Raw genomic sequence first — 144179 nt, 5'->3', positions numbered from 1 at the left:
TAAGCCAAAAAATTCAAATTGCAAATTTTTTTTTCTTAGGCCTACAACAGTTAAATTATTACAAATGTGATATTGTACTTTATAGAAAAAAAATTGACCCACAGAAGATTACACATTGGTATCGAAACATGTCTGGGTAAATATAAAAACAAACAAATTGTGTTTCCATAAGTCTGATTTCTGAAACAACCCAGTAATTATTGTGTACGCGTACGTGGAGACAGTGTTCGAGCAGCAATCACCGACATAGCGTAACTGAGGCGCAATAAGGGAATCCGGCCTGCATTCGCCGAGGCAGATGGAAAACCGCGTTAAAAACCATCCACAGACTGACCGTCACACCAGACCTCGACAAGAATCCGCCGGGCGGATTTCTTGCCGGGGACCGGCACGCCTTCCCGCTCTGGAGGCAGCGCGTTGACCACGCGGCTAGCCGGGCGGGCAGAAGTTGAGTTACTCCAAGACATTCAACATGGTAAATGCGTTCGTTTTAAGTGCAGTCGACAAAAAAGTATTTAAGGATGGTATTGTTGAATAATAATCAGCATTGGCGGCCGAAGACTTCCGGCATAAGAAGTCACCCTCCTTCTGCCAGCTGCCTTGTCAAAGAGGATGGAGGAGAGGATAGAGATTCAGGGCACTCTCCTGTCCTAGGGGTGGGAAACTGCCCCTAAAGCAATTCTCAATGGTATGACGATGCAGAAGGCAATGGAAACCACTGCATTAATGACTCGTCACGTGTATCCCCAGGATATGTGGCCTTTTTTGAAGAAGTGTCATGATGTTCTCTCCATTGGCAAAAGGTTCCGGAATAGTCCCCCACTCGGATCTCTGCGAGGGGATTGCCAAGAGAGGAGGTGGCCATGAGAAAAATATTGAATAATCAACGAATGGATAACGTTCTACGAATCGGGGCATGGAATGTCAGGAGCTTGAACATGGCAGGGAAACTAGAAAATATGAAAATGGAAATGAAAAGACTCAATCTAGTTATAGTAGGGGTCAGTGAAGTGGAATGGAATGAAGACGAGGATTTCTGGTCAGGTGAGTATAGGGTAACACAACAGCAGCAGAATTCGTTATGAATAGGAAGGTAGGGCAGAGAGTGTGTTACTGTGAACAGTTCAGTGATACTGAAAGGGTAATACAATACGTAAAGGGAGACTAAAATCTAATAGTCATGGGGGACTGGAGTGCTGTTGTAGGGGAAGGAGTAGAAGAAAAGGTTACAGGAGAATATGGGCTTGGGACAAGGAATGAGAGAGAAGAAAGACTAATTGAGTTCTGTAACAAGTTTCAGCTGGTAATAGCGACTACCTTGTTCAAGAATCACAAGAGGAAGAGGTATTATTGGAAAAGGCCGGGTGATTCGGGAAGATTTCAGTTATATTACGTCATGGTCAGACAGAAATTCCGAAATCAGATACTGAAATGTTAGGCGTACCTAGGAGCAGACGTAGAATGATATCAGATAAGAGTAGTGATGAAGAGTATGCTGAGGCTTAAGACATTAGACAGGAAGAAGCAATACGCAAAGAAGTGGGATACAGAAATACAAAGGAATAACGAGATACGCTTGTAGTTCTCTAAGGCTGCAGATACAGCAATAAGGAATAGCTCAGTAGGCAGAACAGTTGAACACGAATGGACATCTCTAAAAACGACCATCACAAAAGTTGGAAAGAAGAACATAGGTACAAAGAAGGTACTGCGAAGAAACCATGGGTAACAGAAGAAATACTTCAGTTGATCGATGAAAGAAGGAAGCACAAAAATGTTCCCGGAAACTCAGGATTACAGAAATAAAAGTCGCTTAGGAATGAAATAAATAGGAACTGCAGGGAAGATAAGACGAAATGGATGTAGGAAAAATGTGAAGAAATCGAAAAGGAAATGACCATCGGAAGGACCGACTCAGCGTACAGGGAAGTCAAAACAGCCTTCGGTGGCATTAAAAGAAAGGGTCGTAACATCAAGAGTGGATTGGGAATTCCACTGTTAAATGCAACGGAGAGAGTGGATAGGTGGAAAGTATACATCGAAAGCCTTTATGGCGGGGAAGATTTGTATGATGTGACAGAAGAGGAAACAGGAGTCGACTTAGAAGAGATAGGGGTTACAGTATTACAATCCGAATTTAAAAGAGCTTTGGAGGGGTTAAGGTCAAATAAGGCAGAAGGGATAGATAACATTCCCTCAGAATTTCTAAAATCTTTGGGAGAAGTGGCAACAAAAAAACTATTCATGTTGGTGTGTAGAATATATGAGTCTGCGACATATCTTCTGACTTTCGGAAAAATATCATCCACACAATTCCGAAGAATGCAAAACCTGAGAAGTGGGAGAATTATGGCACAATCAGCTTAACAGCTCCTGTATCCACGTTGCTGGCAAGAATAATATACAGAAGAATGGAATAGCAAGTTGAGGATGCGCTCGATGACGATCAGTCTGGCTTTAGAAAAGGTAAAGGCACGAGAGAGGCAATTCTGACGTTGCGGTCTTTCGCCCCTAATGTTCAATCTATGCATCGAAGAAGCAGTGATGGAAATAAAAGAAAGGTTCAGGAGTGAAATTTAAATTCAAAGTGAAAGGATATCAATGATGGGATTCGCTGTTGACGTTGCTATCCTGAGTGAAAGTGAAGTAGAATTACATGATCTGCTGGACGGAATGAACAATCTAATGAGTGCAGAATATGGATTGAGAGTAAATCGAAGAAAGACGAAGGTAATGAGAAGAAGTAGAAATGAGAACAGCGAGAAACTTAACATCAGGATTGATGGTCACGAAGTCAATGAAGTTAAGGAATTCTGCTACCTAGGCTGTAAAATAACCAATGACGGACGGAGCAAGGAGGACATCAAAAGCAGACTCGCTATGGCAAAAAAGGCATTTCTGGCCAAGAGAAGTCTGCTAATATCAAATACCGGCCTTAATTTGAGGAAGAAATTTCTGATGATGTACGTCTGGAGTACAGCATTGTATGGTAGTGAAACATGGACTGTGGGAAAACAGGAACAGAAGAGAATCGAAGCATTTAAGATGTGGTGCTACAGAAGAATGTTGAAAATTAGTTGGAATGATAAGGTAATGAACGAGGAGCTTCTGCGCAGAATCGGAGAGGAAAGGAATATGCGGAAAACACTGATAAGAAGAAGGGACAGAATGATAGGACATCTGTTAAGACATGGGGGAATGACTTCCATGGTACTAGAGGGAGCTGTAGAGGGCAAAAAGTGTAGAGGAAGACAGAGATTGGAATACATCCAGCAAATAAATGAGGACGTAGGTTGCAAGTGCTTCTCTGAGATGAAGAGGTTAGCACAGGAAAGGAATTCGTGGCGGGCCGCATCAAACCAGTGAGAAGACTGATGACCCAAAAAGACAAAAAACAAAAATAGTTTCTGGAAGAGGAACATAAGAGATCACTCGGCTGCTTGCCAAGCAGACGATGTAGTATCCGTCTGCAGCTGTAACGGCACCCGAAAACTAACGACTTGGCGTCCCAATAGAGACTGCCGAAAAAAGAGACTCAGGATAAACTGGTTCACTGCGAAGTTCTTTATTCCTAGGGTACATGGCGTAGACACTAACATTGGGAGACTGTACAGTAGTCTAGCAGAATCAGTGGCAAAACAGTAACAGGAATGGTGATAGTTCTTCTTTAAGAATATTTCTAAACCTTAGTGGAGTTGTAAACGAGGTGTTGAATTGAAGGATAGTACTAAAAGATTTAAACGAACTTTCACAGTAATAACTTCTTAAGGAGAGTAAACACCTTCCAGTTGCTGTTTATGGCTAAAAGGAAACCTGTTTAGAATGTTTGGAGAACTAATGCAGACAACAGATTGCAGAAAGATTCTACTAGTTCCAAAGCACATCTTCTGCAATGAACGCCAGTACAAAATTTGAGAAATTAAGGCTGACATAGAGGGATAGACTATCATTTTTACCTTGCATCTACACGTTAGTCAAAACAGGAGAGAGAACGACAAGGATTTACACAATACTCTCTGCACAGAGAGTTCCGGTATCTGTACGGAGATAGTGACCGTAGTACTAGCGTAAGATGAAAATCTCTCCGTCTAGCACTGAGATACTCTTGATCTCCATGAAATTCAGTATTATATTCATACACGTTGTGAACAGAAGTAGGTGTCAAACTGGACTGAAGAATAGTTTTATTTGTAAAATGCGTGCGTTTTCTTCAAATGGATGGACTAGCCTACCGTATCATCATAAAATTCAGTGTTTGGATGGTTTATCGTCAATGAGAAGTATCCCAGAGTGGACGAATATTAACAGGAAGTCTGCTCATTTATTTTTTGTAGTTAAGAAAGGAGTAGTTAAGTTCAAATATTTCCACTCTTGTCTGGAAAATAATGAACATTAATGGTAGCCCAAAAGTACTACCTTCCACGCTACGTTTCGCCTATGTAAAAATTGAACTGTTGGCGTTTAGAGGCTTTGTGAAATAGTAGATGATCTAATCACATCGTGAATATGGTACATTTTAAACGAAGCATGAACTGTGACAAAGCGTTGGGCGAGATGTACAGAAACGAAGTTCCTATCATGGTTTGGACGGTTTAAGAAGAACCCAGCAGATATTATGTGCTGAATGATTACTGTGAATGAGTTTCGGGTACATCACGCCACATCAGAAACGAAACAGCAGTCATTTCGGTGGGCTGAAACCGGTGAGCGTACTTCTAAAGAAGCTAAATCATTTTATCTGTCGGAAATAGATGGCCAACGTTGTCTGGAATTGAAACGGAAAAAAAGAAATATCAATATTTCTTGAAAATGATGCACCTGCCTACATAACTAGTCTGGCAGTGGAAAAGCTAAGGAATTTGAAGTACGAATTATTGGACCAGTCTTCAGTTCAGTAGGCGTGGGAATCTTTATCTTTCATCGCTTCCCACATCTGAAGACATTTTTGGCAGAGAACAATTTGAGTTCAATGATAAGGCCATGCCAGTTGTGGTTCGAAATACGGAACTTTGTTATATAACATGGAAAACTGTAAAATGAACGACCTGCTTTTTAAAATAAATAGTATGTCTTTCAATATGCAATAAATGTAATGGAAAAAAATGAATGCCAACCGTAGTTGTGTATAATGCGGACCCAACAGGTACAATCTACGGAGGTGGGGCGTAATCATTGGAAAAAGTTGTATTATTGTAAAAATGAACTAGTCGAAAACCAATTGCTAATTAAGAGAAAAATAATCTTCCACTACCTCTTAAGGAATTTATTCTTATTAATATATATTAAGCTAATTGCTTAATCTACTCATTGCAAAGTACGGAGGACGTTTCATCGAACTTTGCAAGCTTACTTTCCTTGCTGTCTCTTTCACCTGTCCTCTCACTCTGGCAGTTGAACGGGAGCATGTAACAGTGTAACGTCCATCCGTACATTCTACGTTTTTCGCTGTAAATTTTAGAACACTCTGACTCTATTTTAACGGGACAAGTGACTTGCATTTCGCTAGCGTGTTGCTTTTGTGTCGGCATCCGCAAAGTGCTTTAATATTTATATGAGCGATGGCAGGCCGGATAATTAAACTAAAAGCACGACGGCGTGAGCCGCGGGCAGGCGTCGGATTTGTGTGACGTAGAGAGTCCTCCAGAAAATTGCCCGGTTTTATTTCCAGCAAAAATCCACGTCCTGCCGGGAGAGGCCAGACGTTTAGAGCCGCGGCGCTGTGATGAAAATTCTGTCTTTGGCAAAGAGGGAACGGTGCTGGCACAGAGCCAGTAGAATTCTTTAGTTCTGCAGTTGCCTCGCGTTGATTTTCCCTCTGGGCCACACACTTTCGGGAAATACCCGTCCTTCCCTCGAGGTACCACAGCGAAGCAGAAACTTCGCTTCGAGATTTCGTTTTTACTGAGAGTCTGCCTTTGCACAAATGGGTCTCAGATAGAGTCGGGGTCAACGTGACCTCAAATCTGTGTTATAATATAATCAAACCAATTATAAGCTGTTACATTAGTTTAACACATACACTGGATGTTAAACACGCAGGAAACGTTTTGGCTTACAGTGAGTTAGTTGAACAAAGCTGTATACATCTGTTTCGAAATGTGTGATTACTAATGTCGTGATGGACATTTACAAGTATATATGTTTTATATATTTGTTAAAAATTTCAATAGTCTTGATCGCCAGAAGAAACTACACTGAAGAGCCAAAGGAACTGGTACACATGATAATATCGTGTAGGGGCCCCCGCGAGCACGCAGAAGTGCCACAACACGACGTGGCATGGACTCGACTAATGTCTGAAGTAGTGCTGGAGGGAACTGACATCATGAATCCTACAGGGTTGTCTTAAATCCATTAGAGTACGAGGGGGTGGACATCTCTTCTGAATAGCAAGTCGCAAGGCATCCGAAATATGCTAAATAATGTTCATATCTGGGGGGTCTGGTTGCCAGTGGAAGTGTTTCAACTCAGAAAAGCGTTTCTGGAGTCATTCTGTAGCAATTGTAGACGTGTGGGGTGTCGCATTGTCCTGCTGGAATTACCCAAGTCCGTTGGGATGCACAGTGGACATGAATGGATCCACGCGATCAGACATGATGCTTACGTACGTGTCACCTGTCAGAGTCGTATCTAGACGTACCAGGGATCCCATATATTCCAACTGACACGTCTTACGCCATTACAAAGCCTCCACCAGCTTGAGCAGTCCCCTGATGACATGCAGGGTCCATGGATTCGTGAGGTTGTCTCCAGACCCGTTCAAATCCATGCGCTCGATACAATTTGAAACGAGACTCGTCCGACCGGGCAACATGTTTCCAGTTATCAACAGTCCTGTGTCGGAGTTGACGGGCCCAGGGGAGGCGTAAAGCTTTGAGGCGTGCAGTCATCGAGGGTATACGAGTGGGCCTTCGGTTCCAAAAGCTCACATCGATTTTGTTCCATTGAATGGTGCGCATGCTGACTCTTGTTGATGACCCAGCATTGAAATCTGCAGCAGTTTGCGGAAGGGTTACACTTCTGTCACACTGAAAGATTCTCTTCTGTCGTTGTGGGCCCCATTTTTGGAGGATCTTTTTCCGGCCGCAGCAATGTCGGAGATTTGATGTTTTACCGGATTCCTGACATTCACGGTGCACTCCTGAAATGATCGTACGGGAAACTCGCTGCTTCATCGCTACCTCGGAGATGCTGTGAATACCACGTTCAGTCTCACTTAAATCTCGACAACGTGCCATTGTAGCAGCAGTAACCGATCTAACAACTCCGCCAGACACTTGTTATCTTACAGTATACAGGCGTTGCCGACCGCAGCGCCGTATTCTGACTAGTTTACATATCTCTGTATTTGAATACGTATGTATATACCAGTTACTTTGGCGCTTCAGTGTAAAATTACAACTTCTGTGGCAGTTGATTAAGAATCATCTTGAGATCTATGAAAAGGAAAAGAAAACTGCTTTCCACTTAATGCGAAATTAAGAAACTTAAAAAAATAAATTATTTAAGGGATATTCAAATGTAAAAGTAACAACAAACGTACCACTGATACTTTAGTATCAGTACCTATTACAATGTTGCGCACATAATCATTGTTATTATAAAAATGAACTGGAAACTGCCTTGTAGTTGATATGAAAACTTAACAATTTTTAAAAACATACGTTATTAGTATAAGTATTAAAACCAAAAACAGTAAAAGCATGCTTTGCTAAATAAGGAATACGTAATGAACCGTGGCTGGCTCATGTTATGCGTTGGATTAAACCTTGGTTGCTATTCTGTGTTTAGTCTCACGCAGTTATCGCGATTATGCTGTTATCCTCTCTTTCCGTGGGTGGCAGCAGCGGTGTGTATCGATATTCGCACTTTGGACTAACTGTGGCTTGGTGGTTATAGTTTCTGGCTGGGCTGTGTGCGGGGGTTGGTCGGTTGGCGTGGAGCAGCGAGGAATTCTCCGTTGCGCGTAGTTTGGCCGGGCCCGCTGGTTGCCTCCATGCAGTGTCGGAGTGTGTGGCATCGCACTGCTATAAGGTTCGTGGCTCACCGATCCAGGATATGAAAGTTGAATTCTGACTTAATCTACCAGCAAGTCACGACTGTTCACATTGTGTCGTTTGTAGTTCGTTGTCGGCTGTTAGGATATTCCCGCGAGCAACAACGTGTGTTTGCAAGTTGGCAAATTTTACCCACCCTCCTGTGGAGTTTAACTGTACTTGGTTATTTGAATTGAAGTGCATCATCGGAATCTTCTGCCTTGTGGCTGTTAACGTTCCGGTTACCTGCCCTGGCCGTTGACGTAAATTCAGGCAGTGTGTTTTCCTCATCGTGTTTTAGCTGTTCAGCAGCTGTGTAGTTTGACAGCTTAGTGTATAATTGGTTGTGGGCGTCCATACCTTCTACGTTGTTCCCTTGAACTCCATGTTGTGTGCTGGTTGTTTGAAATGGCTCTGAGTACTATGGGACTCAACTTCTGAGGTCATCAGTCCCCTAGAACTTAGAACTACGTAAACCTAACTAACCTAAGGACATCACACACATCCATACCCCAGGCAGGATTCGAACCTGCGCTCGGCGACACCGGCCGCCCAGAGTGATTATCACCAGGCTAAATTTATTTCTGCGGCAAAACAGGACACAGCGTGTAAGTTTGCCAAACGTCCCTCAAGATGAACGTAGATTACGCTTTTGGCGTTTTTAAAATTAACGTTATTGCGTCTTCAGTGTTGAGCCTTCAGCCGAATTTGAATTTACGTTGTTTGCCCTTAAAGTGTCAGATTCTTTCGGCCTTCAGCCTAATTAAGGAACTGTTTTAAGATAAGGCTTTGCCTTTTAAATTTCTGATTTTGGTTGAGCTTCAAGTGTTTGGCTTTCAGCCGTTTATAAACTGAAGTAGTCTTGCCCTTAAGGCATGAGATGGTACGGCGCATTCAGCTGCTAATTAAGTTCCAAAACTAAGGCTCTGTTTTTTTTTTTTAATTTTTCTTGGCTCTTATAATATTTGATCAAATAAAAGGTTGTATGTTAGAGTGTGACTGACAGCCCCTTGTTTTGGCCTCTTTCCACAACTTAAACTACCTGTCCTGTGCTGCGGGTTTAGCGAGGCGTCTCACGTAAATAAGTAGAATGTTGATCGCATCATGGTTACTAAGTACACTGTCCAACCACATGAATGTAAGCACCCGTGAAAAGTCTGAATAACAACGTTTTACAGCGTGGACCGCTGTTATACCTGCAGGAAGAGAGTCAATGAGGTTCTGGAAGGTACCAACAGTGTTCTGAAGCCATGGTGGCTCCAGTCTCCTGGCCAACTGCTCTAGGTTTCGCGGTTGAGGATTCATGGTGCGAACAGTCCGATAGACGTGGTCCCACAGATTCTTGATTGGGTTTGTATACGGTGAGTTTTGTGCCCAGCGGAGTACGGTAAACTGATCCGGGTGCTCTTCGGACCACACGCACACTGCGAGTTGTGTGTGTCCTGCTGGCAGATGCCAATGTGCCGACGAAAAACCAACTGCATGTAGGGGTGGACATGGTCCCCAAGGACAGACGCATAATGGTGTTGATGCAATGTGCCTTGAAGAATGACGAGATCACCCAGGGAGTGTCAGGAAAACATTTCCCAGACCATAGAGCTCCCTCCTCTGGCCTGTCCCCTTCCGACGATGATTGCTTTCGTACATTTCAAGCGGTATACGCCAAAGGCCATCTGTCCGATGGAGCGTAAAACGTGGTTCATCTGAAAAGGTCACCTGACGCCAGTCAGTAGACGTCCAGTGGAGGTATAGGCGTGCAAACTCCTGTCTTCGTCGCAGATGAACAGCAGTCAGCTTGCGTGCGTGAACCAGGTTCTTACTGTGAAGGTCCGTAAGCAGCAATGTTTTCTGAACGGCCATTGAGCAGACACTACTGGCAGCCCCTTGGTTCATCTGGGTGGTCAGTTGTTCAACAGTCGTACGTTCATTCACCCGTGCACATCTTCGCATCCGTCAGTCACTCCTGTCATCTATGACGCGTGACGTACCACAGATGAATTGGCGCCCGTTTTGGATAGCGCCGTTTTCCCATACACAGTACACTTTAATCACGACAGTATGTGAACAGTTTGCAAACCTAGCCGTTTCGGAAATGTTTCCACCCTTGGCCTGAAAGCCAATGATTATTCAGTTTTAGAGGTCAGATAAAGAGATCCGTTTCCGCATGACGACAACGACAGTACTGATTTCCGCGTCCCCCCGACACGCCTTACATATCCTCCACTGCTAGTGCTGCCACGTGCCGTCTGCGAGTAGTTATTCCACGTTGACATAAAAAAAAGGTCAAATCAAAACAGTTAAACTTGAAAACCATCACATATTATGTGCGCGCTCACCGTGGTTTGCCGGTTATGACTCACAGGTGGCGTGTAACTAACCACTCCTAAAATTTTAGAGGACAAACAGAGATAAACATTACCGCCATTATAACATTTGTAAAAAATTTGAGACAACTCCGAAAACAGACATGAAAATTGTAATTGCAGTACGCCTATAAATACAAAATTCACCTTAGCTATGAAGGTATGCGTGTGGCTCGAAGGCTTTTTAAGTAACAGACCCAGTTTGTTGTCCTCGATAGCGAGTGTTCGTCAGAGGTAAGGATATCGTCAGGTGTGCCCCCAGAGAAGTGTGATAGGACCGCTGTTATCTTCTACAGAGATAAATGATCTGACGGACAGGATAAGCGACGGTCTGCGGCTGTTTGCTGATGGCGCTTTGGTGTATGGGAAGGTGTCGTCGTTCAGTGTGTATAGGGGATACAGGAAGACAAAATTTCTACTTGGTATGATGAATGGCAGCTAGCCCTAAATGTAGAAAAATGTAAGATAATGCAGATGAGTTGGAAAACAAACCCATAATGTTCGAATACAGCAGAAGTATTGTGTTGTTTGAGAATGTCACGTTCATTAAATACTAGACGTAACGGTTCAAAGCAATGTGTAAAGGAATGAGCACATAAAGACTGCAGTAGGGAAGGCGATTGGTCGACTTTGGTTTATTGAGAGATTTTTAGGAAAGTGTAGTTCAAATGGTTCAAATGGCTCTGAGCACTATGGGACTTAACATCTGTGGTCATCAGTCCCCTAGAACTTAGAACTACGTAAACCTCACTAACCTAAGGACATCACACACATCCATGTCCGGCGCAGGATTCGAACCTGCGACCATAGCGGTCGCGCGGTTCCAGACTTAAGCGTCTAGAACCTCTCGGCCACACCGTCCAGCAAAGTGTAGGCCGCATGTAGGACGCTTGTATGATCCATTGTTGAGTACTGTTTAAGTGTTTGGCATCCGCACCAGGTCGGATTAAAGGAAGACATCGAAGAAATTCAGAGGCGGGCTGCTAGATTCGTTACCGGCAGGTTCAGACAACACGCAAATGTTACCGAAATGCTTCGGAATCTCAAATGGGAATTCCTGATGGAAAGGCGATGTTCTTACCAAAGAGAAACGGCATTTGGGGCTGAATGCAGAATGACTCTACTCCCACCAACGTACATTTCGCGTAAAGACCACGAAGATAAGATCACGGAGATTATGGCTCGTATGAAGGCGTACAGACAGTCGTTTTTTCCTCGATCTGTTTGCGAGTGGAACAGAAAAGGCTACACTCCTCCAAGCACCATATGGTGACTTACGAGTATGCATGTAGATTTATATGCAGACTAGAAGTATACATATGAAAAAATATTGCAGCACGTTGTTGTACTAGCAGTGTGACATAGTGGTTAGCGTCATTGGTTCAAACCCCACCACCAGCATATATTTGTTGCTTAGTATCTATTATTGTCAGAGCCCGCATCTCGTGGTCGTGCGGTAGCGTTCTCGCTTCCCACGCCCGGGTTCCCGGGTTCGATTCCCGGCGGGGTCAGGGATTTTCTCTGCCTCGTGATGGCTGGGTGTTGTGTGCTGTCCGTAGGTTATTTAGGTTTAAGTAGTTCTAAGTTCTAGGGGACTGATGACCGTAGCAGTTAAGTCCCATAGTGCTCAGAGCCATTTGAACCATTTATTATTGTCAGAAAGATTGTGAAATAATTTGCACTTCTATATTGTGCAACATTCGATGGTTCTATAAATATTAGCATCGTGAAATATTCGATGTTTGAATAAATAACTGCACTTTCCGTGACGGATTTCAGTTACGTTCGAACTGTACGCCAATGTTGGTAAGAAACATGTTTTCCATGGTAAGTGATATCTTTCACTGACGACACTGTTTTTGCATCTGGACTTGACTGTGGTTACGGCGTGGCTGTGTTTTGTGGAGAGCCGCTTACTTCAAAGCATCAAAAAAACTATAATTCCAGATAGGCTCCAGACAGTATTCCCAATGACAAGCAAACCACCACGACCTCGACTCCCGAAAGTATTTCCAGGGACAGTTGTGGAAAACCACAACCACCACGACCTCGCCTCTCTCGTACACCATGCAATGAGAGAAGAGATACAGAATTTAATGGCAAACAGAATTATGGGCAGAGCAAGCAAAAGATAGCAGCAATGAATGTCGACCTGATGCGTTTGGATTAATAAAAAATGTTGAAGAGGTGTATCTTTCTTCAGCGCCAGTCACAGCTATCAGCTCAACTCGCTCCGAAGAATGGACGTCTACTCACGCCGCAGTCATCAAACGACAACCAGATCCCAACCTATGCAGGTACCAACAACTCCTACGCCACGTTAATGCCCCACAGAAGAACTGACGTGTTGGGGACAGAGGACAATACGCTGCTGTTTTTCCAGTGTGTGTGCCCTGCACACATCGTACGCTACTCTCAGTGAAAGAAGGCGAGTTTTCGACGACTTCTACGTCGTCTGACGTCAACCATCACAACACTCGTATTCAAACCAGGCAACCACAGACGATTATAGTCGAACTGCGGGATGAATCCCATCACAGTACCCTGGACAAGATCGCTCTCCAGCACTCCGTAGCCCCATCGGCATACACGTGTACCAGCCGTTCGCCGAGCTGCAGACTTCAGAAAAACTGGACCATCTGTGGAGATAAGGCCGCCACAGATGCAAATCCTCCATGGACGACAGTCACCGAGGTGTAAGAAAATCTCACTGACGTATCATCGATGGCCAACTTCTCTAGGCGCAAATCGAAACAGTCTTCCTTTTATTTAATGTCAGATGCTTATCGTTCGCTAGAGATTACTGTATTCTTTGGTATGAAAGCGATTGTGAAGAAACTACTAAATGGGAATTACGTTCAGTCGACAGGAACATGTTTTGCAAGAATAACTATCAATGACAGAACACAGCTCTTCGAGTTGTCCTTTTAACATTATGTAGTCATAATGTCACTCTTGAGTGGGACTTGTTGCAGGCATCACAAGCAAAAGTTGTGGAAGATCAGACCTCCAGACTGAAGAAGCTATTACAACAAGCACACGTAACAATTGCCCCGGCCGCTCGTTTACCATTGAAGACGTTGTTATCCCATTATCATCAAGAAGACCAATTGCGGTCGTCAGTCGAGATGCTCAGTTTAACTTTGAAGCTATTGTTGGTTCCAAAAAGCTAATCAGACTTACAAAAGAAATCTGCATGCAAGCGACAATCATTAGCATATTAAAGTCACGAAGAGCCACCACTCATCTCTGAAGGTATGAGCTTAAAGCCAAACGATCCCGTCCACGAATAGCAGCTTAGTGTCATAAACGAACAATCGTGCTCCGCTACTACTACAGACAACACGGGGGAAGTTTCTACCATCGAACTGTCAACAGGAACTGGCCTGAACGAGGAACAACGTCGGCGATTGGTAGACGTTCTGCGTCAGCTTTCGGATGCTTTCAAATCCGCATTGGAGAAAAGACAGACCGAGGGGCCCATGGCGAGATACCGTATTAACACTTGTAGACCTTTCACCAATTATCCAGCGTTCGTGTAGAGTGTCTCTGGCTGAACGACGGATAATTCAGGAGGAAGTGGAGAAGATGCGGTAAGTTGACATGACTGAACCTTCAAATAGTCCTTGGTCCTCACCTGTTGTGCTTGGGAAGAAGACTGACGACACATGGTTTTTCTGAGTCTACTACTGATGACTAACAAAATCAGTAAGAAAGATGATTATCCATTACAGTGGATTAATGACGCCTTAGATGCTTAAAAGCAACAAAGTATTTCTCAGCTATGGACATGCAGACAGGCTACTGGCGCACGGAGGTTTACGAGACTGACTGATAAAAGACAGCCTTCATAACTCCTGATGACCTAAATGAGGTTAAAGTTATGCCGTTTGGAATGTAGAAGGCTCTAACCACCTTCGGTCATATGATGGTCAACCTGGTTCGTCACTTTATATGCGCAATGTGTCTTTGCGGGCCGGCCGCAAGGGGCCGTGCGGTTCTAGGCGCTTCAGTCTGGAACCGAGCGACCGCTACGGTCGCAGGTTCGAATCCTGCCTCGGGCATGGATGTGTGTGATGTCCTTAGGTTAGTTAGGTTTCAGTAGTTCTAAGTTCTAGGGGACTGATGACCTCAGAAGTTAAGTCCCATAGTGCTCAGAGCCATTTGAACCATTTTTTTTGTCTTTGCGGTCTGAAAACACTGTCGTTTGATCGAAGACAAGTTTTCTGAGACTGCAGGATTCCGCCTGAATCCGCAAAAGTCCCTTTTTTGGTCGCCTCTGAAATAAAAACCTCTGGGCATCTTCTGAATGGCGATAGAGTCAGTCCAGTTCCAGAAAAAGTAAGAGCAGGCATAGATTTTCCAACTAATGCGTGATGCGAGTTGTTTTCTTTGAATGTGTTCAATCTACCAGCAATTCATAAAGGAATTCTGTACCAAGACAAGTCAGTTGCAAGAATTACTGCAGGGAGACTCCAAATTTTTCTGGAACGAGGTGCAAGATAGATCAATTCTTGTTCTTAAGGTGCTAACATATGGTCAGTCCTAGCAGTTTGTAAAGTAAACGGTCAGACAAAACATGAGATTTGGATGGAGTTCGCCTTTAGCAAAATACAATTTTGTTTTTATATCCCAAACATGTTTCTCTGCAGTTGCAGCCTTATCAGTGGCCTTTTATTTTATGGCTGTTAGGCATGTAGAATGTTCTTTACTGTTTGTACACATGTAATTACATGGTAATTACACCTTTTTGAAGAACACCTAAAATTATGTATTCATACCTTCTTACCACGTGGCGTGATTTTGCTGAAGTATTATGTTTTTACAGCTCCTGTTTTCTTTCACAATTTGTCTTCAGCACCCATGTGCAACGTAATGTAGACAAATTGTTTAGTTCTGTATACTAAGCCGTCACTGTCACTGTTTCACTATTCACCAGCTGTAAAAACAAGATGGCGGACACCAGAATAGTTGAAGATGTTCCTGGCGCTTCTTTTGAATCTTTTAGAGGCGTGTGTGCCATTTTTGTGTGTGTGTGTGTGTGTGTGTGTGTGTGTGTGTGTGAATGGTAGGTGGGCGTTCTATTGGTTGGTGTTACCTAATAATTCTTTCAGGGCAGAGAACAGAGTTCCATTGCAGAGAACTGTGTATTCATTTATTAGTTGTTTTCCTTCAGCTATGGCTTTTTGTATTTGATTGCTTTCTTCAATTATTAGTTTGTGTGTGTGTGTGTGTGTGTGTGTGTGTGTGTGTGTGTGTGTGTGTGTTGGGGGGGGGGGCTGTTGCTGCATTTGACAATTTCAAGTCAATATTGATGTCTGCTGGGCTACGTTTCGTGTCCATAAGATGTTCAGCATATGTGGAACGACAGCTGATAGTTTTTAATGCGCTTCTGTGTTCTTTGTATCTGGTATTAAAGTTTCTGCTTGTGTTTTCTGTATAAACTGATTTGCAGTCATGACATGTTAGTTGGCATATACTATGTGTGTTGTGTTTGTCTGTGCTTGTGTTGGTTGTCCTTAGTTTTCTCTGTTTGAGCTGTCTGTCCTGTAGGGTATTTGTAGCCCTTGTTTTTGAGTATGTTGCCTATTCTGTGGGCTGCTTTGTTGTTGTAAGTGAGAGTGAACCACTTGTTTGTTGTTGTGGGTGTTTGTTGTTCATGTGTGCTCACACGTGTGCCCTGGGTGTTTGTATGTTGGTGAAGAGGTTTTTGTTTTTGTGTATTGGGTGACCTTTTTAATTTTGTTTTAATTTTGTGGTTCAGTTTATCTATAGTGTTTGTATTGTATCCATTCTGTACAGCTATTTGTCTGTTTGCATGTAATTCATTGGTATACTTGTTTTCAGTGAGTGGGGTCTTGTTCAATCTGTGCAGCATATACTGGAAACTGTCTATTTTGTGTGCAATCACATGATGAGAATTTTTGTAACTGGCTATGCTGGTGGTGGTCACTTTCCTGAATGTGGAGAATTGGTGTTGGTTGTTGTGTCTGTATATTGTGAGGTGAAGGAAATTTAACATTTTGTCGTTTTCTGTTTCTATGGTGAATTTTGTTTATATCAGTGTGCAGTAGTTGGATGCGACTGGATGTTTCATCTAGAAGGGATATCATGTTATCTACGTCATGATACCAATATATTATCTGGTATTCTTTTGTCTTACTATTGTCTCAAATATTTTGTTTTCAATGTGATTGAGGAAGACAACGAACACAAGCACAGACAAACACAACATATTTGGTGTTCACCAACTAACGTGTTAGGACCGCAGACCGGTTTATACAGGGTGAGTCACCTAAAGTTACCGCTGGATATATTTCGTAAACCACATCAAATACTGACGAACCGATTCCACAGACCGAACGTGAGGAGAGGGGCTAGTGTAACTGTTTAATACAAACCATACAAAAATGCACGGAAGTATGTTTTTTAACACAAACCTATGTTTTTTTAAATGGAACCAAGTTAGTTTTGTTAGCACATCTTAACATATAAACAAATATGTAATCATTGCCGTTTGTTGCATTGTAAAATATTAATTACATCTGGAGATACTGTAACCTAAAGTTGACGCTTGAAACCTCCGACGTTCAGTTGCGTGTTGTAACAAACACGGGCCACGGTCGGCGAGCAGCATCTGCAGGGACATGTTTACGATGAAGACCGTGTTTACGAGTGTGGCTGTAGTGCACTGTTGTGGTTTGGTCTAGCTGTCGCAGTGTCCGCATTTAGCGCTTGCTGCTATTGTTATTCTGCATTCGTCTCCGCACGCAGACCAACTGTAGTACACCGTGTTACCAGACGTCTGTGATAGTGTAGTGTTGTACGAACTGTGACCATGTTGTATTCGAACTCTGAAAAGGCGGAGATGATACTCATCTATGGCGAGTGTCGACGAAATGCCTGCAGGGTGTATGCAGAACGGTACCCGGACAGAGAGCATCCAACGTGCCGCACATTGCAAAACATCTACCGCCAACTGTATGCAACAGGTATGGTCGTAGCACGCAAACGGGTCCGTAACAGGCCCGTCACAGGAGAAGTGAGTGCAGTTGGTGTGTTAGCTGCTGTTGCCATGAACCCACACATGAGTACACGGGACATTGCAAGAGCCGGTGGACTGAGTCAAAGTAGTGTCATGCGCATACTGCATCGTCACCGCTTTCACCTGTTTCATGTGTCGCTACATCAGCAATTACATGGTGATGACTTTAATCATCGAGTGCAATTCTGTCAATGGGCATTAACAGAGAATGCGTTGCAGTTCTACCTGTTTACCGATGAAGCGGGTTTCACAAACCACGGGGCAGTGAATCTACGGAACATGCATTACTGGTCCGTGGACAATCCCCGCTGGCTCAGACAGGTAGAGCGACAGCGACCGTGAACTGTAAATGTATGGTGCGGAATCACTGGCGACCACCTCATTGGTCGTCACTTCATTGGATGGGCCCAAACAGCTGCAACATACATCGAGTTTCTACAGAATTATCTGCCAACGTTGCTCGAAAATGTCCCACTGGAAACGCGTCGACGTATGTGGTATCAGCATGATGATGCACCTGCACATTCCGCAATTAACACTAGGCTGACCCTCGACAGGATGTTCGACGGGCGTTTCATAGAACGTGGAGGACGCATAAATTGGCCAGCCCGTTCTCCTGATCTTACACCTCTGGACTTCTTTCTGTGGGGTACGTTAAAGGAGAATATGTACCGTGATGTGCCTACAACCCCAGAGGATATGAAACAACGTATTGTGGCAGCCTGCGGCGACATTACACATTGAACATCTATTGGCCTGACATGTCGGGACACACTCTATTCCACTCCGTAATTGAAAACGGAATCCACGTGTGTATGTGTACCTCACCCCTCATGGTAATGTACATGTGCGTCAGTGAAAAAGACCAATAAAAAGGTGTTAGCATGTGGACGTAATGTGCTGTTCCAGTCTCTTCTGTACCTAAGGTCCATCACCGTTCTCTTTGGATCCCTACGTAATTTGGTGCTCTCCGATACACACGATCGAACAGCGGAGGAGTGGTTCTCAAACGTCAGCTTTAGGCTACAATATCTCCGGATGTAATTAACATTTTACAATGCAACAAACGGCACTGATTACGTATTTGTTTATATGTTCAGATGTGCTAACAAAACTAACGGGGTTCCATTTAAAAAACGTAGGTTTGTGTTAAAAAAACATACTTCCGTGCATTTTTTTATGGTTTGTATTAACCAATTACACTAGCCCCTCTCCTCACGTTCGGTCTGTGGAATCGATTCGTCAGTATTTGATGTGGTTTACGGAATATTTCCAGCAGTAATGTTAGGTGACTCACCCTGTATAGGACTGACAAGCAGAAACGTTAATAGCAGATACGCCAGACACAGAAGAACATTAAAAAGTAACAGCTGCCATTCCAGTATTGCTGAACACCTTATGAACAAGAAACATAGCCCAACAGACATCAATACTGACTTGAAAATTCTCAAATGCAGTAACAGCTCCTCCCCCCACCCCACCCCACCCCCACGAAAACTAATCATTGAAGAAACCCATAAAATACAAAAAGTCATAGCTGAAAGAAAACGAGTAAAAACTGAATCCACAGTTCTCTGTGAAGGACTTCTGTTCTGTCTTAAAAGAATTCTCTCTCTCTCTCTCTCTCTCTCTCTCTCTCTCTCTCTCACACACACACACACACACACACACACAGACACGCACAACGTTACACATAAGAATTAATTACTTTGAGGCCTAGCCATAACAGTTTCCAAATCGTAATTTTTGCTTAAATAATTTGTCTACATTGACTTGCATGTGGTTGCTGATGACAAACAGTGAAAGAAAACAGGCGCTACAAAAACATAGTACCTCAGGAAAGACACACCATGTGGTAAAAAGGTATGAATACATAATTTTAGGTGTTCTTCAAAAATTTGAAATTATGATGTAAAATTTAATATTTACTTGTGTACAAACACTAAAGAACATGCTTTATCTTTAACAGCCATAAAATAAAAGCCCACTGATGATGCTGCAACTGCAGTGAAACATGTTTGGGATATAAAAACAAAATTGTGTTTTACTAAATGGGGACCCCACCCAAAAACATATATATTGTTAAAGCAAACATGGAAAAAAGAGCTTCAACCTCATGATGATTATCTCGACGTCCTGCCAGTTATTTCTGAGCAAGCTCTACAACAGATTCCGGAACACCACAGCAAACTTACACGAAACTATTTTAAATATAAAATTCAACAGAATTTCTCTTTCACATAATGTAATACCTAACTATATACACGTAAATGCAAACAGTATGTCACCTGCAACCTGACGTGCCAAACAAAAATCGAAATTGAGTGGCGGCAGCAAAAAATTAGATACCTACATACAAAAAAGCAGGAATTCTATGCTGAACCATTCAAATTCACCTGGAACTAGGAAATAACATAAAAATCTCTGAAATATTTAGTGATACCCAGAATACAATCAAACAAAACACAGAAACACAAATAAAAACAAATTCAATAAACAACAGCAAGAACTACACACACTTTTAAAACAAAATGAAATTTTTATGTATCAAAATAGAGAGCAAACAACCCACACTTTCTACAAAGTCTGGTCAGCCTTACTGACATACAGCTAAATAACCAAGAACTAAATTTGCTAGAAAAATGACCAAAATACAATGTCAACACATACAATACACACAAGACAGAGGAGAATCTTCTCACATGAAGTGAATACATCATAAAACAACAAGAAAGGAACAATAGCCCAAACTTCGTTTCAGGTCTGACAGGAGAATTAGTTGCAGAAGAAATAAGATGCATAATAAACGAAAACAAAAAAAAAAACATACTGACAGGAATAAAAAATGAAGAAGAAAACACCTTCAGAAAAATAAAGACCAAACTTAAAAACAATGGGCACTTGTTATGAGTTCAGACAAGGGAAGCACCATGATAATAATATAACAGGATTAATACAAGGGTAAAACCTTAAAGTTTCTTGAAGACAACAATGTGACAAAGCTACCCAAAGACCCAAGACAAAGATATCAGAAAAACACACAAACACATCTAAAAATTATCTCATACATATTCACAAAACAGGAAGCGAAATGGCTGAAACAAAAGAATCCCCAAGCACCCACACTGAACAGCCTACTAAAACTACTCCACAAGCATGTCATTCTGATACACCCTGTTGTCAATTTCAGAAGTGTACCCACATATGACTTAGCCAGAGAAATGCACACATATTTACAGAAGCATTACATATGCAGAAATAACAGCACCATACACAACACCGAAGAGCTGATACAAAAAATCAAAGACATCAACATACCCATAATAGCCATACTCACATCTTTTGACATCACATCCATGTACACCAGTATCCCCACCACAGAAACCATTAACATCATTCAACAACAATTAAAACAGGTGGAAATTCCCACACCCCACATAAAAGAAAGAGCTACCATTCTAAAATTAATCACAAAGCAAAACTATTTCACCTTTGAGAATCAGTTCTACTCACAAGAAGATGGGCTTCCAATGGGGTCCACAGTCAGTGAACTTCTAGCCAACATTTTCCTCAATCACATTGAAAATAAAACATTTGAAACAAGAGTAAAACCCAAACAATACTGAATAATATATTTGTATCGTTATGTAATGACATCATATGCCTTCAGGTGAAACACCCAGTCACGTCCAAGTACTCCACAGTGATATAAACAAAATCCGCGCAAAAATAAAATTCACCACAGAACCAGAAAAGGTAAAATGTTAAATTTCCTTCACCTCATAATGTACAGACACAACAACCAACACCAGTACTCCATATTCAGGAAAGTGACCACCACCAGCACAGCCAATCACAAAGTTTCTAATCATCCAGTTGCTCACAAACTAGTCGGTTTCCAATATGCGCTTCGTAGGTTGAACAAGACCCCACTCACTGAAAACAATTATATCAATGAATTTCTGCCAAACAGACAAATATCTGTAGAGAATGGATACGATACAAGCATTATAGATAGACTGAACCACAAAATTAAAATAAAATTAAAAAGGACACCCAACACACAAAAACGAAAGCCTTCTCACCAACATACAAACACACAGAACACACATGTGAGCACACATGAACAACAAACACCCACAACAACAAACAAGTGGTTCACTCTCACTTACAACAACAAAGCAGCCCACAGAATAGGCAACATACTGAAAAACAAGGGCTACAAATACCCTACAAGACAGACAACTCAACACAGAGACAACTAACCAACACGAGCACAGGCAGACACAACACACCTGGTATCGGCTAACTAACATGACAGGACTACAAATTAGTTTATATAGGACACACAAGCAGCAACTGTAATACCAGATACACAGACCACAGAAGGTCATTAAAAACTATCAGCTGTCATTCCACATATGCTGAACACTTATGGACAAGAAACATAGTCCAACAGACACCAATACTGACTTGAAAATTCTCAAATGCAGCAACAGCCCCCACAAAAACTAATAATTCCAGAAAACTGTCAAATACAAAAAGGTTCTCTCCAATGGAACTCTGTTCGCTACCCTCAAAGAATTGTTAGATAACACCAACGCACGCTTCCCCTACCCCCATTACCCTTCTCTCTCTCTCTCTCTCTCTCTCTCTATCTCTCTCTCTCTCTCTCTCTCTCTCCCTCCCTCTCTCTCTCTCTCACACACACACACACATACATACACACAAACACCCTTCCACATAGAATTAATTACATTCAGGTCCGGAATGACCGTAACTTGTCTACATTAAGTTGTATAGGTCTTCTTCAAAAATCTGAAATTACGATGTAAAACCTAATATTTACGTGTGTACAAATAGTAAAGAACGTTTTTTATGTTTAACAGCCATGAAATAAAAACCCACTGATGATGTTGCAACTGGAGTGAAACATGTATGGGATACGAAAACAAAATCGTGTTTTGCCATCGAGGGACCGCATCCAAAACACGGAAAAAGAGCTTCAACCTCAAGATGATTAGCTGAGACAGAACTTCACACCATTGCTAGTTACTGTGTGGTGTAGAAGCAGTGCAAATGCTGGAAGGTGTTCAAAAGATGATGGCTTATGCTTCTAAAGTACTCTCCAAATGTGAGATCAATTACTCTACAACTTAGAAAGAACGCCTTAGTTATTTGGACCCACATTCTACAAAGCTGTACCAAGTGCCGAGGCCCCAGAATTTGGAAAGTTTGTTATAGAATACATCATTTTGAAGCACGGAGCATCCTGTGTGAAACGTTACTCTATAGAGAGTAGTATCAGAGGTAATTTCACGTTGCAACATCAGCCACGGAATGGCAACTGACCACCAAAGACAGACGAATGGCCTCAGAACGCTTTAATAAGCCGTTGGCAGATGTGTTCTCGATGTACGTTGACAGTTTGGGATACAATACTGTCCATTGTGGCATTCGGATACAACACAGATGAACAACACACTTCACGCTGTTCTTTCTACTCCATGGTCGTGAGGCTGAAACGACAGTGGGTACACCGTTCTTGCAACAGGACTACACTTGGGATGACTACTTGAAACATGACATTACTAGGACGAAGACCCTGGGTGGTCAGGAGAAAAGCAAAGTTCTGTGTAGAAGACATCCTGCAACAGCATGTATAGGACATCCCGACCTACTTTCCATAGAATGATTTATAATGCAAGACAATACAGGACTGGTGTGGTGGACGAATAGCCGCATCATATGGAGATGCTGTGTCGGAAATCTTATTCACCATTCCCAGAAGGCTAAAGGCTGAAGCGAGTATACTACTGTATACTATATTGAAAGTGGAAAAATCGCTAAGTCACAGTTCATTCTGATAAGAATTTGTTTATCTGTACATATCATAACATTACTTACTGATTTGTTACTTAACCTTGCATTTAGGTCACCAGACAAAACAACTTGATGCTTTTGATTATAATGGTATATAATTTTTTTAAGAGTGTCGTAAAAAAGAACTGATTCCTCACTCTTGCCTTCCTCCGGTGCATAAACTGCGATCAGAGTTACGTTTTCGTTTTCTTTTTCTTTTTTGTCGTTGTTGTTATAACTCTTTCGTTTATGTATTCCTAATTCTTGATATAGTTTCCCATTTTCCGTTCATTTATTTCGCTTTTCTTTTACTTGTTATTTCTTTGTGTTTAAAAATGGTTCAAATGGCTCTGAGCACTATGGGACTTAACTGCTGTGGTCATCAGTCCCCTAGAACTTAGAACTACTTAAACCTAACTAACCTAAGGACAGCACACACATCCATGCCCGAGGCAGGATTCGAACCTGTGACCGTAGCGGTCGCGCGGTTCCAGACTGTAGCGCCTAGAACCGCTCGGCCACTTCGGCCAGCCTTTGTGTTTACTTTACTATAGAACATTACATATTTTCCAACATATATACGACTTTTCTGCTTCTTCTTAGTTTCTGAGTTAGCTCCAAAATGTATCTGGTGTTTTGAGAACGTGTTTGATATTCTTCTTCTTTGTAAGTATTTTATCTTCCATTCCATGTAGCTAATTTTACTTTTTCAGATCCATTTGCTATTGTCCTTGGAGTGGTCACAGATAATCAGCCCCGGATTTCGGAGGCAAATTTGGTATCTGGCAGCCTTTTGAAATGTTACTGACCTGGTTGCCAACCCGGAGCAAGTGATAACGGTGATGTCGCCGCCATATTCGAGCTTACCAATTAAGCTCTCTCTCTCTCTCTCTCTCTCTCTGTCTGTCTCTCCATATCCTTAAATTAATATTGGAGCAACATTGTCTCTGCTCTCGATCTTAAAGTTTTACCACTGATATTCAGTCGTCAGAACTACATATGTGTTCTCTGGATTTCCAGCCGAAGGTGTACTACAGGCTACGCACAACATCAGAATTCCAGGGCAGGTCCATGACCACACAGTGGTAGCACTGCGCGTGATGAGACTGGGGCTGCAGATAAAATATTCAAGCTGTTCCACGTCCCACGGCTGTTACTGTCACTCTGAGGAAAGGGGGCAGTTTCGCTGCAAACACCACCATGTTGCGTCAGGCGTCTCGTACTATGTTCATGTACTAACCTGTTTCCTTTGCACTGTACTCTTCTCTGCTGGAATGAAAGATATCGGGCAGGACTATAGACGCATATTATACCAATTAAAATAAGTATGAAGTGAATTTAGAGAAATGCGACTTGCAAAATTCGTTGCACAGCAAATATGTTTAAAAATCCGAATATTACAGGGTGAAAATATGAAAAAATAATAATGCAGTGGAGAGAACTGGTCTTCCCGCAGCGATTCCACTGCTGAAGAACATTTCTTTCTAGCACTATTCATGTTAAAAATGTTTTGATTTTCAGTTGTATCCACGGAAACTTAAGGTTAGGATATCCTTACGTTTCGTGAACGTTACAGACATGCTGTTTTCCCTTTAGTCGTTAGTGCTTTTGGCCAACGAGTGACGTTGAAGCCCTGCGTTGGGCTTCCTCTGCCCCAAAGCAAGTACGCACATTAGTGGTCACTCCTTTGCCCGTGTTTTTGATCACTGATTGCCCTTTTCATAGCTGCACAGTACGTCTCTGCATTGTTCCAAAAATAATACATTAAGTATGTATTCAACCGCACTTATAATAAATCCTCCGAACGAGAAATTAGTCATCCCCAGGAGATGTCACGCTAAAACCGTCTGACACTGCCCAAGCCTATCTAAGTACAAGGCGAGCAACAAACTCGTTTCAGATATAGAATATACGGGCAAGGACGTCCGCTGACGATTAGCTGCCATAGGGGTCACCACACTTGTTGTGTAAAAGCTATTAAACAATACTTACGTTTCCTGTATGATAATGAAACTAAACGGGGACAGTTTATAACATTGTAATTTATGTCTTAGTTTCGGTGTTTAGCAATAAACACAGGCTTAGACATTAACAGTGTTGTAACATTGGCATGACTGCACTTGTACGTACGTCATATCGAAGAAGCCAATGTTTTCCTAATCTATGTTTTGTAGGGTCTCTTGTTTGCTTCATTGTCCTCAAATCGCCGCCTTCCGTTCTCACCTGTAATAGTCAAACACCACATATACACAAAACTTGATCGCGAATCAGTCTATGTGCTAGTGAAAACCGTGTAAAGATCTTTGCAGTAGTTTCTGAGACTAACCTTCACATACAGAAAGGAAAACGCTGTGGTTGGTTTTAATCTATAGTATGTGTAGATGTCAACCCATTTCATTTTTCTAGAAGTGATTTTCTTGGTTTAGCGTTTTATATTTTTTGACTTCGGCCATCATCAGTTACGCTGCCTAAATAGCAAAACTCGTCTACTACTTTTAGTGTCTCGTTTCCTAATATAATTACCTCCCCGGATTTAATTTGTCTACTTTCCATTAATCTTGTTTACTTTGGTTCACGTTCGTCTTACAACCTCTATTCAAGACACTATTCATTCCGATCAGGTGCTCTAACAAGTACTTCGCTGTCTCTGGCAGAATTACAATGCTGTCGGCAAGGCTTAAAGCTTTTATTTGTTCTCTTTGAACTTCAATTGCCGTCCACAAATTACTGCCTTTTTTTTTTTTTTTTTTTTTTTTTTTTTTTTGCTGAATGTACAATTTTAATAACATCGAGGATGAGTTACAACGCTGTCTCACTCCGTTTTCAATCTTTGACTCTTACAACTGCAGTCTGATTTCTGTACAAGTTGTACATAATCTTTCGGTCCCTGAATATTGTCCTTGCTACCTTCAGAATATCAAGGAATGTGTCTCAGTCGGATACAAATATGAAAATCCATGAAGACTTTTGTATAAAATGTATAAAAAACTTCTGACAAAATAGACGTCAGTCAGTTGGATGCAACTGTTCGAACATCTCTCTCGTCTTGTGCATCCACAGCTAGTCATAGACGCTGAGTCATAATGGCGAGAAAACACCTGCTCTGCAAAGTATTGTCCGTAACCATCATTACCCGCCATTCTTACTCAAGGTGAATAGATACTGGTGGGCGAAGAGCCGACAGTACACTTAGAAACTGCCAACCTGAAGACCGAAATCCCAATACGACTGTACAGGTAAATTTCCCATTTAATGCGTCATGAAAACGAAATAGCATTAAGAGCAAATGCGTTTGCTTAGCATACGTTTATAATGTCTGAACTCTGAGAACCAATTCTCAAATTCAAGAACTTGGTAGAAGTCGAGAAGTCTGCTCCAAGGTGACTACTTCGTACTGAATCATTACTATACAGGTAGTCCCACTTATCTCGATCCCCCCTCTCCCCCCCAAGAAATACACTCCTGGAAGTTGAAATAAGAACACCGTGAATTCATTGTCCCAGGAAGGGGAAACTTTATTGACACATTCCTGGGGTCAGATATATCACATGATCACACTGACAGAGCCACAGGCACATAGACACAGGCAACAGAGCATGCACAATGTCGGCACTAGTACAGTGTATATCCACCTTTCGCAGCAATGCAGGCTGCTATTCTCCCATGGAGACGATCGTAGAGATGCTGGATGTAGTCCTGTGGAACGGCTTGCCATGCCATTTCCACCTGGCGCCTCAGATGGACCAGCGTTCGTGCTGGACGTGCAGACCGCGTAGGACGACGCTTCATCCAGTACCAAACATGCTCAATGGGGGACAGATCCGGAGATCTTGCTGGCCAGGGTAGTTGACTTACACCTTCTAGAGCACGTTGGGTGGCACGGGATACATGCGGACGTGCATTGTCCTGTTGGAACAGCAAGTTCCCTTGCCGGTCTAGGAATGGTAGAACGATGGGTTCGATGACGGTTTGGATGTACCGTGCACTATTCAGTGTCCCCTCGACGATCACCAGTGGTGTACGGCCAGTGAAGGAGATCGCTCCCCACACCATGATGCCGGGTGTTGGCCCTGTGTGCCTCGGTCGTATGCAGTCCTGATTGTGGCGCTCACCTGCACGGCGCCAAACACGCATACGACCATCATTGGCACCAAGGCAGAAGCGACTCTCATCGCTGAAGACGACACGTCTCCATTCGTCCCTCCATTCACGCCTGTCGCGACACCACTGGAGGCGGGCTGCACGATGTTGGGGCGTGAGCGGAAGACGGCCTAACGGTGTGCGGGACCGTAGCCCAGCTTCATGGAGAATGGTCCTCGCCGATACCCCAGGAGCAACAGTGTCCCTAATTTGCTGGGAAGTGGCGGTGCGGTCCCCTACGGCACTGCGTAGGATCCTACGGTCTTGGCGTGCATCCGTGCGTCGCTGCGGTCCGGTCCCAGGTCGACGGGCACGTGCACCTTCCGCCGACCACTGGCGACAACATCGATGTATTGTGGAGACCTCACGCCCCACGTGTTGAGCAATTCGGCGGTACGTCCACCCGGCCTCCCGCATGCCCACTATACGCCCTCGCTCAAAGTCCGTCAACTGCACATACGGTTCACGTCCACGCTGTCGCGGCATGCTACCAGTGTTAAAGACTGTGATGGAGCTCCGTATGCCACGGCAAACTGGCTGACACTGACGGCGGCGGTGCACAAATGCTGCGCAGCTAGCGCCATTCGACGGCCAACACCGCGGTTCCTGGTGTGTCCGCTGTGCCGTGCGTGTGATCATTGCTTGTACAGCCCTCTCGCAGTGTCCGGAGCAAGTATGGTGGGTCTGACACACCGGTGTCAATGTGTTCTTTTTTCCATTTCCAGGAGTGTATATTTTAGTCCAGTTAGCTTGACCGCAGTAGCATAATGTATTCTTTTCTGCAAATCAAGCACATGTTGTACAGTACGGAAGTATTTTAAACAGCCTGCTTCTTATTGGTGTACACTGTACCCACATAAACCTTCAACTGAGGATGGTTGACTTAATGACGGGAGTGCATTTACCTACTATCCTCTTACTGTCAACTTTAGAGGGTGAGTTGCGTTAGTCCGGATAACTGCACTTTGTGTCAGTACGGAAGTCATTTTTGTCTTACGTTTTTGATAACGTTATGTTTACGTGAATGGTACACTGTGATGCGTTTCTGAACAAGTCATGAGGAGAGGAAATGGATTACCAAATACAAAATACACGGTGCTATAAAAAAGACGTAATGCTGTTCCTAACAAACAGTTACTCGAAAGGCAACCATATTGGCTGATACCCCTGGGTAACTAAACAACGTTGATTTTTATTTTATATTTTGATTCTATGTTGTTGTTGTTGTGGTCTTCAGTCCTGAGACTGGTTTGATGCAGCTCTCCATGCTACTCTATCCTGTGCAAGCTTCTTCATCTCCCAGTACCTACTGCAACCTACATCCTTCTGAATCTGCTTAGTGTATTCATCTCTTGGTCTCCCCCTATGATTTTTGCCCTCCACGCTGCCCTCCAATACTAAATTGGTGATCCCTTGATGCCTCAGAACATGTCCTGCCAACCGAGCCCTTCTTCTGGTCAAGTTTTGCCACAAACTTCTCTTCTCCCCAATCCTATTCAATACTTCCTCATTAGTTATGTGATCTACCCATCTAATCTTCAGCATTCTTCTGTAGCACCACATTTCAAAAGCTTCTATTCTCTTCTTGTCCAAACTATTTACCGTCCATGTTTCACTTCCATACATGGCTACACTCCATACAAATACTTTCAGAAATAACTTCCTGACACTTAAATCTATACTCGATGTTAACAAATTTCTCTTCTTCACAAACGCTTTCCTTGCCATTGCCAGTCTACGTTTTATATCCTCTCTACTTCGTCCATCATCAGTTATTTTGCTCCCCAAATAGCAAAACTCCTTTACTACTTTCAGTGTCTCATTTCCTAATCTAATACCCTCTGAATCACCCGACGTAACTCGACTACATTCCATTATCCTCGTTTTGCTTTTGTTGATGTTCATCTTATATCCTCCCTTCAAGACACCGTCCATTCCGTTCAACTGCTCTTCCAAGTCCTGTGCTGTCTCTGACAGAATTACAATGTCATCGGCGAACCTCAAAGTTTTTATTTCTTCTCCATGGATTTTAATACCTACTCCGAATTTTTCTTTTGTTTCCTTTACTGCTTGCTCAATATAGAGATTGAATAACATCGGGGAGAGGCTACAACCCTGTCTTACTCCCTTCGAAACCACTGTTTCCCTTTCATGTCCCTCGACTCTTATAACTGCCATCTGGTTTCTGTACAAGTTGTAAATAGCCTTTCGCTCCCTGTATTTTACCCCTGCCACCTTTAGAATTTGAAAGAGAGTATTCCAGTCTACATTGTCAAAAGCTTTCTCTAAGTCTACAAATGCTAGAAACGTAGGTTTGCCTTTCCTTAATCTTTCTTCTAAGATAAGTCGTAAGGTCAGTATTGCCTCACGTGTTCCAGTATTTCTACGGAATCCAAACTGATCTTCCCCGAGGTCAGCTTCTACTAGTTTTTCCATTCGTCTGTAAAGAATTCGTGTTAGTACTTTGCAGCTCTGGCTTATTAAACTGATTGTTCGGTAATTTTCACATCTGCCAACGCCTGCTTTCTTTGGGATTGGAATTATTATATTCTTCTTGAAGTCTGAGGGTATTTCGCCTGTTTCATACATCTTGCTCACCAGATGGTAGAGTTTTGTCAGGACTGGCTCTCCCAAGGCCGTCAGTAGTTCCAATGGAATGTTGTCTACTCCGGGGGCCTTGTTTCGACTCAGGTCCTTCAGTGCTCTGTCAAACTCTTCACGCAGTATCGTATCTCCCATTTCATCTTCATCTACATCCTCTTCCATTTCCATAATATTGTCCTCAAGTGCATCGCCCTTGTATAGACCCTCTATATACTCCTTCCACCTTTCTGCTTTCCCTTCTTTGCTTAGAACTGGGTTTCCATCTGAGCTCTTGATGTTCATACATGTGGTTCTCTTATCTCCAAAGGTCTCTTTAATTTTCCTGTAGGCAGTATCTATCTTACCCCTAGTGAGATAAGCCTCTACATCCTTGCATTTGTCCTCTAGCCATCCCTGCTTAGCCATTTTGCACTTCCTGTCGATCTCATTTTTGAGACGTTTGTATTCCTTTTTGCCTGCTTCATTTACTGCATTTTTATATTTTCTCCTTTCATCAATTAAATTCAATATTTCTTCTGTTACCCAAGGATTTCTACTAACCCTCTTCTTTTTACCTACTTGATCGTCTGCTGCCTTCACTACTTCATCCCTCAGAGCTACCCATTCTTCTTCTACTGTATTTCTTTCCCCCATTCCTTTCAATTGTTCCCTTATTCTCTCCCTGAAACTCTGTACAACCTCTGGTTCTTTCAGTTTATCCAGGTCCCATCTCCTTAAATTCCCACCTTTTTGTAGTTTCTTCAGTTTTAATCTACAGGTCATAACCAATAGATTGTGGTCAGAGTCCACATCTGCCCCTGGAAATGTCTTACAATTTAAAACCTGGTTCCTAAATCTCTGTCTTACCATTATATAATCTATCTGATACCTTTTGGTATCTCCAGGGTTCTTCCATGTATACAACCTTCTATCATGATTCTTAAACCAAGTGTTAGCTATGATTAAGTTGTGCTCTGTGCAAAATTCCATCAGGCGGCTTCCTCTTTCATTTCTTAGCCCTAATCCATATTCACCTATTACGTTTCCTTCTCTCCCTTTTCCTACACTCGAATTCCAGTCACCCATGACTATTAAATTTTCGTCTCCCTTCACTATCTGAATAATTTCTTTTATTTCATCATACATTTCTTCAATTTCTTCGTCATCTGCAGAGCTAGTTGGCATATATGCTTGTACTACTGTAGTAGGTGTGGGCTTCGTATCTATCTTGGCCACAATAATGCGTTCACTATGCTGTTTGTAGTAGCTTACCCGAATTCCTATTTTCCTATTCATTATTAAACCTACTCCTGCATTACCCCTATTTGACTTTGTGTTTATAACCCTGTAGTCACCTGACCATAAGTCTTGTTCCTCCTGCCACCGAACTTCACTAATTCCCACAATATCTAACTTTAACCTATCCATTTCCCTTTTTAAATTTTCTATCCTATTGATTCTATACAAAACGTAATTTGGTGTGGTCAAGAGTAAAGAGATGCCCTGTATAATACCCTCTAACGAAGCGATAGGACGAAAGCTTGTATCATATCATACGACGCAAGGTTGAAAGAAAACAAAAATATTCACTTGTGCTGAATTTTAGTGAAAAAGTTATCTATTACAAAAGCATTTAACTTTATGGAAAGAGGTGAAACAGTTTAGCCTTTCCTCGCGTCAAAATGTGTTTGTGTTACTATAGCTACTACAAAGTAGATTATGGAGCTGTAACCGAAAATAGCATATTTTTGTAGCTATAATTTTTTGCCATTCATTACCGGAAAATTACGAGTGTACTGTAATTGAATATTTCGTCCACTAAACTATCTGTTGAAAATTTAACATATTCTGCCTTCAAGTAATCAGTGCAGTTTACTCTTTGACAATGGCATTTGAAATTTCATTTGTCTGTCTTTGGGAAATCATTTTCGTTAATTGATTATGGTACTGAATACAGAAAGTAACCCTTCGTAAACCAGTATAATAGGAGCCACTGTATTACTCATGAAACATCAACTCATATTCAGTGGCCACATTACTCTCCCACCCGTGGTTCGTCTCCCATAGCAAATTATGTGCTCTCAACTTCGTCAAGTACGGGGTGTACAAAAGCAAAGAGGCACAAAGCTATACAGAAACGGAACGTGCAAAAATACGTCATAAGAAGTGAGAGGCCACTGCATCAACCCAGTTAGAATGTCGACGGCTGCTGCGCCAAACACTGGAAAGTTCGAACATCAGCGTCATCGAAACGAATGTCTTGAAGTAATGAAGAGGAATCTGAAGAGAGAACCTCTTTCTCTTTCTGTACACGGTTTCAACACTGTAGAAGTCACACAGACGCATAGCTGGTCTGTACTACAACAGATTGGTAAATAAGTTCAGTTCGCGTAAAGTAAAGGGAAATTTGATAACACTGTGCAGTTGCTTGTAAGCGTGATTGGTGTTTATTGATAGTTCCTAAAAGAGACTATGTATAGAACACTGCTGAAAACTAACTGAAATGCGTGTGAAGCATGTGGCAGAGAAATGAAGACTAAGTTTAATGCTGGAATGAAACATTTTCTTTTGGTGGTTGAACAGCTGCACTGATCAAAATCGAAGTAGATAAAGTTCATGAGGACTCAGTACTATTATTTGAGACTAGTTAGCTTTGCGTTAATCAGTCTACACATGGCAGCAGAAGAACCAAAGTTCCAGAATGCTGTAACAGAATAGACCCTAATCTCTACACATGAAACTATTGCAGAAGTTGATGATATGTTAATGTAAAATCCGAAAATGAATGTACTGTTCATGATGCAAGAAACTCAAATGATAGAGTACAATATACCGTTCAGACAAAAATGCACCTAAGAATTTCAAACGTGCGCTTCGCGCTGCGATTACTGACTTCTGGCAAAAGATGGCTCCATAGAACTGTTATAAATCTATTAAATTCATTGTGTATGACGAGCTGTAACTGTGATTTAATTTACCGCTTTGTATAATTGTGAAATCCAACCAGTAACTTTTCGCATTTGACATGGTTTGTTGAACCATTAACTGATTTTTGAGCCATTACTGACTCGTTAGGTGGGGGCGTTACAGGAACATTTTATGGACTATGTGCAGCTATCCACTAGAGTCGTACTGCTGGGGAAAATAACGAAAATTTAAGCGTAAATTAAGGAAATGTGCGCGAAACGAAAAGACCTCGTCTCAGCATACTTACGGGGGCTCTTCACAAATTAACCTCTAATTTTCTATTAAAAAAAGAAAAAAAGTGATATTTTTTAATACACAATCTGTATTTACATGTTGATCACACTTCTCCACATAGTTGCCACTCAAATTCAGACATCTGTCGTTCAGTCACACCAGTTTCTGTACCCTGTCATTAAAGAATGACCCCGTCTGGTGCTACAGCCAGTTGTTGGCAGCATTCTTGAGTTTATCATCGGTCGTGAAGTGCTGAGTAGTCAGTCAGGCATTCTTCATGGGCGAGAGATGAGTCGCTTTGTGCCAGGTCCAGAGTATAGACAGGATGCTGAAACATCTCCCACGCAAAACGTTTGAGTTGTTACTTCGATTCACAGTGTGGGGTAGCAGACTATCGTAAAGGAGACTATTCCTTCAGTAATCACCCTGCACTATTCTTTTTATTGACCCTTGGAGTTTCGTAAGAGACTCACTACGAATCTGTGTCATATTATCCTCTAGCGTTACTCTCATAAAATATGCTGTGAACGTTTCTTTGCGATCTCGGTTTGGCAGTTCCGGCTTGAATTTTTATGATTGTTGGGAGAATAATACACTGTTTGGACTGTTCCTTAGTTTTAGAGTTCACGTGTTGCACTCGTGTTCCAAGTTAAGATTCTGTTCAGCAGTTCCTCTCCTTCTTCGTAGTAGCGACGAACGACAGTCAAGGCTGAACCCATTCTTTCAATTTTGTGAGCATCGGTTAGACGTTTTGGTACCCAACGTGAACAGTGCTTAGGTAACATAACCTCTCTGTGACAGTATTAAAGAGCATTGTCCTTGAAACCTCAGGCATATCTTAAGAAAGCTCAGAGGCGGTGAACCAAAGTTTCTCACGTACAATTTCGTCAACATGTTGCACAAGTTCATCTGTCACATCTAAACGCCTTTTTTGACCGCTTTCATCATGCACATCTTTCGCATCAGCCTTGAGTTCTCTGCACAACTCGCCCACAACACAATCAGTCATAACCCCCTCCGCATACACACGACGCAAACGACGACCAATCACGGCAGCACTGACTCCTCCTGCTTGCAGTAAGCGAATGACAGAACGTACCTCGCATCTGGCGAGATACGCAATAACACTGTCATTGCCGTCGCTTTCTGCTTGTATACTGATGAACGCGACAGAGTTACTGACGTAGCGTAAATTTCAATGTCTCCTTTTCCAACGATTCAAGTGCCATGATGCTAGAAATAATAACTGTAGAATTTTTCAACGTGATAGAGACATCTTGTGAAGACAATTTTTATGCATTATTATACCAGACTCTATCTTATGAAGCTTTATTCAAGATTTGTACAAGCAGGTCATAATATTATTTCAGCTACATAGCCATTTTCAAGCGATATGCAGTTATATGTTATAAACCTGATTGGACTTGTAGCCGCGTGTCGAATACTTACTTCCATATCTCGTCGTTGATGTAGTAGCTGTCAAATGTTTCTGCGTGTTGTATGTGTAGCGCAGATTGAGTTGCTTTTGTTTGTACGTATTTTTCTCAACAGTAGATGTAGTTGCTGAGTAATTTATAGGAAACCAAAATTTTTACAAAAATTACCCATCATCATCTCCTGTTGAGAAAAAATGTATACAAACAAAAATAATACGCAAAAATATTTCACAACTACAAAGTCAACTATGAGATATGGAAGAGTACTCGACACTGTTGCAGACCAATCAGTTTTAAAGCGTAAAAAATGTGCACACTAATAGCGCTGCATAATTGTAGATCATGGTCATTATTTTTAGCATGTTACCAAAACTCGCGGTATATTTAGCAGATGTCGTGATTTTTCAGTGTTTGTTTTCAACGTATGACAAACAGTTGTAGTACGTTGCTATTCAGCGACATATTTGTTGCAATATGCGGGGGCATCCAGATTGCAGTCTTGTTTTTTGTTCTCGTGGATCTGAGTCTTTATGGTCGTATCAGTTCCGTTACATCTCCATTTGCAGGGATTGTCCTGTCGTTAATTGCCAGTTTACGAAAGAGTAAATGAGAAATCACATGCGTGTTCACTAACAAATCTATGGATTAATTTATCAATATTTCTACATAGGGTGTGATTCCTATCGATGATTAAAAACCCTCGATGCGACGTAGATGACGCCTACATAAGTAATTTAATATAAGACACACAGGTTTGCAAATGTCAGGGAACACTCCAAAAGTAGATGTCAGATGCTGAACATGTGACGCCCCTCGCATCACGTGCACCGGTTGGACTTGCCGAGCCTAACTTCGCCGGTAGTGGCAATGCTATACATAGCTCTTCTAGGATACTCTGTTTTCGAACAACTTTTGTAAGTGTTATCTGTCCCATACGTATAAGTTAAAAAATTATTGTCCTCGTTGTCACCAAGCAAAAACTGTTCTTAAGTGTTCCCCCTTCATTTTTTGTTTTCCGACTTTATGCATGTCGGAAGGATATCCTTATTTACTTATGACGCAATACGGTAGGTTTTTGCTGCACTGTATTTTACAGTGAACCTGCGAAGACCGCGAGATCAGTGAAGAAAATAATGAACTTTACTTCAATGTGAGCACATAAGTGTATAATGCAAAAAAATTACTGGTTGTCCGACGCAAGACTCGAACCCTGAGCCCCACGAATAAAAATTGGTCACTTAGGTCCGTAACCACACCGAGGTGAATATTTGTCTTAGGATGATCAGGTGCGACAAACCACTGCACTTGCAACGAGGTACTTCACATGATAACGTCATATGTTCAACAGCTGTCATCCGCTTTTGGTATATTTCACGACGTTTACGGTCCCATGTGTCTCATACTAAATTATTTGTCTCAGGATCATAATTGGCACTTTCGGATTTCTTAAACGTTGCAGACGATCACCCTACATAATGCATTCGTCGATCTAAGGTGTATCTTGCGGAAATTTTCATTGTAGTGTGTTTGTCATTGACGATGACGTACCATTTAGATTTCACGAGGGACGTGGGGGTGAAAGTTGCATACATTTCTCCAGATGATATCCCGTTTCGATCACCCGGCCTGATAGCCGTGCGTGTTCAGCCGTCATTTACGGGACGGGGAAGTGCGCTGGCGCCAAATCGAAACCATCCCGGGAATTAACGACTAGCCTTGATATGGTTTTTAGGTGGTTCTCCACATCTAACTAGTTGAATACCAGGTTGGTACCTAGGCCCCACCTCAGTTACACATTTCGTAAACATTTCTAAAAACTTTCGTTCATTTTCACATGAAAAACACTACGTGAAGGCAGTTCGGTTACTTCTCTCCGGCGTATAATGGGGTGGCCACACGAACAGAATCGGGCCACTATTTAAATTAACCACGCCAAATCCGTAAGTAACAATTTCGAGCCTGCGCCGAAGCGGGACAAAGGGACAAGCAAAAGAAGAACTAGATAGACATTCCATTTCGATGGAAAGTATTTTTCTTCGATTCAGTTACAATGGGCTGTTGATGTTAGGATATGGTAAATGTCTCTCTGTGTAAGAAATTTCGATTTGTCGTCTCTGTTGTTTATACACACATCAAGAAAAGTTTTGAATCACCCCGGTTCCCAGAACTCCTGAAAATAGACGTTGACTGTCGATATTGTATCACAGACACTGTCCCTTTCACTGTTCAGAGATGTCACTAAACCCGCCCAAAGATGTAAACAACCATGCATGAATTACGCCTATTAGACGGAGGGGGTCCGATAGCCGATCCGTTCCAGTCATTCCACCAGGAAGGAGGTGCCGGCCGCGGTGGCCGAGCGGTTCTAGGCGCTTCAGCCCGGAACCGAGCGACTGCTACGGTAGCAGGTTCGAATCCTGCCTCGGGCATGGAAGTGTGTGATGTCCTTAGGTTAGTTAGGTTTAAGTACTTGTAAGTTCTAGGGGACTGATAACCTCAGAAGTTAAGTTCCATAGTGCTCAGAGCCATTTGCACTAGGAAGGAGGTACATGGGTGGTGCTGCCTGTAGTTCAACCTAGACGGTCAATACCGTGGTTCGATTGCGTCCGCATTGTTACTTTGTGCCAGGAAGGGCTCTCAACAAGGGAAGTGTCCAGGCGCCTCGGAGTGAACCAAAGCGATGTTGTTCGGACTTGAAGATACAGAGAGACAGGAAATGTAGATGACATGTCTCGCTCAGGCCTCCCAAGGGCTACTACTGCGGTGAGTCACCGCTACCTACGAATTATGGCTCGGAGGAACCCTGACAGCAAAGCCACCATGTTGAATAATGCTTTTCGTGCAGCCACAGAACGTCTTGCTACAATTCAAACTGTACGCAATAGGCAGCATGATGCGCGACTTCACTTCCGACGTCTATGGCGAGGTCCACCACGACACCATGCAGCGCGGTACACATGGGCCCAACAACATGCCGAATGGACTGCTCAGGATTGGCATCACGTTCTCGTCATCGATGAGTGTCGCGTATGCCTTCAACCAGACAGTCGTCGGAGACGCGTTTGGAGGCAACCCGGTCAGGCTGAACGCCTTTTATACTCTGTCCAGCGAGTGCAGCAAAGTGGAGGTTCAAATGGCTCTGAGCACTATGGGACTTGACTTCTGAGGTCATCTGTCCCCTAGAAAGTAGAACTACTTAAACCTAACTAACCTAAGGACATCACACACATCCATAACATCCATGCCCGAGGCAGGATTCGAACCTGCGACAGTAGCAGTCGCGCGGTTCCAGACTGTACCGCCTAGAACCGCTCGGCCACCACGGCCGGCAAAGTGGAGGTTCCCTGATGTTTTGGGGTGGCATTATGTGGAGCCGACGTACGCCGCTGGTGGTCATGGAAGGCGCCGTAACGGCTGTACGATACGTGAATGAATGCCATCCTCCGACCGATGGTGCAACCATATTGTTGAGGCATACGTCTTCGTGGACGCCAATTCGCGCCCCATCGCGCACGTCTTGCGAATGACTTTCTTCAGGATAACGACATCGCTTGACTACAGTGGCGAGCATGTTCTCTAGACATGAACCCTATCGAACATTCCTGGGATATATTGAAAAGGGTTGTTTATGGACGACGTGACCCACGAACTGCTCTGAGAGATTTACGCCGAATCGCCGATGAGTAGTGGGACAATCTGCCTTTATGAACTTGTGGATAGTATTCAGCGACGTATACGGGCATGCATCAATGCCAATGGGCGTTAGAGGTACCGGTGTGTCATCTGCAATCTGGACCACCACCTCTGAAGGTCTCGCTGTGTGGTGGCACAACATGCAATGTGTGGTTTTCGCGAGCAATAAAAAGGGCAGAAACGATGTTGAAGTTGATCTCTATTACAATTTTCTGTTAAGGTTCTGGAACTCCGAGGTGATGCAAAACTTTTTTTGGTACGTGTATAACAGAACTCATGGTAATATTGCTTGGTGTGTTGATATGAAACGTTAATTTCAGCTGGATTTATCAGCATCGTGGTACTTCCTGGCTTATGTTTGTGTAATAGATTTTGGATTAGACCTGGAACTTGATTTCTTTTTTCTTTCTCTGTGGGGTTAATTGAAAGTATGCGGCACTTAAGTCCCTCTCTCACAAGATTAAGGCGTACGTTTTCAAATGGTAGTCAGACTATCGAATTGGATTTTAAACATGTTGCCCTTCGATAAGACCCATCGGAAGGCTTCATGGATGTTGTTGGCCAGTGGATCTAGGATGGGCAATATCTGCGCCATGTACCATAGTTTTCTTGCTATTGACATACAGGGTGAGAATTATTGAAGTGTATGAAAAAACGTAAATCAGTTACAAACTATGTGGTGCACACACTTTATTCACCACGTAAACGTCACTACACATATTCGGACTTAGGCTATGGCATATTCGAGACGCCTGCCATAATTGGCAACGATGTGGCAAAGACGAACAGCGAAATTCTGCGTGACCAGCTCAAGTGTCGGATTATCGTTGTTGCCGAAGACCTCCTCAATGGCTGTCCTCAAAAGTGGTTTTGGGGTTATTGCTATACACCTTGTCTTTAATATAGCCCCTCAAAAAAGGAATCACATGTTTTCAGACCCACAGAATAAGGCGGCCAATCGGGGTTGATGCGAGGTTCAACTGGTTCTGAGCACTATGGGACTTAATATCTGAGGTCATCAGTCCCCTAGAACTTAGAACTACTTAAACGTAACTAACCTAAGGACATCACACACATCCATGTCCGAGGCAGGATTCGTACCTGCGACCGTAGCGGTCTCGCGGTTCCAGACTGTAGCGCCTAGAACCGCTCGGACACTCCAGCCGTCTGTTGTGAGTGCATTAAAGATGATTGTTTTGATGTTTTTTTTAGTCACAGTTGTTATTTTATCCAACTATTCAGTATTTTTTATTGACGTATGAGCATTGTTAAGCCCTGTTAAATGATTGCCAGCAGGATGAAGCCTTTTATTAGGGTCAGGCCCGTTCCTACAATCTTGGAGCCTCAGACCGTTCACAGTCGATCATTTATCGTTTATTCCAGCCTGAGGATGCTAGAAGTGGATTCCACTTGGCCGAAAACTTTCAGGATAACGTACATCAGTATGTATGGAGAAACGGACGAGAGGCTTCGTCCCGCCGTAGCCCTCAGTGGTTCACAACTCCACAACAGGCCACAGCAGTCCACCCACCCCACCGCCGCCCCACACCGAACCCAGGGTTATTGTGCGGTTCGGCCCTCAGTGGACTCCCCCGGGAACATCTCATACCAGACGAGTGTAACCCCAAATGTTTGCATGGTAGAGTAATTATGGTTTTATGGTGTACGCGTACGTGGAAATGGCGTTTGCGCAGCAATCGCCGACACAGAGGCGGAATATGGGGAACCAGACCGAGGTAGATGGTAAACCACCTTATAGACCGTCCACAGGCTGGCCGCCACACCGGACCTCGACACTAATCCGCCGGGCGGATTCGTGACGGGGACCAGGCGCTCCTTCCCGCTCGGGAAGCAGCACGTTAGACCGCGCGGCTAGCCACGTGGGCACATTCACCAGTGATAAGGCGCAAAGTACAGTTTCGTTTACAACATCCTTTTCGCCGTCAATTGAAAATGTCCAAGCAAAGCAATAAATTGCCGAAGATGCATGATAAACTGTAACATTTCGCGCCTTGAAACATTTCAGTTGCTGCACGAATGATAACGTAGCCAATTCTCTGCGGCTTTGCGTGGTGCATATTTCTGTGTCTTGCAATTAATTAATTATATTTACAGTTAATAGTAATTCTGAATTGTACTGGTGACTGTGAATAAAGTGTCAATGAATGTTAAACACTTAATAGAGGCACGGGTATAATTGTTGTTGAAAAACACTTAAATCGCAATAAATATGCTTATGGTAACGCGAATGTCAGTGAACATTTTTTATCTTTTTTCACACACTGTTGGCACATTATTTATGAGTAGTGTTACATTAATACGCTATCGTCTGAGACAGAAAAATACATTATTATTTCAAGTTGGGTGTAACTTTACCCAGCGCAGATTCTTGGAACAAGATTTTGCACGAGCTACCCTCAAGGGGTCTAAGAACACGTTACGGAAAAAGTGATGACTTCAGGCCACAGACTGGCTAATTGGGTCAGACTGAACGCCGTGTCATCCATTAGCTAATGCTCTCATGTGGATACATTATGGAGAGGCTCACTGTTGTCGGCTTAGCAGACATGATGTTGCAAGTTCTCATTCAAGTAGCTTTTCAGCTGGCATCACAAGGCTGAGTACATCCCGTTGCAGTCCAAATGCCGAAGATAAATCCCTGGTGGGATCGGGAATCGAACCCGTGCCCTCCGCACTGCAGACATTTATGCTGATCTCTCATCTATGGAAGCACTCTGATCCTTCATATACATACGCAATAACAGTTGAAGCTCTGTTGATTCTTTGATGCCTGAGTATGTTTCCTATCAACCTTCTAGTCACGCTGTGTCATAAATTTTTGTCCAGTTTCATTCAGTACTTCTTCATTCTTTATTCGATCTAAACGTCCAATATTCAGCATTATTTTGTAGCATCACATTTAAAAATCTTCTATTCTCATCTTATCTGAATTGTTTACCATCCACATTTCACTTTTACACTAGGCTACACTCCAGGCGAATACATTCAAAAAAGACTTCCTACATTTTAAATTTCTATTCCATATTAACAAATTACTCTTCTTTCGAAACTTTTCTCTCATTTCGGCCACCATAATTTATTTTTTTGCCCAAATAGCAAACCTCATCTTCTACTCTTAGCTCTCATTTTCTAATCTCTTTCCTTCACCATCGCCTGATTTCATTCGTCTACATTTCATTACCATTATTTCACTTTTGTTGTTGTTGTTGTTGTTCATCTCACACCTTCTTTTTAAGACACGATCCGTTGCATTCAACTGCTGTTTCAAGTCGTTCGGTGTACCTCACGGAATTACAGTGTTATCAGCAAACCTTAAAGATTTTATTTCTTCTCCATGAAGTTGGGTACCCTTTCCAAATTTCTCCCTGGTTTCCTTCAGAGCTAACTCAATGTACAGATTGAGTAACATTGGGGATTGGCTATACATAACTCTGTCGCACTTCCTTCTCTGCTACCTATTCCATTTCATATCTTTCGACTCTTACGGCTGCTGCAGTACTGGTTCTGTACAAGTTGTAGATAACCTTTCAGTGGCTTTTTTTACTAAACACCTTCAGAATTTCAAAGAGTGCAAATGGTGTTTCTCAGTGCGCAAACGTTATAAATGCGGGTTTGCTTTTATTTAACTTCGAAAGGTGGCGGCCCTTTGAACAAGCCATCTTTCACCCCTTATTAATTCCTTATTAATAGATTAATTAGTTAATTTCAGCCATCTCAGTTACGTAGAGAGTCATCAGGGAATGACAGCGCTCGTTTGCCGCTAGCAGTAATAGCTGTGGCACTAGTTTTTTTCTGTGTCAGTGAGGGCGGCAAGGAGACGTGGCCAGAGGGGCAGAAGTGGAAGAAACAGCCGTAGGCTCTTCTAGGAAAGCTTATGGGCTTCTACAAAACAGTGACCGCTTTGCTTGTGAGTGCAGGCGGGAGCATCTGGGCATAAAGTCAGCCCATGAAGGCGAATGGCAGGAGAATGGCTAGCGGCGTGTATTCTGCAGGTGTATTGTCCTCCTCGGATGTGGGATCGACAGAGCTTTGATTTGCTCTGGGAAGGAGAGCATTGTCAGCCACAGGTATGAAATGTACGAGCTTTTTTCTGGCCCCAATTTTAGCAGTCACCAACATCATCGGATTTGTAATAAACTAAGTCTGAAAAGAACAGTTTTTCACTTCATTACCCTACTCATCCTGACTGAATTATAATAAACTTTTTATAAGGTGAGGCTACTTGTTAAGATATTAAACCTTACAACCTGTCTTCTAAGATAATTTCGTGCCTTTTCTGGAACTGGAAATATTACACACTTGTTGATGTCTGAGGATATTATGCCTCTCTGAAAATTCTTACACGCTAAGAGAGTAGAGTGACTCTCCCAAGGATCTCAACGATTCTGAGGAAATGGATCTGCTTCAGGGACTTTGTTTCGACTTAGATCTTTCAGTGCATGAAACTTTTCTCACAGTATCACATTTCCTCTCTCATCTTCATTTACTTCCTCTCCCCTTCCTATAACATAGTCTTAAAGTTCATTTTACTTTTACGCAGGGTGTTCAGAAGGACTCTCCGCAGTGCCGTGTGACTGTTATCCGCGAATGCCGTATGACGCAGTGAATACACCGAAATGAAACTCAGTGAAATACAAGTTATCAATTTACTGAATATTCATTTTTACTTACAAATTTTCACATTTAATGTTGAAAGTGTCCCCCCTGTTGTTGAATACACAATTCAATTACTCTAATCATGTTTCAAAACACAAGCTGTAACATCTCTTCTGTAACAGAAGCAGTGAAAGCGGATATTGCAGTTTTCAATTCATCGATGGATTTTGGACGATTTTTATAGACAGTTGCTCTCGCTGCACCCCAGAAGAAAAAGACAGTTGGTGTTAGGTCAGGCGATCGTGGAGGCCAAAGTCCCTTTGAAATTATGCTATCACCAAAAATATCAGAAAGCAGTGACTCTGAAACGCGAGCTGTATGCGCAGTTGCACCATCTTTTTGAAAATAGCCATTCAGTATTTCACTTAACACAAGTTGTCCGCCGGCCGGTGTGGCCGTGCGGTTAAAGGCGCTTCAGTCTGGAACCGCGTGACCGCTACGGTCGCAGGTTCGAATCCTGCCTCGGGCATGGATGTGTGTGGTGTCCTTAGGTTAGTTAGGTTTAATTAGTTCTAAGTTCTAGGCGACTGATGACCTCAGAAGTTAAGTCGCATAGTGCTCAGAGCAAAGCCACAAGTGGTCCTATGAATGGGTACACATATCACTGCAGTGTCGTTGTGCTTTTATTGTTTCGTTGAAAAACCCAGGCGGGCGAACAATCGTACGGCACGCGCGCCTAACTATCATACCCCTGCGGAGAGACTTTTTGAACACCCGTATTTCTGCTGAATAATTATTCCACATTTCTTTGCCTAATACTGGCTTTCCAATTGAGCAATTGATATTCTTAATTCATCATTATTCTCCAGAAACAACGATAGATAAAATATTTGATCTAGCCAACGTATAAAAAAATATTTTTTTATTGATTTGACTTAATACTGTAACTCGCAGGAGTCCCTGAAAGGGAGTAAACCAACAGCAGCTAAGAAACAGTACGCACCATCAGAGGGCAGTGGGAGACTAAAAGGCTTCCTTAACCTCGAGAACGTGCCGCCACAGCGGTGAGCGGTCCTCGCCAACCGCTGTTTACCCCTGCAGTTTGTCCTGCGGGAACAATGGTAATCGTATCTGTCGACCCCTTTGTGTGGCGAGCAGGCAACCCGCGCAGCGCCGCCGACCTGCGACCGTCTGCGTCAGATTGCCGCTTTCAGTGTCTGCGGGCCGGGATCTTTTGTATGGACTGTAACAGAACCAGTCCCTTCCTTAACACGCCCCTCCTTATGGGCGACTTGCCGAATTGAATGGCCAAGAACGTCTCACAAATGCGCTTCGTTCCGCGAGTCTTATCTGGATACTGCCGATTTTTATGAGCCGCAAAGAAAAGGAAGAGACCTTGCAAAAATAAGATAGTTCACTTCGTGAAGATGGGGCTGACCAGCAGTTCAGTCTTTGTTTGTTCGATGCGGGTACGTCAGATGTCTCACCACACCACCCAGAATTACAGTCTTTCTTCTTAATCAATGCTTCTTTCTCTCTTTCTGTATTATTCTTTCTGTTTTTGCAATACATAATCTTTACACTGGCTGAATATTAACGATTATATTTTGAAGTACAGAGGCAAAAAAAAAAGCTACATAAGACGACAGCGCATTGGATAAGAGAACTGATAGACTTCACGTTTTCTAACTTCTTAGGGGGGACTATAGAGAAAATTATTCTTCTGCCTCAAAAGTCATAAAATGTTTATAATTCTGAAATAATAAGTATTTAAAAAAACACAGTAAATATGCGGCTGATGTTGCACAGTATTATTTTTGGGCATGATAAATTTCTAGATGCTAGGAATGTAAGCTTTGCGTATTAGGATAAATTCGTTGCAGCGATTAAATAAGAGAAGAATTTACAAGAGTTATGGGTTATGAAGTGATGTTTTTGTATATTGGTGGATGATATTTGAAGTATGACACATACATATCTTGAAGGAGTACGTTTCACCGGATATTAATTTTTTAGTCTTTCACAACTGGCCAGTTTCGATAGAAATACAATTATCACGTGCTAACTGCAATGGGATACAAAAAGTTGTACTTAACAATAATTAACAATAATTAACAATTTCGTGTGCCTCAACATTGTAGTGCAAGTCTTTCAATGGGACGCAGCCTAGTTGACATTCATGTTCCAAACATACCCCAGTAATGAGGGGGAAAGCTTACCTACAGTTGAAAGTTGAATCCGAACCATGTGTCGCACCTGGATAATCTTCACATCATTGAGGGGTGAAGACTAGGTTCAAGCCACACAGAAATACTATGTGGTCAGCCAGAGGAAACATGTACAGAATGGCCAAAATAAAACACGCCAGGAAAAAACTTACAATGAGCTGTTCAAAAAAATTCATGATTGTAGGTTGCTTTTTTTTTAATTTAAAATATTGTGGAGTTTTTGAACCTGCCCCTCTACGTGCGATGTATCTCGAAGTTGGTCCTGCACATATCGATTGTTTCACTGCGACTCACTCGCATGGCATCCACTTGTTACCTACAAAAATAGCAAAGAAGGAACATATCTTGAAACCCGGTATGTGTCCCCACTTTGCAAACTTTCAGAAAATAATCCCAGAAAGGCCCCCTTCCTAATCTCTACCAGTAAGTATTCAGAAAATATCAGCGTTTTAAATGTACCGATTTTTTGCGTGGCCGATGTTCTTCCTCGTAACTGATATCCACTGGTTCCACTTTGAGATTTAACGCACGCAGTTTTAATATTTGATGTTACACATTTCGGCATTTTTCATGCATATTTGCATGCACATTTTAAGATTTTTATTATGCAAATCATCCGGTCTCTAACTATAGGAACTTACGGATGCCAACACAATCATTATTGATCACGGGAACTACCCTTCTTGAATGTGTTTGTGACTTAGTTTCCATCTCCGTCAAGTCAAACACTTGTAAACGTTTTATTACCGGAATGAAGATTGTAACCCCAGATTGGTATTGGGAACGGCGCAACAGAGGATGTGAACCGACTGAATTTTTCAAAAAATGTGCTCTACATATTGCGATTTGATAATCCCTCTGTGCTGTAAAACTGATTTGAAAACTCTGACTTCTTCTCTGAATGACTGAAGGTTCCGCGCACACAAAACGTAATAAATACGAACGGCGGATTGGTGTCACATTGTATTGTTGCGCCTTCCCTGCTAGAAATACTGCAAAATAGAACTCGGAATACAATAAATATTCATATAAACATGTGATCTAGTGTATTAATGAGGAAAAAAACACGTAAAGAACTCGAAATAAGCTCGACTACTATGAAATAATTTACAGCTACAGCCCATAATGCATACATTGTGGTAGATGAAAGCAGAAAGACAAGTGCAAACACCTAGGGGTCCCCTAGCTGCTCTCTAAAAAATTTCAAGCCTGTCTCTTCCTTTATGACTCAAGCGTTTGCACACAAAACCGTTGAGGTTCATATCGGTACAAATATTGATGCACACACGCGGAAAATAATTTTTTTCTGAAGGGGTTTTACGTGTTCCATTCGTATGCACTGTCACACTGATATTTCAGTGTCATAGTCAAACGAATTTGAACAAAAACCTGATTATAATCATTACTATTTACAACAGGCGCCGACAGTATGTATATCTTTCTCCACGTGCATTCAGCGGCACACTGCCTTAGCGAGAGCCCGGATCGGCCCGTCCCGACTTCTCTTCGCGAATGCTAACCAACCAGAGGCTAGAGAAAGCAACACCTCCTGGCAAGGACGGGCTGTGGACAGCCAAGCAGAGACCACAAACGTGTTTTCAATAGCTCACCTTTTGCAACCAAACACCCAGGCTGTTGTCAAAACGAAATATGTATCGCACAGCTAGATTTCTCGCATGTTGAACAATATTACGGTTTCCGCAAATAGATTTTCTAGACCGACAGTCTTCCAATAACCCAAAATCGTATCTGAGATTTGATAGATCTCAATGTACTGCGAATCAGCCATAAGTATTAAATCGCTACACAGATTTGTGTAGTGGTCAGTGATGTTTCAGAGTGCAATTATTTCTCCTCTCCTTGCGCGATGGATGACATCTCTCAACTCGGAAACTCGCGAGTGACTGCACTATTTTCTTTGATCTATTTAAACGTACCGCAAGTGACAACAGACATGATGCCCACTTAGGAATAGTTTCTGAAGAGACGACTGTCTCCTGGGTTACAGGACACCTAGCGATGTCAGGTTCTCTTAGAACGGTTAAACTAATGCCCAGTAAACAAAAAATAGTTCATGAAGTATCAGACCTCCATTGCGGATTGGTCTAATATTTACTTGGTCGTGAGGAGACATTGAGAAACAATGTTGTAGGACTGCTACTATTCACGATACATACGTTTAAAAGTAAAAAAAAATTATGACTACTGCCCATCCTAAGTTTTAATGCCACCTGTTGACATTCCTGCCCCTGACGCTGTAAGGAAAGTAGTTAAGTGGAGCAGAGAGGAATGGGGAAACATTATAGCGACGATACTTGCCGCAAATGGGAAAACTAACTGACATAAGAGACTGACAAAGACCAGACAGTTACAGCCCGACAGCCTGGGATCGAGCATCTCGGAAAGGCCGTTCCTGGTCGAGTATTTGTTTGCTGCAGAACGGGCGAGAACACTGCGGTGTAAAAAACGAAAAAAGCGTGCCAAATTTAAAGGAACGCAAAATCTCCAAGTATGGCGATATTCTACAGAAACTCGAAGTTTAGCGCAGTCTTCAATGAGAGATGCTTATAATAATTTCCAGAACGAAAGTTTTTCTCGAAACCTGGCAGAAAATCTATAGAGATTTTGGTCAGATGTAAAGTATGCTAGCGACAAGACACAATTAATACCTTGTCTGCACGATTTCAACGGAAATACTATCGATGACAGTGCTGCTAAAGCAAACTTACTAAACACATGCTTGCGAAGTTCTTTCACCAAAGGAGGCAAAGTAAATATTCCGGAATTCGAATAATGAACAGTTGCCAACATGAGTAACTTAGGTAACTTAGAGATAGATATTCTCGGAGTAGTGAAGCATCTTGAACCACTTAATAAAAGCGTCTTCCGGTCAAAACTATGTACCAGTTTGGTTGCTTTTGGAGTGCGCTGACGGACTAGCTACAAACTTAATCATCATACACAATCGCTCACTCGACGAAAGAGCCGTACCTAAAGACTGGAAAGTCGCAAAGATCACACCAATATTCAAGAAAGACAGTGGGAGTAATCCACTAAATTACAGGTCCATATCCTTAACGTCGATATGCAACAGGATTTTGGAACATAATTGTGTTCCAACAGTACGAATTACCTCGAAGAGAACGATCTATTGACACACAGTCAACACGGATTCAGAAAACATCATTCTTGTGAACTAGATCTTTACCAAAACTAAATGTTGAGTGTTACAGGCAAGGGATTTGAAATTGATTCCGTATTTCTAGGTTTCCATAAGGCTTTTGACACTGTATTTTGCAAGCGGCCTCTAATCAAATTGCGTGCTTATGGAATATCGTCTCACTTATGTGACTGCATTCATGATTTTCTGTCAGAGAGGTCACAGTTAGCAGTAATTGACCGGAAATCATAGGTTAAAAAAGACGTGATTTCTGGCGTTCTCCGAGGTAATTTTATAGTCCCTCTTCTGTGCGTTATCTATGTAAATGATTTAGTAGACAATCTGAACGGCCGTCTTAGGTTGTTTGCAATGGGTCTGTCGTTTATCATATAGTAAAAGTCATCGGAAGATAAAAACAAATTGCAAAACAGATTTAGAAAAGATATACGTATAGTGCGAAAATAGGAAATTGATCCTGTTATCAAGAAATAGGGGAGAGGGTGGAGAGTGTCACGGTCATGATATAGGATTTTGGGTAGACGTAATCAAAACAAAGGCGTTTCCTGTTGCGGCGGGATCTTCTCGCAAAATTTCAATCGTCAGCTTTCTCCAGCGAATGCGAAAATAATTTGTTGACACCCAGCTACATAGGGAGAAACGATCATCGTAATGATATAAGAGAAATATGTAAGAGCTCGCACTGAATATAGGGTACGTCTTTTCCGCGCGCTCTTCGAAAATGGAATGACAGAGAATTATTGTGAAGGTGTTTCGATGAACCCTCAGCGAGGGACTTACGTGTGATTTGCAGAGATCCATGTAGATGTAGCTGTCCTGTTGTGAGCATATCTGGGCAGCGGCTCAAGGACGATAAAACCTTGAGAAGGCGGCAAGACACTGGACGTCTACTCCCAATCACAAAACTGGGAGGTCAGATTCCTGCCCACTCTGGAAAGCAGGATAGACGCCGATCTGTGGCAGATGTGATGGTGATACTGCTGCAGACGCGAGTGGTTTCAGAGCAGATTCTTCCGTGTCATTTTCGAGAGTGGGGCTCGTCCTGTGTGTGTTCCCATGTTGACTCAAAGACATCTTCAGTTACGATTCAAGTGAATGCGGGATTATAGAGAGTGTGCGAGCTAACATCCCAAAGATGTTCGGGCTCACATGCGGTTCCTCTTCGTCGAAATGTCTTGGCTCAAACTAGTCCAGGGATTGAACCGCACTGGTCGCATTACACGCCCTAAGTTAGACACTTGTTGCCCTTTGGTTAAATTGCCTGGCTGATGGCAAGTTTGCGAAATACAAAGTTAATATAACATATAATAACAGTAATAATAATATCGGGAGCTAAATTAAAGATCCATAAACGATGTAGGCCACACAGTTGCGATTGGTTAGAATAATGTTTATTCAGAAAGCAAACTAACAGCGGAAGTGGTCTTACTTAGAGTTACTGTTATACTAGAGCGCATATCCATTTGACACAGTTATATCATTCACAATCTCATCGTGAAATACAAGTTATCTTCGCGAAAAGTGAGATTTCGCACCAGGCGCGCGGCTGTTCGCCGCTCAGAGACTAAGCCCCACGATACTACACAAGGCGAAATTTTCTAAGTCGTTTCACCTCCTAGATGCCTAAAGACCGACTGTCCGCTTTCGCGTCTGCACCAGCACTCCCTCTGCCCGTCCACGGCCGCGTTTCTGCTTCGCTCAACTGACTGGGGCAGGTCCCTTTCCTGAAGGCCGGCCGGTGTGGCCAAGCGGTTCAAGGCGCTACAGTCTGGAACGGAGCTACCGCTACGGTCGCAGGTTCGAATCCTGCCTCGGGCATGGATGTGTGTGATGTCCTTAGGATATTTAGGTTTAAGTAGTTCTAAGTTCTAGGGGACTGATGACCTCAGATGTTAAGTCCCATAGTGCTCAGAGCCATTTGAACCTTTCCTGAAGCCGACCATCTGATTGGCTACAGCTTATTCTACATTATTTTATATTTTAACATATTTAAATAATCAAAGCTTCGCCGCTTTCACGTTCTAAATAAGCTAGGAATAATATCCATTGTCAAATTCTTTTACATATAACTAACACGGTTATCTTCTTAACATTAAATGTCACGGCCAGTAGCCTTGCACCAAAGTGATTTCTGATAAATAAATAAAGAACAAAAGTAGCTATTATACACTAAACTTTACAAAAAATAGAATATTACCCAATGATTCAATAAGGTGTCATGCTGTCATCGTTCAGTGTGATTTGTGTGGAGGAAATGATGGTCTGATGCTTAACTGAAAATACTGATAATTTAAGTTTAGTATATCCTTGAAACAAATGAAGTTACAGAGTTGATATTTACAACATTCGTCATTTTAATGATGCGCTTCTATATGAAATGTCGATCGTGAAGCTCGACCAAAGCGTTCAGATTGTAACATTTAGGTCTTTGTTACAAAACTTGTTAATTTCACTTAACAGTAAATCCTAAACTATTGTAGAAATGATCAATATTAAAAGTTTTATTGGGATCACCATCAAAATTTATGGAGGATGGCAGATTAACATTACTGTGCGTTTATTTCCTGCATTACTACAGAATCGAATAATTTTCAGAAATGTTTCCCTTTATGGCCGATCTTAGGTCCACCGTATTTAACAACCTGCTACGTCTCCCTGGCCACAAACGCCTTCTACTGGGTTTCCCTATGACTTAGGTTCTCGTCTGTCTCACTCGCACACGACAGCGCTTAGGCCTCATTAGACAATAGACGCCTGTGAGTTTCCCCATCTCGTGGTGACTCTGCGCCCTTTGCGGCACACGGTCCTGGACGACAGCGTCCGTTTCACGATTCCTGTAGGCTGACTCTTTCGGCCGTATATTTAAATGATAGGGCAATGCTCGTTAACTCACAAGTGGACCATGGGTCAATGGAAACCTGACGTTTTTTCGAATGGATCATATTTCCTGTTACAATAGGTCAATGGTTATGTCTCGGTACGCTGTCATCCAAACGACAAACTGCTGGAAACATGCATCCCACCACGAACCAGAGCTTTCGTGGGACCTGTGGTTGGCACCGTTCGAGCTGTGGACTATGTTGACATTATTGTCAACCGTCTGCATCCATTCATGCTTGATGTCTTCCCCTATGGCGATGGCATCTTCCACAAGGACAACTGGACCTGTCACAAGACCAGAATCGTGATACAATAGTTTCAGGAGTATGTTACTGGGCTCATATTGATGTCTTCAATGTGTCCACCAAAGGCATCCCAGGAAAAATACCCAGGTGTAAAATGAATGTGAAGTTCATTGTAACACACATAAACACTCTTCACAGATGGTGATTAGTTTGGATCACACTAAATGAAAATGTGTCACTTCTAGAATGTTGAAACAATAGTATTAATACCTGAAGGCTGAAGCCCTGAAAATGTCACAGTAAACGGAAAGTACCAAAATCCACTGCCCATAAATTAAGAGTGCCTCAATCAAAGTCAAGAAGGGACGTGCAAATGTTAAAGTCCCAAGTGGATGAGCCAAAGTTGAAGTCCCAAAGAGATATATAAACGTTTAAGTCTGGCTTATGGTCCATGAAAAACAAAGACAAATATTAAAAAGTCCAGTTACTGGTCACGGCGTCAGAGGCCATGTCTCTTCGTTGCAGGGGTCACAAAGGCTGTAATTCCGGAGCAGACAGCTCCTGGAGGGGAAGATCGATGTGGAGGACAGCGGCGTTGTAGCGGCGGCTCCAGCGAGAGATTCTGATAGCGGGAAAACTTCCGCAGTCGGGACCTAGCTCAGGGAATTCACTCGATGCGAAATTCTTGAGCGTAGCGAAGGTGTCTGCCTAAAAACCGCCTGGGCGCCAGGATACTGCAGGTACTACTTTCGATAATGCGGCCCATGGAGGAGAAAAGATGCACGGAGCCAGTGACCTATGGCCACTCTCGGTTTACCGCCGGGTGCCTGGGCAGAGTGCGACCATTTCTTCATCTCTACCATTCCGTGTCTGTCATCTGAAGAGCTGCCCCCTGCAAATTACGTGCCCGCACAGTCTGTCTGTGTTGTTGGTTGCTAGCTGAGTAGGTGAAAGACCTCGATACAGCAGTCATGAGTATTGGGCAGTATTGGGTGGCGGCTCTGTGCCATAAACCATCAGCTGGTAGTTTATAAATGCATCAATTACGCACACACCTCTTGAAACCTGCCAAGAACTTGTCAAACTTGTGCCAGTCACATTAGCTGCTGTATTGTGTTCTGAAGGTGGAAAGATGCGCTATAAAGCAGGTAGTCAGATATTTAGGCTTATCAGTGAATATAAAGCTAGTCTGCCAGTCGTGACAAAATCTTTCAATAAAACGAGTCATGGCGCACTTGCGAGATGGCAACAACACACAAATCCGCTTGTACTTAAATTAAAACTCATTTCTCCAAGATATGCTAATGGAATTCAGCTGGTCTGCTGGTAGTGTGTGACAAAGAAGTCTCATCTTTTATGGTACTTTTGGTAATGTATCAAAACTAGGTGTTACAAAGAAATTAGAATATAGTTCAGAAAATGTGACTGGGAGAATCTGTAAGTCACTTCGTTATTTCATTTTGAACACTTAGGTGAAAGGCGGAGAGCTGGGTCGAGTGGACATTGTGATCCGACGAAATCGTGTGATGTTGGATTTATAGCGTTCTAATTTTCTGTCTCCATATCAGTTTTCCGAACTTTCGGGCGAACCTTTCGAAGGTCATCTGGTTTAAATTTGGGCAGCAGTAGTTTCCACCGCACGTACAGCATCACGTACGGGCTCCTCTAGGGATAGAGCAGGTCGTTGAGGCGGTCAGCAACTATCGACGGCACTCCATGTTTGTTTAATTGAACACGCGCCGAGTGCTTCCCGTTATGGACCGACCAGCGCTTTTAATATTCACACACAGGCAGAGAACAGTTTCAACGTTGCTCGGTTTGCACTCTCCACCGCTACATCAGGCCCTACTGTACGAGCTGGATAAACGTTTGAAAAAAAACTTTATTCGCAAAAGATTTCAAATGGCCTCAACAAAAACATTAATGTCGATAATTGCTTAAATCCCCCGACTACAACGAGATAAAAATAGGTGCAGAACACAAGCTGGGTCTGTAAAAGGACTGTATCCTCAACACGAAAACAACCTTAGGAGGTCTAACACAGCGATCGTTACTTATTTCTGATCTGCATAAATTATCTCCCAGTAACTTTATAGATCCGTTCAAAAGCTATAATAGTTGCTGATTTCAGAAGCGATGGTCGAAATCAACCGCAGCAAATACAGTTCAGATGATAGGTGAACAGATCTAGAAGCGGCGTGCAGTTAAAAGTTTAAGTCTTAACAGCACAAAGCCTCTCAATATGCAATTACAGACAATAAATATTGACCATCTGACACCAGAAGTGTACATTAATGATGATACGTTGAATGAAGCACAATGTGTAACATTCCTTTGGACGCAGCTGGACTACAAGTTAAAATGGTGACAAAACATGGATAAGCTAATCAGGAATCTCAGTTCAGCATACTATGTCTTCAGAAGTGTCTTATCGATTTGCTCTAGAAAGAAGAGTGTTAGTTTATTTTCTGCATATTCAATTCCTCCTGTGTTATTGGATGATATTCTGGAGAAATGAACCTAAAGTAGATAAAGTGCTTGTTCAGCAGAAGAGAGCAGCAGATAACAATATATCTTGTAGAAGCCTTTTTAAGGATCTTCGAATTCTTACACTTACTTCCCACTACATTTATCCTTAAATAGTTTTTGTTGCTAATTATAAGAATGTCTCAAATGGCCATGTTACTCGCAGTCAAGAAACAAGACACAGTTGTAACTTTCATGTAGGCTTTGCTATCTTGTCCAGCGTACAGAATGGAGTTGTTTTCTCTTGTTGTAAGATGTTCATTGAGATTCCTTGTAACATACACTGGAATCACGTTCGGGACGAAAACGGTTCAAATCCCCGCCAAGTTTATATTTACGTTTTCTGTGATTTCCCTGAACGACTCCAGACAATTGCTAGGCTAGTTAATTTGATAAGATGAATATCACCTGCCTCGTGTTGTAAAGAATGCATATAACGGCGTGTATTTAGCTGCTTTAGTTCCTGCAATAAATTAATGCTAAGTATGCAACATGGGACGCATGACACAATCAACATCACCAGTGATCCTCGATTTACCCGGCGTAAAGAGTATTCCATGAAGTTTCGGGATAGCAGCCGGTTCAACCGTTCAGCCATCTTAAGATGAGCGTTTTGCGCCCATTACGCGTGGGCCAGCGCGCCGAAGACGGAGCAGTAATGGAAGAGGGCGCGAAACTCGACAGAGGTCGCTCATGTAGAGGCTGTGCATGCGTCTCGAAGCCAATTTCTGGTATAAAGTTAGCAATCTCTAAAGGAAAAAATTCACCTGAAGATGGCTGAATGATTGTCGGCCGTAATATCGCGGCTAGAAGTTAACGTCATCAGGCTGCAATCCCAAAACTTTATGAATAGTGATAAAGTTAACAGGCCATGGAAGAGGTCAAAATAAGGCTCAATAGTTTGTGCACCAAGTACTCCCTCTATAAACACACGTGAGAGTTTGACACTCTTTACCGCCGCCGCAGTTCTTGTCACTTTAAAAATGCAGCTGGATATATTTATCGTTTAATTATCGCCTGTACGTAGGGAAGGTGTAGGACATTAGGCATCTCAAAATGTGTCAGATGGAGAATACAAATCTTTTATTTGAGCTACTCAAATGAAAAATGAATAATACAGCCCACTCTGCTGACAGTTGTAGCAAACTGAAGTGAAATGACTGTAACTTCTGTAGGATACACGTTTCATTGGAAGACTGAGGGAAGCCACTTCTGACCAGCTCGCTAAAGGAAGATAAATGAGATACGAGACTATAGATAATTGAGCGTTAAAGATGCATTAGATGCATTCCCAAACTTCACTTGGAGGGGAGATTGATTACTGGTCCATTTCTGCCTAAAACAAGGGAAACCAGATTCATGGGGTTTGTGCTGGTTTCGAACAGTGTTTCTCAATTTATCAGCACCATCTGCACCACGTCTGTTGGAGGGGGAGTCGGTTTGGATGGGACAGTACGTAATTTTGGAGGGAAGCAATGAACTTTCCCACTCCATGGAATCATCGGTGGACATCTCAACTTTGCTATGTGGACAGGCAAAGTTCACCAGAAATCACTCTCAGAGGAAAGCTGTGGCGATCGGTGGTGCAATGCCTGTGGCAAGCGGATTAGAGCGAGGAACTGCCCACAATAAGCGTTTCGGGAAACAGCGAAAACCGTCTGGCACCCAGGAGATGATCGTTCCCTGCTTTCGCAACATCGTAAAAAGCTTTCTGCTGACCCTAAGGGACTGCTGAGCATTCCAGACCCATTCCCTTCTGGTGACGAATAGAATATATTCCAGTCACAGTAATATGTACCAAGCTCACACAGTTATCACGTAATCTTAACAGAGCTAAGCAAAATCGCTTTGTGACAGTCATGTTACAAAGGGCACAGCCAATTTCCATTCCCATCTATTCGTAATCCGCGCTTATGGTCCGCCTCTATTGATGGTGCTGTCAATAGGACATAAAACTCTAGGAAGGAATACTAGAGTTTCCTTCTTCTAACGTAAGTCAAGGAGTTGATGTCCCTGCAAATTCATAAGAAAAATAAAAATCTACCTTATTAGCTGCTCTTACTACAAATTATCTGAATATCCAGTTTCAGGGACTGAAAATTTCTGTTAACTACCTTGCAAGAAGCAGTATGTGTTATAAAGCTATTCGACAAGTACTAACGTATTATATACGAGACTCAGTATATACAAACGAAAAAAAAATGTTTTCGCTACAAAATGCCATGCCATGTAAATATTAAGCTATAAATTACAGATAAGCTGCAGCTACATAATAAAGCTGATTAGGCAGCAGTATTCTTTTTAAAGTAAGAGCTTTCTTACTGATTTGCTAGATTGAATTTATGTGGCCTTTCATTAAGCATTACATTTATGGTATTATTAATACGTCATATAGTTTCGGCTTCTATGACGTCTTTGTCTTACAGTTAGTTATAGAAAAAAGGGTACTCCGTTTTCTGTATGAAATAAAAGACATTATTATAAATATATGTTTACATGAAAATACGTGTTATTTCTACACTGAAGAGCCAAAGAAACTGGTACACTTGCCTAATGGTTCGTAGGGTCGCCGCGTGCACGCAGAGGTGCCGCAACACGACGTGGCATGGACTCGACTAACGTCTGAAGTAGTGCTGGAGGGAACTGACATCATTAATCCTGCAGGGCTGTCCATAAATCCTTAAGAGTACGAGGGGTTGGAGAACTCTTCTGAACAGCACGTTGCCGGGCATCTCAGATATGCTCAGTAATTTTCATGACTGGGGAGTCTGGTGGCTAGCGGAAGTGTTTAAACTCAGAAGAGTGTTCCTGGAGCCACTCTGTAGCAATTGTAGACGTGTGGGGTGTCGCATTGTCCTGCTGGAATCGCCCAAGTCCGTCACAACGCACAATGGGCATGAATGGATGCAAGTGATCAGACAGGATGCTTACGTACGTGTCACCTGTCAGAGTCATATCTAGACGTATCAAGGGTCCCATATGGCTCCAACTGCACACTTCTTACGCCATTACAAAGCCTCCACCAGCTTGAACAGTCCCCTGCTGATATGCAGGGTTCATGGGTTCTTGAGGTTGTCTGCATACCCGTACACATCGATCCGGTCGATAAAATTTGAAACGAGATTCGTCCGACCAGGCAACATGTTTCCAGTCATCAACAGTCCAATGTCGGTGTTGACCGGTTCAGGCGAGGCGTAAAGTCTTGTGTCGAGCAGTCATCAGGGTACACGAGTGGGCCTTCGGCTCCGAGAGCCCATATCGATGATGATCCCTTGAATGGTTCGCACGCTGACACTTGCTGATGGCCCAGCACTGAAATCTGTAGCAATTTGCGGAAGGCTTGCTCTTTTTTCACGCTGAACGATTCTCTTCAGTTGTCATTGGTCCCGTTCTTGCAGGACCTTTTTCCAGCCGCAGCGATGTCGGAGGCGTGATGTTTTACCGGATTCCTGATATTCACGGTACACTCGTGAAATGGTCGTACGGGAAAATCCCCACTTCATCGCTACCTCGGAGGTGCTGTCTCTCATCGCTCGTGCGCCGACTGTAACACCACGTTCAAACTCACTTAAATCTTGATAACCTGCCATTATACTAACAGTAACCGATCTGACAACTACGCCAGGCACTTGTTGTCTTATATAGGCATTGCCGACCGCAGCTCTGTATTTTGCCTGTTTACAGATCCCTGTATTTGAATACGCATGCATATACCAGTTTCTTTGGCGCATCAGTGTAATTGCACAGTTACCTAATAGTTAACCTAATCGTCGCCATTATCGGTTATAGCTTGGAACCTTAGCCCTCTCACCGGTAAATCATCCACGTTTCCAGCCTCTAGGTATCGTTTGACCCACTTAGCAAAGAAAGTCCTTGACTTTATAAATATTTTAACGGCAGCTCCATGTGAATGCTTTGGTCTCTTTGGATGGTTTACAAGGAACACTGCCTCGTTACGCTTCAGATGTTTTGCACTTATTTTAAACTGCGACTGACAAAACAAAACATTCAACTGTCACATTGTTTATATACTGTGCAAAAGCGCACTGATTACAGATTCGAGACCACTAACAGCGATGTCGCTGCGGACGTTACATTTAAAATTATGGCGTACACTTTCTTGTGGAATTGACTGTATGTTAATGTATACCTTGACTCGTTTCATTCCCTTGGAGGTTCCCCTTGAAGGGATCTATGGTCCACGATGAATGAATAAAATCAGCTATGTCACTTTCCAAAGAAACCATCTAGGCGTTTGGTTTTATTGATTTAGAGGAACTTTACAAGACGTAAATTTTTATGGCCGGAAAGTGATTTCGTTCTGTTCCACCTGACTGTGAGTCTTATGTCTGTGTAACACTGTCTGCCGGCCGCGGTGGTCTCGCGGTTCTAGGCGCGCAGTCCGGAACCGCGCGACTACTACGGTCGCAGGTTCGAATCCTGCCTAGGGCATGGATGTGTGTGATGTCCTTAGGTTAGTTAGGTTTAAGTAGTTCTAAGTTCTAGGGGACTGATGACCACAGCTGTTAAGTCCCATAGTGCTCAGAGCCAACACTGTCTGACGATGACGAAAATGTAACCATATGTTTTAGATGCAGCTAGTGGCATAAACTTTATCAATTCAATTTTTTATTACTTACAAGGGCATGGCGCTACGCATTCTGTCATCTGGTGCCTTACTTACTTACTTAAGATTATTTACTATAAAATAAAATAAAGCTATCTTCATTTAAACTATTGTAGCAGTCTGTTTACTACGTCTGTTATTCGTTTAACAGCAGGTGGATAAGTTCAACTGGTGCTACAAATTCAGCGTAACGACACTGCATTTATATTTTACTACAATATCTGGAAATGTCGTCAGAAAAAGTAAACCCTATCACAGCTCATGAGGAAGCAGCGTGTAGCATGTTAGATACTACGTAAACGTAAGAAAACAGTGGAAGTGATACAAAAGAAGTGGGTGGTGTGCTGCTACGTGGCTCTAAAACACAATAAACAATGCGAGCATACATCTGAAGCACTACCTCTTCATTTTAATTAATAATGTCATGTGACGGGCTGCAGCTAACAACATGTAGCTACATAGTGTCGCTTTAAGTGTTGTACGATTTCGCTTGGTTTGTGGAGTACAGTATTACTGGCAGAGGTTTACTTGGTTTTTAAAGACAGTTCTCGATGCAAACGTTTCCTTTCACAAATATTTTGTTCACATGAGGGTCCGATGTCTTCAAGAATTTTGTGAAAGAAAATATTGTCAGAAGCAGGCTTTATAGCTACCTTTTATTTGTTGTGCGAGTGGCCATTTTTACTCTAAATCCCTTTCTAGCACCTACAAAAATACATAGACATAGTCGAGAGGCCGGCCGGAGTGGCCGTGCGGTTCTAGGCGCTACAATCTGGAGCCGAGCTGCCGCTACGGTCGCAGGTTCGAATCCTGCCTCGGGCATGGGTGTGTGTGATGTCCTTAGGTTAGTTAGGTTTAATTAGTTCTAAGTTCTAGGGGACTAATGACCACAGATGTTAAGTCCCATAGTGCTCAGAGCCATTTTGACATAGTCGAGTATTATATTAAAATATAAACACTGTGGAATATCATTAAAGAAAACTATAACTGTGTTTGCATTCCATACAGGCAGTCTTACATATTACAAGCAGTACGCTTCGTGTTGTGTCATACAATCGAAAAACAGCATTCCATATGTTCGTCCATAAGTGGAATAATACATGTAAGTTGCAACCTGAGATCGAAAACATCTTACACGAAGCAAATAACTACTTCGTCTCACGTGTAAACTAAAATACTTCCACATTCGGACTATGGCAGACATCAGTTGTTCTAATTTGTACTAAAGAATACACTCAGAGATAAGATAGATGACTTTCGATAATGTACCTCTGTGTACGTTACATGCTTCGTTGGCGTACCACTAACTGCAATTCAATCTTATGTCTAAAAACAATAGTTTGTGAAACATGTGCTACAATGCCAGAGCAGATTAATGAACCACTCGTTACAACGTTAAGGGAATGAGCACAAAATGCACATTACGAAACAGTATTTAAACGTATTGAAGGTAGAAATTCAAGTATGCATTTTAAGTGACAAACATTTAAAGTTATGAAATTGACATGGGAAGGCGATAAAATACAATACATAATCTTAGTTTTGTGAAGGACAGTAGGAATCAGAGGATAATGGATATCGTCTTTTATCTATTTAAAATACAATACGTATAAGTGTGGTATAGAAATACATCAGCTCAATAAAATATAGTATACCATGACTGCCTTACAGTCATAGATATCCCTATTATTTGTCAATGTAGAATAACTGTCGGAGGAGCCTATAATTGAACTAAAGTAATGAACATTTCTTTCCTTACGAAGACAGTGAGAGATGTAACAGTGGAAGAATATTGAAGTACGAATGACATGTGAACGTATCGTACAAGCATTCATGAAGTATGGATATCAAAGTCATACAGTAATTTTACATTAAATAATATTTACAAAACAAGTTTTTCTACTCACCGATATACAGTTCTTACTGGTCTACACACCTTAAATATTGTTGTTCTACTTCGATGTATAGAACATAACAGTGCATCACGTAACGAAGACGTACATGTTAAAATTTGAGTGGTCTGTCATAAGAGATTAAACCTTTCAGACGATGTGGTTCTGTTTGAATCCGTCTACGATGTTCTCATTTTGTTGCATATGCACAGTAACTACATGTCTCCAGCAAATGATGCCCTGTAGCGGCTGCAGCTTGAACAACTTGATATGCTTCGAATCTTAGCAGTTAGACGAGCAAGCGTAGGAGCCATTTTTGTTTGAAGTGCTCGGTTGTCTTTGGTTTCAAACTTTGACTGAATTTGTCTCTGTAAGGTAAATTTTTCGAGAGGAACTGAAAAAAAAAAAAATCGGGACAAAATAAGGTACTCCTAACATTAAAATGAAGTACTATCTTCCCTCAGTACTAATACTAACAAGGGAACCTCCCCATCGCACCCCCCTCAGATTTAGTTATAAGTTGGCACAGTGGATAGGCCTTGATAAACTGAACACAGATCAATTGAGAAAACAGGAAGAAGTTGTGTGGAACTGTGAAAAAATAAGCAAAATATACAAACTGAGTAGTCCACACGTCGCATAGGCAACATCATGGACAGTATGTGCTCAGGAGCGTCGTGGTCCCGTGGTAGCGTGAGCAGCTGCTGAGCGAGAGGTCCTTGGTTCAAGTCTTCCCTAGAGTGAAAATTTTATTTTATTGATTTTTGCATAGTTATTATCTGTCCGTTCGTTCATTGACGTCTTTGTTCACTGTAATAAGTTTAGTGTCTGTGTTTTGCGACCGCATCGCAAAACCGTGCGATTAGTAGACGAAAGGACGTGCCTCTCCAATGGGAACCGAAAACATTTGATCGCAAGGTCATAGGTCAACCGATTCCTCCACAGGAAAACACATCTGAAATATTCTATACAACACTGGTGACGGCATGTACGTCACATGACAGGAATATGTTGTCGACCACCTAACTTCTACACTTGGCGAAGGGGTAAAAAGATTCTTCTACCTTGCACGATTTAGGTTTTCTTGTGGATGTGATAATCACTCCCAAAAAAGTGATGAAAACATAAGAGTTTGTCACATAAACTGAAAGTAAAAAATTAAAGTTTTTCACTCGTCGGTAGAATTGAACCTAGGACCTTTCGTTCTGCAGCTGTTCACGTTACCACGAGACCACGGCGCTCCTGACTTCTCATTGTCCTTGACGTTGCCTATCTTCCCATGAACTACTCAGTTTGTATATTTTGCTTATTTTTTCACAGTTCCACACAACTTCTTCCTGTTTTCTCGATTGATCTGTGTTCAGTTTTTCAAGGTCTATCCACTGTGCCAACTTATAACTAAATCTGAGGGGGGTGCGATGGGGAGGTTCCCTTGTAAGGCATATACCACAGTATCTCATCCTTTTTCCTTCAAATCCATACTACGTTTTCGTCTGTACACTCACTGTGCGGCATCCAGTTGTAGTCAGCTATCATGCTGACTCTCCATTGGACCTGGTATCCCAGGTCCGTTTGTTTAATGTTTTTACGTATCCTTTGTCCCTACTCCTCCCTCACAGCACCTATAGTTTCAAGAAAGTAACTGATTTGGGACTCCAGAAAGTTCAGCTTTAATACCACTGAGATATCCAATACTTTGGAGTTACCCAGCATTTCTTTCTCTAACCGTCAAGGTCTTTACAGTTGCCAAGAAACTTGTTGGCAACATGCTTAAATGATATCCATGGTCATCTTCAAATGTTTCGCCTTTCATCAGTTTTTTGACGAAAACATTCTTCTCTCAGGCCGGCCGAAGTGGCCGAGCGGTTCTAGGCGCTACAGTCTGGAACCGCGCGACCGCAACGGTCGTAGGTTCGAATCCTGCCTCGGGCATGGATGTGTGTGATGTCCTTAGGTTAGTTAGGTTTAATTAGTTCTAAGTTCTAGGGGACTGATGACCTTAGAAGTTAAGTCCCATAGTGCTCAGAGCCATTTGAACAATTTTTGAACTCTTCTCTCATTTAAGCCACGGTAACTTCCTAGTCACATACTTGAAAGTGTAACCATATTTTGGTAGTGACTTAATAAACTGTTTCATAGTGTCAAGGTTTGTATCAACTGGAGTAAACTGTTTGGATCCACCTTTGAATAAAAAGTACGCTTTCCCCTCCAGCTTTTGGTCTTCTGATTAGCAAGAGTATTTGAGACGAGTGCTTGTCTTTAGCAGGAATGTCCCATTTGCATGGGAAGCGGGGGTCCTTTCTCACAACATGGGCACACTCGACGTGAGACTCGTAACTTCTCCTGGCCCCCAACCTTTACGGCAAAGTGCGCAAAACAGTCTTCTTCGATAAAGGCTGAGTTTGTCCGTTAATGATTTTCACTACAAGTTTGCCACAGATGCATCAGAAGTGGTTAGGAGAATTAAATTCGAAATAATACGCAGCAATGGATCTCTCATCCGTTGCTGAAGTTTGTGTGATAAACGATGTATAAAAGAAACATAAAAGTGTCATCATTACATCATCACCGAAATACACAGGTGAGAGAAACTTAATGACGAAAGTGACTTTGGCGTGATGTGCCACTGCCAAGTAACACAGCACGATGAATCTTGGAACATCCATAGAAAGAACCGCTACAGTATGTACCAAAGGTAAGTGAAAGAAATACACAATGAGCCGAACAGAAATTACACTTATATTCAAAGACAATAGCTACAAAGAAATCACCGCGACTCGGGATGTTCCCCTGGACGTTACGAACTGCGGGATGGTTCTTACCTGTGCGTGTAACGACAACAGACGCCAGTGCATGCTCTGCAAAGCGCTTCCATGTTGGCCGCGAGACTGGTAAGGAGTGCTTGTGGTAGGGCGTTCCAGTTCTCCACCAGCGGAGCTGCCAACTGCTGGACGGTCGTTGGTCCACGTGGACGTGCTGCAGTAAGTCTCCCCTATGCATCCCACACGTGCTCGAAGCGATTTAAGTCGAAGGAGCGGGCAGGCCAGTCTATTCGCCGAACATCCACTCGTTCCAAGAGCTCCTCTATCTGCGCCGGTCCATGCGGTCGTGCACTGTCATCCGTAAGAATGAAGTTAGCGCCAAATGCAACTTTAAAAGATTCACACGAGCAAGCAGTACAGTGTCGTAATAACGTTGGCCGCTGTGTATGCCGTGGTCAAAGATTTGGAGGTCAGTACTCAGTACTCTCCTCACACCATTTCGTCTGGCTCGCCAATACGATCATGTTCGAAAATGTGTGTGAATCTCTAAGGGACCAAGTTGCTGAGGTCATTGGCCCCTACACTTACACACTACTTAAACTACCTTATGCTAAGAACAACACACTCTCACACACACACACACACACACACACACACACACACACACACACACACACACACACACACACACCCATGCCCAAGGGAGGACTCGAACCTTCGGCGAGAGGGGCCGCGCAATCCGTGACATGGCGCCTCTAACCGCGCGGTCATGTTCGACAATGTTCCTCGGTACATTTGTGCTCCTACCTCTCACAACATGAGAGTACGTACACTGTGTGATCAAAAGTTTCCGGACACAAAAAACATACGTTTTTCATATTACGTGCATTGTGCTGCAACTTATTACCAGTCACTCCATATCAGCGACCTCAGTAGTTATTAGACATCGCGAGAGGGCGGAATGCGGCTGTCCACTGAACCCACAGACTTCGAACGTGGTCAGGCGATTGGGTGTCACTTGTGTCGTGCGTCTGTACGCGAGATTTCCTCACTCCTAAACATCACTAGGTCCACTATTTCCGATGTGATAGTGAAGTGGAAACGTGAAGGGACACGTACAGCGCAAAAGCGTACAGGCCGACCTCTGTTGACAGACAGACACCGCCGACAGTTGAAGAGGGTCGTAATGTGTAATAAGCAGACATCTGTACAGACCGTCACACAGGAATTTCAAACTGCAAACTATGACAGTTAGGCTGCTCATAAGCCACACATTACCCCGGTGAATGCCAAACGACGCCTTACTTTGAGTAAGGAGAGTAAACACTGCACGATTGAACAGTGGAAAAATGTTGTGCGGAGTGACGAATCACGGTACACAATGTGGCGATCCGATGGCAGGGTGTGGGTATGGTGAATGCCCGCTGAACGTCATCTGCCAGCGTGTGTAGTGCCAACAGCAAAATTCGGAGGCGGTGGTGTTATGGTGTCGTCGTGTTTTTCATGGAAGGGGCTTGCACCCCTTGTTTTGCGTGCCACTATCACAGCACAGGGCTCCATTAATATTTTAAGCACCTTCTTGCTTCCCAATGTTGAAGAGCAATTCGGTGATGGCGATTGCATCTTTCAACACGGTCGAACACCTGTTCATAATGCACGACCTGTGGTGGAGTGCTTACACGACCATAACATTCCTGTAATGGATTGGGCTGCACAGAGTCGTGACCTGAATCCTATAGAACACCGACATCGATACCTCTCCTCAGTGCAGCGCTATGTGAAGAATGGGCTGCCATTCCCCAAGAAACCTTACAGCACCTGACTGAACGTATGCCTGCGAGAGTGGAAGCTGTCATCAAGGCTAAGGGTGGACCAAATTGAATTACTGATGGAGGGTGCAACGAACTTGTAAGTCATTTTCAGCCACGTGTCCGGTTACTTTTGATCACATAATGTATATCATGTTATGGAATGTGATCTTTTTGTTGGCCCAAGTGATACGGTGTAGGGAAACATACTGTTTTGCATGGGCGTTTTGACCTTCAAATCTTTGAAACGATACACTCGCCGGACAACGTTATTATGACACTGAGCTCTTTCCCTAAGTGCATCTTTTAAGGGTGCGTTCGGCCCTGCTTTCATTTTCATGGATCATAGTGCGTTACCATATTGAACAACGCAGGTGGAGTAGCTCTTCGAACGGAGGGATATTCGGTGAAATGACTCGCATGCCCGTTACCCCGATTTCAATCCCATCGAACACGCCTGGGATGCGTTGCGAAGACCTATTACACCACGTCCACGTGCACCATGACGGTTTGTCAGTTGTCATCCGCGCTGTGGTGGAATGTAACGCTCTACCGCAGGAAGTCATTACTAACCTTGTAGTTAATGCAGAGCACGCATTACCGTCGGTGGTGATTACACATCCTATTAACAACAATGTCCTACCTTTTGTAATTTCCAGGGGACCGTCATGAATCGCGGTGGCTGCGGTGTGATTATTGTCGTTGAATGAAAGTGTCACTCGTGTTCGTCTCATTGCGTATTCTGTAATATACTGTAGCAGTTCTTTTTGTGTATGGCTACGATACGTCACAGAAATTCTAAATCTGTGTCAAAATGGCATGTGGTGCAACAGTCTAAGTACTTTACCTGCAATCAGTATACCAAAAAGCAACATACATACGCTTTATTTTTAGGAGTGTAATATCATTGTCAACTTGTTGGACGTCCGCTACCGAAAGATGCAGTAACTGTAGTGGTGCTGTGAAAGAATCACAGGAAATGTTTTTTTGAGTCGTCAGCCTTCTGACTGGTTTGATGCGGTCCGCCACGAATTCCTCTCGTAAGCCAAGCTCTTCATATCAGAGTAGCACTTGCAACTTACGTCCTCAATTATTTGCTTGACGTATTCCAATCTCTGTCTTCCTCTACAGGTTTTGCTCTCTACAGCTCCCTCTAGCAGCATGGAAGTTATTCCCTGTTGTCTTAACAGATGTCCTATCATCCTGTCCCTTCTCCTTGTCAGTGTTTCTCACACATCCCTTCCCACTCCCATTCTGTGCAGGACCTCCTCATTCCTTGCCTTATCAGTCCACCTAGTTTTCAACATTCGTCTGAACACAATATTTCAAATGCTTCGATTCTCCTCTGTTCCGGTTTTCCCACAGTTCATTTTTCACTACCATACAATGCTGTGCTCCAAACTTACATTCTCAGAAATTTCTTCCTTAAATTAAGGCCCATGTTTGATACTAGTAGACTCCTCTTGGCCAGGAATACTCTTTTTGCCAGTGCTAGTCTGCTTTTGATGTTCTCCTCGCTCCGGCCGTTAGTGGTTATTTTGCTGCCTATGTAGTAGAACTCCTTAACATGATCTACCTCTTGACCATCAATCCTGATAAGTTTCCCGCCGTTCTCATTTGTTCTACTTCAATTAGTTTCGTCTGTCTCCTTTTTACTCTCAATCCATATTCTGTTTTCATTAGACTACTCATTCCATGCAGCAGACCACTCGTGATAGCTATGTCAGCAGCTAATCGTATCACTGAAATCCTTTCACCTTGAATTTTAATCCCACTCAGGAACCTTTCATTTATTTTCGTCATTGCTTCTTCTATGTACAGATTGCAGAGTATTGGCGAAAGATTACATCCCTGTCTTACACAGTTTTTAATCCGAGCACTTCGTTCTTCGTCGTCCACTCTTATTATTTCCTCTTGGTACTTGTACATATTGTATAATACTCGCCTCTCCCTATAGCTTACCGCTATTTTTCTCAGAATGTCGGACATCTTGCACGATTTTACATTGTCGAACGCTTTTTCCAGGTCGACAAATCCTTTGAATGTGTCTTGATTTTTCTTTATTCTTGTTATCATTATCAGTCGCAACGTCAGAATTGACCCTCTGATGCCTTTACCTTTCCTAAAGCCAAACTGATTGTCATCTAACACATCCTCAATTTTCGTTTCCATTCTTCTGCATATTATTCTTGTCAGTAGCTTGAATGCGTGAGCTTTTAAGTTTATTGAGGTATAATTCTCGCACTTGTCGGATCCTGCAGTCTTCGGAATTGTGTGGATGACACTTTTCCGAAAGGCAGATGGTATGTCGCCTGACTCATACATTCTACACACCAAGGTGAATAATCGTTTTGCTGCCACTTCTCCCAACGATTTTAGAAATTCTAATCCCTTCTGCCTTATTTGCTCTTAAATCCCACAAAGCTCCTTCAAATTCTGTTTTTAACACTGGAAATGTACTACGCTTCTGTAAACAGCCTACCAGTACGTTACACCCTCTGCTGCGAGAGTTGCCGCCAGAGACCCCTATCACCGCTGCCTCCAGTCTCGAGCAAGGGTCGGAGGTCATCTTGAGGGCACGGGCAACTCCGTCCGGGGGAGTTAGCCGCCAGGCGCGCACGACAGATAGGGGACGACGGGACGCCACGATACATCGCCGGCAATTTGTTTCGCAGCTAACCTCTCGCCAGCAGCCGCGTCTACTGGAGGAAGCTGTCGACGGCGCCACAGCCCCTTAGCTCCGCGCCGGATCCCAGACGGTGCTTAAGTGCTGAGGCTCTCCGTAAATGGGGCACATCATAAATCCAGTTACGGCCAAGGAGAGCGCCAGGTTGCCGACTCGCGGCAGAAACTGCGCCGAATCCACCTTATCTGAAGACGCACTTGCAAGCTGTTGCGCGGAGATACAACACACACAGTCGCTGCTGCTCCAAATTCTAAAATAAAGCAAATGTAAATAATTGTTAATAGATGTAAATAACTTTAAATATGAGGGTATTTTACGTAAAAGGTGCATAGATAAAAAGCGATAAGACATTTCCAGCGCTAGCGCCAGGAACTGGCACAAAAAACTCTTCGTCGTCGTTGTAGGCCATTGATTCTACCGTAAGATGCCGGAAATTTTTGTCGTTCATTCAAAACTCAGGCACATTTTCGAAGCCGAGACAGAGTCCGCCTCGGCTTTAATAAAACAGGCAGACTTTGCTAAAGTGTACCGTAACTCTGTCCGTAATGACTTATCATTAGTGAAGATACTACGAAATCGTTAAATGTACTTTGATATTTCTGTCCCTTGAGATGTATCATTCGAAGGTACGTCAGATGTTTTTCTAATATAGTTTATCTCTTACTTTTAGACAAATTATTTCACAAAACTTCTGACTTTTTTTTTTTTTAAATTATTTGATTAGGAAATTGCACGTAGTCCACCTCAGTAGTAAAGCGGTCAGTGCGTGGATGCTAACTGAAGGAGCGTGGGTTCGATTATCAGCCGGGTTCCGAGATTTTCTCTGCTCGGGGATAGGATGATGTGTTGTTATTACGTTCGTATCGTCATAATTAGCATTCCATTATTAAGATGGTTGAATGGGCACGTCCTGAAAGCCAATAATAGTAATAACAAAAATATGACAGACTGTGTAACTTCACTTAAGAACTCAACACAATGGTTGTACGTAATCCGAAAGGACCTCAACAACTTAAACATAAGACGAACCGACATTTTAGAAAGAGACACCTCCACACACAGAAAGTCGACAAATGGGAAGCTATTTCAGAGCAACCATAACAAAAACAATACAGACAAAAGCGGTGGGAAGAACGCGAACAAGCCTTTTCGGAACGAATGAAAACCTATTGGAACAAAAAGGAGAACTAAAAAAAAAAAACTGAGTTATTTGTTTGCCGTCGACCATTTATTGGGAGAATTCGCTAGTAATAATAATAATAAGCGGATGTACAATACTAGCAAATACAGAATACCCCAGAAGACATGACAATGTAGCAAAAATAATACATCAACAACTTGCCATACAACATAAACTAATAAAGCAACACGTTCACACATACAAGTATGCATCACAAAATGTACTGGAGAATGATGAATACAAATTATACTGGAACAGAACCATTATAACAGATAAAACAACACCACATAACAAACCTGACATCATACTCACCAATAACAAGAAGAAATTAACACAACTAATAGAAATTTCCATACCTAATACAACAAATATACAGAAGAAGACAGGAGAAAAAATTGAAAAATACATCCAACTGGCTGAGGAGGTCAAGGACATGTGGCATCAGGATGAAGTTGACATTATACCAATTATACTTTCAACTACAGGAGTCATACCATGCAATATCCACCAGTACATCAACGCAATACAGCTACATCCAAACTTGTACATACAACTACAGAAATCTGTAATTATTGATACATGTTCAATTACCCGAAAGTTCCTAAATGCAATGTAACATATGCCGTACAGTTAAAAGGCAGTCACGCTTGATCAAGGTCCGCGTCACTTTCCATTTTTAACCAGACATAACGTCTGAGAAAAGGATAATAATAATATTCAAGTTGTAAGTTTATGCACTGGTGTTGCACACACCAACCAGCGAAGGAACGAGGCCCACTAGAAAGACAGGCTGCGCGGCGCATACGTGACTAAGGTATGCGTGAACTCGCAATCTCGCCCAACTCAGCAAACATAATGGATTAATAAATCTGTTAACTCGCAACTGTATAAGTACTAACGAACATTTCACCTTCTGCTGGAATCTGCTATTATGAAGTCTCACTGATAACTAGTCGTACAACAAGATTTAATATCAGTTCTCGATATAAATGGTATAAAGGCTTGTTTATAGCATTTAGTCTCTTCTGCTTAAAGTTCCCATTTCATGCACGATGTGGTGCCTTATGCAACTGTTAGTCGTTTTGATATGATTTTAATTTTATTGCATCACAGTACAGCCGTAAAAAAATTATTTGTAGGCCTATGGACTTCCTATCATTCTAGGACCATTAACACTAAGACTCCATAATAATGGTTCAAATAGCTCTAAGCACTATGGGACTTAACATCTGAGGTCATCGGTCCGCTAGACTTAGAACTACTTAAACCTAACTTAACCTAAGGACACCACACACATACATGCCTGCGGCAGGATTCTAACCTGCGACCGTAGCGCCGGCCGAAGTGGCCGTGCGGTTAAAGGCGCTGCAGTCTGGAACCGCAAGACCGCTACGGTCGCAGGTTCGAATCCTGCCTCGGGCGTGGATGTTTGCGATGTCCTTAGGTTAGTTAGGTTTAACTAGTTCTAAGTTCTAGGGGACTAATGACCTCAGCAGTTGAGTCCCATAGTGCTCAGAGCCATTTTAGCGACCGTAGCAGCAGCATGGTTCCGAACTGAAGCACCTAGAACCGCTCTCGGCCAAAGCAGCCGGCCCCATAATAATGAGTCCCAGTAGAAGATGAACTTCTCGTTCGTACATAAGCACGCAGTCACGAGTTAAAAGGTTCTGAATTGAACGAGCGAGCGAACTCGGCCTACCTTCGCGACGTGCGCGCCGGGCCTCGGCGAAGGAAATAATGACGTGTTGCTACATTCTGCCTCTGTGGCTAGCAGCTCACCTGGCGCAGCAACATGGCGGGTTGCCTACGTGCCACGCAACTGCGCAGTACCAGAAAACAGTTTTGCTGCAGTTCCAACAGGAGGCCCTAGCAGCGCCACCAGGGGGGCGCGTACTGGGAAGGACCTACCTGCGTCCGCGAACCACGTGACCAAAAAAAAGTTCCTGCGATATCGTGCTGCCTGACAGTATTTAGACCCGCACACTGCCGTGCAGGGAGAGTTCACGTAGAGCTCCACAACAACGCCGCTCCCTGCTGCTGACCAGCTGCCTCCTCGACGGACACCCCTTGGCCTCTCCGTCAACGATCCAATCTCTATGGTTGGATGTGGTAACCTGGTTCATAAACGTTGGTAAAACATTGACTGTATACTGTTCTTCCAAGGACCTGTACCGCTGTGCACCTACGAAAAGTAAACTTCTGTCGAACTTGGTTTCCGTGTGCATCAGTAGTATATCGTAAATATTAGTTTGCGGAATACTCGAACCAGTACGAGACTGAGTTGTTGAACAAGGCCTTCAGCCTACCTGTCATTTTTGAACGTTAACTTCGTTTGGTTCATCGGAGCAGACGACCATACATATTTTTTTCCAATAAACCACAATTATGGAAAATTAGTGATTTTAGCTACGTCTATGGCGTATTCTTTAAATAACATATTTTTATTACTCGTGAGTCCGTTGGCCATCATTCAATGGAGGATGTAAGGATTCAACTTCTCGCTGTGAAATGATAAGAAATAACATTAAGAGAATTAAATGAGCTGTACGTTTCCTGTCATACATACAACTAAAACACGAGGGGTGGTGTGCAGAAGAGAAGCAAACATGCAAACCTAAAATTTACGCAGACTTTGATCACTCCAAACGAAAACATACTGGCATAAAACATACAGGCTATACTCATACAATATTGTCTGCAAACGAGTATTTTACTCTTGAAAGAAGTTAGTTACATCTGATGAAGGTGCAGATAGGGAAATAACGATCGGACACACTAGCCCATGTGCCCCCCTTGGGCAAAACACATTCACAGAATTTAAAGTGCTTATTCCACATAAAATTACATTCGGCACGAAATAAGACGTAGAAAGAAACTTGGGAGAAGCCCCTGAATTAAACCAACCAATTATCCATTATAGTAAAACTTAAGTGCAGCAACGCATTTCACAAACAAAACAAGGTTGCACCTAACTAAAGGAATACAACATAAGAGGCCATGAAGGTCTGCATCCTTCCACCTCAGCCTTCGCAGGAACAGTCTCCCTACTGAGAGTGTTTCTCCATTTAGCTTACCGGTGGCTGCTTCATGTTCGCTCAAAGATGTTACTGTCGCCGCCGACCCATGGTTCCACTCAAAGATGTCTGTACATCGCGGATTAGCCAACAACTATCGAGCGTATCTTTGGTGACACCATTCACTGGTATACGCTTGCAAGCAGTAATTTTATCAAAATGATGAACAGAGACTGACATCCACATTTCATAATAATCCATTTTTCATTTTATGCTTATTAGTGAGAAACAGAAAACTACCTAAGTACGTGGTTAACATTGTGGCTAATCTGAGCTTACCGTTTACTGCCTTACTATTCTTCGATCCTAGTTTCTGTATGTCGTTGTTGCTTAAATGTAAACGTGTTCAGCACTCTTACGTATATATGACAATGGCTATGAATTTTTCATTAATTTTGTGCGAGGTGGAGAGACAAAATCTGATAAGGAGGTCGGAATAGTGTAAAAGACGTGGATCGAGCAAAGGTTTCTAAACAACCCTAGTTCGTAAATGCGCGCTTCAGTCACGAACACTGTGAGCGTACTATTGACTTAAAAAAGAAAAAGTCGAAGAGAATGGTTTATGAACTATCCATGAAATTCTGAAAACGGATTAATACACTACTGTCGAGGGTTTTACGAGTTACTATGCAAGGTGATTAAAAAAGGAAGAACAGATTACAAATTACAGACAAAATACGAAAGATGAAAACACATGGCGCATGTAACTAGATTGAGGAAAGTTCAAAGTTTCACTGTGCCGTAGACTCAACATGAGCATCACGAACTGCTTCAGAAATATCGGAACGGTAGTTCACTTCATTCCATACACGAATCAACAGGTCGCTGGTTACTGAACCTATAACTACAATTAGATTGCACAGTTCTTGAAGTGTAGTTAACATAAGTGACACAAAGACTCTCTCTCTCTCTCTCTCTTTTTTAATTTTTTATTTTTTTCCTTCCACCTCTTCCCAGTCGAACGTTGTGGTAACGTGTCGCAGTTTCCTCGCAAACATTATGAATTACATTAAATTAGGTAAAGCCCCCTGGTGAGGATGGCCTACACCCAGAGTTCTTCGCTCACTGTGGAAACAGGCTCATGCCTGGCTAGCCAAATTCTGCAATGATATTCTTGACAGAGGCCAGACACCAAAGCTCTTCAAACAGACAAAGATTATAGCTATGTTGAAGAAAAATAAACCAAGTGAAAAGCCAGAAAGCTACCGCCCTATTGCCTTGTTCAGCATCGCTTATAAATTCCTGGAAAGACTTTTACTGACTAGAATTGGTCCTGATATACTCAAGATAATTCCAGTGGAACAGGCGGACTTAAGACCACACAGGAATACAACAGATCAAGTTATGTCTCTTACAACTTACATAGAAGCCGGCTATCAACGGAAACTCAAGACTTCAGTGGCACTCATAGATTTAACAGCGGCCTATGATACAGTATGGAAAGACGGAGCACTCTACAAGCTCGTTAAAGTTATCCCATGTAGAAGAACTGCACGACTTCTGAACACCATGTTGAGCCAAAGACAGTTCCGTGTGTATAAGGGGAAAGATGTAAGCAATAAAAGATCGTTGAACAACAGGCTACCTCAAAGGTCGGTTCTTGCTCCCCTCTGATCCACCAGTGGGAGAAAACGAGCACGGCGGCGAGACCATAATGGCGCTGGTTCCAGTGGCAATTTGCTTTTCGTTCTCTCGCAACGCAGAGCCTCTGCGGCAGCTCGTTCAAATGAAGCCGCTTTGATTGATTTGAATTAATTACACGACATGTCCCGGACTTAATCTCCGGCCGTAAGGCCCCACTGTATCGTCATATTATGGGAGAGACTTATGCACGAGTCTGATTAATGGTTTTAGTGGTGCTGGGGGGCTTGGCGGATGTTTATTATTAACGACCTCAGCAATCGATGCCGAATTATTTTACTAATAACGGATCGTACGTCAGATGTCAACAATTAATTACCTTTTTTTACAGACAGGAGCCATAGCTCGTTGTTGTAAGGAGCTCCTTCGTTAAGGACGATCAACAGTGCATTCCGTTTCACTTACTTTTTTTTTATTGGTTAAGATTTGTCTTCGTACAAGTATCCTAAATGAGGGATCTTCTATTTTGGTGAATAATTACCAAATAAATCTTTGCTGCTATAAAAATACGCTCAGCAGTAAGACAGTTTACATATTTAACGTTTTGGTTTATGTTGCTATCTGAAAAACGACTCGCTCGTTGTGGAGGAATGTTGTCAAGGACATTTCCAGATATGAGAAACATTTAGTCTTCACTACTGTGTCCAGTCCCGACAGTATTGTTGTTGTAGCTTCCGTCACTAGTGGTTTTATTTTCATAAAGAAGTCTGTAGCGACATTGCATTAATGCAGGAGAAGTAAAGTTTTGGAGATGAAGTATTCATAGCCGGTTTTGCACCTTATTGATAGCAAGGCAAACGCCCTGGTACAAGAACGGTGTGTGCTTTACGTTATTGCCAGTAACGACTTTTAATCGACCTATAAAGTATATCAATTATCTTACGAAGTAGAAACCTGGGTCACGGGAACTCGTGGAATGTAAGGATTCGGTACTTTCCTGTGTAGTTAACAAACTTAACTTTATAAACTGAGATGCTGATTCAAATATGCTTTTTAATAGAACAGTGTACTTCTTAAAGCCATTAGATATATCTTGGGAACAGGGCTACAGTAATATAACACCTGTAATTATTCGTAGTAAAACGCTTCACAAAAATTGCCTAGGTGAAGGCGAGCCCGAAGTCTTCGGGAATGTCTTATAAAGGCAATTCGACACTCCGCAGTGCTAATAAATATTAGCATCATATTAATAAATTTGTTGTGGTTTAGTTGTGAACAGCGACTACCAATAAGTCACGCTACTCTTTTAATCAAGAGCCATCGAATTCCAAACAGTTGTAGAAATATACTAAAAAAAATAAAAAAAAACAGAGTTTCATTACTTGGATGTTTCGCTTTCACCGAGTTGGAAAATGATTTCGAATCAGATTTCCCCGTGCTTAAGTAAACCCCTTAACGTAAGTTTCTGTACACGTCGTTTCAAAGAAACAGAGCTGATTCATTACCTGAAATATGAGCTTAGTGCTCAATCCCTAAAGGCCAGGATTCATTAAAACCCAATCTTCGTCTCCTTTATATCTCAGCAGGACAAATTTTAGGACTATTAGCATGCAGTAAAATGCTTCATTTTTTATAGTGGTAGAATCTGAAGAAATGACTTAAAATTTGTGCCACGACCAGGACTTGAACCCGCGCCCCCTCCTTACTAGGCAGATGTGCAAACATGTGCAAACCATTCGTCGAAAACCTCGTTTCGTTACGTTGAGCAGTTTGTGAACTGTTACAGGTACTGATGTTAGTAGTTTGCCGATATTACAGATGTCGCACCATACGCAAAACTAAACGTTTAGGAAGTATAACATCAATTATGTTGTATCTGATAATAATTTTGTGATGAATATTGATAATTATTGCAGTTCGCTTTGCCCACGAAAGTAATTCACTATGTTGGAGTGTGACTTCAACAGTCATCGAATAGTAAAACAGTTTCAATCAAATCACTCCCTTCCAGAATGAATTTTTACTCAGTAACAGAGTGTGCACTGATTTGAAAATTGCTGAGGGATTAAAACTGTTTACTGCACCTGGACTTGAACCCATGACCTTTCACGAGCAAGTGTTCCATGAGCCTCCCCCCATACCCCCTGCGTTTTGGAGCGGGATCTCCCATCTCCCCTTATTGTCCAACTTGTCTCTCGTCAAAAATGCTTTTTATGGCTAGTTTCCCACTCTATTTTCCTGAACGTCTTGTTAAAGTGTGTCATGTAACACTCCTCACCAATATAACGTAATAACCATGGTACCACTTCGAAACAAGAAAGTCCTTTTCAATCCACAAACTTATTGATTCTTCCAAAGCAAACAGGTTTTCTCTCCCGAACAAATTAATCTACTCTTCTAAAGCTAACAAGGTTTCGTCTTTGTAACAAACAATATGTCTTATCTAAAAGCAAACAAGGCTCCTATTCTGAAATGAATGTTGCACCTCTTCTAAAACAAACCAGGACTCTCTTCTTAGTCTAGAAGAAACGGTTCCTCTTTTTGATCAGTGTCTCTCGTGTGAGAGCCAAAACACTTCTTCTAATACAAACATAGCTACTGCGCTGGAACAACTAAGACTTGTATCTTACAACTACCAGGCTCCACTTTTAGAACAAACAAATCTGCTCGTCTTGAAGAAACAAACTCCAGTGCCAAACTGAACCCTTCTCGTTCTTCTAAGCCAATATCATCTCTTCTAATACAAGCCACGATTTTCTTTTAACACCAACGAGGTTATCAGGCAAAGCATTCCCTTTAACACATAAAAAACACCTGTTCTAGAACAACTAAGATTTCAGCTTTAGAACTTTAAGTCGTATCTTTTAAAGCGAACAAGGTCTCTCTTAATTTTAAACCAACATAATCTCCCTGAAAAAAAAAAAAAAAAAAAAAAAAAAAAACAGTGAGTTATATACACCGTCCGCCCAAAAAGTTTCAATCTGGCTTAATAAACATAGAGAAACGATAAGATGGTCATTTTAATGCTTAAGGTGTTCCACGTAGTCTCCTATACTTCAGTACGAGACACAGAAAGTTCATACATCCATGTAAAACTATCATAAAAGTCCTTCACTGGGATGTTGTTCAACTCGTGTGTCAGATTGGCTTGAATGTAGGTTATGTCGTCAAAGAGTTGATTATTTGTGTGAATTTCAGCTCTTTGTGTTTTATGGCTGGTTCGTTTTGATAACACCAAGCCTCGTCACCAGTGATGATTTTTTTACAAAAAATAATTGTCTACGTTGTGCATTTCAATCACGTATCGGCAGGCGTCCATGCGTTGTTGTTTTTGTTTGGAAGTCAAGGTAGGGTTGCCCTATTTCAGTAAGGAAACATTGGAATATATGTACCGACACTGAGTTTTTAAAAATAATATGCACTGCACATCGTCTTCATAGTTCACTCAACACAGTTAAGAGGACTTTTATTAGGCAGCATAGTCTTATAAAAATCACTGCAACTTTCCTCATAATTAAGGTAAATATACAACTATTTTTGTATTAAGTAGCTGAACATCTTTTTAATTTCTTAATTTAATGCTCATAATAGAGACAACTCTCCGTGAATTCATTTGAAGAAAATATACTCAAAACAAATTTAATTAAAACTAAAATACTCTCGTTTCTGATGCGTAATCAGCACTTTAATGTAGACTCATCTCTGTGGTATTGTCATAGTCGCTAACTTTGATATCAAATGTTCATTCCCTTCCTCAAAAAACAAAATGTGCATCCAATTAGCACAAAATGTTACTGTCGTCAAAATCAAACCATTTACGTTAATATTTCACACTTCATGTACATCATTTATCCTATGTTCTATCCCCATTTCTATTTTCTCCATCACACAGTATACTTTACAAATTGTCAGTTCATTTTTACCGATTTGAGTACACCTTTGGAAAAAATGTTAGTTAAAATACAGGGAAAAGTTAGGATATAGTTCCACTAAGAAAAAGTTTTTTTTTCTGAAACATACACACCTGATGGGCTGTTTTTAATGGAACTGGGGCAAGCATCTACATCTGAACACTGTAGGAACATTTCTCAACAAAATATTATATTCTATATCAATAAATTGAAAGAAAACTTCTATCTCAGATATTAGCTGAATTTGAGAAATTGTTGAAAGTCTTAATTAATTAAAGTTCATTATCTAGAGACAATACCAAATTTACAGCAATATGTTCACGATTTTCCTTTTTTCAGTGAATATAAACAGAGTTTTTCTTTTCGTAACTGGCATTTCTATTATGCACAGTAAAACTTGAAACCGGACCAAATTCAGCTCGTCTTTTGGCACCATTTTTATGATCTGCCGAGTCACTGCAAATGCAAATGCATCAAAGTCCCCACAGAAATCTAGAATTCTGTGTGACACACGTGAACGAAATCATGACCCTTCTTACATGTTGTGCAAGTACACAATGCAGTTCTGTTTACACGTCACATGCGTCTCAACTACCATCACACTGCGGCCTAGAGTGAAAAACATTGTGTCGTAAAAATTCGGTAATAGGAGATTAAAAAATATAAGTCATCGTGCCTCATGTTGAGAATCGGAACATGTGGCTTACGGTTAAAATTTTGCACTGTACCGGGAACAAAACGAGAAAATTCCGTATTTTTCGGGCTGAAACTGTACGTCTTGCAACTCTAAGTCAAGTTGTGCGGGATAAACTTTGCACACACTTCTTCAAAAGGCTCTGGAGCATGTATCGCACACTAGATTTAGAGATGCTGTTCCTTTGTGATTTGTGACCCAACGACTTTGACACACTACAGTCGCACGTCCACTGCTTAACACTGCCTGCTCATAACAGGCTGGTCTAATGCACGTCCATTATTTACAGTTGTTAGTTGAAATTCCACCGCAGTTGCTGCGCTGACGTCACTCATATGCCAAGAACAAAGTCAGTCTCGGTACTGTTTAGTCGGATGGTGTAGATGCTCATAAAGCACACGTACACTCGGTTGCTCTAACAGTCCTTTCGAGTACTGGCAGTATCATTTTGTTCCGTAGCATGGGTCAGTATTGTTAGTTTGAAAAGTGGGGAATCGTTATCTTTATATTTTGTTTATTGTTGCAGTCTCTTGGTATCCAGTATTAGATAGTGCCAGTAATCTTCGAGACACTAGGAACCATAGAAATTTGCTGGTTTTCCACCTATTTTGCGTGAATAGAATGTCTTATGAACTGTACACTAAATTTGTCAGTACCAGACAGGATTGACGGAGGACATCGAAAACATTCGAAGATTGGTAGTTTCTCTTGTATTGTCACGAAATTGGGGAGCTACTGTCACGGATTTGATGCGCAAGTTGGGGTGGCAGTCATTAAAATGAAGGCGTTTTTCGTTGGAGTTAGATCTTTTCAGGAAATTTCAACCCCAATTTCCTCTTCCGAATGCGAAAATATTTTGTCGACGGCAAGCTACACGAGGAAAAATGATCATTGTAATAAATTAAGAGTAATCAGAGCTCACACGGTAAGATTTAAATATTCGTTTTCCTCGCTGCTGTTCAGATTGGAATGTCAGAGAAATAGTCTGGAAGTGGTTCGATAAACCCTCTGTGAAGCAGTTAAGTGTGAACTGCAGAGTAGTCATGCAGACGTAGGTGTAAAATTGGAGATGAATGACATTTTTCGGAATAATCAATTATTACGAGGGTCGTTCAATACGTAATGAGCCACATTTTTTTCTCAGGACATATTTATTGTTAAGAGTCAGAATTTGGTGACAATATTTTATCGACGGCAAGCTACACGAGGAAAAATGTCTTGTCCACATCCTACTTTTATTCGTAAACTACATCACGTTCTATGGCCTTACACCAACGTTGTGGAAGTGCATGTATTCCCTGCTGGTAAAAACCCTTGTCCTGTAGGCGTGGCCATGTTTTCACTGCATGACTTAGACTCTCGCCATCTTCAAAGTGTGTTCCCCATAGAGGATCCTTAAGTGGCCCAAAGCGATGGAAGTCCAAGGGTGTCAGGTCTGGACTGTAGGGAGGATGAGACAGTGGTATCCAACCCAATTTGGCAATATGTTCCCAGCTTCTCAGACTTGTGTGTGAGCGGGCATTATCGTGTTGGAGCAAGATTTCTGCTGGATTCTTGTCCGACCGAACACGTCGGAAACGGTTCTTAAGTTTATTCAGGGTCTCTGCCTCTCAGTTGGTGGTTGACCCTCTTGGCATCACGTTCACGAGAATGACGCCATCAGAATCCCAGAAGACTTGCCGTGACTTTCCGGGCACAGGGAAGTGTCTTGAATTTCTTCTTTTGTGGTGAATGAGGGCGATGCCACTCCATGGACTGCCTTTTTGTTTCCGGCGCAAAGAGGTGCACCGAGCTTTTGTTCCCCGTAACGCCCCGTGTAGAGAAGGCCTCTCCGTCGCTCTCAAAACGCTCCAACAGTTCAGATGAAATGGCCTTTCTTTGAATCTTTTGGTTCGCTGTGAGCATTCGTGGAACCCATCTTGAGCATCTCTTCGAATATCCGAGAGTCTAGATCACTGCTGACACATTTCCAGTGCTGACCGACAACTGTAGATCCAATTGTCGAGTTGTGATGCACCGATCGGCACGAATAATGGCACCCGCACGATTCAGCATGTCTGGAGCAGCGGCTGTGACAGGACGTCCCGAGCGTGGCTGATCATGGAGCTGTGTTTCTGCATTTCCTGGGGCTGTGACTTTCTTTACCCATCGCCCAACTGTACACCTATCAACTGCAGCATCGCCATACACTGCACACAAACGTTTATGGATGTTCACGGTTTCTTTTTCTACAGACAAGAATTCAATAACATCACGCTGCTTCTAACGTGCCTATATTTGGCACAAATCTAAATTTTGGGGAAAGAATGGCTTTAGTGTTTTCTAGTATATTGAGCTATTCTAAGCAATTAATTCCTTCCAGTGCCTTAGGTACTACTATATTTTAATGTAAAACAATGTAATCGTACCTTTATGGGTTTTATAAACGTGATGTGACAGTTTGTGTGAAGGGCTCTATTCATTCCCTATAAAACTAACGAAGATAAAAGCAACTATCCTATGCCAGCTCACATTCCTCGTGCAACCACCATTTACATGCTATCTAGTCACAAAATTCCGCCCTACAAAAGAAGGCGTTGCTAACTTTGCGCCAAATGGATGACTGAGAGCAACAATGTCGTATAAAATACTTTAGGACTCTTAGTGATCGCAGGCTGGCTACTGGAAATTACTGTTGCTTGAGAACAGTTTTTCAATTAATAGGTTAAAATCTAGATACTATTACGAATGTCTCCCCGCACAATACATACATACGAACTACTGACTAGGAAATGAATGGAGGTGACTAATAATTTGAGTACATGAAAAGATGACGTTCACTCAGTATTTCGCCGGCCGCTGTGGCCGAGCGCTTCTAGGTGCTTCAGTCCGGAACCGCACTACCGCACTGCTGCTAAGGTTGCAGGTTCGAATCCTGCCTCGAGCATGGATGTGTGTGATGTCCTTAGGTTACTTAGGTTTAAGTAGTCCTAAATCTAGGGGACTGATGACCTCGGATGTTCAGTCCCTTTGTGCTTACAGTCATTTGAACTATCACTTAGTATTTAAAAAGAACGAAGTTGACAAATACCACAGTTATATCAAAAAGATGTACATATGGCTGAACTAGGGCAAGTATATAGCAGTTCCACGTGCCACTGGACACAGATGCTCCCAATCTGAGCTCTTTCAGCAGTGTCACGTAATACAAAAATCCGTACAATGTTCTGTCATTTACATATACACCAGTGTTAACGCATAGAGCTGGAGATTTCGTCTTTTAAATTCTAAAGATACTTCAACAAATGACAACAGGTTATTAAATCGAAGGTGTCAACGCACAAGAAATAGTTAATTGTAATGCGTTGCGTATGATCTGTACCTAAGCTCCTGCCGTCTACTAGCAAGCACCCACTGCTGCGGCATCACTTGCTGCTTGCTTGTGTTGCAGGAGACCTGTGTAGTAGGGGTGATCAGCACCTACTGCGGACCTTCAGAAGAACTGCGCAGTTTCAGAATATAAAATTACTCCTAAGTAAAACATTTATTATAATATTTATCCTTATATTGTTAACGGTAATTCTGTTTTTATTGAGCTAATGGTAATTCCTAAAATTACTTCTGGAACTGAATGTACGGCAGCTCACAATACAGACGAAACAATATCTTTCAACTTCAGTTAGTATTACCAGTAAGAAAGTTCGTTTGTGAAAGTATACACGGTGAGTCACTGTGACGCAACAGCTTTTTTATTTCGCGAACTGTTCCAGGTGTCGAAACGAGGTTTTCGGTAAGCAATAGTCGGCAAAGTTTCATGTACTTTGTTATGTGATACAGAGTTTTTCCTCTTGTATCTTTCGAAATACTGAAGCAAGTACGATTTTTTTAAAAATAGAATGACTTTTTTTTTTACTCCATAACACTAAAGGGGGGAAAAATCTTAGATTGTTACTAAACCATGGCAAATTTTGCTCCTCCATATTTGATTCAAAGGGTGTCGTAATTTATTGATTAGTTAGTTTCATGTTCCATGGTTCATTTTGCACGATATATCGTAATGATGTGGAACGAGTCACTTTACATTCACATCGTAAATTAATTTGTGCGTGTGATAACATGCTGATATTTCCAGTCTTTTTTTGACATTTTATGTCACTGGATAAGTGATCAAAAATTTTTGTTGCAGCAGTGTGCACCACATTTGGTGCTAAATACAATATTAATGTGGAATAATGAATGTTGTTGTTCCTTCTGATATTGTGATAATGTGGAACATTGTTTCTCTTGGTCTGTAGTGAATTATTTACCACAAACTTCATGAGGGAATAAATATATTTTGAATCAGTGGTCAGAATGCCTACCTTCTTAAACAGATGTCTCTTAGACGATCGTGGGTGAGCACAGTATCTTATTCTTACGTAGCCGCGCGGAGTGGCCGAGCGGTTTGAGGCGTCATGTCACAGACTGCGCGGCCCCTCCCGCCGGACGTTTGAGTCCTCCCCTGGGCGTATGTGTGTGTGTGTGTGTGTGTGTGTGTGTGTGTGTGTGTGTGTGTGTGTGTGTGTGTCGTTCTTAGCGTAAGTTAGCTTAAGACTAGTTACTGTAAGTCTGGGGACCGATGACCTTAGTAGTTTGGTCCCTTAGGAATTCACACCCACACCCATTCTTACGGAACGTTTTTGTGCAACGAAGACTTTCGTTCTTAAAGATGAGTTACTCAAGACCATTACTTCATATAACATTACTGAATGAAAATATGCAAAATATGTCAACTTTCAGGTTTCTCTCTCCCCAAGATTTCTAAGATCTGCAGTGATTCTAACTGGAAATGTGGTTAACTAAATTGTTTTAGGAGTTCGAAAATGTGCTTTTTCCAGTTTAAATTCTCATCAGTGTGGCTAACTAAGAATTTTCTAGTTTCCATTCTGTTTACTAATTCCTCACCATGTGTTTCACTTACCATTGGTTTAGTAGTCCTAGATGCGCAGAACTGAATATACTGTTTCTTTTTGAAATTGAGGGTGATGCCATTCACAGAAAGCCAGTCGATGATACTTTTAAGAGCTTTGTTTACCACTTCTCCTGTTTCTGTATATAATATACTTGGATTGATTACAATACTAGTGTCATCTATAAAAAAGAACCAAATCTGCTTGTTGCACATTGGACGGAAGATCATTTAAACAGATGAGGAACAATAGTGTACCTACGACAGGGACTTGGGGAACTCCACTCATGATTTCTCACCAGACAGAGTTATGCACCCAGACTATATCGGTTGAATTAATAAGAGCAACTTTCTGCATTATTCCATTGGTTGGCTATACCATAAATCTCATACAACCTCAATATGTCCAAGAGAATACTGTGATTCACATAGTTAAAAGTCATAATTAGGTGGCTAAAAATATCAGCAGGTGCTTGACTGCAACCAAGTCAAGTCCTCGAAGGAAGTAATTCAGAATTAACGACATCCATAAATAGATGACCTCAGTATGCCAATATCGATCATTTTTGAGAGGTACATATGGAGCCTGAAGAAGGCATATTGAATTTCCGAAACTGTCAAAACAAAATAAAATAACATCTCAATTTGCCGACTGTTTGACGAATTTCTTTCTTAAATAGCAGGAACTGTGGCGTCTGTCGGCAAGTCATTTCTGCTTCACCGTCCTTTGCATGCAGACATATACACCAGTGAGGAGAAGTTAGAAATGCAATGTTTTACTGTGAGTTGTGGCATGAGTCATACTTCCAAGGAATGTGGGATCAGCCAGTGGAGTGTCATTCGCGTCTTGCAGCGGCATAAATTCCTCCCTTACCATCTGTGACTACATCAGGCACTCGGGTACGCGATTTCGAAAGTCATATAAAATTTTCTGGTTTGCTCTGCATCGTTTGCGATTTTCCAGCGTGTGCTCTTTGTCGACCATGCAAAGTTTACAAACCTCGGTAAAATCAATTTATATAACATGCACTGCTGGGCAGCTGTAATCTATCCTGGGTTCGTCAGGTACAACAACAACAACGGCAAGAACAACTACCGTAAAGCGTAAACGTATGTAGCGTCATTGTAAGGATACTCCCCGATGGGATCTAACTTCATCCCAGGAATGTTAAGTGGAAATACGTAGTACACTTCCTTGCTAACACTCGTTGTGTTCCTCTAGAAGAGGTACCATTGGATAAGCACAACGGCGGCCCACCTCACTCTTCCCTGTTGCTTCGCAAATACCGAATGAAAAGTTTCTTGACCTTTGGATGGGACGAAATGCTGCAGTACAGTGGCTGGACATGTCTCTTGATTTTCCTACACTTGATTTCATTTACGAAGAGCGCTGAAATATGCAGTCTGTCAAGAAGTCCCAACTTCGCTAGACGATATACGCCATCGAATCGTCACAGCACGCCACGGCGCATCATCCAACGTACTTTCGTCAGTTCATCTACCTCACGGATGGCGATTGCAAATGTGCCTTGCTGTCGATGGTAAAAGATTTGAGCACATAATCAAGTAAAATGTAAAACTAAGTTTCGTTATTAAAATTATTCTTTTTATTGGTGACATGTCTCCAGTTGTTCTGCATAAAATGTTTACTTTATTTAAAGTGCGTTCCGTGTAGTTACCAGTAGTGTTTATAGACACATTTCTCCGACAACATGTAGTTTACTTTAAGAAGTATTCAGGCGTCTCCAGGCAACAACACGTCAGGTATTATTATTTTTATCTTCAAATCCAAGAAAGTTAATACAGTAGATTTTTTTCCTTTGAATATGGCTGGTTATCATTATGAAGTACGAATTACCGACGTTTCTGTTTCTACTTTGACAAAAAAGCAGCAACGGGTAGGGTTTAAATGGAAAACTGCCTGACGAAACTGTAGTTGTTTCCACAAAAACGTAAACGTACTCACATTTGAAACAGTTTTCCTAAGCCCCATCTGATGGGCCACAAATTAGCATAAACCGTTGTCCTATATACAAATACCATAGCTGACAGTTTATCTATGTGGTAGATGAATTGAGAGTTTTTGTTAGTAGCCTGCCTTGCTACTTATAACCAAGCTGCCTCTCCTGAGAGCTCTGTTTGGCGGTGTCTACCGCACTAGCTGATTCTGGACGCATTGTTTTCCAGTTTTAGTATATTTCTCGGATTGCGTTGCGAAGAGTTTCAACCTTAACATTACAAAAAGGTTCAACACTGTACTCGTCTTTTCAAGTGCTTTCCGATGCCGTTAAGCAAAGTATAAAGGAGTTTTGCTATTTAGGGAGTAAAATAACTGATGATGGTCGAAGTAGAGAGGATATAAAATGTAGACTGGCAATGGCAAGGAAATCGTTTCTGACGAAGAGAAATTTGTTAACATCGAATATACATTTAAGTGTCAGGAAGTCGTTTCTGAAGGTATTTGTATGGAGTGTAGCCATGTATGGAAGTGAAACATGGACGATAACTAATTTGGGCAAGAAGAGAATAGAAGCTTTCGAAATGTGGTGCTACAGAAGAATGCTGAAGATTAGATGGGTAGATCATATAACTAATGAGGAGGTATTGAATAGAATTGGGGAGAAGAGAAGTTTGTGGCACAACGTAACTAGAAGAAGGGATCGGTTGGTAGGACATGTTCTGAGGCATCAAGGGATAGCAAATTTAGCATTGTAGGGCAGCGTGGAGGGTAAAAATCGTAGAGGGAGGCCAAGAGATGAATACACTAAGCAGATTCAGAAGGATGTAGGTTGCAGTAGGCACTGGGAGATGAAGAAGCTTGCACAGGATAGAGTAGCATGGAGAGCTGCATCAAACCAGTCTCAGGACTGAAGACCACAACAACAACATTACTGTATTTAAAGAATGATACATGCTTCAATATCTCGATAGACAGAAGACACGTTATCGCATACCAAAATACATGCCTCTTGCTGTAATATCATTTGCCGAAAACCTCATTCCGATACCTGAAACCATTCATGAAATAAGAGGTGTTACGCCTTAGATGACTCATCTTGCATAGTTAGGTAAACTCCAGTAAATTTAGTAAGACTCAAGCATAATCATCCTCGCTGAAAAACCTATTGGTGATGCCTGGAGCAGTTAGTTAATACAGTCAAGGAAAAATAATTTACAAATTAAATATAATTTTTTCGATCTGACGTAAAAAGCGCCGCTACAAACTACAGACATTCTGAATGAAATCGACAGCAAAATGGTCAGTGCGGTACATTTGCTATCTAACTCTATTTACGCTTATCACGTTACAACAGGATGAGACTTCAAATGCCTCCGAGCACTATGGGACTTAACATCTAAGGCCATCAGTCCCCTAGAACTTAGAACTACTTAAACCTAACTAACCTAAGGACATCACACACATCCATGCCCGAGGCAGGATTTGAACCCGCGACCGTAGAGGTCGCGCGGTTCCAGACCGAAGCGCCTAGAACCGCTCGGACATGATGAGAGTTAGTGGTTGAAAGCGTGAATATTCGTGTCTATGAATATTTATTTGATTGTTATTACAGGTCTCAAATGAAAAGGACATCAAATTTGCACTTTCCAAACCATGAAACAGTCGCGACAATAATGGAGTAGGTAACACAAGCTTGAACCTCATTTTTGTAAAAGATGAACACACAAAAATAGCGAGTAGAAACAATGAATTTACTAGAGAAACTAACAGAACTCACTACATTATTTTAAAATATTGCGCATGAGTAATAAAATATGTCTAGGAAAAGAAGAGCTTTTACTCACAACTATAAAGAATGAAAACTATGTGTGCTTGACGTACAGAAAACGACGATAATACCAAGCGAATATATATAAGAGAGGCGAAGAACTGCTAAAGATGACTGTTAATGTTACGATTACAATTTCTCTCAGATCAACTCGAAAAATAGCACTACGCACATTTATTACATTTTCCATCAGAATGCTAACGAGCTAGTTCTAGCTACGTTCTGCAAATGGTAAGCTTCTGTCAAATATCAGCATAAAACTCTTCTGTCCTAAGTAGCCATAATTTAGGACCCAATAGATAAGACTTGTTTCGTGTCACTTACGAGTGAAGAACTGGAGATAACCGATTTGAATACGGGAGTAAATTGCCTAAATTAACTAACGATGTGGTACCTCGTCACATATGAAGTGCTGGCTAAATCAAATTGAAGGTTTATAAAATATGTCATAAATTTGTTACGATCACTAGCGTTAAGCAGGAAGTTTGAATGTGACATGGAAGACTCTTTGTATCAGGAAAGCTGAGACGGAAGATAAATAAATACGTATGGGTTTCGACCATCTGTATCTTTCTTTGGAAAGGGGTCCATAACAAAATAAATGTTGTTACAATAAGTAAAACCATGTAATAGGCGCCTATTTTATTTAATAATGGCAGTATTTTAAACATCGTAACTGTTTTTCTTTCTCTGTGTTGCAGCCATCTGAGAGACGAGCATTTGTTCTGTGTTTCACCTCACACTTATCCGGATTGGACTCGTTTACCATACAGAGTGAAAATTCAGATTATATCGTATTGGTTGTAGGATTGTCTCAGGCAAACTGGACTTATTTTATTATCTTCAAAGTGCTACCGATTGTAACACCTGCTGGAGTACATCTGGTGCGGGACCCTTAAACCGTTCTCGCTTTGAGCGTGCGTGCTGTGCACGCCACGTACCTGGTACTCTGCCGGCTGTCGGGGTTAGTGTTGTTTGACGTCCAGTCGACAACGAGGTCATTAGAAACGGAGCGCTAGCTCGGGTTAGGGAAGGATGGGGAAGGAAATTGGCCGTGCCCTTTGAAAGGAACCATCCCAGCATTTGCCTGAAACGATTTAGGGAAATCACGGAAAACCTAAATCAGGATGGCTGGAGACGGGATTGAACCGTCGTCCTCCCGAATGCGAGTCCAGTGTGCTAACCACTGCGCCACCTCGCTCGGTACTCTGCCGGCTGTCCTATTATTTCTGCTCCCCACTGCTGCTGGCTCGCCTGAAATTATGTAATAAATACGAAAGCGGGCTTAGGGGAGCCACTTAACGTTAAACACAACACTGTCCTACGTCTGGTATGAACGATCGTATCCTGAGACGATAGTGTCTCAGTCGTGCTCTCCAGGAACGACAACGAACAGACTTCCTGACACCAAGATAACAAAAGACGACCCGTGCTTCTATCCCTCTGGTCTGCACGCTCGAGTTGTCAGGGACCAATAGCCACTCGACTCCTCAGGTCCTCTCCAGGTCTGCGCTGTTCCGTTGCTGCGCAGCACACGCTTTCAGCCAGTCTGGGTCTTCTCTCGTTGCTTCCGGGTTGCACTGGAGCGGCTCCGCTGTTGACGTCGGCGCTCTCCCGTGCAAGGCGCGAGAACCGCAGCAGCTTGCCAGAAAGGGGCGGCGGAATTTCCTCCGTGCCGCAAAATCACTTATAATAAATACTCGTTTCACACACAAATAAAATGCGCATGCGCATTTGAAAGCTTATACTGCGCATATACATATTAATTTTACTACGTGATGCATGAGTGCATATATGCCCTTGTGGCAACATTTTTTGGTCTAATACTTTATCTTCACTATCCTCCATGGACGCTATGTATGGGCTGAAGAATATTGGTAAAATCTGATCTGACATTAAATTTTGTACCAAGTTCGATAGATATTCGGCTTTTTTCTTCAGCTCTCCACCAGGTAAGATTTTTTGCAACATACACTATGTGATCAAAAGTATCCAGACACCCCCAAAAAACATACGTTTTTCATATTAGGTTCATTGTGCTGCCACCTACCGTCAGGTACTCTACATCAAAGGCCTCAGTAGTCATTAGACATCGTGAGAGAGCAGACTGGGGCGCTCCGCGGAACTCATGACCTTCGAACGTGGTCACGTGATTGGGAGACACTTGTGTCATACGGCTGTACGCGGGATTTCCACACTCCTAAATATCCCTGGGTCTACCGTTTCCGATGTGACAGTGAAGTGGAAACGTGAAGGGACACGTACAGCACAAAAGCGTACAGGCCGACCTCGTCTGTTGACTGACAGAGACCACCGACAGTTGAAGAGGGTCGTAATGTGTAATAGGCAGACTCCTATCCAGACCACCACACAGGACTTCCAAACTGCATCAGGATCCACTGCAAGGACTATGACAGTTAGGCGGGAGATAAGAAAACTTGGATTTCATGAGCGGCTGCTCATAAGCCACCCACATCACGCCGGTAAATGATATAAATGCCAAACGATACCTCGCTTGGTGTAAGGAGCGTAAACATTGGACGATTGAACAGGGGAAAAATATTATGTGGAGTGACGAGTCACGGTACACAATATGACGATCCGATGGCAGGGAGTCGGTATGGCGAATTCCCGGTGAATGTCATCTGCCAGGGTGTGTAGTGCCAACAGTAAAATTCGGAGGCGGTGGTGTTATGGTGTGGTCGTGTTTTTCATGGAGGGGCTTGCACCTCTTGTTGTTTTGCGTGGCACTATCACAGCACAGGCATACACTGATGTTTTAAGCACCTTCTTGCTTCCCAATGTTGAAGAGCAATTGGGGGATGACGATTGCATCTTTCAACACGATCGAGCACCTGTTCATAATGTACGGCCTGTGTCGGAGTGGTTATGTAATATCTCTTTATATTCGATGAATTATTCTGATACAATTCTACCCTTGAATGACGTTTACTTATTTTCTACCTTCATACTCGCAGAATCCATGCGCAAAGTATTTTCATACAACAGCTATTCCATGAGTGCACAATTATTCTTTGTAGTACTCTCTCTGGTGGTTGTTAGAAAAAAGCTTCCGAGATTGTCTTCGTGCCGATTAGCCTGAGCTTTGTTTTGAAGAACTATAATCTGATTATTGAGATTTATGACAGAAGATAACTGGTACGAACTGTACGATTAAAAGGGAAATATATATATTGCTCCTTCATACAAAAGGTGTGTATTTGATATCTGAGAATTAATGATATTCATCGATATATTGCCTAGTTGTTAATCAGAAGGGAACTTCCGAAGGACTGGATACGAACCTGCATTTAATAATCCAAGAGCTCCATTACTTCTTCGGAAGGTTAAACTTCATCAAAGCCAAATATCCGCTTGATCTGAGGTTTTCCGACTGATTATACAACGCTCCCAAAAATTACGAGGCATTTTATTTGTACAGATTAGCAGACTGCCTCAAAGCACGAGCCTCCAGAGAAGAAGAATAATCGCCTGATTTCATTCTAACAAGTAAAATTTCTGAATCATTTTGAGTGAATGAGCTATGACTGTGTTTCATATCATGAATTACTGATTGCTCGAACGAATTGAGAGCTACATAATCACGTGGATAGGAGGAAAAATTACAGTTACACAACAAGAACATCCCTGTAATGGACTGGCCTGCACAGAGTCCTGACCTGAATCCTATAGAACACCTTTGTAATGTTTTGGAATGCCGACTTCGTGACAGGCGTCATAGTCCGACGTCGATACCTCTCCTCAGTGCACCACTCCGTGAAGCATCGGCTGCCATTCCCCAACAAACCTTCCAGCAACTGATTGAACGTATGCTTGCGAGAGTGGAAGCTGTCATCAAGGCTGAGGATGGGCCAACACCATATTGAATTCCAGCATTACCGATGGAGGGTGCCACGAACTTGTAAGTCATTTTCAGCCAGGTGTCCGGATACTTTTGATCACATAGTGTATCTGTCACATTCTCGCCAGTTACACCGGCCTCTGACCTTCCGTACCAGCTATCCCCATTTATTACACAGTCACAGAGATCCAAACAGTTATTCAGTGCTTCTACACGCATTGTTACGAAGGAAAATCTCTAGTTTTAGAGCGAGTACCAGTATTTGGAAACCTGCTGCTTGCTTCACTCATATCAGAGCTTACGCCTACGTAACACGTCATATCCCAACACTTGGTTGTTTCTAGGTAAATATGTGCTTGACTGTCTCACGTTGTTGAGCATTTCATTGACTACTCACAGACTGCATATCTTCTCATATCTCGTGGAGTGCATAGCTATTTATTCTATAAATTTAGAGCTATAGTTGATGGACAAAAATACGGAAGTACGAAAAAAAACAGCATTACCATACCTAATACGGTGTAGGCGAACTACTGGATTCAAAACAGCGTCCAGGCGTTCCGAAATGGATAAATAGAGGTCTTTTACGCTTTCCAAAGGACTCCTATACCACACTTCTTGCAAAATAGAGACAAGTTGAGGTAGCGATATGGAGATGGAGAGCGATCACCCGTTCTTGTTTACAAAGCAGACCACAAAGTCTCACTAGTGGCGAGTTCTGGCGACTGTGGTGGTCAGGGGAGGAGCGACAATTCTCGCTCGGACTGACAGAACCAACCCCGACGATGCGAGCTGTGTGAACGGGGGCCATACCCCATCGCCTTGGAATACATCGTCACCATTGGGAAACAATCACTCTACCATGCAATAGACTTGATCAGCCAAAACGGTCACATATTTCACCCACCCTGAATACTGTTTCTTGCTCATTTGATCTGCAGCAAACGGTAATAAAAACAGAAGCTAACTCTCTCGCTATTTCACGTATAGCGTTTAACTGAGTGTGTTTGGGATTCACGTTCTTGCTGATTTTTAGTTGTTTCAACCTTTTTTCGGCAGCAGTACGTAATCTCCCCCTCACTTATCGACCTTAATGACAGTGAAAAATTAAACCGCGTGTGCCGGCCGAAGTGGCCGAGCGGTTAAAGGCGCTACAGTCTGGAACCGCACGACCGCTACGGTCGCAGGTTCGAATCCTGCCTCGGGCATGGATGTGTGTGATGTCCTTAGGTTAGTTAGGTTTAAGTAGTTCTAAGTTCTAGGGGACTTATGACCACAGCAGTTGAGTCCCATAGTGCTCAGAGCCATTTGAACCAAACCGCGTGTACCTAATGGAAATTTGGGAAAAAGCAATGGTCACCGAAGTCAATTTGTCGGTAAAGAGGGAGGAAAGGGTTACATCTAAATTAAAGGAAAAATGCAAATGAAACTGGTGGAAATTAATTTTGAAAAGGGGTAAAGTTAATAAAGGAAGTAAATGTGCGGCCGTTACGTTAACAACTAGCGGTAATTAGATATTTGACATTTGGGGGAAATTACGGTCGCCAGCCCTAAGGACAATTACTATAGTAACTGAAAAAAAGAAAGGTTATTACACATATAATTAGCGCTAGAAGCGCGGCAACTGAAGGTTGGCACGTGTAGTGTGAAAACTGAAAGTTTGTCAGAAGTAATAAATTTCGCTACACTCTGACTTAATTTAGCAAAAGAATTAATAAAACCGGAAAATCGAAAGTTAATTTAATGACTGAAGTTAATAGTGAGCTTTCTTTCTGAAGCACATCGAAATTCAGTAAAATACGGTTAGTCTTGGACTATCTCAAAAATCATTTCAAAATCTACTTGAAACTACGCAATTTAGAAATAAGAGATTTAACTTTGAACTTGAATTAAATGATTCTGAACAATTAACAATAGTAAAATTTAGTACGTACCAAGCTGAGCTGCAGTCACAGCTAACTAAAATACGGTAACAAAACTCGCACTCTTAATTTGTGCTTGTGCTATCTAAATATTGTAGCCAGCTATGAATACCTTAACTGAACTTTGAAATTAAAGCAGTGATATCGAATGATGCTGGCGTTTGAATTTCAACGACACTAGGGGCTCATTTCGGAAAAGGAAGGGACCCTGCTTGGCAATGCAATTGGGACAATGAGCAACAAAGGTTCATGCTAAGTTGCTGTAACTTTGTGATGCAACAATTTTAAAAGTTTGAAAAGCTGAGGTCTGCCATACAGTTCTAAAACTTTGCGTGCTTCCAGTCTTCCTTGTTGGCTGATTGAAGGTTTGAAGCCGTCGATCGGGGAGGTGGCAACAGTCATTCATTGTCGGCCGTCGCTGTTGCAGAAGCTGGATGTTGGCGCGCCTTCTTCTCGACACGGTCACCAGACGAAACGGGCTCTTGATGTGCGCCAGCTCATGCTTCCCGTCCGCGACACCATGTCAGAAACTATCATCGCAAGTCGAGCGCAATTACATGCTGCCAAACCCCGAAAGCGCGGAAACTTGCGGGAGCGTCACACAACACACCTGCTCCACTCGCTACTCCAGCCAGACTCTCCCCGTTCTGCCCGCGCTCCACGCGGCAGAGTTAACACTACCAAAGATCCTAAACACTTCGGTTCTCCACACGACCTATCGATGTAATGGTTCGATAGCATAGTTTCCCTAGGCCAGACCCAGCGTAAAAATACAAATAATCTTTACACAACAAACCAATTATCCATCGACATAAATGCATATATATACAAATAGTAAAACAATTACAATATACAAAGACACAGAAGCGTCATATATTCAGGTAACAAAATAAGGAAAAAAATTATAGTACAATAGATGGAAATACGAGGATATGCATTTCCGGCGTTACAAGTACTATTTGTCACTACTACATTTAGAGCTGAAGTCTCGTGGCAAACGAAATTTGGCTTTAGATTTCGATTTTCGTTCGTGGTCAGTTTCAAGATTTTTGCTTGTCTGACGACATAGGTCCTTGCGTTATCTACATTAATTTGTTATACCACTAACAACCTTAATAAATGAAGGTAATTTCTCATGATCTCAGAAAAGGAATCGTGTTCTGTTACAGCAGTTACCAAAAGAGAGCACACTGCTCTTCTGGTATACGCACACTCGCACGGCCAGGCGCGCGCGCGCGCTCGCACACACACACACACACACACACACACACACACACACACACACACACACACACACAGGGCTTATTTTTGAAGCGAATGGAAATGCCGCGTGCAGAAAGGACAGATGATATGCATGCGAAATTTGCTTTTCAATTTCCATTGGTGCAGGTTTAATCAGCACTGCATTTACTAAATTATTTATGTATTTACTTATTGCAAGTTTAAAGACCTGTTCCCAGATATTTTAAAACAAGTCGTACGTATTACTGCTTTCGTTTGTCACTCTTTTTGTAGTTGTTTATTTAGTTTTTGTTTGTAACATTTGACCCAGAATAAATATTTTTTAAAGAAATAACAAATAATTTGAGATTGAAATACAAATAAAATTTCCTTGTTTGAAGAAGAACGTAAAAGGATGATAGGATACAGGAGATATTTGTTACATCCCTAACCGATTGTGTCTGGCGGTGAATGTCTCGAAATGGTTTCTTCAAACTGTTGACTGCCTGTCACAAATTAGTAGTAGATAAATGGTATTACTAATACTATACATTAACATTAGGTGCTCATTCACGTACAGCATTGGATGCTTTCTTGGTTAGACTGCCAGCACGTTACAGTACATTAGCGTTGGTATTCGCTATCCGTAACTATTATTTGACTGATGTGTACAATTTGTTAGTGCATTTTGACATGTTACGTCTGGTTCATAGTTCTATGTGTCTTATTTGCTGTTACATCTGATCTTCCTCCTCCTCCTCATCCTCTTAGTGTGGCCGGCCGCTGTGGCCGAGCAGTTCTAGGTGCTACAGTCTGGAACCGTGCTACCGCTACAGTCGCAGGTTCGAATCCTGCCTCGGGCATGGATGTGTGTGATGTCCTTAGGTTAGTTAGGTTTAAGTAGTTCTAAGTTCTAGGGGACTGATGACCTCAGATGTTAAGTCTCATAGTGCTTGGAGCCATTTGAACCATTTGATCCCTTCAGTGCAAATGCGCATCAAACTGGAATTCTTACGGGAGTGGACGAGATGCCGCGAGTAATGAGTTTAATGAGCAGGGGCACTACATCAGTAGTATGTGGTGAAAGTTGAGGATTCTTTCCCGGCGTAGTAAGTATTGAAAGTCTCTTCGGGTTTGCTGCCGGATGCTAAAATGAACTTGACTCGATATTTCGGCCATCCAAGTGGTCGCCAGGCTGCAAATCGACGTCCTATATAGGCCACCGTACCGTACACGGCGCATGCGCCGCCCATCACGGTTTCTGCCTTACAAAACAGGGAGGTGGCGCCGCCCTTAGTGAAACACTGCTGGCAACGATACATCGCACTCAGGGCCGCTCCGAAGAACGTTCAGTTTTGATGCAAGATAATACAGGATTCCACGTCTTGCTAAGAGGAAGCGCATTGTCTCTGTTGATTAAATTATCAGCCAACCTAATTTCAATCGCCTCTTTATAGACACTATTCCAAAAACCGGAAATGTTGGCAACTACCACAGTTTCATCAAATTTCATACTGTGTCCCTCATTTAAGCAGTGTTCTGCTACTGACGATTTCTCCGGCTGTTGTAGCCTCGTATAACGGTGATGTTCCACACATCTGTCATGCACTGTGCGAATCGAACGGCCAATGTAAGCTTTCCCACATTGAAACGGAATTTTGTACACACCGGGTTTCCTAAGCCCCAAATCATCTTTCACAGAGCCTAGCAGTGCCCTAATCTTAGAAGATGGACGAAACACACTCTTTATGTTAAAATTCCTTAAAATTTGTCCAGTCTTAAACGATAAGCCTCCAGCGTAAGGAAGAAAGGCCACCGATCTATGTGCTCCTAATCGATTTTTGGACCACTTCGTCTTCATCCCCGTATCAAATTTACTATGGAGGTTGAAAATGATGGGATGCTTCCATTTTTGGACGTTATGGTTTATAAAAAACCAGATGGTACTTTGGGACACAGTGTTCACCGAAAGCCGACACACACAGATTGGTATCTGCATCCTAAGAGTTGTCATCCACCACACCAACGCAGTGGCGTCCTTAGGACTTTGGTACGTAGAGCATATACCATTTCCGACGCGGACAGCTTAACCCAACAACTTGGGCATTTGACGGCTGTTTTTAAGGAAAACGGATACTCCGAGAAGCAGATTCGTCGGGCTATGGAGTTTGGACCATCTCCGGAGGTGTATGAAGAGGAATATACATCGGTGGCCTTTCTTCCTTACGCTGGAGGCTTATCGTTTAAGACTGGACAAATTTTAAGGAATTTTAACGTTAAGAGTGTGTTCCGTCCACCTTCTAAGATTAGGACTCTGCTCGGCTCTGTGAAAGATGATTTGGGGCTTAGGTCGCCGTCATACGAGGCTACAACAGCCGGAAAAATCGTCAGTAGCAGAACACTGCTTAAATGAGGGACACAGTATGAAATTTGATGAAACTGTGGTAGTTGCCAACATTTCCGGGTTTTGGAATAGTGTCTACAAAGCGGCGATTGAAATTAGGTTGGCTGATAATTTAATCAACAGAGACAATGCGCTTCCTCTTAGCAAGACGTGGAATCCTGTATTATCTCGCATCAAAATTCAAAATTGAACGTTCTTCGGTGCGGCCCTGAATGCGATATATCGTTGCCAGCAGTGCTCCACCAAGAGCGGTGCCACCTCCCTGTCTTGGACGGCAGCAACCGTGATGGGCGGCGCATGCGCCGTGTACGGTACGGTGGCCTATATAGGACGTCGGTTTGCAGCCTGGCGACAGTTCTCAGCGGGACTCATCTGCAGAAGCAGCATTCTCCTGACGATGGCGAACAGTTGGATGGCCACAAACTTCTCTTCTCCCCAATCCTATTCAATACTTCCTCATTAGTTATGTGATCTACCCATCTAATCTTCAGCATTCATCTGTAGCACCACATTTCGAAAGCTTCTATTCTCTTCTTGTCCAAACTATTTACCGTCCATGTTTCACTTCCATACATGGCTCCACTCCATAGAAATACTTTCAGAAATGACTTCCTGACACTTGAATCTATACTCGATGTTAACAAATTTCTCTTCTTCAGAAACGTTTTACTTGCCATTGCCAGTCTACATTTGATATCGTCTCTACTTCGACCATCATCAGTTATTTTGCTCCTCAAATAGCAAAACTCCTTTACTACTTTAAGTGTCTCATTTCCTAATCTAATTCCTGCAGCATCGCCCGATTTAATTCGACTACATTCCATTATCCTCGTTTTGCTTTTGTTGATGTTCATCTTATATCCTCCCTTCAAGACACCATCCATTCCATTCAACTGCTCTTCCAAATCCTTTGCTGTCTCTGACAGAATTACAATGTCATCGGCGAACCTGAATGTTTTTATTTCTTCTCCATGGATTTTAATACCTACTCCGAATTTTTCTTTTGTTTCCTTTACTGCTTGCTCAATATACAGATTGAATGACATCGGGGAGAGGCTACAACCCTGTCTTACTCCCTTCCCAACCACTGCTTCGCTTTCATGTCCCTCGACTCTTATAACTGCCACCTGGTTTCTGTACAAATTGTAAATAGCCTTTCGCTCCCTGATTTTACCCCTGCCACCTTTAGAATTTGAAAGAGAGTATTCCAGTCAACATTGTCAAAAGCTTTCTCTAAGTCTACAAATGCTGGAAACATAGGTTTGCCTTTCCTGAATCTTTCTTCTAAGATGAGTCGTAAGGTCAGTATTGCCTCACGTGTTCCAGTATCTCTACGGAATCCAAACTGATCTTCCCCAAGGGCGGCTTCTACTAGTTTTTCCATTCGTCTGTAAAGAATTCGTGTTAGTATTTTGCAGCTGTGGCTTATTAAAGTGATAGTTCGGTAATTTTCACATCTGTCAGCACCTGCTTCCTTTGGGATTGGAATTATTATATTCTTCTTGAAGTCTGAGGGTATTTCGCCTGTTTCATACATCTTGCTCACCAGATGGTAAAGTTTGGTCAGGACTGGCTCTCCCAAGGCCGTCAGTAGTTGCAATGGAATGTTGTCCACTCCGGGGGCCTTGTTTCGACTCAGGTCTTTCAGTGCTCTGTCAAACTCTTCACGCAGTATCGTGTCTCCCATTTCATCTTGATCTACATCCTCTTCCATTTCCATAATATTGTCCTCAAGTACATCGCCCTTGTATAGACCCTCTATATACTCCTTCCACCTTTCTGCTTTCCCTTCTTTGCTTAGAACTGGGTTTCCATCTGAGCTCTTGATGTTCATACAAGTGGTTCTCTTATCTCCAAAGGTCTCTTTAATTTTCCTGTAGGCAGTATCTATCTTACCCCTAGTGAGATAAGCCTCTACATCCTTGCATTTCTCCTCTAGGCATACCTGCTTAGCCATTTTGCACTTCCTGTCGATTTCATTGTTGAGACATTTATATTCCTTTTTGCCTGCTTCATTTACTGCATTTAGTGAAGTACATGGAATTAAATTGCGGTGGAGCATACCATGAAATACCATGTTATATACTCATGACCAGATAGTGGCACAAAAGACAGAAGATAACTGACAAAGATCAGTATACAGGGTGTCTCTGCTAAGAGTCGTCAGGCGTGATTCCTCTGGTGTTTCAGCACGTATTTGAAATTTCGTTTTTGCATTGTGTAGCTGGAGTCACCTCAAGCAAATATTTCTCATCGCGTAGCCCAGTGTCGACGGACAAACACAGTGGTTTCTAAGGTGGAATTTTACGTGACCATTCGATAGAGCGGTCTCAGATTGGTCTAGTGCGAGTGACCATTCAGATTAATCTAGTGCGATATGTTTTTTTTTATCGATGTGTATTAACAGGGACCGTAAACCTCTAAGTAGTCCAGCAGCGATAGCGCCGCACCGACTGCTACCACGAAGTATGCAGCACTACCGAGTCGCTGCTGGACTGTGTTTATCCTTCGTATTCTGCTCTCCCTGTTAATACGTAGCGATAGAAGAAACATCGGAGTTGATTATTTTGGCAGCGCTCTATCGATTGGGCAAGTAAAATTCCACTTTGGAATTGTTTTGTTTGTAACGGGAAATAAACCGACGCTTCCATCGACACTGGGAGTGTCCTGAAAGTCGTGATGAGCACTGATTGTCTAAAGTGACTAAAAAAAAAAACACAATTGCAAGTATCTGCCGAAAGTGTGCCTGATGGCTCTTAGGAGACACCCTATGTAAATTGAACCAAAACGCAATATGATGCAATTTAACTATGTCTGCAAATAACTCAAAGGTAAAGGCTTTCCAAGGGAAGAATCCAGTCAGATAGAAAAAAATAATAAATGATATATTTTAAAACAAATATAAAAACTTCAGTTATATGGAATGTGATATTGGTTTTAACTGTAACAATAACATTGGGAAAGTCTGTTTTCTGCCTTACGGCAGGTCTTGTCATGGGGGAAGCCTCGTTGGAGAGGTCCACCGCATGAGCGTCTAGGCAAGTGATTCCGGTGGTGGTTTCCCGTTGTCTTCCACTGATGGTGATGAAATGATGATGACAACACAACACCCAGTCCGTGAGCGGAGAAAATCTCCGACCCAGCCGGGAATCGAACCCGGGCCCCTTGGCGTGAGGGACCGCCGTGCTGACCACTTCTTTTTTCTTTTTTGCGTTTTGTTCGTTATTGATCGTTGTGTTTGGTCGTTGCGGACGTCGCAAGACATCCTGTTTAAGTTCGTTGGTTGATCCTTCCACTCAGTTTTTTGTTACAGAGGCCAACCGGCACTCTGATCGAACACGCTGAGCTACAGTGCCGGCAAAAACCGCTGTAACCCAGGATCGAACCCACGACCTCCTGTATGGTAACCCAAAACTCCATCCTCTGCACCAACTGTAGAGCACACCACTCAGCTATCGGGGCGGACCTAACATTGAGAGTAGGTAAATAAATTTCAAGTTATCTGCTGAACATTTGCAAGAACTTTGGAAAGGAACACAAGAAATGAAAGGCAATGGAATTCTATAAAGTTATGGCTGTGTTTACTCTTTTTTATGGTTCCGAATTAGATACAGCAGAAAAAAAGGTCAGGTATAGAGGGAATAGTGCTGAAGTTCGTGAGATATGAAACTGGTTATAATAAGACGTATTGTACCGTATTGATTATTCAGTCAAAACATACCTCAGAGTGGTAGGGAATTGCAACAGTCAGCCACAGGCAGGCCGGAGTGTTATGCATTGCAAAGCAAAACATGGCAGACTGGCGTTGTGAAGTGGAGCCTGCTCGCCGCGGTACAACAACAGCCGACGCTGCAGTGTGCTAGCGGAAGGACGGAAACATTCCTTCACCTGCTCCATGGAAGTGTTTAGAGTACATGCCTTAAGCCCTAAATGAACGTAGTCTGGAGCACATAAGTACTCAGCCATTCGTGTACTAAATGATTCTCATCTCAGTATCACAGCCTACACCTCGAGCCTGTGACACCTGGAGCGATGTCCCAGAATGCAGTACGGGGTCCAGTGTTCGACCATGAGACAGGGCAGCCTGTTCTGAGTGACGTGGGAGCTGCTTGCTCGCTGGAGGAGGTTCACAGTCATTGTCAGCTGCGCCGCCACATATCATCACATTCGCAGCCGGTGACGTCGCTGACGGCGGCATTCGAGTGGCACCTACGCTCGGCCCGCTCATTGCACTGTCAGCAATGCTGGAAGTCTTGACTATACTGTTCCTGATGTACTGCGACTGTGGGCTGGAATTAAGAAATTATCTGAACAAATCTGCTATCGTCCTGTCCGCAGCTCGTGGTGTAGCGGTAACGTTCTCATTTCCCGCGCACGGGGTCCCGGGTTCGATTCCCGGCGGGGTCAGGGATTTTCCCTGCCTAGTGATGACTGGGTGTTGTTGTGTCGTCTTCATTATCATCATGCATCCCCATTACGGTCGGAGGAAGGCAATGGCAAACCACCTCCGCTAGGATCTTGCCTAGTATGGCGTTGCGGGTTTCCCGCATCGTCCCCTACGCTCCTTGGAGTATGGGAGCTCATCATTACTATAGTCCTGACGTCTCATTTCACTCTCCCTGGGTCAAAATTCTAAGAGTGATCTAACAGCAAGTATACAGGCAATAGTGCTGAAGTTCGCGAGATACAAATGCAAAATTTCTAGGAATCAACGTTGATTCCAAGTTGAAGTGCTGTGAACATACAAAGGTACTTGCAAACAGAATGTCATCAACATGTTATGGCATTAGAATCCTATCATCAATGTGTAACATACAGTGTCTTTTAGTTACATACTATTCGTATGTACACTGAGTTCTTAGCTATGGGATTCTTTTTTGGCGAACAAAGGCACAAAACACAGTTTTCAAACTCCAGAAAAGAGCTATAAGAATAATAATCAAAAATAGTAGTCGAGCTCATTGTAAAGATCTGTTAAAAACACTGGGGATTTTAACTGCTTCGTGTGAATACATTTACCAGTCAGTTGCACGCATCAAACATAACACTGGTAATTACTGCACAAACAGTTTTGTCGATGACCATGCAACAAGAGCTAGACTCAACTTACATTTACCAAGAAAAAATAAACATAAAAGTCAAAAAATTTCAAATGGCTCTGAGCACTCTGGGACTTAACATCTGAGGTCATCAGTCCCCTAGAACTCAGAACTACTTAAACCTAACTAACCTAAGGACATCACACACATCCATTCCCGTGGCAGAATTCGAGCCAGCGACCGTAAAAGTTCTCGCGGTTCCGGACTGAAGCGCCTAGAACCGCTCGGCCCCAGTGGCCGGCCATAAAACTCAAAGAGCGTTTTCTGCCAAGGAATAAAACTGTACAATAAATTACCAAAGGAGATTAAAGGAATTGCAAAAATACACTTATTTGAAAAGGATGCTAAAAAGTACCTGTTAAGCAATACATTTTATACATTGAAGGATTACTTAGACACAACAGAGTAGCGGTCTGGTTAAAAAAACTTATACAAATAAATAATAATGATTATAAAACGTCCAGCATTCCACATAAAACCTTCACACTATGTTTGATCCCTTCCTTTTTTCTTTTCTGGAAAAACTTACCCTCAAGCTATGTATAGCACAATACTAACACCTCTTCCTCTTTCTGAGCTCAACATCTCACTCATCATAGAGGGATGCTGACTCAGTTTTTCAGGATAGCAAATGAGAAGTTGTGACACAGGTAATGGACCAGAGATGACCCGTGTCTGTGTGTGTGTGTGTGTGTGTGTAGTGAGTGAAGTGTTATGAAACAATGTGTGTATAGTGTGTACAGTGACTGAGAGTGAGATATGAGTGAACAGTGTGGCATTACATTATGTAATAAGTTATTTGTAACAAAAAAGTATTGTATACCAGGAGTAAATCTAATGATTGTCTCTAACTAGGAGTCTGTAAGTGTATGTGTATACGAATTAGCTTATTTTAAATTGGCCTAGACTTTAAATACTTTGACAAGTCCAGTATCCCTGTAAAAAGATATCTACGGATGAATAAAGCTACTACTACTACCTAATGGGCTGTAATAAAATGGATGAAACAATAAGAGAGATTTAAAAAGTTTACAGTTAATGACAAGATTGAAGAGAATGATGTAGAAGGATTATATTGATAGAATAATAGAAAGTAGATCACAACAAAAATAATGAATTATCGGAAAAGTGGACTAGTTGGACCTCGGTGACTGTGGATGATAACGTGGAACAGATGACTATAATAGACATTCGTTGCAAGGAGATGATGATGACGACATACGTTGGCCGAAGATCCAGAGGAAAATGCTGTAAAGGAATATGTCAACAATTGGCCCACGAAAGCCTGAATAATTTATGAGTCTTTTTACTCTCAGACATGATCAGTGTGATATTTCGTCGCCGTTGCTGCTAGCTCGAAGCAGTGGATGGTCCGAGCAGCCAGTGGTGGGCAGGGCAACAGCGAGACGCGGAAGCGGGCCTGGGCCGAACCGCGGTGCGACGGAGCGCGGCGCCGTCCCACGGCGGCTGGGACGGGACGGGACAGGTCAGGTCAGCGGCCGAGTGGCGGCTGTGTGGCTGCGCGGCGCTCCCGCTAAGGAAACCCGCCCCCGACAGCGGCGCCGGTCGTCCCAGTCCGCCACTCAGCTGCTCGGTCAGGGCAAACAATGAAGCAAGAGGAGCAGCAAGTGACCTGGAGGGGTTCCCACTTATTCATTGCGGTTTAGTGAGCAGTCGACAGAAAAATCGTTAGGAACAAAACGTAACAAGGCAGAGGAAATCAATCTGCTCCCTGTTTAGGAAGCTATTACATTGCTCACAAATGACGGACCAACTGTTTGAACTAGGACTGGGTGTGTTTACTCTTTAGCAGGAAGGCTGGCCTAAGACGATATTCCTACAGACTGGTTTGTATGGCAGATATTCTACTCAGCTGTTACAACGGTAAGAGCTGGCTACAACTGGTATGACTGTTCGGCAGAATACTAGCTCCCGTCGCCTGAGAAAGATTAGGACGACAGATACACAGCGTCCAGTCCACCACCTTTCAAAAGTCTCAACAACGATCTTCGCAGCGCGGGTCGTTGCGAGACGTGCAGGAAGACAGTTAACGAGGTTCTCGAAGGTACTAACAATGGTGTGAAGCCATGCCCAGTCCAGTGCAGTGGTCAGCTGCGCTTGTTCTCACGGTCAAGGATCCAGAGTGCGAACAGTCCGATACAGATGGTATCACAGTTTTTCGATTGGATTTGGTGCACAGGGAGTACAGTAAACGGATCCTAGCGCTCTTCGAACCACGCACGTGCACTGTGAGCTATGAGACATGTTGCTGGTACATGCCGCCACCCTAAGAAGAAACAGACTACATGTAGTGGTGGACATTGTCCTCTGGGATAGATGCATATTTGTGTAGATCCATTGTGTCTCCCAGAATGACGAGATCTCCCGGGCAATGCGCTCTGGCCTTGACCCTTCCGACGACTGATACAGCTTGTCTAAAAACTAAAACTCCTCCCCCACAGGCCATGAGGACCCAAAGGTACCGACTGGCCGCCGTGTCATCCTCAGGCGACAGGCGTCGCTGGATGCGGAGGGGCATGTGGTCAGCACACCGCTCTCCCGGCCGTACGTCAGATTCCGAGACCGGAGCCGCTACTTCTCAATCAAATAGCTCCTCAGTTTGCCTCACAATGGCTGAGTACACCCCGCTTGCCAACGGCACTCGGCACACCGGATGGTCACCCATCCAAGTGCTAGCCCATCCCAACACCGCTTTACTTAGGTGATCTGACGGGACGGTTCTAGGCGCTTCAGTATGGAACCGCGCGACCGCAACGGTCGCAGGTTCGAATCCTGCCTCGGGCGTGGATATGTGTGATGTCCTTAGGTTGGTTAGGTTTAAGTAGTTCTAAGTTCTAGGGGACTGATGACCTCAGAAGTTAAGTCCCATAGTCCTCAGAGTCATTTGAATCATTTTTGATCTGACGGGAACCGGTGTTACCACTGCTCCATGTCTCCATGGTCGTGGAGCAGCGAGGAATTCTCCGCGAGGCTTAGTTTGGCCGGGCCCCAGTGTCGGAGAGTGTGGGGCTGTTCCCATTGCTACGAGGTCAGTGGCTCACCGACTGACACGAAAGTTGAGCTTGGGTTTAATTCACCAGCAAGTGAAGACTGTTCACATTGATCCGTTTGGTTCTCGTTGTTGGCTGTTGGGACATTCCTGCGAGCAACAATGTGTGTCTTTGAGTTTGCGAATGTTTAGCCACCGTCCGGTGAAGTCTAACGGTATTTGGTTATTTGCAATTGAAGTGCACCAGCGGAATTTTCTGCCTTGTGGCCGTTAACGTTCCGGTTACCTGCCCTGGCCGTTGACGTAAATTTAGGCAGTGTCCTTTCGTCACCGTGTTGTCGCTGGCCAGCATGGTATGTAGTTCGACAGCTTAATGTATGCTTCGTTGTGGGCGTCCGTGCCTTTTACGTTTGCATTGAACTCCCGGCTGTGTGCTGGTCGAGTGGAGCGCAAGTTACGTTGTTGGTGGGTTCATTGACTGTCTGTTGTTTGGGGTGTCGTCGGATAGAGAATGGTTGGGCCGACTGCCTGTCTCACCTAAGTGAACGTTAGTGCTTGCCGACCCCCGAAACTTCTGAGTGCTGTTAGCTGCACGGCCTTTTCTTATTTTCTGTTGTGTGTATTTGTATGGCTGAAAGCTGATGGTTTTGAATTAAAGTTGAATTGTTTTTAGTGGTGTTTTCAGTCATGGGCCTTCAGTCGCTTTAAAATTAAAGTTCCTTGCTTACCAAGTGTTAGATTGTTTGGGCCTTCAGCCTGATTAAAATATTTTTGTATATCCATATTTGAAATGGACGACTTAGGACGTCAGCTAGTATAGTATATGTTAAAAAATGACAATTTCCCCAGCTGTATTAAGGTGTTGGTTTTGGCAACTAGTTGCCAAAACCAACACCTTAATACAGCTGGGGGAATTTCGTCATTTTTTAACATGGTTAAAATATTGTTTAAAGATAAAGCCTTGGGTCTTCTGCCTAATAAAAATTATTTTAGTTGTGTTTTAAGTCATGGGCCTTCAGCCATTATAAAATTAAAGTTCCTTGCTTTTCAAGTGTTGGATTGTTTGGAGCCTTCAGCCTAATGTAAGGTAAGGCTTTCTTGTTTAAATTTATTTTACTTTGAGTTATAAATAATCGGTCTTCAGCCGTCTTTAAATTAAGATTGTTGTTTTTCAAGTGTTAGATTTTTGGGACTTCGGCCAAATTATAGAACTTACTTAACGTGAGGCCTTTTGCCTTCTAAATAGTCTTTTGGCGTCTGAATTTTGAGTTAATGGCCTTTAATCGTTTTTTTTTTTAAATTAAAGTGGTTGTGCCTTTAAGGCATAAGATAGTGTGGCGTATTCAGCCGATAACTAAGTTCAAGAATTTGTACTGTAATGTTTGGTCAAATAAATAAAGTTATATGTGTTCGGGTGTAACTGATAGCCTCTCATTTTGCCCCCCTTTCCACAATTCCAACTACCCATCCTGTCCTGTGCATTTAGCAGGGCGTTTCCCTATTAACAAAACGAAAGAAGAAAAAGAGAGTAATAGTAAATATGCCAAAACTAAAAGAATAAGACAATATAGAAACACTATTGTTCACACCATTCGAGAATTTATATTGTCAATATTCACTCATTCATCACTAGTGGCCATTAATTTTTTTTCATTACGCGTAAAGGAGGAAGAACACATCATTAAATTTATAGGGGCGTATGGAGTTCGGAGTTTAGTACACAGAACTGCCAGATCTGTCAGCAAAACTAGCTCTAAGTTGGGTGGTCAGGAGTCGGGACTGAGCTTAGATGGCCAGAGACGGTGACCCAATGTGTGGGTGCGCCATGGCCAGACGTTTCCAGTGGGTGAGATATCTGGGGCAACGTGCACGCCAGGGCAGTATTTGAAGCTCGAGGTAGCTCAGGACAGGACAGGGAGCATTGGACTTTCGTTATTTTGTTGAAAGCTAAAGCCACAGAACAGACATCTCCAAAACATGGAACTACCACCGGCCTTGGGACGTCATAAATGTAGAGGCAGCTGTCCGAATTACCGGCTATGCGAATCAGAGGTGTTTCTTTTCTTGTAACCAATGGCACTCCATACAATGACACCAAATGATAGACCACATATGGTGACGGTGAATGCAATCTGGCAACGCTCGCTCCCATTGCAGACGTCATACATGGATACGTCAGTCTTGTAGTACGCAAAACTGGAGTTTTTAAAAGGTGACACGGTGTGTCGTGACCTTAGAATAGTTTAATAAGTTTCATTACATATCAGATTATGACGAGGGAAGCGAGCCGAGTTTTGTGTGCAAGACGGCTCACGTTTATGACAGAGAGAAGCCAACAAGATACCGGGGCACATAACGCTTTCTAAAGCAGCTGGACATCATTTGCTTCTTCGAGGATGGTCAAATACGCCAGCAAGTGATGTACTTGCCATCTCGCCAGTTGCGCCGAGGGTCGAGGTCAACGGAATAATAGGGAACTTTCCAGCGTACTTAATGGTAGTTTTCTGAGCACGATTTAGAGAGATAATCAAATATTAAAGCGATCACACGTCGAGGGAAGGGTCCAAGGAAATTTTCCAGAAAGAGATTGAAGAGGGCCGTGTGCAACGAGAGTCAATTACGAGCGATATAAATCAATCATGTAGCACCGGAGTAGAGGGGGTATTGAGTTTCAGTACTGAGCATCCAGCCCCGGAGCATCACCTAATGGAAGAGTAAAGATTTCAACTACGAAAAGACCACGGCGGACACACAGTAACTGCAAACTAAGTAGCGCTTTATAACAGTCGTTGGAATAGTACTGAACATCGACTGCCTTTCTCTGTCTCAAAGAATTAGAATAGAGAAATTTCAGCGACTAGCAGGAACAAGTTGCTGCTTGGCACGTGTCTCTTGTATGGTAGGCAAAGTGGCTTGTGAGTACCAGTGAAGTAGTTCAGTGTTGATAACATTACTGAGGCCAAGTCGCCGGTAGTTAGCAGACCGACTGACAGTCAAGCACTCTTTTCTGACAGAAATCCTTTTTAGTAATTATTAAAAGCATCTATTATTCTGATAAGGGGTTTTGGTCCCACGCTTCACAAGGGAAACTCCCCATCGCGCCCCCGGCAGATTTAATCGTAAGATGGCTCAGTGCACAGCCCGTCAAAAACTGAACACAGATCAAGCATGAAAACAGGAAGAAAATGAACTGAACTGTAAACAAAAAGGAAAATAGTAACAGTGAACGGTTCAGGACCAAGAACATCGGTAAAGAGCAGCCTCAAACACTGACGGTGTCGTTAGTAAGTGGTCATCGTGTTGGATCACAAATCGGGCGAGGCCTGCTCAAAACTCCCTTGTGCCATTTTTTTCCCCACAACATTATGAACTGTCCGTCCTGCCTCTGAAATGTTTGCTGTCTTTCTGTAGTCATGGCAGTTGTCATCTATACACTGGTTACAGAATATGATTCATGTGGTAAACATACGCTACCGTCGCAAGTAAACGTAATGAATAGTGAGAGCAAACGAGATACCACACAGACGTCTCACAGAAATGAAAACAACAAATAAACGGGTGTGAACTATGTTACAACAAAGGAATTCAAGAGTCAAGACTTCCAAAACGGAACCAAACTTCAATCACGTTAAAAAAATATCTTTTGACAGAGCGCAAAGGAACTCTGTACTCATGAAAATGTTGCTTTCATTTGTTGCAGCTTATGTGACAAACAATTATGATTTCATAATTTCCTTGGGAATGATCACATTCACATTCATACGAACCCAAATCGGAAAAGGAAGCATTCACCAGTCGTGCAAATTAGGTACGTCGATAAGAGATTTCTATCATATGACACACGTACTGCCACTAATGACATATATGACACACCAGATGTGTTTTACGGTCGAGGATTGGGTTCACTTGTCGCCTTGTCATCAAACGTTTCCGGTTCCCATTCGGAAGCCACCTAGTTTCGGCTCTAATAGAATAGTTGTGCAGAATCAACTGTCATTGTAGACCCCCTACATTACACCTCGCTGTTGCAAATGGACGTTACTCCACGTCACACCAAATCTAAATAAAGTTAACAGCGGAAAAGAATTTGGCACGAGGGGATTTCAACATGGTTCGTCAACTTCGCACTCTGACACCTTACCTACTTAACCAAGACGCCACTTTCCTGCTCGGTAGCTCTTTTTATTCTTGAAGCGTTCACTGTTTTTATTTTGCTTCTTCTTCACAGTCCAGTACAATTTCATCTTGTTTTCATGCTTTATCTGTGTTCAGTTTTTGACGGGCTGTCCATTTACCACTAAATCTGAGGGGGATGCGATGGGAAGTTTCCCTTGTAAGTAAATATGTTTGTTACAACAATTAAAGAAAGAGTGATAACTTGCTACTTCCGCAAACCATTCCTGCCAACTCCACGGTAGTTATCAATATTCTTCAATCTAACTCTCTTTAACTACGAAGATTTCCTCCTTATTAAATCCACTGGGGACTGCCAAGGGGGAAGTTACCATGAGAAACAGATTGAATAATCAACTGAAGGGTAACGTTCTACGAGTCGAGGCGTGGAATGTCAGAGGCTTGAACGTGGTAGGGAAAGTAGAAAATCTGAAAAGGGAAATGGAAATGCTCAATCTAGTTATAGCAGAGTTCAGTGAAGTGAAGTGGAAAGAAGACAAGGATTTATGGTCAGATGAGTATAGGGTAATATCAACAGCAGCAGAAAATGGTATAACGGGAGTAAGATTCGTTATGAATAGGGAGGTAGGGCAGAGGGTGTGTTACTGTGAACAGTTCAGCGATGGGGTTGTTGTTATCAGAATCGACAGCGGACCAACAACGACAACTATCGTTCAGCTATACATGCCGACGTCGCAAGCTGAAGATGAAGAGACAGAGAAAGTGTATGAGGGTATTGAAAGGGTAATGCAGTATGTAAAGGGGGATGAAAATCTAATAGTCATGCGGTACTGGGATGCAGTTGTAGGGGAAGGAGTAGAAGAAAAGGTTACAGGAGAATGTGGGCTTGGGACAAGGAATGGGAGATGAGAAAGAGTAATTGAGTTTTGTAACAAGTTTCAGCTAGTAATAGCGAATACCCAGTTCAAGAATCACAACAGGAGGAGCTATACTTGGAAAAGACCGGAAGATACGGAAAGATTTCAGTTAGATTACATCATGATCAGACAGAGATTCCGAAATCAGATACTGGATTGAAAGGCGTATCCAGGAGCAGACATAGACTCAGATCACAATATAGTAGTGATGAAGAGTAGGCTGAAGTTCAAGACATTAGTCAGGAAGAATCAATACGCAAAGAAGTGGGATACCGAAGTACTAAGGAATGACGAAATACGTTTGAAGTTCTCTAACGCTATAGATACAGCAATAAGGAATAGCGCAGTAGGCAGTACAGTTGAAGAGGAATGGACATCTCAAAAAAGGGCCATGACAGAAGTTGGGAAGGAAAACATAGGTACAAAGAAGGTAGCTGCGAAGAAACCATGGGTAACAGAAGAAATACTTCAGTTGATTGATGAAAGGAGGAAGTACAAGCATGTTCCGGGAAAATCAGGAATACAGAAATAGAAGTCGCTGAGGAATGAAATAAATAGGAAGTTAAGACGAAATGGCTGCAGGAAAAATGTGAAGACATCGAAAAAGTTATGATTGTCGGAAGGACAGACTCAGCATACAGGAAAGTCAAAACAACTTTCGGTGGCATTAAAAACAAGGGTGATAACATTAAGACTGGAACGGTAATTCCATTGTTAAATTCAGAGGAGAGAGCATATAGGTGGAAAGAATACACTGAAAGCCTCTATGAGGGTGAAGATTGATCTGATGTGATGAAGAAGAAACAGGAGTCGATTTAGAAGAGATAGGGGATCCAGTATTAGAATCAGAATAAGAATTTAAGAGGCCTTTGGAGGTCAAATAAGGCAGAAGGGATAGATGACATTTCATCAGAATTTCTAAAATCATTGGGGGAAGTGGCAACAAAACGACTATTCACGTTGGTGTGTAGAATGTATGTCTGGTGACATACCATCTGACTCTCGGAAAAGCATCATCCACACAATTCCGAAGACGGCAAGAGATGACAAGTGCGAGAATTACTGCACAATCAGATTAACAGCTCATGCATCCAAGTTTCTTACAAGAATAATATACAGAAGAATGGAAAAGAAAATTGAGGACGCCCTAGATGACGATCAGTTTGGCTTTTAGAAAGATTAAAGCACAAGAGAGAAAATTCTGACTTTGTGATTAATAGTGGAAGCAAGACTAAAGAAAAATCAAGACACGTTCATAGGATTTGTCGACCTGGAAAAAGCTTTCGACAACGTAAAATGGTTCAAATTGCTTGAAATTCTGAGAAAGGTTGGGGTAATCTATATGGAGAGACGGGTAATATAGAATATGTACAAGAGGCAAGAGGGAATCATAAGGGTGAACGACCAAGAACGAAGTGCTCGTATTAGAAAGGGTGTAAGACAAGGATGTAGTCTTTCGCCCCAACTGTTAAATCTGTACGTCGAGGAAGCAATGATGGAAATAAAAGGAAGGTCCTAGAGTGGACTTAAAATTCAAGGTGAAAGCATATCAATGATACGATTCGCTGATGACATTGCTATCCTGACTGAAAGTGAAGAAGAATTAAATGATCTGCTGAACGGAATGAACAGTGTAATGATTACACAGTATGGTTTGAGAGTAAATCGAAGAAAGACGAAGGTAATGAAAAGTAGTAGAAATGAGAACAGCGAGAAAGTTAGCATCAGGACTGATGGTCACGAAGTAGATGAAGTTAAGGAATTCTGCTACCTAGGCAATAAAATAACCAATGATGGACGAAGAAAGGAGGACATCAAAAGCAGATTAGCAAAGGCAAAAAGGGCATTCCTGGCCAAGAGAAGTCTACTAGTGTCAAGTATCGGTCTTAATCTGAGGAAGAAATTTCTGAGAATGTACGTCTGGAGTATAGCATTAGGGGTAGTGAAGCATGAACTGTGGGAAAACCGGAAAATAAGAGAATCGAAGGATTTGAGATGTGTTGCCGGCCGGTGTGGCCGAGCGGTTCTAGGCGGTACAGTCTGGAACCGCACGACCGCTGCGGTCGCAGGTTCGAGTCCTGCCTCGGGCATGAATGTGTGTGATGGCCTTACGTTAGTTAGGTTTAAGTAGTTCTAAGTTATAGGGGACTGATGACCTCATATGTTAAGTCCCATAGTGCACAGAGCCATTTGAACCATTTTTTGAGATGTGTTGCTACAGTCTAATGTTGAAAATTATGTGGACTGATAAGGTAAGGGATGAGGAAGTCCTACGCAGAACCGGAGAGGATAGGAATATGTGGAAAACACTGATAAGGAGAAGGCACTGGATGATAGGACATCTGTTAAGACATGAAGGCATCACTTCCGTGGTACTACTCGTAGAGTGAGCTGTAGAGGGTAAAAACTGTAGAGGAAGACAAAGATTGTAATACATCCAACAAATAATTGAAAACGTAGGTTGCAAGTGCTACTCTGAGATGAAGAGGTTAGCACAGGAGAGGAATCCATGGCGGGCCGGCAAGCCAGTCAGAAGACCGATTGAAAAAAAAAAAAAAAAAAAAAACCTCCATTGTCAAGATTGATAACAGAGCGAACTAAATCCACAATTTGGTTAACGTCCTTTTTTAAAAATGCGACAGTCTGCCTGGCACTCGCCTGTAATTGCAGGCAGGGCTATAACTCTTTACTGGCTGAGAAAAAAAGAATAACATTAAAACATAGTAATCCTAACAGACGTATGGTGCACTTTTTGACGGACCACGGTGTACACGACAGTCTATTGTAAAGGGAAGAGAGACTTTATTCAAACTGGGTCATATTCGTGTTGACAGCTGAAATCAGATTAATAGGAGCACGTGGAGGGCCAGTGTCACACTATATGGGTTTGTCTCTGGACTTACACAGGCAGCTAAGGTGACCGCGCAACCGGGAAGACACGCACACCGTGGGCAGCTGAGTGACTGCTCGTTTCTCGTGACCGGTTTTCGTGTCCAGTGCAAAATTAAAGCTTAACCCAGAATTAATTAACATTGCACCATATGTGTCACCGAAGAGCCAGTAGGGTCATTTGAAGCGTAAAATATGGTCAATTGTACGTCTGAAAACGTGCCTCCTATACCTGCATCAGTTTATAAGTTACTGCAAGTTAAAGCTTATAAATATTATAATTCCTGAACTATACAATGAAATAATAAGCAACCAATTGCAAAAAATAAATGTAATTTCTTTTTTTTTTTGCAACTGGATGCTTATTATTTCATTACATACGGCTACAGTTGCTGAAGATGTATAAAATACTAAATTTCTGATCTGTAGAAGTGAATATCTCGGCAGCGCGTTATGCTGTTGTAACAAACGAGGTACTTAATTACCATTACGTGCTGAATAATTTTTGCATCTGTTCCCAGTTTGCATCTGATTGGCTCCACAGATGTTGATCCTGCATTTGGCTTATTTAGTGGATGTGACCATATTCAGAATTTTGGACGCCACATTAAATAAATACAAAAGTTTCTACATGCTGTCTTGACTTTTGTTAGGAGAACTGCATAACATATGACATTTATCTCTTCTTGTCCTATTCCATAACGAATACCAGCCATTGCCATTTTTATCACCTCGTCCATGACGCTGCCACATGCATATTTCTGTACAACCGATACGGTCCTTGTCCGGTGCATTTACGTCGGATAGCCAAGCGGCCTAGTCAGGCCTGTGGCTGTAGAGAGGAGGTGAGCGAGACGTTTTCTTTTCATGTGTAATACACACACAAGTTGCCTCAGATGCGAGGCAAGCTATGATCTCAGATGATACATGTCCAGTACTGCGTGGTGCTGAACAATCGAGTGATCTATTTTAGTTAACAGAAATGGTGGCGTCTCACGATCAAAAGTCACATCAAGAAGAGCAATTAGAGCGTTGCGAAATACAGGAGAGACAAGCCGTGTGTGCTGAGAGGCACACATAGGCGGGGAACCAAAGACAAAAAGAACACATTTTGGCAAGTGTCCTGGGCGATTTGGCCGATCTTGGCCGATCGTGGTTTCAATCCTGGCCGCGGAAGAAATTCACGGGACAGCGGGACCCTTGCGTTGTACTCCGCCCGTGACGCATTTTCGAATATCCGTCATCTTATTGTTCGTATTTTTGCAGTTTGGCTTCTGTATACTACAACCGATATACGTTACGTTCAAGAGATTTAGACTTTTACATTTTTTTAAAAAGAACAAAGAAATGAATCTTTAATTTGTTTAGTGGTACAGAAAAAACCCATGCCTACGCAATCAGTCATCAAAAATATTTTTGTACGGAATATTTAAAAATACTTGCTGATAGTGTTTGTGGGTATTAAAACAAGAAATTTGCAACACTCCAGTGAGCCGAAAATCCCAAAGTTTTGTTCAATTGCTTGTCGACAGGGATAGCTGTCTTTCATTTTTTTTAAAAATTCTTTCTCGTATTAACATCAGTAAATAATTCTTGTCAACTGTGGATGTATCAGAACAGTGCAACTGTCGAAATTTAAGGGAACTTACAATGAATTAGCTGCAACCAGTTGGTTTTATAGGCCTTTATATTTCCGTGATGACAATTGAAGCTTCTTGAAACCCCCACCTTCAGATATTTACATTTATTAACGTGTCCTGATCCTTGTTCCTTTACTAACAGCGTTGCAGTATGTTCCAGTGGAAGTTTTTAAGACTATTGTAAAACGTCGTAAGTAAAGAAGCAATTTTCACTTCACGTCAATACATGCAAACATCTGAAGATGGACTGAATCTAAAATGAATTTAGCCTCAAAAACGGTTTATTATGTATAACTTGACGGCGTGGCGTGTCCGGAATGCGATTTCATTCATGTCGATGGGTTACACCTAAACATTAACCTCACGGGTACTACAGTTTTGACTCTATGAGCTAGGAACACTGATGTCGCGTCACTCGACGAACCGACCAGCGAGCTTAAGCAAGTATGAGAATCGGGGTTCCGGGTCATGAAATTTTGCCCGTGACGGGTGTAAAGGACTGGTTCAAAATGGTTCAAATGGCTCTGAGCACTATGGGACTTAACATCTGAGGTCATGAGTCCCCTAGAACTCACAACTACTTAAACCTAAACAACCTAAGGACATCACACACATCCATGCCCGAGACTGAATTCGAACCTGCGACCGTAGCGGTCCCACAACTCGAGACTGTAGTGCCTAGAACCGCTCGGCCACTCCAGCCGGCTGTAAAGGACTGGAAAAATACCCAAGTGCGATTAGGAAGACGAAGGAGGTATGGAAAGTAAGACAACAAATGTATTCGAAATTTCAAATATGAATCACCATCGTCTCTATATTGAAATGATGACAGTCAAAATTTGCGCCGGACCGGAACTCGAACACATTTTTCCCGGTTCACGCGAACGGCCGCCTTAACCACTTCGGCTATCCGTGCACGAATTACGGCCAGACCCAAGACTCCAAACGTCGTCACCCATGTGTCACAACTTGCACTCGCACGCTACGTATATTCCCGTCCAGGAAGGACATAACAAGAGTCGAGGGTCTGGGATTCGCCAATAAATTCGAAATAGCAGTGACCGTGTTATTAACAAGTACGATACAATGTACGATCCAATGCAGCGACTACAGCCGTCAAGAATTACAGGAAACGTAACAGAAAATGGGAATAATTTTCCTGTAATTCTTGACGGCTGTAGAGGCTGCAGTGCCTGTTTCCGAAGGATTACTGCACCGTACTTGTTAATAGTACAGGCCCTACTATTTCGTGGAAAATAAGAGTAGGCTGGCTTCTCCACCTAGCGCAGAACTCATAGGAATTAGATATTAGGTAATCGTGAGCTTTCTGCTTTTGTTCTCTATTTAATTGTTAGGATTTCGATTAAGGTGGTCAGATGGTGGCTAACTACTTTTCTGTTGAGCAACGATAGTTGTTCTAGTTTTAAATGTTATAAGAAGAAATAATGTTATTTATTTATCATAATGGAATACATTGCAGGGGTTAGTGGTAATTAGTAGACTCCGCCGACTTCCTCGTAGTGAGGGACGTGAACTGGCCCCTAGAGGCTTGCCAAGAGTGGGGGATAATTGCTGCGATGCATTATTAAAAAGCAAAATCATTGTATCTCAAAAAAAAAAAAAAAAGGTTCAAATGGCTCTGAGCACTATGGGACTAAACATCTGAGGTCATCAGTCCCCTAGAACTTAGAACTACTTAAACCTAACTAACCTAAGGACATCACACACATCCATGCCGGAGGCAGGATTCGAACCTGCGACCGTAGCGATCGCGCGGTTCCAGACTGAAGCGCCTAGAACCTCGCGGCCACACCGGCCGGCTTGTATCTCAAATATTGTAATAAAAAATAGCACTGTTCGGTTATCAGAGGTCTGACTTTTCATCTAGGTAACATATCGTTTATGTAATTGCTAGATCTAAAAGAAAAAAAAACATGTTCTTGTGGATACTTGTCTTGTTGCAAAACGAGCCCATTTCCCGACTGAAGCAACGTCACGTGGCTGTACAGTGCTGCACGACGGATGTAACAATATACACTACTGGCCATTAAAATTACTACACCAAGAAGAAATGCAGATGATAAACGGGTATTCATTGGACAAATATATTATACTAGAACTGACATGTGATTACATTTTCACGCAATTTGAGTGCATAGATCATGAGAAATCAGTACCCAGAACAACCACCTCTGGCCGTAATTACGGCCTTGATACGCCTGGGCATTGAGTCAAACAGAGCTTGGATGGCGTGTACAGGTACAGCTGCCCATGCAGCTTCAACAGGATACCACAGTTCATCAAGAGTAGTGACTGGCGTATTATGACGAGCCAGTTGCTCGGCCACTATTGACCAAACATTTGCAGTTGGTGATAGATCTGGAGAATGTGCTGGCCAGGGCAGCAGTCGAACATTTTCTGTATCCAGAAAGGCCCGTACAGGACCTGCAACATGCGGTCGTGTATTATCCTGCTGAAATGTAGGGTTTCGCAAGGATCGAATGAAGGGTAGAGTCACGGGTCGTAACACATCTAAAATGTAGCGTCCACTGTTCAAAGTGCGGTCAATGCGAACATGTGGTGACAGAGACGTGTAATCAATGGCACCGCATACCATCACGACGGGTGATACGCCAGTATGGCGATGACGAATACACGCTTCCAATGTGCGTTCACCGCAATGTGACCAAACACGGATGCGACCATTATGATGCTGCAAACAGAACCTGGATTCATCCGAAAAAATGACGTTTTGCCATTCGTGCACCCAGGTTCGTCGTTGAGTACACCATTGTAGGCGCTCCTGTCTGTGATGCAGTGTTAAGGTTAACCGCAGCCATGGTCTCCGAGCTGATAGTCCATGCTGCTGCAAACGTCGTCGAACTGATAGTGCAGATGGTTTTTGTCTTGCAAACGTTCCCATCTGTTGACTCAGGGATCGAGACGTGGCTGCACCATCCGTTAGAGCCATGCGGATAAGATGCCTGTCATCTCGACTGCTAGTGATACGAGGCCGTTGGGATCCAGCAAGGCGTTCCGTATTACCTTCCGAACCTACTGATTTCATATTCTGCTAATAGTCATTGGATCTCGACCAACGCTAGCAGCAATTTCGCGATACGATAAACCGCAATCGCGATAGGCTACAATCCGACGTTTATCAAAGTCGGAAACATGATGGTACGCATTTCTCCTCCTCACATGAGGCATCACAACAACGTTTCACCAAGCAACACCTGTCAACTGCTGTTTGTGTATGTGAAATCGGTTGGAGACGTTCCTCATGTCAGCACGTTGTAGGTGTCGCCACCGGCGCCAACCTCGTGTGAATGCTCTGAAAAGCTAATCTTATGCGTATCACAGCATCTTATTCCTGTCGGTTAAATTTCGCGTCTGTAGCACGTCATTTTCGTGGTGTAGCAATTTTAATGGCCAGTAGTGCCAATTTTAATGGCCTCGGGTGCTGGTCTCACAGAGTAGTATGATGTTGAATATGACACTCCCAACTCGATCAGGTCCACATTCACAAGACAGTCGTGCAATCCTGAGTGACGTGGAGGAACGATAAAATGCAGTCTCAGTAGTCAGTAGTTCTGCAGCTATCGAACTAAGGGTACACATTTCTTTCTCTGTCGTGAGCCACAACACGATCTTCTGACAAACTACATTCAAGCGTGATCTCTTAATGAGTAACCCGTTGCGTCGTTGCACCTTGCCACCTTAAGCAACTTGCGCTGTAATAGTAACCACACCCAACCATTTCGTATACTTCATGGTATTGCAATATTTCAATCCCAACAAGTAGTGTATTTAAATACGGACCTGCCTGCTGTAAAAGGGTTGTGAAAGTGTGAGGTTATCCACAAGAGTGCTAAAAGGAACGCGTTTAACTTCGGTTACACGATAAATCAGTCTAATATAAAAGTCGTAAATTCAACTAAAAACCTAGCTATTACAATTACAAACAATTTATTGGAAGGAACACATACAAAATGTTATGGGGAAGACTAACCAAAGACTGCGTTTTATTGGCAGGACATTTAGAAAATGCAACAGACCTACTAAGGAGACTGCCTACACTACGCTTGTCCGTCCTCTTTTAGGATACTGGCTCGTGGTGTGGGATCCTTACCAGGTAGGACTGACGGAGTACATCGAAAAGTTCAAAGGAAGGCAGCACGTTTTGTACTCTAGAATCACTCTGCATCGGAGTGTGCGCTGATATGAAACTTCCTGGCAGATTAAAACTGTGTGCCCGACCGAGACTCGAACTGGGGACCTTTGCCTTTCGCGGGCAAGTGCTCTACCAACTGAGCTACCGAAGCACGACTCACGCCCGGTACTCACAGCTTTACTTCTGCCACTATCCTACCTTCCAAACCTTACAGAAGCTCTCCTGCGAACCTTGCAGAACTAGCACTCCTGAAAGAAAGAATATAGCGGAGACATGGTTTAGCCACAGGCTGGGAGATGTTTCAAGATTGAGATCTTCACTCTGCATCGGAGTGTGCGCTGATATGAAACTTCCTGGCAGATTAAAACTGTGTGCCAGACCGAGACTGGAACTCGGGACCTTTGCCTTTCGCGGGCAAGAGCTCTACCAACTCTCATCTGGTAGGAGACTCGAACTGGCAGAAGTAAAGCTGTGAGTACCGGGCGTGAGTCGTGCTTCGGTAGCTGACTTGGTAGAGCACTTGCCCGCGAAAGGCAAAGGTCCCGAGTTCGAGTCTCGGTGCGGCACACAGTTTTAATCTGCCAGGAAGTTTCATATCAGCGCACACTCCGATGCAGAGTGAATATCTCAATCTGGAAACATCCCCCAGGCTGTGGCTAAACCATGTCTCCGCTATATCCTTTCTTTCAGGAGTGCTAGTTCTGCAAGGTTCGCGGGAGAGCTTCTGTAAAGTTTGGAAGGTAGCAGACGAGGTACTGGCAGAAGTAAAGCTGTGAGTACCGGGCGTGAGTAGTGCTTCGGTAGCTCAGTTGGTAGAGCACTTGCCCGCGAAAGGCAAAGGTCCCGAGTTCGAGTCTCGGTCGGGCACACAGTTTTAAGCTGCCAGGAAGTTTCACGTTTTGTACTGTCGCGAAATATGGGAGAGAGTGTCACAGGAATGATACGGGATTTGGGCCGGAAATCATTAACAGAAAGGCGTTTTTCGTTGCGGCGGAATCTTCTCACGAAATTCCAATCACCAGCTTTCTCCTCCGAATGCTAAAATATTTAGTTGATACCGACCAACATAGAGCGGAACGATCACCACGATAAAACAAGGGAAATCAGTGCTAGTACAGAAAGATATAGGTGTTCATTCTTTCTGCGCGCTATACGAGATTAGAATAATATAGAATTGTGAAGGCGGTTCGATGAACCCTGTGCCAGGCACTTAAATGTGATTTGCAGAGTATCCATCTACATCTACATCTACGTGATTACTCTGCAATTCACATTTAAGTGCTTGGCAGAGGGTTCATCGAACCACAATCATACTATCTCTCTACCATTCCACTCCCGAACAGCGCGCGGGAAAAACGAACAGCTAAACCTTTCTGTTCGAGCTCTGATTTCTCTTATTTTATTTTGATGATCATTCCTACCAATGTAGGTTGGGCTCAACAAAATATTTTCGCATTCGGAAGAGAAAGTTGGTGACTGAAATTTCGTAAATAGATCTCCCTGCGACGAAAAAGTCTTTCCTTTAATGACTTCCATCCCAACTCGCGTATCATATCTGCCACACTCTCTCCCCTAGTACGTGATAATAGAAAACGAGCTGCCCTTTTTTGCACCCTTTCGATGTCCTCCGTCAATCCCACCTGGTAAGAATCCCACACTGCGCAGCAATATTCTAACAGAGGACGAACGAGTGTAGTGTAAGGTGTCTCTTTAGTGGACTTGTTGCACCTTCTAAGTGTCCTGCCAATGAAACCCAACCTTTGGCTCGCCTTCCCCACAATATTATCTATGTGGTCTTTCCAACTGAAGTTGTTCGTAATTTTAACACCCAGGTACTTAGTTGAATTGACAGCCTTGAGAATTGAGCAGTCGAATTCCAACGGATTTCTTTTGCAACTCGTGTGGATCACCTCACACTTTCGTTATTTAGCGTCAACTGCCACCTGCCACACCATACAGCAGTCTTTTCTAAATCGCTTTGCAACTGATACTGGTCTTCGGATGACCTTACTAGACGGTAAATTACAGCATCATCTGCGAACAACCTAAGAGAACTGCTCAGATTGTCACCCAGGTCATTTATATAGATCAGGAACAGCAGAGGTCCCAGGACGCTTCCCTGGATAACACCTGATATCACTTCAGCTTTAGTCGATGATTTGCCGTCTATTACTACGAACTGTGACCCTCCTGACAGGAAATCACGAATCCAGTCGCACAACTGAGACGATACCCCATAGGCCCGCAGCTTGATTAGAAGTCGCTTGTGAGGAACGGTTGAAAAGCTTTCCGGAAATCTCGAAATACAGAATCAACTTGAGATCCCCCGTCGATAGCGGCCATTACTTCGTGCGAATAAAGAGCTAGCTGCATTGCACAAGAACGACGTTTTCTGAAACCATGCTGATTACGTATCAATAGATCGTTCCCTTCGAGGTGATTAATAATGTTCGAATGCAGTATATGCTCCAAAACCCTACTGCAAACCGACGTCAATGATATAGGTCTGTAGTTCGATGGATTACTCCTACTACCCTTCTTAAACACTGGTGCGACCTGCGCAATTTTCCAATCTGTAGGTACAGATCTATCGGTGAGCGAGCGGTTGTATATGAGTGCTAAGTAGGGAGCTATTGTATCAGCGTAATGTGAAAGGAACCTAATCGGTATACAATCTGGACCAAAAAGACTTGCCCGTATCAAGCGATTTGAGTTGCTTCGCAACCCCTAAGGTATCTACTTCTAAGAAACTCAAGCTAGCAGCTGTTCCATGTAGAGGTAGATAAGCTTACGACTGCCTAGTGTAAATTCCACGTGTGAGCCCTGTCTGAAGAGGACACTTGCGGTACAGGTCACAAGCCCCGTGTTGACTGCTGACCTTTACGAAGATGAACGGCGAGCGGGAGAGTAGGCGCGCCCGTGGGTGTGTAGTGTGGCCTGAGAGACGACCATCAGCCTAGAGTGCCTGTGCGGTATAACGCAAGCCGAGAGGAAGGCGGACTTAGCCTCATTTTTCTCGATGGTCCTCACGTCGCGGCGGCCCTAGAGGGGAGTGGCAGCCAGCACGAGGCGTCGCGGCGATGCGATTCCGGGCGCGCGTCAGCCACTTGGCGACGCGGCCGACCCCCGTCTCCGTGCTCCGCGTCCGCTCCGCTTGCAGGCGGGGAAAGAACGCGTCTCCGAGGAGCGGCGGCGGGGGTCTCATTAACGCCCGAGTGGTAATTAACGAGCTGGCCTCGGCAGCGCGCCGCCACCCCGGGCTCCGGTCCTCCTCTCACAGACACAGAAACGAAAGCGGAATCCTAGAGGACGCTGCGGAAAATTCCACTGCGCTCTTCTGTCTTACAGTACGAAACGCAGAAGTGGAATCCGGGTTCAGATGTTGACTGCACGAGACACGTGCCGAACTTCAAGGCCAACAAACGCTTCAGACTATTGTATGTGGTCGAAGAGAACAATTAATAGAAAATGCTATCTCCATTAAGTTTTCGTGTGGAAATATATTCCCTTTTCTCAGTCTTGCAAGACTTTCCTTCGCTACTCGGTTTATTGCACTTTAATATTCTAGAACCCTTGGTTTCTTTGTTTCTAAACTAGTACATTGGATTGAAACATGGATGATAAATAGTTTGGACAAAAACAGAATAGAAGCTTTCGAAATGTGGTGCTACAGAAGAATGCTGAAGATTAGATGCGTAGATCACATAACTAAAGAGGAGGTATTGAACAGAATTGGGGAGAAGAGGAGCTTGTAGCACAACTTGACTAGAATAAAGGATCGGTTGGTAGGACACGTTCTGAGGCATCAAGGGATCACAAATTTAACATTGGAGGGCAGCTTGGAGGGTAAAAATCGTAATGGGAGACCACGAGATGAATACACTAAGGAGATTCAGAAGGATGTAGGTTGCAGTAAGTACTGGGAGATGAAGAAGCTTGCACAGGATAGAGTAGCATGGAGAGCTGCATCAAACCAGTCTCAGGACTGAAGACCACAACAACAACAACAACAACAACAACATTGGATTATACATAATCTACTTCTTCTTCTTCCTCCTCCTCCATTTTTCCTGGGCTATATTTGTTTCCTCCAGTGCGCCGCAGTACACCTCGAAGTTGTCACTTCATCTCTTTCTTGGTCGGCCTATCTTTCTTTTACTGGCTGATTTATTGATTAACATCCTGACAGTGTCCTGTTCATCCATCCTCTCTGTGCGTTCGTTTCATTCATGTTTTATCTGCCCACTCACTAATGGTTGTCAGTTTAGATTCTTTTCTAATGTTTTCACTTTTGACTCTATCTCTGTGTCTTTGTCATGCATACGTGCATTCCCTTCACGTGTTTAGGCCAAGTATTACGCACATTTATGCGATCGGGAATGCTCAGTAGCAGCCAGGCTACATGTACATTTGACAATTAAGCGTCACCAAGTAGCATTAGCGATGAAAACATAGGAGGCAATGTTGTGCAACATTAGTAGGGACATGATCCGACTAATCGGGAGCAGGATCTTACAATCTGAGACAGTGTTCCGAGACAACTTCCGTCACAATGTCCGCAAACATGACGTCAGATCCGCCTAGCAACAGCGATCTGTACGCCCATTGGCTGAAAGTTAGGATATATATGTACATAGAGAAGTGTCCTTATTGGCTGAGGGACAAAGGAGGGGAGGTCTCTATTGCTCTCTTGTCCGTCGGTAAGAGAGGGCGAGTTAGTAGATAAGTGCCACTCAGAACGCACGCTCGAGTAACCGGGCCGGCGATAAAAGAACGGTCGCGAGTAAATAGTTCAGCTGTTAGGCAAGATGTAAAGTGAAGGTATTAGTTATCAGTGAACGCCACGTGTCGTGGGCAGTGTGTATCACGATTATGGAAAGTCAGAAAGGTGTTAATGTGTTGTAAAGGGTTGAATAACGGCGTAGCCCAGAGCCGCCATATTGAAAATTCTGTGATGTGTGTGTCAAAGTATTTTCTTTATTAAAACGAGTATAATAAAAATCGTTGTTGATATTTAACAACTGGCATCCTGAAACACTCTACTTCAGCAGAATCACCTACACTGAACCTAGCGCCTGAGCGCTACTGCTGTGTGACTATCGAAGCAGCAAGACACCATGTTAATGATACAGAAACCAGAGAAGTAAGGCAGAGTCGCTTCCTTCTCGCTACGATTCCACAGAGGGCATTATATCTTCCCTGAAGTCCTGCGCGGAATTTTCATTTCCAGCGTTTCCAGAAGTCTCGTAGTTTCCGATGTTTCAGGCCTTGTCTCAGCTGTGTATGTCGTCATTGGTCTCAATATTGTTTTGTGCACAGGGTGTATCATAATTAATGGCGTAAACTCATACAGTTGAAAGTACACGATACTAGAAGCAAAAAAGTTTCAGTAAACACAGGGTCGAAAATGCATCTTCGATAATGTGAAACAAATCTCTTCTACAGCAAGCTCTTTTCTTTCCATATTTTGGGATGTGGCCGTATGTAGCAAAACAAGAAAAAAAGTCCAGTAACCATGTACTCTAAAATGCATACCTTAAAAGTTATGAGCATTTGTTCATTACGAGAGTTATGTTTCAAAGTAGCGAAGATGAAAAAGTGCTCATGGCTTTTGCGCATGCATTTTAGAGCACATGTCTACTGGTCATTTATTTCTTGTTTTGGTCCATACTACCACTTCCCAAAATATGGAAAGCAAAGACCCTGCAGTAGAAGAGACTTGTTTCACAGTATCGAAGATGAAAAATTACTTCTGGCTCTTAAGATATGCATTTTCGACCCTATGTTTACGGAGACTTTTTTGCTTCTAGTATGGTGTACTTTCAACTGTATGCCTTTACGCCATTAATTGTGATACACCCTGTATTATTGCCTTTGAATATTTTCCTAGTTTTTTTGTTATTCCGAACTGTATCATATGAACATCCTGCCACTTTCTTTACTTTTACTACTTGTTGTCCAATCTCCTTTACGACATTTACACTACTGGACAATTCCATATCAAAGTTAAAATGCCAGTACCTGTTGAACAATTCCTATCTGCTTCCAGTTTGCATCTATTTGACGACACAGATATCGGTCCTACGTTTCAATTTTCTTAGTGTCTGTGACCATATTCAAATTTTTGGTTCTCACATTAAATTTTAGTATAAAAGTTCCTACATAGTGTCTACACTTGCATTAGTAGAACTGCATCGTCAGTATAAAAATGATATTTATCTCTTCTAGTCCTAGTCTATAACCACCACCAGTGAAGCCATATTTATCACTGAGTCCATGATCATGTTAAAAAGTAGTGGGCTAGAAGAGTCACCTTGTGTAACACCAGTGTCAACTGTTTGTAACACCATAGCTCTAATGCTCTACTGATTTATTTTGCTTTTGTTTCATTTAATATTACATCGTTAAGCTTCTGTAAATATTGTTTGATTGAACGATAACACAAAATTGTTTACTCCTTTCCTTGTTAAAACTTTGATGTCATGGTTTGGTTCTATGCAATTTAGTATATCAGTCGTTTAAATGCTTTGTCCCATTTGGAGGGAACAGAACTTACTGTATATGATTGTAATTTTGTGTGAATAATTTTTTGTAGAAATGTCTATATGTGAAAATGTTCTGTTTTGTTTAAAACGATTGTTTACTGTTATGTAAACTGCTGATCCTCACTTAGGGTTCTTAGTTAGTTTGTATGTAAAAGTTGTTATGATTCCCCTCGGGAACGGAACTGTGTAGCGCGCGCAAATTGTGGTTGGCCTAGGTAGAAAAGGTGGAACTGATAGTCAGTCGGGGACGAGCTACGAGTCCGTGCACTGCCATGTAAAAGATCCATATTGTGCTGGTTCCGAGAGAGGCTTTTCCTGCCGCTTTCCAATGCCTCGGAAGAATGGATAAATACCTGGAACTATTCTGGAATTTGTATCTATCATCGCCACCAAGAAATGACAGAGTCCAGCAGTTCTGCCTGCAATTCCACCTACCAGAATGCAGTTGCCACCACATTGCGCAATCACTGTAACGGAATACTACAATGATGTACAGTCAAGATCAGCTTAATGGATGTTTTAGTGTGCTCAAATATAAGGTAATTTATATCTGACTTTATGTACCTACCTTGATTTTTTCCTTATCATAACACCTCTCAGGTTCCTCTCCGTTTGAGCTAAAGTGATATCCGAGTGTCCTTACTAAAAGAACATTAAAGCCCAATATTTTGCTCATTAATGCCTCTTCAACATAGTAAAAAGAAAGTTAAAATTAAGGTGGCAAGAGAGTGAGTTAAAGTAAACGTTGTTTGCTGAAAATATTCCTATTAAAACTGCTTATTAAAGTGCTGTTGCTAACTTCAAAATTAAAAGGTCTTAAAGACTGAGGCTTATAAAGCAAATGATCACATTGTTGTCTGTAGTAAATTCTAAAAGGTGTGTCAGTTTCTTGCAATTTTGTCAACATTGTGTTTCGCTGTAGTAAAAGTGAGAAAGCTGCAGTTGTGAAACGTTATATACTCATGTTTGCTAAGTGTTTGTCTCTCTTGTGTATTAGAAGTGCATATTAATAGTAATGTTATAAAGACCATTCACTTTGTGTAAGCCCTGAAAGTAATAGTGTGTTTCGGTATCTGTTATAATTTTGCAAATTGTTTCTGCTGCTCTGTTAGTTCCAATCTTACCGTAAACATATGTATGTGTAAGAGTTCACTGCACTCGCGTGTGACAAAGTATAGGTTGTGTTGATCCGTTATAGTTACTTATACACTCCTGGAAATGGAAAAAAGAACACATTGACACCGGTGTGTCAGACCCACCATACTTGCTCCGGACACTGCGAGAGGGCTGTACAAGCGTGTGTGTGTGTGTGTGGGTTGAGGTTTTCGGGCGCTAAACAGCGTGGTCATCAGCGCCCAAACGCATAGAAACAGGAACACATGCGGAGAAGAGACGAAGACGGACAGCGAACAAGGAGAACGGCTAAAAGACACAGACCTGACGCAGTTACAAATCCTCACATACAGAGGCAAAACAAGAGGAGAAGAAACGCACTAAAAAGGAAAGGAAACACAAGGAAAGGAGAACAGAAATTGAAGGGAAACAAGTAGGTAATCGTGACTGGCGGACCTCTTACCTAAAACCTGGGTGAACCAGTCACCCAGCAGCACATTAAAATCCTCTCCCTAAAATCCGAGGCAACAAATTTGACAGGACACAAAACCGTAAGACCTTAACCACAGTCGTTGCGTCGTCTTGCAAAATAGAGGGAAAATCCGGTGGCAAGGAAACCACCGCCCTCTGGTCAGAGAATAAAGGACAGTCAAGTAAAATGTGGCGGACAGTTATCTGGACGCCACAAGCACTACAGATTGGTGGGTCCTCCCGCCGGAGTAAAAAACCGTGCGTTAAGGGACTGTGCCCGATGCGGAGGCGGGTGAGGAGAACCTCATCCCGCCTGCATGACTGGTTGGACGTACGCCATGGCCGCGTGGTGGCCTTGACCAAACGCAGCTTATTTTCACCGACTGCCAGCCACTCCTCTTCCCATTGACGCATAACACGAGAACGCAAAAGGGAGGTAACAGCATGGAGGGGGACGGCGCATTCAACAACGTGAGGGAGGGAACATGCATCTTTGGCAGCCACATCCGCCAGTTCGTTTCCCCTAATACCCACGTGCCCCGGCACCCAGCAGAAAGAAACCTCCTTCCCCTGCCGTTGCAGGTGGAGTAGGGCATCATGGATGTTCTGGACGACCGTATCCGCTGGGTACAAGTGTTGCATGGTCTGAAGGGCACTCAGAGAGTCAGAACAGATGAGAAACTTAAGACTGGGAACACATCTCATCTGCTCCAATGCCCGCAAGATCGCAAACAATTCGGCATCAAAGATGGTAAACGCTGCAGGAAGCCGTAATTTGATGACTCGATCAGGGAAAACCACAGCACAACCTACAGAGTCCCCCTGTTTAGAGCCATCCGTAAATACTGGTATATGGTCAGGATGCTGGTTTAAAATATCGTAAAATAAGGAGGTAAAAACAAATGCAGGAGTGCAGCTCCTCCGGTACTCTGACAAGTCTAAAAGGACGCTGGGCCTCTGGAGCAACCAGGGAGGCAGGCGGGTAAAACCCTGGAGTTGGGGTGCCACACGCTCCACACCAAGGGACTCAAGCAAATGCTTGGCACGAATCCCAAATGGTCTCGTTGCCCTTGGACGACTGGAAAAGAGACGTTCCATAGGGGGTCGGGCAACAGTAGGGTATGCAGGGGAGGGAGGACAGGCAAGGAATTGACACACTCGTCGCACCATGAGGAGTTTCCGCCGGATGGCGAGCGGCGGTTCTCCTGCCTCAGCACACAGGCTGGGGATGGGACTGGTACGGAAGGCACCAGTGGCCAGCCTGATACCCTCATGGTGTACTGCGTCAAGAATCTTCAGATACGAAGGCCTCGCTGACCCATACACAGTGCATCCATAGTCAAGACGCGACCGGACGAAAGCCCTATAAAACTGCAGTAGACGCGCCCGATCTGCTCCCCAGGACCGATGGCTCAAACACTTCAAAATATTCAGCGCCTTCAGGGCCCGCACCTTGAGGTCTTTAAGGTGCGGCAACCACGACAACTTGGAATCAAAAGTGAGGCCCAGGAACCTCACAGTGTCTCTAAAAGGAAGAATGGTGCCCCTCAGACGCAATTCAGGGGAGGTAAAAGCACGTCGAGAACGATTAAAATGAACACACACACATTTGTCTGCAGAAAAGGTAAAACCCGTCTTCGCAGTCCATGCCTCTAATCGCTTTATCGTAAGCTGCAGCTGCCGACTAGCAGTGACAAGACTGGAGGAAGAACAGAAAACAGCAAAATCGTCCACAAACAAGGAGCACTGGGCAGGACTCCGGATTGTGGACGTGATACTGTTAATGGCGATGGCAAAGAGGGTGACACTTAACACGCTTCCCTGAGGAACACCATTCTCCTGCACGTACAAATCAGATAGCACATTACCAACCCGATATCGAAAGAGGCGGCGGGAAAGAAAGGACCGAATGAAGATGGGGAGATGGCCACGAAAGCCCCACTGATGGAATTGATTGAGGATAAGGCGGCGCCAAGTAGTGTCATACGCCTTATTAATGTCAAAGAATACACCTAGACAATGCTGGTTACGTAAGAAGGCCTGCTGGATGACCGCCTCAAGCAGGGTCAAGTTGTCTACAGTTGAACGACATCTCCGAAAGCCACACTGAGAGTGGCTAAGGAGCTGCCTGGTCTCGAGCAGCCAAACCAGGCGACGGTTGACCATGCGTTCCAATGTCTTCCCGACACAGCTCGTCAAAGCAATACTCCGATAACTACTGGGATGCGTTCGGTCCTTTCCCGGTTTGAGGAGGGGAACCAAAATCGCCTCCCTCCACGAGTCAGGGAACGTGCCGGATGACCATATCATATTAAAACAATTCAGGAGTACTTCCTTGGATGGCAGCAACAAGTGCTGCAGCATGCTGTACAGGATTTGATCATGACCGGGTGCAGTATCATGAGCCACAGACAGCGCCGAATCCAGTTCCCACATTGTGAAGGGGCAGTTGTAGGGTTCAGAATTTGGAGACCGGAAGTCCAAGTGATCCCTCTCGATAGCAGTGCGGTAGCGGCAGAAATCTGGATCACAGTTCATAGTGGCAGTAGATTCGGCAAAATACGTGGCCAGTGTCTGGGCAATGTCTCTCGGCGCCGTGAGTAGACTACCCTGATGCAGCAATGCCGTGACAGGTAGTTGGCTGCGTTTCCCGGAGATCCTCCTGATGGCTTCCCACACTTTTGTTGAACTAGTGGAGCGGGAGATGGAGTTCAGGAACGATTGCCATGACCGTCGTTTGCTCTCTTTAATCACTCGCCGCGCCTTGGCCCTTGCCACCCGAAAGGCCGCAAGATTGTCAGCTGAGGGACGGCACTTGAAGCGGCGCAGAGCTGCACGGCGGGCTCGGATGGCTGAGCGGCACTCAGTGGTCCACCAAGGGACAAGGCGCCTCTTGGGATGACTTGAGGACCGTGGGATCGACAATTCAGCAGCATGGGAGATCACGGCTGTAACATGGTCGACCCATTCGTGGACGCTGGCACGGTGTTCCAAAACAGCTAAATCGCTGAAAAGTGTCCAGTCAGCTCTGCAGAGGTTCCACCTGGGCGGCACTGGTAATGCCACAGTCTCTTCTAGGAGGCGAATCCAAATGGGGAAGTGGTCACTAGAATGGAGGTCAGCGGCAACCTCCCACAGAGCAGAATCCGCGAGTGCTGGAGAGCAAAAGGAAAGGTCAATAGCTGACGACGACCCAGAAGCAGTACAGAAATGAGTGGGAGCACCAGAGTTGAGGATGCACAGTTCTTCGGATGCCATGAGGCTTTCCAGAATGCGACCCCTGGGGCAAGTAGTCGTAGAGCCCCATAAGACATTATGAGCATTGAAGTCCCCCAGAAGGAGAAATGGGCGGGGGAGTTGGGTAATAAGGTCTGTGAGAGCCTCAGAGTCTATGGCGTCCTGAGGCGGTAAGTAAACGGAACAGATTGTGAGCCTCTGCCCCACAAGAAGGTCAACTGCAACCGCTTGCAAGTCCGTAACGAGAGGGAGCTCAGATGAGTAGTGCATGTCATGGACAAAAACCGCAACACCACCCTTTGCCCTTTCCCCCATCAGATCATCTTTTCGATACACGGTATAGCCCCGTAAAGAAGGAGCATCAGTGGCCCGGAAATGTGTCTCTTGGAGACATAAGCACAAGGGGCGCTCTCGTACAAGGAGTTGTAATTCGGCCACATGCGTCCTGAACCCATTCAGGTTCCACTGTAATATGGGAGCCAGTGATCAGGGTGGCTGAATTTTCACCCTGCCCCTGTGCTTTGGAGGAGAGCCCGTACTGGCCGGAGATTTATTCCTGGGACGAGAAGATCGCCCCCGGTCGACATCAATGTCCATCAGCTCCGATGGCGACCCAAGGGAGATGTCAGATAGTACGATGGCATCATCATCGGACTGACCGTGACTAGTCTCCTCAGGTGGCAAAACCTTCACCTTTGGCGTCTTCGTCTTGGGGGGCTTAGAATGCAGAACCTTGTCAACAGTTGGAGCTTTACTCGCCTGGGCAGAAGGTGCCATATGGGGAGGTGCAGGAAGTACCCCAATGTCAGCAACCACGGCCTTGTCCGATGTTGTGGGGAGAGCTGCAGGTTGCAAAACAACCGCAGCAGCACAAGTGCACTGGCAAATGCAGGTATTAGTGCTGACACTAGCAACCTCCGTTTGTGTAGCAACAGTGGCCAACTGTACCGGTTTCTGCAGAGTGGAAGCGAAAGATGTTGTAAACACAGGAGGCTGCATGGCCTTAAAGAGCTTCTTGGCCTCACCATAGGGGATTCGCTTAGATGTTTTGATCTCCTGTATCTTCCGTTCCTCGAGATAGATGGGGCAGACCCGGCTCCAGACAGGGTGACTCCCAGAGCAATTCACGCACTTCACAGGCGATGAACAATCGGCTCCTTCATGGGCAGGCTGACCACATTTACCACAAGTGGCTATCCCATTGCACCCCAACGTAGTATGCCCAAAGCGCTGACATTTAAAACAGCGCATTGGGTTGGGGAAATATGGCCGTACTGGCAAACGTAAGAAACCCGCTTTAACATGGTCTGGGAGTCTCGGGCGATTGAACGTGAGAATAAACGAGTCGGATTTGACTAGGTCCCCATCGACTCGTTTCATAATATGCTGCACGTCGACAATACCTTCGTCAGCCCACTCAGATTTCAACTCGTCCTTGGGGATATCCACCAAGTCCCTACATGTCACAACACCCTTACTATAGTTCAAAGTGGAGTGGAGCTCGATCTCGATAGCGTACTCTCCGAGACAGGTTGCTTTCCTAAGAGAAGTGACTTGACGGGAACTAGAAGTTTCAACTAACAGAGTCCCATTGCGCAGACGCTTCACAGATTTCAGTGTTCCTGCAATTCCCTCAAGACCCTTGTGGATGTAAAAGGGAGAAACTCTCTCAAAGCTACCTTCCTTCCGTTTGACAATCAAAAACACATTCTGGATATCAGCATGTGCTCTGTTACGACAGTCTGATAAATCTCTAGTAACACCAGGCGCTGGAGGACTCGCAGCACGAAGTCGCTTTTTCGATTGGGTGTGTTTTCCTACCAGTGGCCCACCCAATCCACTGGTAGGGGGAAACGTAGAGGTCGAAGGGTCCATTGTGGTCCCACGAGCAGCTAGGGAACTAAAGGTCCGCTCAGACAGAGCCCCGCGTGCCTGAGTAAGCCTTATACAACTGGGGTGCGGCAGGTGCCCCAGAGGTTGCCCGCTTGCGACTGTTCCACCCCAACAGCCATGCATCTTATAGGCGCGCAGCACACCATAAGATTGAGGGGTTTTTATAGAGGTTTACCTTCCTCGCAATCCAGGCGGTCAAGCCAAGATTACCATTCCCCGCAGCATACAACATTCCACCGCTGCGCCATGCGGTGGTCGCTGAAGCATGTCCGGGGTTTACGGTGACAGGAGACTGGCGGCGCTGACCAGTCCCCAGCTCAGGACCCCGGGGTCGCCAAGCCCGTACTCAGCAAATGAATGCTGAGCCCCTGGGGGGGGCTGTACAAGCAATGATCACACGCACGGCACAGCGGACACACCAGGAACCGCGGTGTTGGCCGTCGAATGGCGCTAGCTGCGCAGCATTTGTGCACCGCCGCCGTCAGTGTCAGCCAGTTTGCCGTGGCATACGGAGCTCCATCGCAGTCTTTAACACTGGTAGCATGCCGCGACAGCGTGGACGTGAACCGTATGTGCAGTTGACGGACTTTGAGCGAGGGCGTATAGTAGGCATGCGGGAGGCCGGGTGGACGTACCGCCGAATTGCTCAACACGTGGGGCGTGAGGTCTCCACAGTACATCGATGTTGTCGCCAGTGGTCGGCGGAAGGTGCACGTGCCCGTCGACCTGGGACCGGACCGCAGCGACGCACGGATGCACGCCAAGACCGTAGGATCCTACGCAGTGCCGTAGGGGACCGCACCGCCACTTCCCAGCAAATTAGGGACACTGTTGCTCCTGGGGTATCGGCGAGGACCATTCGCAACCCTCTCCATGAAGCTGGGCTGCGGTCCCGCACACCGTTAGGCCGTCTTCCGCTCACGCCCAAACATCGTGCAGCCCGCCTCCAGTGGTGTCGCGACAGGCGTGAATGGAGGGACGAATGGAGACGTGTCGTCTTCAGCGATGAGAGTCGCTTCTGCCTTGGTGCCAATGATGGTCGTATGCGTGTTTGGCGCCATGCAGGTGAGCGCCACAATCAGGACTGCATACGACCGAGCCACACAGGGCCAACACCTGGCATCATGGTGTGGGGAGCGATCTCCTACACTGGCCGTACACCACTGGTGATCGTCGAGGGGACACTGAATAGTGCAAGGTACATCCAAACCGTCATCGAACCCATCGTTCTACCATTACTAGACCGGCAAGGGAACTTGCTGTTCCAACAGGACAATGCACGTCCGCATGTATCCCGTGCCACCCAACGTGCTCTAGAAGGTGTAAGTCAACTACCCTGGCCAGCAAGATCTCCGGATCTGTCCCCCATTGAGCATGTTTGGGACTGGATGAAGCGTCGTCTCACGCGGTCTGCACGTCCAGCACGAACGCTGGTCCAACTGAGGCGCCAGGTGGAAATGGCATGGCAAGCCGTTCCACAGGACTACATCCAGCATCTCTACGATCGTCTCCATGGGAGAATAGCAACCTGCATTGCTGCGAAAGGTGGATATACACTGTACTAGTGCCGACATTGTGCATGCTCTGTTGCCTGTGTCTATGTGCCTGTGGTTCTGTCAGTGTGATCATGTGATGTATCTGACCCCAAGAATGTGTCAATAAAGTTTCCCCTTCCTGGGACAATGAATTCACGGTGTTCTTATTTCAATTTCCAGGAGTGTATCTACTTCCTTAAACGAGAACGTTAATCTTTCTCTTGCCTAATTAGGCTGGTGACCGTTTTCCTTATTCTATAAACAGTATAGCTAGGCAAAATTTTGTTTTTTTACTGTTCAAATATTTACGTAATTCTGACTTTCACTTCCGATAAGCCACCTCCGTTAGGTACAACACGGTCAACATAACAAAATTCCTCTCAGAGGGTAACACTGATCTGTTGCTTTATACCATTATTACTCTAACAAAATAATTCTGTTTTGCAAATTGTCTCCAGTTTCGAGGTTATGGTATAGCAGTAGCAGACAGAAGTGTTATATGTTGTACAGCTAGCTAACCGCGAATCAATTTTCGCATAGATGTAGTTGTTGAAATAAATGTCTTCGATTGTTTTTATGAAGTTGGAAGGAGGGCCATGCCTTTATAGCTGGTGTACTACATCTGTTAACTGAATCCTACCGAAAGCCTTCTATAAGTTGATACACCAAAGATAAGCTGGCCTGTTGTATTCAATGGACTTCTCTACAATCTGTCTAAGAAAGAACGATGCATCTGTGCGTGGCCTGTCGGATCTAAAGCCGTACTGCTCCTCTGTAGGGGTTCTAATGTTTATTATTCCACTTCCTATTACTTTTCTTATTAGTTTAAGAGCTGAACATAGGGGATTTATCTCTCAAAAATTGGTCACGTTGTAACCTCCCCCTCACTTATCGACCTTAATGACAGTGAAAAATTAAACCGCGTGTACCTAATGGAAATTTGGGAAAAGCAATCGTCACCGAAGTTAATCTGTCGGTAAAGAGGGAGGAAAGGGTTACATCTAAATGAAAGGAAAAATGCAAATGAAACTGGTGGAAATTAATTTTGAAAAGGGGTAAAGTTAATGAAGAAAGTAAATGTGCGGCCGTTACGTTAACAATTAACTAGCGGTAATTAGATATTTGAGATTTGGGGGAAATCACGGTCGCCAGTCCTAAGGACAATTACTATAGTAACTGAAAAAGAAAGGTTATTACACATATAATTAACACTAGAAGCGTGGCAACTGAAGGTTGACACGTGTAGCGTGAAAACTGAAAGTTTGTCAGAAGTAATAAATTTCGCTACACTCTGACTTAATTTAGCAAAAGAATTCATAAAACCGGAAAATCGAAAGTTAATTTAGTGACTGAAGTTAATAGTGAGCTTTCTTTCTGAAGCACATCGAAGTCCAGTAAAATACGGTTAGTCTTGGACTACCTCAACAATCATTTCAAAAGCAACTTGACTCTACGCAATTTAGAAACAAGAGATTTAACTTTGAACTTGAATTAAATGATTCTGAACTATTAACAATAGTAAAATTTAGTACGTACCAAGCTGAGCTGCACTCACAGGTAAGCTAAAATATGCTAACAAAACTCGCACTCTAAATTTGTGCTCGTGTAACCTAAATATTGTAGCCAGCTACTGAACTTTGAAATTAAAGCAGTGAAATCTAATTATATTATTTTAATGCTGGCGTTTGAATTTCAACGACACTCGGGTTCATTTCGGAAAAGGAAGGGACCCTGCTTGGCAATGCAATTGGGACAATGAGCAACAAAGGTTCATGCTAAGTTGCTGTAATTTTGCGAGGCAAATGGAATAATTTGAAAAGCTGAGGTCTGCCATACAGTTCTGAAACTTTACGTGCTTTTAGTCTTCCTTGTTGGTTGATTGAAGGTTTGAAGCCGTCGATCGAGGAGGTGGCGACAGTCACTCATTGTCGGCCGTCGCTGTTGCAGAAGCTGGATGTTGGCGCGCCTTCTTCTCGACACGGTCACCAGGCGAAACGGGCTCTTGATGTGCGCCAGCTAATGCTTCCCGTCCGCGACACCATGTCAGAAACTATCATCGCGAGTCGAGCGCAATTACAGGCTGCCAAACCCCGAAAGCGCGGCAACTCGCGGGAGCGTCACACAACACCTGCTCCACTCGCTACTCCCGCCAGACCCCGACTGTTCTGCCCGCGCTCCACGCGGCAGAGTTAACACTACCAAAGATCCTACACACTTTGATTCTTCACACGACCTATCGACGTAATCGTTCGATAGCAGTTTTCCCTAGGCAAGACCCAGCGTAAAAATACAAATAATATTTACGAAACAAACCAATTATACATCGACATGAGTGCATAAATATATATATACAAACAGTAAAACAATTACAATATATAAAGAGACAGAAATGTTATATCTTGAGGTAACAAAACAAGGAAAAAAAATAATAGTACAATAGATGGAAATAGGAGTATATGCATTTCCGGCGTTACAACGTCTTTCTTATCTCCTTTTTTTTTTTACATGAGGACAGTGATACTAGTTCTCCAATCATTTTGAATTTTATTACAAGTTCAAACATTGTTAGCTAACTTGGTTAGTTGTTCAGTTAGTGGACATTCTCCATCCTTCAGTAATTAATTGGGAATCCTATCTTTACCTGCATACTTCTAATTTTTAGCAAACGTACAGCCTCTTAGAGCCCTGCATGTGAAACAGTTACACCAACGTTTATTTATTCGCCGATGTCTGATATTTTATCCGTTTTTTGGTTGTTCCTTACCTTTGAACAACCATGCGAGGTATATGTAATCTAACAGTTATTTTTAATCACACTTCTAATACGATAACTTCACACTATATCGTTTTGTTTATACTTCATCTTATTGAGCTCCGTGGGTATTTATCACGCATTGTTGCTGGAGAAAGTAGTCACAAATATTTGTAGAACGATTCAATTCAATTACACTACTAGCCATTAAAATTGCTACACCAAGAAGAAATGCAGATGATAAACGGGTATTCATTGGACAAATATATTATACTAGAACTGACATGTGATTACATTTTCACGCAATTTGGGTGCAAAGATCCTGATAAATGAGTACCCAGAACAACCACCTCTGGCCGTAATAACGGCCTTGATACGCTTGGGCATTGAGTCAAACAGAGCTTGGATGGCGTGTACAGGTACAGCTGCCCATGCAGCTTCAACACGATACCACAGTTCATCAAGAGTAGTGACTGGCGTATTGTGGCGAGCCAGTTGCTCGGCCACCATTGACCAGACGTTTTCAATTGGTGAGAGGTCTAGAGAATGTGCTGGCCAGGGCAGCAGTCGAATATTTTCAGTATCCAGAAAGACCCGTACAGGACCTGCAACATGCGGTCTTGCATTATCCTGCTGAAATGTAGGGTTTCGCAGGGATCGAATGAAGGGTAGAGCCACGGTTCGTATCACATCGGAAATGTAACGTCCACTGTTCAAAGTGCCGTCAATGCGAACAAGAAGAGGTGTCCGAGACGTGTAACCAATGGCAACCCATACCATCACGCCGGGTGATACGCCAGTATGGCGATGACGAATACACGCTTCCAATGTGCTTTTACCGAGATGTCGCCAAACACGGATGCGACCATCACGATGCTGTAAACAGAAACTGTATTAATCCGAAAAAATGATGATTTGCCATTCGTGCACCCAGGTTCGTCGTTGCGTACACCATCGCAAGCGCACCTGTCTGTGATGTAGCGTCAAGGGTAACCGCAGCCTTGGTCTCCGAGCTGATAGTCCATGCTGCTGCAAACGTCGTCGAACTGTTCGTGCAGATGGTTGTTGTCTTCCAAGCGTCCCCATCTGTTGACTTAGGGATCGAGACGTGGCTGCACGATCCGTTACAGCCGTGCGGATAAGATGCCTGTCATCTCGACTACTAGTGATACGAGGCCGTTGGGATCCAGCACGGCGTTCCGTATTACCCTCTTGAACCCACCGATTCCATATTCTGCTAACAGTCATTGGATCTCGACAAACGGGAGCAGCAATGTCGCGATACGATAAACCGCAATGGCGATAGGCTGCAATCCGACCTTTATCAATGTCGGAAACGTGATGGTACGCATTTCTCCTCCTTACACGAGGCATCACAACAACGTTTCACCAGGCAACTCCGGTCAGCTGCTGTTTGTGTATGAGAAATCGGTTCGAAACTTTCCTCATGTCAGCACGTTGTAGGTGTCGCCACTGGCGCTAATCTTGTGTGAATCCTCTGAAAAGCTAATCATTTGCATATCACAGCATCTTCTTCGTGTCGGTTAAATTTCTGGTCTGTAGAACGTCATCTTCGTGGTGTAGCAATTTTAATGGCCAGTAGTGTATTTCACGCCATCATGCCTACCTTGCAGTTGTATGGTAAACGTGGATTTACTACTTCCGAAAAAGGCGAAAATCCATCCACCAACGTGCGAAGTGCTACTGAGAGTTATTGTTTTTGGGACTGCCACAGTGGGGTGCTAACAGATTATGCACTAAAAGGGCAAACCCTCACAGGAGCATACTACCGAAATCTCCTGACGAGATTACGGAAGGCTGCGAAGATGGAGTGTTGCAGAAAGCTGAGACAACGCCACACTTCAGGACAATGACGCACGCTGATTTTTGGTCTGTCGGTTTCTTCCTCGACTCCCGCCACCTCCTGATATGGCACCTAGCGACTTATTCCTCTTTCCTCGAATGGAGCAACCACTGCGTGAAATGTATTTCCAGAACGACGAGGCTGTCACTTTCCAGGTGAAACGCTTCCTGTACAGCGAGAAGGAGTCTCTTACGACCAACATCTACGATATGTCATCCATGATATGCGTCGCACTCAGGAGTGAATATGCAGAGAGGGACAAAGACCACCACCAAACTTCATGGCCGCAGTTTGATTTTTTGGAGGAGATGATTAAAGCAATAGGCCTGCCAAATGCTACATAAATCGTGTCGAGGGAATTTGTGAACTGTGTGTAGAGCTCGTTCTCGAACCAATCTGTCCCTTCATTCGAGAAAAGGCAGCGAAACGGTACAGGCGGGTGCGGAGTGACGTATGCAGAGTAATGTAAACCAGTAGACGTGCGTTAGCGTCGGTGGATGATACTAGCTGCATGTATCACTTAGACGTGACTCTGATACTTAATAAACAGTTTCATTCATTAGATATGACCGAGAACAGCGTACCCTTTCTCATTATATTCTCGACCTCAAAAGTTGCATGAATCAGGGACCAGGAAGTGAATTTTACGCATCTTTCAAAATACACATCTGGACATTAAAATAGCTACACCACGCAGATGACGTGCTACAGACGCGAAATTTAACCGGCAGGAAGAAGATGCTGTGATACGCAAATGATTAGCCTTTCAGAGCATTCACACAAGGTTGACGCCGGTGGCGACATCTACAACGTGCTGACATACCGAGCGAGATGGCGCAGTGGTAAGACACTGGACTCGCATTCGGGAGGACGACGGTTCAATCCCGCGTCCGGCCATCCTGATTTAGGTTTTCCGTGATTTCCCTAAATCACTCCAGGCAAATGCCGGGATGGTTCCTCTGAAAGGGCACGGCCGACTTCCTTCCCCCTCCTTCCCTAATCCGATGAGACCGATGACCACGCTGTCTGGTCTCCTTCCCCAAAAACCAACCAACCAACCGTGCTGACATGAGGAAAGTTTCCAACCGATTTCTCATACACAATCAGCAGTTGACCAGCGTTGCCTGGTGAAACGTTGTTGTGATGCTTCGTGTAAGGAGGAGAAATGCGAACCATCACGTTTCCGACTTTGATAAAGGTCGGATTGTAGCCTGTCGCCATTGCGGTTTATCGTATCGCGACATTGCTGCTCTCGTTGGTCGAGATCCAATTACTGTTAGCAGAATATGGAATTGGTGGGTTCAGGAGGGTAATAGGGAACGACGTGATGGATCTCAACGGCCTCGTATCACTAGCACTCGAGATGACAGGCATCTTATCCGCATGGCTGTAACGGATCGTGCAGCCACGTCTCGGTCCCTGAGTCAACAGATGGGGACGTTTGCAAGACAACAACCATCTGCACGAACAGTTCGACGACGTTTGCAGCAGCAAGGACTATCAGCTCGGAGACCAGGCTACGGTTACCCTTGACGCTGCATCACAGACAGGAGCGCCTACAATGGTGTACTCAGCGACGAACCTGGGTGCACGAATGGCAAAACGTCATTTTTTTCGGATGAAGTCAGGTTCTGTTTACAGCATCATGATGGTCGTATCCGTATTTGGTGACATCGCGATGAACACACATTGGAAGCGTGTATTCTTCATCGCCATACTGGCGTATCACCCGGCGTGATGGTATGGGATGTCGTTGGTTACACGTCTCGGTTACCTCTTGTTCGCAATGACGGCACTTTGAACACTGGACGTTACATTTCAGATGTGTTACAATACGTGGCCCTATCGTTCATCCGATCCCTGCGAAACCCTACATTTCAGCAGGATAATGCACGACCGTATGTTGCAGGTCCTGTACGGGCCTTTCTGGATACAGAAAATGTTCGACTGTTGCCCTGGCCAGCACATTCTCCAGATCTCTCACCAATTGAAAACGTCTGGTCAATGTTGGCCGAGTAACTGGCTCGTCACAATACGCCAGTCACTACTCTTGATGAATTGTGGTACCGTGTTGAAGCTGCATGGGCAGCTGTACCTGTACACTCCATCCAAGGTCTGTTTGACTAAATGCCCAGGCGTATCAATGCCGTTATTACGGCCAGAGGTAGTCGTTCTGGGTACTGATTTCTCAGGATCTTTGCACCCAAATTGCGTGAAAATGTAATCACATGTTCTAGTATATTTGTCCAATGAATACCTGTTTATCATCTGCATTTATTCTTGATGTAGCAATTTTAATGGCCAGTAGTGTAGTTTTACTCCATGCATGAAACGTGACTGGGCTTCAAGTTCAGGTTTTTCCATTCACACCTTTTCATTTGACTATGGATTTATTCACACCATTGGTTTATTTTCTTCAAAAGTACTTTGAAAAAAGTATTTTTTCCTAGTATTTAAGTACTTGTGTCTTCAGCTGCTTTTATCAGTCAGATACACCCGTTAGTGAACACATGCAGCCTTAGTCTCGAAATAACTACAAAGTAAAAAAAAAAAAGAAAAGAAATCTACAAGGGTATCTTCGTGCGAGGCCCCAGTTTATTAGCCCAACACGTCGTGTCAATGCTGACACTCTACTTGTGATCACACTACTATTCACAAGAGATGAAATACCGTATTAATGGAAAAAACTGAGTCTCGTTGAAATGTGTTTTACGTATCGCATTCATGAAGTGACTGTCACACTATGAGACTTCGGAGTCAGTGCAATAAATATAGTTCGTGTATGATATCTGAACTCACAAAACCTGATGTTCTGTAATTCGATAATAACTAGAAAATGTATGCTATAATCATAAGGCTGTAAATGTGGAAGAGATCTGGAGTCACCGGAAGGTTTCGGATTGATTCTACAATGGTAAATCAGAGATTTCAGAACCAGATTTAAACTTTAAGGCATTCCAGGGGCAGATATGGACTCTGACGATAATTTGGGGTATGAACTGCTGGTTAAAACTGAAGAAAGTGCAAAAACGTCTAAAATTAGGAAAATGGGACCAGGGTAGGTGAATGAACCAGAGATTGCTCTAAGTTGTATAGGGTGCATTAGGCAACGATTTTTCTACAGCAAAAGATGAATCGACAGCTTCCAGAGATGAAACAGTGAAGGCAACAGATGATCAGATAGGTAAAAAGACATGACTTAGTAGAAATTCTTGGATATCACAGGAGATATTGAATCTGATTGATGAAAGGAGAAAATATTGAATTTAATTGGTGAAATGAGAAAATATAAATGTGCATCAAATGAAGCGTGCGAAAGGGATTACAAAGGTCTAAAAAACACGACAGACAGATAGTGCAAAATGGCTTAGCAGCAATTGTAAGGATGTAGAAGCACTTACCAATAGGGGAAAAATAGATTCCGCCTATAGTAAAATTAAAGAGGTCTTTGGAGAAAAAAGAAACAGCTGTGTGCATATTAAGAGCTCAGGTAGAAAACCAGTAGTAAACAAAGAAGGGAAAGCTGAAAGATGGAGGGAGTACGTAGATAGTGTACAGAAGGGAAACGAACTTCAAGGCAATACTATAGAAAGAGAGGAGAAAGTTGATGAGGATGAGATAGGAGATTAATACTGCGAGAGGAATTTGACAAAGAACTGAAATACCTAAGTCAAAACAAGTTCCCTGGAGTGGACAACATTCCCCCAGAACTACCGATATTCTTGAGACAGAAGCCACGACAAAACTGCTTCAGGTGTTGTGCGAGACGTTTTACCGAACTACCAGTTTAGTAACTCTTGGTTGCAAAATACTAACACGAATTCTTTACAGGAGACGAATGGAAAAACTGGTAGTAGCCGATCTCGGGGAAGATCAGTTTGGATCCTGGAGAAATGTCGGAACACACGAGGCAGTGCTGAGCCTACGGTTTAACCTACAAGATAGGTTAAGGAAAGGCTAAACTCCCCTTACAGCTTTTGAGGATTTACACAAAGCTTTTGATAGTTTTGACTGGAATACATTCTTTAAATTCTGAAGGTAACAGAGGCAAAATACAGGGAGTGAAACGCTGTTGTATAGAAATCAGATGGCAGTCGTAATAGTCGAAGGGCATGAAATTGAAGCAATGGTTGAGAAGGGAATGAGACAGGGTCGCAGCCTATCCCCGATGTTATACAATCTGTACATTGAGCAATTAGGAAAGGAAATCAGAAATAAATTGATAGTAGAAATTAAAGTTCAGGGAGAAGAAGTGTAAACTTTGAGATTTGCTGATGATATTTTATTTCAATCAGAGACAGCAAAGGAGTTTGAAGAGCAGTTGAATGGATTGGACAGCATCTTCAAAAAGGATACTAGATGAACATCAACAAAAGCACAACAATAATAACGCAATGTAGTCGAACTAAATCAGGGACACTAAAAGTAGTAGATGATTTTAACTCTTTGGGCAGTAAAATAAATAATGATGGTGAAAATAGAGATGATATAAAATGTGGAATGGCAATGGCAATAAAAGAGATTTTGAAGAAAAGAAATTTGTTATTATTTAATATAGTTTTAAGTGTTACGAAATTTTTTCTGCAGGTATTTGTCATGAGCTTGGCCTCGTAAGAAGGCGAAAGGTGGACGATAAGACAAGAAGAGAATAGAAGTGTTTGAAATGAAAAGATGGGCAGATCATGTAAGTAATGAGGAATTAGTGAACAGAGCTGGAGAGAAAAGAAATTAGTGGCACAACTTGACTAATAGAAGGGATAAATTGATAGGACCCGTTCTTAGACATCAAGACATTATCAATTTAGTGTTGGAGGGAAATGTGTGTGGGAAGTGGAGTCAGTGGGGGGGGATTTGTAGAGGGATATCAAGAGATGAATACATACAGTAAGCAGGTTCAAAGAGATGTAGGTTGCAGTAGCTAATCGGAGATGAAGTGGGTTGCACAGGATAGGTTAACGTGGAGAGCTGCATCAAACTGGTCTTCGGACAGTGGAATTTTTCACTGTCAATGAATTGGAAAATTCACTACTGAACTCCACTGTACCCTAAGTACCTTTGAGCGGATTTATAGCAAAATATTATTTCCTCTGGCATTCAGTGAAAACTATGGCTTGTGGTGCTATTTAGATAGGCTGAAGCAAACAGTCTCCCAGCACGCATCGTAAATTTGTAACCAAAGCTGCCTTCTTCACGCATAATTAATTTTCTCCCCTCTGTAAGATAAATCAAGGCAACTGAGTATCCGTAAGATGTATGTCAGCAACTTTGTATTATTTATCAGCGTTGAGTTGAGTTAATGCACTGCTGACCTAGTTTTTGGAAAGCAATCAGACAATGGCAATGAAGCTGCCGTCTCCAGGGCGGGACTGATTTACAGGCGCTCGTTCTCTATGAAAGCCTTGATGATGAACCTTTTACAGCCTAGTACGGGCGCATACGCAGACAGAGAGATCGAAACTGTGCTTTGGATTAGCTGTTGAACAAGCAACATTTCAGATTTTCACAAAATGAGTCACTTGAATAATCCGTTTCTGTTTGCCAAAGTGAGTTACATGAATGGTCAAACAAAGCGCGCGCATCGTACCGATTTGTCAGTGGTGTGGCACTGATGGATAGGAGATGAAACACACATAGGACGGAAAACCCAATATCAGATGAAGACCCACTTACCTCACAGTAGCCAAACACTGTGTTGAAGGAGAGCAATAAGTCATAAGCAGCACAAACACTCGAACTGTTCTACATACTGTCCTTTTGAACCATTTGTCCATTTGAAAGACGTTTTCGTCTTCTCCCAGTTTCTAATATAGCCCTGTGCTTGGTTCCCTTCAGCCGCTTTGCTCTTCACGTTGCATGAAGTGCTATACTTTTATCACTGTTCTCTCTTTTCTACAGAAGTGATTCCTAAATTTTTTCACCAATCGTTTATTTACAAGAGAAAACGATTTGAGAACAACGGTTCCATTTTGCTACACCGATTTCATTTGTCTTTACGATATCTTTTATGTCTCTTCCCCGCTTCACAGCTTACATCAAATTTCTCTTCCATAAAATAAAAATGGTCCTCTTCCGTTAACAGCCACATTACTTTTTATGTCACACTGTTACGCAGAGTTTATTCCACTGCAGTCGCAATATGTTCGTTGCGTTTGTTCCAGAGAGATTTTGTATTACTGCTTACGTGTATCTATTCACTTCAGTGTGTTGTCACAGGTTGACTCTTTGACAAATTATCCGTCGAACAATACTGTATTTCTGAGATTAACCTGATTTCTCTCCTTTTTCCTTTTATTTTTGTAATCACAGACATGCCGTTCATAGCTTGTAGTATTCAATACCGGTCAGTCAGCTGGCACCGATATTAAAATTCTGCATCGTCTTTTTGGGTTCTGCACCTCTTGTCGGTAAAAGCGGAACCGCTAAAGGATCACTTTGTGAGCTGACCGACTATTAAAAACCCTTTTTCTCAAGAACGATTAGACGTATCAAGTTGAAATTTCTGTCACATACAGACGTGTATAGTACCTTGAAGGT

The sequence above is a fragment of the Schistocerca piceifrons genome, chromosome 5, assembly GCF_021461385.2.
Source record: "Schistocerca piceifrons isolate TAMUIC-IGC-003096 chromosome 5, iqSchPice1.1, whole genome shotgun sequence".
NCBI lineage: Eukaryota > Metazoa > Arthropoda > Insecta > Orthoptera > Acrididae > Schistocerca > Schistocerca piceifrons.
The sequence above is the reverse complement of the archived record's forward strand: the minus strand, read 5'-3'. Positions refer to the sequence as shown.